Source organism: Petromyzon marinus, chromosome 79, assembly GCF_048934315.1.
Source record: "Petromyzon marinus isolate PM22_M1 ecotype Great Lakes invasive population chromosome 79, UKy_Petmar_22M1.pri1.0, whole genome shotgun sequence".
NCBI lineage: Eukaryota > Metazoa > Chordata > Hyperoartia > Petromyzontiformes > Petromyzontidae > Petromyzon > Petromyzon marinus.
Genome location: NC_133745.1, coordinates 2,542,846 through 2,651,858, shown reverse-complemented (window position 1 = coordinate 2,651,858; position 109,013 = coordinate 2,542,846). Strand labels below are relative to the sequence as shown.

The 109,013-nt window shown below is 45.6% G+C and overlaps 3 protein-coding genes and 2 long non-coding RNA genes across 7 annotated transcripts; 3 read left to right on the top strand and 2 right to left on the bottom strand.

Annotated features, from left to right (window-relative positions):
* The first annotated feature begins 5,922 nt into the window (after nt 1–5,922).
* On the top strand, nt 5,923–7,983 carry LOC142907522 (uncharacterized). Its single transcript, XR_012931059.1, has 2 exons — nt 5,923–6,092; nt 6,933–7,983. It is a non-coding gene; the product is annotated as an uncharacterized LOC142907522 (long non-coding RNA).
* Nucleotides 7,984–18,969: 10,986 nt separating this feature from the next.
* LOC142907403 (zona pellucida sperm-binding protein 4-like) lies at nt 18,970–72,194 on the bottom strand. Of its 3 annotated transcripts, none has more exons than XM_076056887.1 (13): nt 72,092–72,144; nt 29,400–29,473; nt 28,471–28,560; nt 27,526–27,647; nt 26,026–26,131; nt 25,297–25,431; nt 24,925–25,103; nt 22,638–22,735; nt 22,137–22,264; nt 20,949–21,138; nt 20,313–20,448; nt 19,596–19,689; nt 18,970–19,302 (listed from the first exon to the last, which is right to left on the bottom strand). In XM_076056887.1, exons 1-13 carry the CDS (start codon nt 72,127–72,129, stop codon nt 19,226–19,228), a joined length of 1,467 nt encoding a protein of 488 aa, XP_075913002.1. In that variant the 5' UTR covers nt 72,130–72,144; the 3' UTR covers nt 18,970–19,225. The 3 variants fall into 3 exon arrangements, with proteins under 3 accessions (XP_075913002.1, XP_075913001.1, XP_075913000.1); XM_076056886.1 differs by lacking the exon at nt 72,092–72,144 and adding an exon at nt 30,748–30,850; XM_076056885.1 differs by lacking the exons at nt 18,970–19,302; nt 19,596–19,689; nt 20,313–20,448; ... (7 more) ...; nt 28,471–28,560; nt 29,400–29,473 and adding exons at nt 59,996–60,327; nt 60,621–60,714; nt 60,856–60,991; ... (7 more) ...; nt 70,719–70,808; nt 71,642–71,715 and having other exon boundaries at nt 72,092–72,194.
* Nucleotides 31,129–37,826, top strand: LOC142907405 (zona pellucida sperm-binding protein 3-like). Its single transcript, XM_076056890.1, has 10 exons — nt 31,129–31,242; nt 31,729–31,940; nt 32,358–32,470; nt 33,054–33,157; nt 33,867–34,044; nt 34,435–34,570; nt 34,669–34,763; nt 35,415–35,509; nt 36,621–36,749; nt 37,653–37,826. Exons 1-10 carry the CDS (start codon nt 31,188–31,190, stop codon nt 37,781–37,783), a joined length of 1,248 nt encoding a protein of 415 aa, XP_075913005.1. The 5' UTR covers nt 31,129–31,187; the 3' UTR covers nt 37,784–37,826.
* LOC142907407 (uncharacterized) lies at nt 52,927–58,002 on the bottom strand. The gene is made up of 2 exons (XR_012931003.1): nt 53,559–58,002; nt 52,927–52,999 (listed from the first exon to the last, which is right to left on the bottom strand). It is a non-coding gene; the product is annotated as an uncharacterized LOC142907407 (long non-coding RNA).
* A 224-nt stretch (nt 72,195–72,418) lies between the features above and the next one.
* LOC142907404 (zona pellucida sperm-binding protein 3-like) lies at nt 72,419–78,904 on the top strand. Its single transcript, XM_076056889.1, has 10 exons — nt 72,419–72,542; nt 73,031–73,242; nt 73,669–73,781; nt 74,366–74,469; nt 74,977–75,154; nt 75,540–75,675; nt 75,773–75,867; nt 76,516–76,610; nt 77,694–77,822; nt 78,721–78,904. The coding sequence occupies exons 1-10, from the start codon at nt 72,488–72,490 to the stop codon at nt 78,849–78,851; spliced, it is 1,248 nt and encodes a 415-aa protein (XP_075913004.1). The 5' UTR covers nt 72,419–72,487; the 3' UTR covers nt 78,852–78,904.
* The last annotated feature ends 30,109 nt before the right edge of the window (nt 78,905–109,013 follow it).

Here is a 109,013-nt window from a genome sequence, read left to right as displayed (position 1 = left end):
ATCAAGATAAGGTTAGGTTGTGACATTACAAAGCATGTCCACATTGTCAAAAGTGCTCGCCTCGTGGAAAAGACGACCACCCCACCACGCTATGGAGGCTTGACTAGATATTATTTGTGGCCTTGTGCACGCATGGCTTGGTGCTTCAGACCCCTGGGTGCTGATGAAGTGGCGACACGTTCGTCTCTAGCTGCATTAGGGTAATTGCTGGAGAAACTCTGCCTCAACGCGGTTCCTCATGGTTAATTCCTTGGGCATGGCCACCACAAATGCTAATAGCCAGGAGTCTCCCGTCTACACCTGTCTGAACTCTGGGACCTGTAATCCATCTGCCTGGAAAACTCGGCTGCTGGAAGACCGTTTGCATCCAAACAGCCTGGAAATCGGACCCCCTCACAGAACATGGCCTCCCTTCCTGAAAAGTAAACCTGAATAGCGTTTCTCCAAAACTCCTTCGCACTGTATGAAGAACGGACAACCTGTGAAGACCATTTTCTCATGGACTCAATCCTGCATAATAACTGACGTATGATGACGCATGAACCAGTACTCTATTTTGTCGGGAAGATTTGACTGTTCCTTCTCGGTCATACCTGTTACTATAAAAAAATGCCGTAACTACTTCACCTATTCTTGTTTCTTTCGGTAAAGTCACGTTGAAGGGAAATAATAAAATATATATAAAACTCTCACGACGTTTCGACTAACAGTTTGCTACAGTCTAAACGTAGTGAAAATTTTATTGTTTTATATATTTTATTTCCTTTTTTAACGTGCTTTTTACCGAAAGAACCAAGCATATGAATTACTGCAGTCACGAAAGCTTTAAATCAAAATACTTGACCTATAGCTTGAAACATCATAGTTTAAAATTACTTTATCCTGAACTGATAACATTTGTAATATTAATGCCTGGCACACATACGCACTCCTCTGCCTATGAACGTCATTTTGTCTGCCTTGTAACGCTTTAAAATGAAACTGGGTTTACATTGCAATAAGGTACACTAAGCCAACAAATTAAGCCCCCGAATGAACACTCGCTGTTAGTTTGTATTGGACCAAGGATATAAACAAAGTAATTCAAAATACAATGTACGCTGATCTTGATGATAACTGAGCCACGACGCATCAGCACATGCGTGGTTTCCTCGAGCAATGCAAACGGTTGTTTAGTGTTGACGGGAGGTTCTGGCGCTAAAGACTCGGTGGTCATTTTGTTAAGAATAAAAAATGCCAAAAAACTCAAACGAGTGGAAGCATTGTGACGTGCAAAACAAAGGGAGGAGTTGACGCGCTCAACAGCAACCAAACAATGAAGGCATTTCGGCAGCACGCGCTTTGTAAACAGCAGAGCAGTCTGCATCAAGACAAGCCAGAGACTGCACCATTAATGTTGCAAGAGCACGCGCTGAGGATAATCCTGGACAGCGTGCATGGAGACAAGCCAGACTGCACAAAATCTTCTGCAGCACAGGCTAAGAAAACTTAGCTCGTTGGAAGGCTTTTTGGTGCTGTGTGCCTCGCCTGTCGCCCCCACTGATGTCCTCTCCCCACCCCCACTCCCCCCGTTGAAATGTGTAGTTACTGCTATCGTCGGTAGAAACTACTATAGTTACCAGACCTCTCTCTTGGCTGTCCATCGAAAAAGACGACGATTGCTCCTCTTGTGGGTGGGTTAGCACTTTCGGCGTTTGTGCCACGTCATGTGGCTGTGGATGCCGATGCGACAACTGCACACTGCTGCAGATCGGACGCGTGTGTTGGATCTCGGATGGCCTTATCCCAGTTGTGCGTTGGTGTCTGGGGTGTCTCTGGGTGCATCTCTCGCATCTCCACAGTGAGATGGCATCTTCCATGTGCTGAACCCCTTTGGCACAGGTGGACCACCAGGTGAACCTGTCCAGCGCCAGGGGTTCTAGGCTGGAGGGATTGATGTTACAGCGCTTCAGCAGGTCCTTGCTGTTGTCCTCGAAGCACTTTTTCTGTCCTTTAGTTGAGCGTTTGGCTGAGGTGAGTTGGCGTTAGAGAACTCGACGGGGGAGCAGGTGATCAGGCATGCGGATCACATGGTTAAGCAAGTGGAGATGTCATGTAGCTATGCTTACCTCAATGCAGGAAGACTTGGTGCATGTAGGGGAGAGGACAGAACCGAGATAGGTGAAATGGGGTAACCAATTTGATGTGAACACCACCGATATTGAAGATAGGCAGTGAGGTGCATGTGTATGAGAGTTGGGCAATTATTTATGTCTTCTAAGTATTGATTTGGAGGCCGACAGAGTGGTCGGAGGACACACGGTTGAGGGCGTGTTGCATGGATTCTGGGGTATGAACCATGGGTGCACAGTCATCTGCATATTGCAGTTCAAATAACTGTTGGCGTCTGGTTTTTGTTTGGGCTTGGAGGCGTTTTAGGTTGAAGAGATTTCCATCCAGATAGTACTGTAGCTGGATTCTGTCGATTGAATTGAGGGAGTTGTGTGCAAGGTTTGTGATGGCAGCAAGGAGCATGTTGAATATTACCGGAGCCAGAACACAGCCTTGCTTGACCCCGACCTCTACGTTGAAGGGCTCTGATTGATGTCCATTAAGCACCACTCTGGCAGGCATTCGTTCATTGAACTGTTTTAGAATGCTTTGACACTTGCGAAGCACCCCAAGTTTGATTAGCTGCTGCCAGAGTATCTCGCTGTTTATGGTGTCGGATGCTTTGGTGAGGTCGATGAAAGCTATTAAGAGGTTCTTTGTCTTGATCCCGGCATTTTTCCTGCAGTTGTTCTGGCACAAAGATCTGCCTTTCCTGAAGCCCCACTGGGATTCTTGGAAGATGTTTTCGGATAGCTGCTCTGCGAGCTAGTAGTGCATTATCCTGGCAAGGACCTTCCCGTCGACTGAAATAAGTGAGATACCTCTGCTGTTGCCGCAAACCTCTTTGTCACCTTATTCTTGTAGATAACTACAATATTCACGTCCTTCCATTCCTGTGGGATGGTTTTGGACAGCCAGATGAACTTGATGAGAAGTTGCAAGCAGTGTTGGAGGAGGTATCCCTCGTGCTTCAGCATCTCAGCTTGGAGGCCGTTGGGTCCAGCACTTTCATTGTTTTCCAGGCCTTTGACTGCCTGGCCGACCTCACAAAATCGCGGTGGAGTGTCAATTTCATGAATGGGCGGGATATCAGGCAGTGACTCGAAGATGAGTGGGTCTGTGGGGTTTATGTTGTTGAGGTGATTATAAAAGTCCTCTGCCCATCTGTCCAAGACCTTTTGGTGGTCCTTGAAAAGCGCGTTGCCATCGGCAGACCTGACCGGGGTAATTCCTTGTTTTGGTGGCCATAGAGGGCTTTGACGGCATCATAAAACCCTTGGGTGTTGTTTGCGTCTGCGAGGCGGCTTTGGATCTCATCTGTTGTTTTGACCGACCAGGTGTCCTCCATGGCATGGAGAGCACACTGGCACTCTGCGTTGACCTTAGAGAGGGAAGATTGGAGAGTGGCAGAGTCTCGGTCGGAAAGGACAGCTTTGTGGGCTTGGCATTTGGTCTGTAGTGGTGTGTGGATGTTGGCAGCATTCTCCTCAAATCAGTCTATGTGATGCTTTTTGATGTTCCCGGTCTGATTCGGAGGCAACCTCTAGGATGATTGAATTCAACTCAGTCAATGTGTTGTTTTGAGTCGAGGGCGTTTGGGGGGAGGTTTTTTTTTTCGTGACAACTGGATGTTTGAGAGCATTGCAAGTTCAGTCTCTTATTTGGGGCCTTCCTTGGATGGCTTGGACAGATCTCAACGCGGAACTTGGCTCTGATCATACGGTGATCAGTCCAATATTCCACTCCACGCATGGCTCGGGTTACTAGCACCTCCTTGTTGTCGCATTGACGGTTGATGATGTCATCTAGCAGGTGTCAATGTTTATAGCGGGAGTGTTGCCATGAGTTATTGTGTTTGTGCTTCAATTGGAACAGGGTGTTGTTCGGAGCATGGGAGAGTAGCCGCTGCCCGTTGCTGTTCTGCTTACCCAGCCCATGTCGGCCTAGTACACGGTCATAGGCCTGGTGTTCCGAGCACACCCTGCCATTAAAGTCTCCCATGAGGAGTAGCTTGTCGGTACGCAGTGTGTTTTTAAAGGCAGTGACGAGAGCTTTATTGAAAGCCTCCTTGGCATCATTGTCTGCGTCAAGTGTATGCCCATAAGCACTGATGAGTGTGGCAGAACGCCCCCCGGCCAATGGAATGCGCCCCCTCCCCAGCCGCACACTAATACCAACAGTGAATTCAGCGACGCATTGGATGATTGAGGTTTGCACAGGAAAACCCACACCTTGGAGGTGGCGAGCATCTTCTGGATCACCCTTCCAGAAGAAGGTGTAGCCCTCACAAGCCTCTGTGAGAGAGTCTTCTCCATGTAAGAGGGTTTCATTAAGCGCTACAATGTCGATGTTGTATTTTCTGAATTAATGGGCCACGAGGGCTGTCCTTCTGTGCGGTCTCTCGTTTTTTTACGTCAGAGTCCAGGAGGGTGCTGACGTTCCATGAAGCATCTTTAAGGGGTAAACAAGTCTTGGATTAACTTGAGTTTCAGACACTGAATGGGATGCTCCGGTGGTAGCGGCTAACAACCCGGAGTGAGTGGAACAGATAATTTTAGATCACCTTTTTTAGGTCCTTCCCCATCAGGGATGAGCAGTGCGGGGCTGTTCAGAAACGATGGAAGCTGCCAAGGAGACATGCTGGCCCTCCCCGTATCTGTGCAAAGTTCGGATAGATATTCCAGTCACATCCTTGACCTGCACCTTCCGCTATTTGCTGTCAAGAAGCCTGCACTAGAAGTTGATTAAGGCGAGGGGAGGGGTGCGCAGTCCCTACGCCCACCATCTTCAGTCAAGCCAATCCGATTCAGGTGGCATGAGGAACTCACGACGACCTTCATCTGGCCAGAGCTTTAGGGGACAATCGGAGATTTGATTTGCTGAATACCACCGTTGCAGGTCCCCACCACAGATTTGGAGTCAGAGTTTTTTACACTAGCCAAAGCTTACCCATAAGGCAGTGGGGCAGTGGTTCACAAGTTGTAGATGCCTCTGGGGACCCCTGCAGCTCCAAGATCCCCTACTGGTTTGGCCTGGTGTTGTGTGGACACCAGTTTCCATGAGCTGCCAATGGTGAGGCACAGTAGGAGTCTTCGTGATGGAAAGGCTCTCTACTGCCAAGGAAAACGTATGCACTCGGTTTCCTGTTTCACGATGATGGCTAGCCATTGGCAGCATTTGACAGCACTTGTAGAAAAACACAGCAAGCAAGCGAGCATGCAAGCAACACAGCAAGCAGGCAGGCAAGCAAGCAAGTGGGCATACACCTACGCTCATCATGATTACTGCACTAGGTGCATAACTTCACCCTGGTGTTTGAGACAACCACCAACGCATAGGCAGTATAAACGACTGTAGAGTAATTAGATACTGCTGTGTATTCAGTAGATACCACTATATTCAGTCGATACTACTATAGTCAACAGATACTACTGTAGAGTCAGGAAATACGACTCGAGAGTCAGTAGATACTACTATAGAGTCGGTAAACACTGCTGATCATATTGCATGTACGGTGTGTAGGTATATATGCCTACAACATTAAATAAAATTGAGTGGCTGGGGGTAAACTTTTTGGAGGGGGGTCGACAGTTTTTGGAAACCTGTTGAAAAAAAAGTTTTTACCCCCACTTTCTATAACTTTTTTTATTCAGGCCTTGTGGAAGGCTCTCATAGTTTTGTTGATGGACAAATGTCCAGACAAACTGAACACTTTTATATTAGCTTAGTGTTTGCATGTATATGTTATGTTTTATTGAGAGAAAACAAGTTTTCAAATATATTTTCTATTTTGCCAAGGCAAAGAAGGGGTACTTCCTGTTAGTATAAAATAAAGAGTTTGAAACCGGCTCCTTGAAGATGGCGCCTCGCTTGTGTTTTTCAGGCGAGGTCGGGCTTCCATTTGGCGTCAGGCCGCAGCTCCCGCCCTGCTGCAGCCAGCCCAGCGTCGCACTCCTCGAGTGCACTGCGGTACCAGCAGCACGTGACGAGGGTGGATTGAGGTGCCTGCCTTTTGACATTAAATTTCTGACTACCACGCGGCCGTGCCACACTGCCAGAAAACCCATCTCTATCATTCCTGCAGTCTTGTTAAAACTGCAGAAAAAGTAATAAGCTTTTGTTTGTAATTCATAATAAAGGTTTTTGGATGTTGGATGCTGGATGTATTTACCAGCGAAACGTCGTACTCAAACTGTAAATGTGGATTCACTCTTCAACACACCGGTGGGCTAAATTAGTGAATTATTTGTCTTTTGTCAACGTGACACTTTTTTTGCTGATTGGCCGTGTCGGGTGGTGGAGGGTTACGACACATTTATAAATAAACGCTATCTAACCCAAAAACCTTTATTATGAATAATATTGGTCGCGAAAGCCTACGTGTTAAACTGAGCTTTTGTTTGCTTATGTTTTTGAGCTAACTGACCAGGAATGGGCAAAATGTAGGCCCATCGTTTGACCCAAGCAAGTTGAGACCCCAGATTGAGTGTTTCTGATGTAACATTAAACGTAACAATAATATATTTTTTGGAATCATAGTTAAGAGACAAACTACATATATATGAATAAAAATAATTAAACAACATGTTTTCAAACGTAAAATACTATCAATGGTCTTTAACAGCAGGCAATCAGGCTGCTTAAAATACCACGTGCAGTGAGGAAAAGTATCGCAATTTAAAAGTAGTACTTGAACTTCATCAAGCTGGAGGAGTACAGAATGTATTTTTTGACTCATGATAATTTAGAACACATTTTTTATCGTGTTAAATCTTGTTTGTAAACAGGATGTTTACTTTGTCTTCGATCTGTTGAGATTTTATTTATTGTGATTTTTTAAGGTGCCTTGGTGGAGTGAAGTACCTGGCATCTGAGATGAAATGGAGGCAATAAAATGTAACATCAAGACTGCAAGGTCCTCACTGCGTTGCATTGATATAATTTATTGGAATAGTCAAAGATGGGGAGTATCACTGCCTTAAATCAAGTATGCATCGCTGTACGTTTTATTGACAACTTGTGATTATATCAAATACCCAGATACTGCCTTCACTTAAGATGAATGCGTTCAATGCGGCTTAAAATGTACCTTCTCATCAATCCATAGACCAAGGAATTTAAATGCATTAACGATGTAATTCTTAAGCAAAGTTTGAACACGTTAATATTATCATGCCAATTAGAAAAAAAAATATGTATACTGCTTGTATAGCGTTCTAGATCAGTTTGACAATTAAACCAATCGTTAAATGAAGAAAAAATGACTGAAGGCATGCTCTACACTCGGCTTTGCAATCTGCAATGATAGCCTGATTCACGAGCCTTGAAGTCCTCAAACAAATGTCATGCCTATTGCCTGGATCACCAGTAAACTGCATAATGTGGTGCCTGATTTTAATCGGTTATCCACTGATGAAGGGCAGTCAATATCTACCTCTGCAAAAGCGGCATACAACTTCTTATTTGGTTTGCAAAGTGATCACCTTCCTACACTTCTTGGCGATTGAAGCAGAAGCAGAACTTTTGGTCATTTAGAACTCGTTATGATGCAGTGAAAAAATACGTTTGCAAATTAAAACAAAGACAGCATACAAAGAACATATGAGGGTATGCCCCGACGTACACGATCATCACACGTATTGTATTGTGCCGCTCAGCCAAGCATCTCAATAAATCGAGGACTTACCATAGATTATGTTTGCATACACTGCGAAGGGAAGGAGCATTGCCTCGCAACGCTCCTGCTGGCAGTGACGTTATAGCGATACCTCGCGATGTTAAATGTATGGCGACTTTGTGCATGACACTGGCATTTGATGCCCGAGGACTCTGCAGAGGTGCGTTGAATATTTCAGTTTCCACCTGGCTGAGAATAAAGTGCCTCTGTTTGGGTTCATGTGTCGTGCTGTAATTGGGCTGCGGGCACTTACCTGCAGTGGCATGAAGGGCCCATCAGGGGCAGTACCTTGCACGGGCAGCGTGGCGAGAGACGGACACACCTGGGAGGTATAATAAAGCCGGACCTCTCAACGGGTCCTGGCCCATTCCAAGACAGAAGCCAGAAGACCAGCTAGCCAGGACCCTGGGACCCTTAGCCCCGCTGTCTATGTAAGGAACGGGACTCTGTGGGCCAGTGGTGAGACCCTGGGAACCCCCGGCCCGACATCCTTGGAAGGGCCGGGTCCGAGTGGGCCAGTGGTCAGGACCCGTACCTTGGCTGGGTCGGGTCAGAATAGCCTCACCTAGGTGATTCATAGCCGGAGGACCTGAGAGCGGTAGCCCGGTTTTCATATGCGCTAGTCGGGAGGCTGTACCTCCCCAGGTAACATATTAAAAGGGCTGTAGCCTTAGTGAAGGCTGAGACTGTTGCTGTTAAGCGTTTATTGAATAAACGCGTTGCCTCTACAAGTCGTCTCCGAGAACTCACTACACATGTACCAGGTGAACAAACGAATTCATAAATAACGAGAGAAAAAAATTACGCAAGTGTTTTTTTGCAGATGAATTTAATTAAATAAATCCAAACAGTCTCCATACCCCAGGCCACAATCCCCCGATTTTGGATAACTTTCATTGGAGGGGTGGTCGAGAGGCCAAAATGTTACAAGCCATTTGTATCATGTAAATTCTTATATTCCAGCATATGCCACGACAAATAGGACTTTTGATTTAAAGCTTTCGTGACTGCAGAGATTCATATTCTTGGTTTTTGAATGCTCGTCCAGCAATTGACTTGTTTAAGTTGTGGGGTGGACAGCAAACATAGTGAAGCAGAGTGGAGAACCCGACGTGGGGAATAAACTAAAATGCGATGTGAAAGATAGGCAGGGGCCAGCACATTAAGATTATTTAAAAACAGTAAGTGCAATCTTAAAATGTATTCTGGACTGAATAGGTAGTCAGTGGCGGGATCATAAGATGGGTGTAATATAATGACGCATACGGGTATGAGCAAGTACTCTTACAGCTGCATTCTGTACATATATGTGTAGTGAGTTCAACTGAGTCGCAGACGTCCTCTTGGAGGCAACACATTTATTTAACACCAACACATGGTCACCAAAAAAATTCCTTCATGGAACCCAGCTTTCATGTGTGCTCCGTCAGGCCTCAAGTTGGTTCAGTGAAGGTCCGAGGTGGTATCTTCGGCGACACATCTTCATCCGGGATTGCTGTTGGGCGTAGCTCCTGCATAGGCGAGGTGATGCAGCTTGTAGAAGCGGCCAGAAAGATCGGTCGATTCCCGCCTGATGTGCTGCGAGCGGGAGCGGTAGCTGCATCCCCGGTGCTCTAGCTGACTGTGTATCAAGTGGCGGCAGCGGCTGTTGCTCTGGTGTCTCTGTTCACTGCGTCCGATGGAAGACAATGACTCCATCCTCGGAGCTCCAGCTCTCCACATGGTGGGTGCAGGTGGTGGCTCTGTCTCTGCGAGCTACACTTCCCGTGTGCCAAGGAGAATCGACAGCTCCGTCTCCAGGCCAACGCTGACGACTCGGCACTCCACGTGAATTTGCTGTTGTTCTGGCTTGTCCACCTCGGCTCCTAGAACTGCGGGGATCGGCAGCTGCTCAAGTTGCACAGTATCTACTCCTTTCCCCTCTCTCTCCTCGACGATCGCCGTCAGAAACCAATCAATGGCGGAGGTATGGCGGTCCAGTCTCTTAACTATGTGTTGCCATTATTTTTGTCTTGGCGATACTGCTTCCCTGGTCAGTGGCGGGGCCTCCACCTCTTTCGTGAATTTAGCTATCATTGGGTTCCGGTTCCTGATGGATTCCAGTTTTCGGGTACCCGGGGCTCTTCGGGATAACACCTCTTCCTCTAAGGGAGCTCACCTCCGGGTCTTCATTCTGGATACCCTAGACTGAATCCCACCTCTGCCACAAGTATAAAGAAGCTCTTTGGAGACATCCATTTTTTTAAGTAGAGCCTTTATTTCTATTGAAACGTATTTAGTGCCGAGTGTAACAACCGCCACACTCGTAATTAATTTGACTATCTTCAGCCACGATGGTTTCCACCAAATTGTTTCATGAACAGTCAGTCCCAATGATTTCCATTCAATTATTTATCTAAAAGTCAGTCCCGACGGTTCAATTTAGTTGTTCTCGAACAGCCGGCCCCAATCTCGTCCACCTTGGCCGTCGATTAGTCCCTGAACAAGTGCCCCGTCGGCAGGCCTCGCTCCTCCTCATGTACTTGCTCAGCCCCGCCCTTATCGGACAATGGCCCCTCCACTCGACGACAACACGTGTATTACTCTTTGTTTTTTTCTCTAAAGTCACGTAGGTAAAATAAAATAAATAAAAATAAAAGTAAACTATAAAATCATTGGTTAGATTTAAAACTAAAGGCAACCGGCCACCATGGTTTGATCCTTTGATTACAAAGCTCATGAGAACTCGGGACAAGGCTTGGGCATGTGCTCAGAAAAGTAATTTGGTCAATGACTGACTAGAATGCAGGATTTTAAGGAATAGATGCGTCAGAAAAATACGGCATGCAAAAAATGCCTACTTTTTCTCCACTCTCCTGGAATAACATGGAAATGCCAGGATTTTCTGGAAAACAATCAAATGTTTCGAAAAGGCATCCAAAACAGACAATCTGCCCGTTGAGCTTAACCGAAATGGGGAATATTTTTCAGATCCCAAAAAAATATTTGCCAATTTTAACCTACAATTTTCTGAAGCTGGTAATCTTTTTGATGATGTATTCGGAGTCACCCCTGCTCATGCAAATTCCTACACCCCTGTCCAAACATTAAACGAATTTAGTTTCCAGCCAATCCACGAATGTAATGTTCTGAAACAACTGTCCTATCTCAAAGAGTCCTCCTCTACCGGAGCAGATAGTATTCCCGTCTTTGCTCTACTAACTGTTGGTCACCTAATATACAAACCTATACCCCATATTTTCAACCTGTCCATCAAAGAAGCATCAGTTCCTCTAGAATGGAAACATTCCTATGTCCGTCCACTTCACAAAGGGGGCCGTAAAGATGATCCAAATAACTTCCGACCTATGTCAATTTTGTCCCCGTTGATAAAAAATTTTGAAAAATTATTGAACTTACAAATTAGCAGCTTCCTGTCCACTAACAATCTACTACATCTAAAATAATCTGGGTTCTGAAAATAATACAGCACCACATCTGCTTCATTAGACTCTCCGAATAACATTTACAGTAGCCTTGATAATATGCAGTACTGTGCCTGTCTTTTTCTTGACCTGTCCAAAGCTTTTGATACAGGAGACCACAACACCCTGCTTAGTAAAGTAAGTTGCCTCGGTTTTTTCCGCAAACGCAGTAAAATGGTTACAAAATTACTTTTTTTCACGCACCCAAACTGTATTCACAGATGGTTGGAGGTCAAACAGTGTTAAGATAAGAAAAGGGTTTCCACAGGGTTCCATCATCGCCCCCCTTTTGTTCTCTCTTTATGTCAATGACTTGGGCACTGACCTGGATCATTCCAGGGTAATTTTTTTTTGCAGATGACACGATACTGATTACTGCTGGCCGCTCTCCGCATGACGTCATTGCAAAGCTACAGGGTGATTTCAACAAACTACAACATCAGCTAGTTGCTTTTAAACTAGTCCTGAATACCTCCAAAACCAAGGTGCTATGCTTCTCACCAGGGCTAAAGCAGGAAGTTATTTTTCCCCAATTACATTCCTTAAATAATAATCAACTAGAGCAAGTCAAGATCTATAAGTATCTTGGGGTCAACATGGATTCAAAATTGAATTTTGAAGATCACATTGATTATATTGATTAAAAGATAAAAATTAAAATAGGATTTCTGTATCGACACAAGCACTGCTTCCCCCCTATGGTTTGTTTGGAATTGATAAAAGCTATCATACTGCCTCTACTTGACTACTGTGACATCGTGTATAAATCATAGGAGACCCTTTGGGGGGCCTAAACGTGGCACGGTAACGAGACCTCAACATTCTCTGCTCCAGATTTTACATCATAGCACGAAATACTGCATTGGGCAACTGGAAGGATCACGCCCCCCCACCCCCCCCCCCCACCCCCCCGTTAATAAAAAGTGACAAAGAACACTTCAAGCACATGCAGTCTCTCCAGTGTTGGCGCTTGTTCTAAGTAGAGAGAAAAAGTACTAGGAAAGCACTTGCAAATGGAAACATCACACCTCTCACTTTCTTGTTTTATCGCCAGCCAGCCCAGGCCTCCCAGCATACTCGAGCTAGCTTCTCATTATTGCTGAGGTTGTCGAATTGAATCCAGGCCCGTTTTCCCTTGTGGTGGCTGCGGCAAAAACGTCAATGCAAATTCTATACAATGCAACGGTTGTAAAGCTTGGTACCACAAATGCTGCGCTACTTTAGCCCACATCGCCAGTACAAATTCCAGCTGGTTCTGCAAATGTTGTACATCATCCACTTCAACAACGTCACCTTGCACAACCACACTCGCACCACCACCTCAACCACAACAAAACGTCCGCAACTTAAACGACCTAAAAATCCATTAACTAACCATTTCCGGCATCAACAACGAATCTCTTGAACTTAGCACCTTCCGACAACAAAATTCCATTAATATAAGCCGCCATCCAAGAAACAAAATGAAAATCCACTTCTCGCCCACCCAACTTTCAAAATTTAACTCTCCTCGGTCGAGAGTGACAAACAGCTGGTGGCGGTCTAGCTTTCCTCATCCATAACTGCATTCAATTTTAAGAAATTAAAATCCCAATGCCTCCTTCTGATATCACCACAGAAGTCTTAAGCATCCGTATCAAATCCCATCTAGGCCCATTCACTATAATCAATGTCTACATTCCACCGACGGGTTCTTGCCCTCGCAACTATCAGTTCAATAAAAATCAACTTTTACCAAACAACGACTCAATTGTTATTGGAGATTTCAACGCCCACAACAAATTTTGGCATTCTCCCCATTCAGATACACGTGGCGACCTCATTGCCGATATCTTGAACTGCTCCCTCTATGGGGTACTCAATGAAAAGAACCAAACCATAATTCCGTAATCTGGCCCTTCATCCTCACCAGATATCTCAATTGCGTTAGGAAACCTCCTTTTATCAATCGACTGGCAAGTCTTTACGGCCCTTGGATCCGACCACCTACCTATTGTGTTGATCCTCAATGCACCAAGCCTTCACAAACTATTAAAAACCGCTTGCATTACAACTTTTAAAAACTGGCACGTTTTTTTGCTGATATACTGCGACCTTTCACTGGAAAAACCACCTCTGCGGTACTAAATTCTACTCACCTGGTATCGACAATCAAAGGCATTTCCCTGTCCCCAAACGACCTGCTTGTCAGTTTTGATGTGGTGTCCTTGTTCACCAAAGTCCCGGTACCTGACACCATCGCTATCATTGAAGACCTGGTTCATCAAGGACTGCATACTGATGTACCCCCCTGGTGAGACATTGCTTAACCAACACATACTTCACCTGGAATGGAACTTTCTACAAACAAACTGAGGGCACCCCAATGGGCTCCCCGCTATCTCCGGTTGTAGCCAACGTATTCATGGAAAAATTTGAAACTGACGCCATCCAGACTGCCACTCTACGCCCGACCTTATCGAAGAGGTACGTTGATGACACCTTTGTCATCTGGCCACATGGCCAGCCTGCTCTAGACCAATTCCGCGACCACATCAATTCCATACACCCAGCCATCAGATTTACCATGGAGGTCGAAAAAGATGGCAAACTACCCTTTTTGGATGTCTTAATTAAAAGGAGACATGATGGTTCAATGAGCCACTCTGTCTACAGGAAAGCTACCCATACAGATGCTTACTTGAAACCGGATTCCCACCACCATCCATCCCAGAAGAACTCCCTCATCAAGACTCTATACCATAGAGCCCAATGCATTTCCGACCAGGAACACATTACCAGTGAACTCAAGCACGTACACCAGGCTCTCAGGACTAATGGCTACTCCGACTACACAATCCGCAAAACCATAACTCCAGTCATGAAGAAGGATCCTCTTGTGGAGCCACTCAAAACCATCACCTTACCCTACATTGCAGGGGTCACTAAAAAGATCTCCAAAATCCTGAATAAACACAAGATCCAGGTCCGATTCAACACAGTATATAAATTTCGATTTAAAGCTTTCGTGACTGCAATGATTCATCTTCTTTGGTTCTTTCGGTAAAGTCACGTAGAATGAGAATAAAATAATAAATTGATAAAATAAAATAACACAATAATATTCTCACAACGTTTCGGCCACAACACAAGCGGCCTTCATCAGGTGAAGGGGGCGAGACTGTCTGGTAGGACAGCGCTGGAGTGAGAGAGCCACGTTCAGATCACGGCTTTTAAGCTGTGTGAGAGGAACAAAGAGCCCTCAAATTTCCGCACCACGGATAGCTACGGGCCCCGTTCAGACGGACGAGTTCGTCCATGGTCGGAACAGAGGAGGGGGATAGAGACAGCTGCAAGGCCCTTAGAGTCGCGGGATCTCTTCAGAAAGGTGAGAGACTCGATTAGTTGAGCCTTCTTATCCCGAAGTCTGTTGAATGATCTTAAGGATGTGTGGAATCCCTCCCCGTAGAGGCGGTTAAATTTCGATTTAAAGCTTTCGTGACTGCAATGATTCATCTTCTTTGGTTCTTTTGGTAAAGTCACGTAGAATGAGAATAAAATAATAAATTGATAAAATAAAATAACACAATAATATTCTCACGACGTTTCGGCCACAACACAAGCGGCCTTCATCAGGTGAAGGGGGCGAGACTGTCTGGTAGGACAGCGCAGGAGTGAGAGAGCCACGTTCAGATCACGGCTTTTAAGCTGTGTGAGAGGAACAAAGAGCCCTCAAATTTCCGCACCACGGATAGCTACGGGCCCCGTTCAGACGGACGAGTTCGTCCATGGTCGGAACAGAGGAGGGGGAGAGAGACAGCTGCGAGGCCCTTAGAGTCGCGGCATCTCTTCAGAAAGGTGAGAGACTCGATTAGTTGAGCCTTCTTATCCCGAAGTCTGTTGAATGATCTTAAGGATGTGTGGAAAACCCCCCCGTAGAGGCGGTTAAATTTCGATTTAAAGCTTTCGTGACTGCAATGATTCATCTTCTTTGGTTCTTTCGGTAAAGTCACGTAGAATGAGAATAAAATAATAAATTGATAAAATAAAATAACACAATAATATTCTCACGACGTTTATTGTGTTATTAGGGTTAGGGCCTAGATTTCGCTAAATCCCACCATGAGATCACAATAATTTTTTAATGATCTATGTGGCACAAACATCTCGTCCGTAGGAGACCCTTTGGGGGGTCTAAACGTGGCACGGTAACGAGACCTCAACATTCCCTGCTCCAGACTTTCACATCATAGCACGAAATACTGCATTGGGCAACTGGAAGGATCACGCCCCGCCCATCCCCCCCCCCCCGTTAATAAAAAGTGACAAAGAACACTCCAAGCACATGCAGTCTCTCCAGTGTTGCCGCTTGTTCGAAGTGGATAGAAAAAGTACAATTAAAGCACTTGCAAATGGAAACATCACCCCTCGCACTTTCTAGTTTTTTCGCCAGCCAGCCCAGGCCTCACAGCATACTCGAGCTGGCTTCGCATTATTGCTGAGGTTGTCGAATTGAATCCAGGCCCGTTTTCCCTTGTGGTGACTGCGGCAAAAACGTCAATGCAAATTCTATACAATGCAACGGTTGTAAAGCTTCGTACCACAAACGCTGCGCTACTTTAGCCCGCATCGCCAGTTCAAATTCCAGCTGGTTCTGCAAATGTTGTACATCATCCACTTCAACAACTTCACCTTGCACAACCAAACTCGCACCACCACCTCAACCACAACAACACGTCCACAACTTAAACGACCTAAAAATCCATTAACTAAACATTAACGGCATCAACAACAAATCTCTTGAACTTAGCACCTTCCGACAACAAAATTCCATTAATATAAGCCGCCATCCAAGAAACAAAATGAAAATCCACTTCTCGCCCACCCAACTTTCAAAATGTAACTCTCCTCGGTCGAGACTGACAAACAGCTGGTGGCAGTCTAGCTTTCCTCATCCATAACTGCATTCAATTTTAAGAAATTAAAATCCCAATGCCTCCTTCTGATATCACCACAGAAGTCTTAAGCGTCTGTATCAAATCCCATCTAGGCCCATTCACTATAATCAATGTCTACATTCCACCGACTAGTTCTTGCGCTCGCAACTATTAGTTCAATATAAATCAACTTTTACCAAACAACGACTCAATTGGTATCGGAGATTTCAACGCCCACAACAAACTTTGGCATTCTCCCTATTCACCAGATATCTGAATTGCGTTAGGAAACCTCCTTTTATCAATCGACTGGCAAGTCTTTACGGCCCTTGGATCCAACCACCTACTTATTGTGTTGATCCTCAATACCACCAAGCCTTTACAAACTATTAAAAACCGCTTGTATTACAACTTTTAAAAAGCCAACTGGCCATTTATTACATCAGAAATCAGAAGCATTAATCGCCCAAAATATCAACCATATCTACACATCCGCACATAACTCTGAAAATTTTTCAGAAACATCATCGCAACTACCATCAAGCACACCATCCCGGCGGGTTGCTACAAGCAACACCTTCCCTGCCTCCCTAAAGAAGCCTCAACGCTAATAAGCCAACGAAACACTTTTTGCTAGGTGGTTGTTTCTGTATGGTGGGAGAAACAGCTTGGCGGATAGTATGGTCTGAGTATCCGTTCATCTTGAGGGTCAGATGTACATGTTTTAATTCACTGGCCAGGTGGTGTTGGTCAGATATGCAATGAGTCCTATGGTATAGTGTTTTGATGAGATAATTATTTTGAGCCGGGTGGTGGTGGGAATCAGGTTTCAAGTAGGAATCTGTGTGGGTGACCTTCCTGTAAACAGAATGTCCCAAAGAGCCATCAGGCCTCCTCTCAAAAAGAACATCCAAGAATGGCAACTTGACATCTTTCTCCACTTCCATGGTGAATTTGATGGATGGGTGTCTGGAATTGATGTGGTCTAGGAAATGGTTCAATGTTGGGAGGCCATGTGGCCAAATGACGAAAGTATCATCCACATATCTCTTCCACAGGGAAGGACGAAGGGTGGATGTCTGGATGGCGTCTGATTCAAAATTCTCCATGAAAACATTGGCTATCACTGGTGATAAGGGGGGACCCCATAGGGGTACACCCTCATTTTGTTTGTACAAGGTACCATTCCAGGTAAAGTAAGTGTTGGTGAGGCAGTGCCTAACCAGCGCAGGTACAACAGGGTTCAGTCCATGTTGGAAAGTGTTTTCTTAGCCCGTGCTACAGAAGCAATTGTGCATCCTGTCCAGGATTGTCCTAAGCTTGTGCTCTTGCCACATTAACGGTGCAGTCTCCGGCTTGTCTTGATGCAGGCTGCCCTGCAGTTTACACTCAGCTCGTGCTGCCGAACTTCATTGTTTGGTTGCCGTTGAGAGCCGCAGCTTCTCCGTTTGCTTTTCACGCCACAATGCCTGCCACTCTTTGTTTGGGAGGTTTTTTTGGCATTTTTTCCTGTAAACAAAATGGCCACCGAGTCTTTAGCGCCAGGGAACCTCCCGTCAACACCAAGAAACCGTTTGCATTGCTCGAGGCAACCACGCATGTGCAGATGCGTCCTGTGACTCAGTTCTCATTAAGATCAGCGTACATTGTAGTTTGACGAGTTTAGTTTATATTGGACCAAGGATACAAACAAATAGCGAGTGTTCATTCGGAGGCTTTAGTTTGTTGGCTTTGTGTAAACCCAATAGTTTCAGTTTAAAGCTTCAAAAAGGAAGACCAATCACGTTCATTAGGCAAAGAGGGAGTGTATATGGGTGCCATTAGGCATTTATTTTACAAATGTTATCAGTTCAGGACAACGTTGTTTTGTACCATGATATTTCAGACTATAGGTCAAGAAGTCGTGGTTAGTGTATTTTCTATTATTTACAGGTAGGACTTAGAAGGAAATCACCGATGAAAATAGATTACTGGTTCATTCGTCATCATGTCAGTTATTATGCAAGATTGAGCAAGTCCAGGAGAAATGGTATTTTCAGGTTCTCCGTCCTTCATACAGTGCGAGGGCGTTTAGGAGAATCGCTGTTCAGGTTTACTTTTCAGAAAGGGAGGCCATGTCCAGGGAGATGGGCAAATTATTTCCAGGCCGTGTTTGATGCAGCAGCCTTCATAACAGCCGAGTTTCAGGCAGATGGTTTAACACAGTTCAGGCAGTTGTAGACATGAGACTCCTGGCTATCAGCATTTGTGGTGGCCATGCTCAAAGCGTTAACCATTGAGGAACCGAGTTGAGGCAGAGTTTCTCCAGCAATCACCCTAATGCAGCTAGAGACGACACGTCGCCACTGCATTAGCATATAGGTGTCTGAAGCACTAAGCCGCTTTTGCACAAGGCCACAAAGAATGTCTAGTCAAGCCTCCATAGCGTGGTGGGGTTGTTGTATTTTCCAGGGGAAAAGCACTATTGACAATGTGGACAGATGCCTTGTAATGCCACAACCTAACCTTGACTTAAAGCTAGTTAAATTTAACAGTATACTTTTACCCCTTACCCCACATTCTTCATGTACCTTTGATATAGTTCGTTAAGTGTGCGATGGAAATACCCCTGGAACATAATGTCCACATTTGCATGTTTTAGGGGAGAAAGAGTCAAATAATAAAATACATCTGGATTCAGATTAATTAAGCATGGCACGGTGCTGATGTTTGAAGAAGGCAATGGCCTAAACCTTGGTACAAGTTGCCGCTATTGAGGGGCTTGGCCAAATGCGGCACTAATTCTGCACACAATCGTTGTGAAAGGTCAGAACAGCAGTAGCAAATTTCAGCATTTTATTTTATTTGACTGCAATGGTCAGCAAGACGTGCAAGTTCCAGCAATCACAAGCCGTCATCAATAGCCACTCCCGTCGAGCACCACAGCCCGGCTCCTGCGCCTCCTGACGGCAATGGCAGCAGACAGGAGCGCAACGACAGCTGTGCCAATGACGAGGAGAACGGACAGAGTCCCAGCCGAGGACCACGATGAGGGATCCTCCAGCAGCAGCAGAGCAGCATCGTTAACAGGAGCTTCTTCAAAAGAGCACGGGGCCCTGCAGCGACACCACGTGCTTTCCTACCACGCTGGAAGCGTCAGAGACGGTGTTGCGCTCTGGAACAAGAACAGAAATTGGTTGATGACCACTGGTCCATACAAAAGGACGCCATATGGTTCAGGTCAAGTTCCTCAGAAACTCAAACGAGTAGGTCATTATTGGCACGCCACGGTTTGTCAAAAACTAGTCTGCAAAGTCACAGCTAATGTGATTTAAATAGGAACGATAACATAGCAACATTACCACCAACAATGAAAACCCCTTTGTCCTCTTGACAAATCGTTACTCTGCGAGTCTTTGCTGGGTAAATAAGCGCAAGATATTTAATAGAGGTCGCGGTGGTACTCACTGTAGCGCCTGGTCTGCCCACACTGACGATTGCACTCGGTGACAAAGTTGGGGCTGGAGCTGTCGCACACCACGATAGCGCAGTGTAGATAAACCTGTGGCAGACAGAATGCATCGCTGCAGTAACTAAAGGTTCCCATGTTTTAGATAGTCCTTCTGGCTGTCCAATTGTACAAAGAGTACACGTCATATTCTGGGTTTGTTCAGTAAAGTCACGTAGAAGGGAAATAATAGAAGTAAAATAAAGTTACGTTTCGATTGCAACACAAGCAATTAGGTGTGAAATCAGTAAGAATTTTGAAAAAAGCGTCAGTTTTAGCCAAATTTTCTTGCTGTTGTTTTCACACCCCGATTGCTTGTGTTGCAATCGAAACGTCGTGAGAATTTGTTATTTGTATTATTTCCCTTCTACGCGAATTTACTGAAAGAACGTAGAATATGAATCCCTGTAGTTACGAAAAGCTTTAAAAAAAACGAAATTAAAAGTACACTTCATCCAGGGGTGACATTCTGCGTGTAAGTGTACGACATTCGGTCTGGCGTACTCCGTGCAATTGCATTGTCAGAGTGTCACCAACCGATGGCGTCTAGTTCAGCCGACTGATCATTCTTGAAACTATGTTGAATCTCACCCCGGCCTGAAATCCTGGCTCCGCCCCCGACTTCATCCCTCCATGGGGACCTGGTTTCTAATGGATGGAAAGAATCGGGCACTCACGAGGTCACGGGTGGTGCTGCGGTCCGAGTTCATGAAGGCGAAGGCCTGGAGCGCCAGGCGCTTGTAGTGAGAAGGCAGCGGCAGGTCAGCGACACCAGGGAAGGACACACTGCAACAAGGAGACTGCACGGGGCAGCTGCACAAGAAACAGTGCCATTAAACCATCAAGTCCAAGCGAGTCTCATGCATCGGATTGAATGCACGCATCTTTATTTAAAATCTGCACACGAGGATGAAGACCAGCTTTAAAGTCAGGACGTGCTCACGACCAGCAAGGCAGCCCAAATGGCAATATCAGTGCACCATGTCCGATGCAACCATCACTGCATGTGGTTGGCCTTGTACAAACCACCATCTTTGGGAGGCAGATGGTGGCTGTGTTAACATCCAGAACATCAACCCAAGGAGCATTGTGGCCATCGACATTTGGGGATGGCACTGTAATCTTGTTTAAAACGACACCAGTACTTGGTCACCATTACACGAACCGTTTTCATTGAAAAAGGGACGTAATTAGCACAACTGCTTACGTGGGGGGAAACCAGCTAACCAATGCCTTGAACGAGTTTGCTTCTGCAGCCCCTGCTGTGGCAGTGAGAGAGGGTTTAGAGAGCACTACCCCGCCCCCAGCCTCACCCATCCGCCACAAGCTTCCACTGCGTGGGGTCGGCGTCATCTGCCGTGGGCGTGGCCCAGCAGTCCTTCAGGAAGAGCGCCAGCGTGGGGTCAGAGCGGTGCAACAGTGACGCCTGCACGTAGAGCGGCGTGCCCAGAAGCGTCACCAGCGGGTACTGCCAGGGCTGGTACGGCGTGGTGTAGGAGTTGTCTGGCAGCGTGCGGACATGGTTCACAAGGCATGTGGATTAGTGGTGTAAAAGGTCCTGTTTACAGCACATGGACAAGGCAAAAGCACAAAGCCCTCTAAAACGTGCGCATTACTTTGAATTGTTACTCGGGCACACATTAGCGCAACATTTTCCTGGTATAGAAAGTGGTTAACATTTCATTTGTATTTTCAGAATAAATTCTGTAACCCTCACCTCCGATTAGCATGGTTGGCTACCTGCTGTGTATACAACAGCATCTCTCAATTGTCTGTAGATGTTTTAAAGGGGCGCGTGGTTTCACACGGATGTGGTGGGAATCGGGTGGCAATAGTTGGCCAAGCTCCAAGTCCCATTTTTTAGCCAATTGGTAACTAATTAAGCTATTGAAAAGTATTTGTTCAAGCAAAGGTGACCTGGACAAATGAGGCCAAGAAAGCAGTCCAATTTTCCTTCAAAGTTCCCTCAAGGAGACCATTTTGGTTGATGGGTTGTGGTAAAGACGCATTTGGTAGCGCCATGGCAATTAAGGGAATCGTCATCCCTTTCAATGTCGGCTCCACTAACAAAATGGTTTCAGCTGGTAGCTGCTAGATTTCAAAACCTCAGCAGAAATTAGCATTTAAAGTTGCACGTCGTACCATGGAGAATGTGCAAGGCGTTCTAGTTCACTTGTGGCTATGAACTCTGTTGGCAGGTTCACAATACTTCGGCACCACAGCCTAGCATGTCATCCGTTTGTTGCAGTGGTTTGCAATTCAAGCAGCCCTGCCGATTAATGCTGCAGATGCATCCAAAAATCTCATGCAGCCTGCAATCGGTGGACATTAAACCAGCGTTGAGCTCCATCTCAGCACTGGATAAAATAAGCTCGAGCCAGAGCTAATATGGAGAATACGGACCCAAGTCTTCCCTGGGTAGAGCAACATCACAACCCGTGTTCCCTAACGTGGCATTTGTTTGCCCCGAGGTGCATGGTGTGGGAGAGGGCAGCACTCACCAGTGAAGACCTGGAGCAGCAGGGAGAGGGGTCCAGTGGCAGTGGCTGGAGGTGGCGGTGGGAGAGTGCTCACCTGCACTCCAAGCTGCAGGTCTCCACTTCCAAGGAAGCGGCATTGAAGAACCATCCTGGTAAACAGACAACATCCGCCATAAAGATATGCACCACGCCCTCACGGCAGAAAGATTGCAGGGCGTTTTGCAGACGTACTAGTGAAGGGACCCACCTTGGTTAACACCGTGTTTACATTAGCCATAAACCACATTTCAATTATTTCGGGAGACGTTAAAGATCTTGTGACAAAGACAAGATGACCTTGTGCGTTGAATGTCCCAATGTGAAAATTAAATTGTGCAATATGGAAGCTCAGATTGGTCCTGGTTCTGCAAATATTTAATGTCGCAGGGACAGTGGCCAGTGACGGGAGTGGGTCTCCTCTGCAAGACTCATGCTTGACCTTCATGAGCAGAGCACTTGCCGAGGGGTGGTGGCAGTGCTTACTTGTACGTGGACGACTTGGTGATTGCGACGTTTCCATCGACGCAGAGCTCCCGATCGGAGGCCAACAATAACTCGTACACGAGCTCCTGCCCACTCCACTGGACACACCAAAACGATAATTCCACCGAGTGATCAAGCATAAGAATCATAACTGGCCAAGAGTCGAAATGGCTCAAAATTAGATATTATGATCCCCATAAATTCTGCTTTGGTACTCAATCATAAAGGTACCCTGCTGTTCTTTAGAAACTCGTGCATTGTGCTCTGCACATCAAGGAGTTGTGCATCGTGAAGGGTCCGCTGCAGCACTTCAAATCCTATGCAAAGTACTTGCGACAGTATTCAGCAATAAAATAGCCATGATTGATGGCAGCATCTAACGTGAAGGGACCACATTTACCTGGTCTATCAGAGTTTGATTAACCTAAAAACGCAAAACGAGACCAACGTTGGGAGAGGTTTCGATGTTCTCCGTTAATCTGCCAAAAAAAAAAACACCACCGCCATGTCGATTCCCAAATAAGTGGACGCACTAGTGCAACGGAAAAGCTTGTTTGGCAAGGAACGTTTCCCAGAGCAGTTTAAAATAATGAAGGTAACACCACTCAAATGCTGGCTTGGAGCCATAGTGATCCCACCAACTATTGCCCCATCCCACAGATGAATAGAGTCGACGGTCAGAGCGTTTATGAAGCAGTTACTTGGCAATGTTGCTGCAACAGTCAGATCCAACCCATTGCAGTTATCTACCCAAAGTTCTAGAGAACGGAGGTAGCTCAACTAAAGAGCCCCATATTTTTGGTTATTTCGGTGAAGCCACGTAGGAAAACAATAAAATACTAAGATGAAGCATTCATTTATTATTTTATTGTTTCCCTTCTACGTGACTACCGAAAGAACCAAGAATATGAATCCCTGCAGTCACGAAAGCTTTAAATCAAAATTAAAGATGCCCCAGTTCTCTACAAAATCATATATTACTGGATCACACGCGATATTTTGACACCATTGACCGAGAGCTACTAAAATCGGGCAGCTCAAGGTTAGGTTTATCCAGTACGGCATTGGGGTGGATCGTCTCATAACTATATGGTCGATCAATTCATCAAGCTGGATGGCCATCACCTATGCCACACCTAGTCGGTGTACGACAAGGATCCATCCTCGGGACCCTCCTATTTTTAATCGTAGGTCTTTGTTTGCCAATATTATATTATCGCATGACAGGGCCATCAGTATGCCGACGATACATTGCAGTGAAGTCAATATTTTTAATTACAGAGTCTCAGGAAAATCGTAGATACACTAGCAGTGCACGAAACAGATTAATCGAGAAAACTATCGGAGGTTCTGCTGGTTGGCATAGGAAAGCACATGTGGGATGATCAGGCATGGCAGTCGCCGATTCCAAGATTGTTGCCTACTCTTTTAGAGCCTTGGGCACCATACAACTCGAATAGTTCCATCGACCACCTTATGCAAAATATAGTCAGGGCTTAAAAACATTTGCATATCAGGGCTCTACACCATACTAGACCATCATTGAGTCGTCACAGCCAAGTGGCATACAGCATCGTATCGACAAAGCGTGACTATTGCAATTCTCCATCCTACAGGTCATCCGGTAGAAACATTAACAAGCTGCAAAGTGTACGAAGCGCTTTGGCACGTGTGGTCATGGGTACTGCAAAATCCAACCAAGTCCGTCCAGTGCTTGCCGAGGTGCATTGCCTTTTGGCTAATAGGTGAAGTCATTCGATTAATTTATGCTCCATTGCGATGTTCACCTGTGTCTACCAGAAGCATGACCATCAACCAGAACTCAAATTATAACTTCTGTGCAAGAATTTATCGTTACCTCATTTGCTCAAGTCAAATCCTATGCAATAAGCAAACTATGTGCAAGCCACGATGAAGGCAAATATGGCAGCAGATACACAACTGCACCAGGCATAAGTCCACTCGCCCACGAGTGAACGCGTTGGGATTGTTTAACGAAAGTGTCAGAATCGATTCCCGTATCCCGGAGTCAAAGCACATTGCTTCAAAGAGCAACCTTAATGACTGCACAATTTGGGACATGTCAATGATACTGCACATCAGCACACTCCCATGTGGTGCATTTAATCCCACTCCCCAGTTGACATGAAGGTACGTCAATTGCTATAAAGATTTAGGAGTGTGGTGAAACGGTCGCTGGGTTTCATCATGGTCACTGCACCACAAGTTACCCATTTAACTACATCAGGATGGGGGCAGGGCAAAGCAGAGTCCAGGAGCCCAGTACCTGCACAGTAGCACCACACGCTGCCATGGGCACGTCAAAGACTGCAAGGTCTGCAGACACCAGGACGGGACTGCACTGCGCACCGCTACCGCCAGTCAGATGCACGGTGCTCAGGTCCAGCGGTGGAGACGTCAGGTTCCGAGACACAGGCACCACAAAGCGCCCATCTGTGGTGCACACTGGGTGGAGCATGGTCGGAGGGTATGGGAGAGTTTGGCGAATCACGAAAGATTCCCCATGTAGCCCGTGGTGATGATGCAACAAGTTCAGGGAACCAGCACAGCAGGATGCTACTGTGCGCCAACAGAACCTCACAGCAAGAGCCTAATTCAGGTAGCGAATTATGGAACCTCCGTCGAGTCGGCTACGTACCAGCTTCACTGTAGAAGCAGCGGCGTAGAGTGGTGTCGTAGCAGCAGCCACTCTGTGCACAGACGTCCGCGCTCGGGACACTCTGCACAGCGTTGCATGGGAAGTTCCTGCTATGACCAGAGCACGTGGCGATCTCTAACAACAGCAGGAGCACAACAGGTGATCGTACAAAAACCCACGTACTTAAATAAGTCATCGTTTGAGCCACGTGTCAAGTATGTGAATGAGTGTTACTTGGTACATGACCAAATCACTCGGGCAATGCAACCAATCTCGGAAGCGGAGCAGGGTTGAGTGTACAGCAAAGATAGGCAAAGACCGTGCTCACTGGCTGTTAATGGCTATGGAAGTGCAGCACAGATTGTGGCATTGCAGGTCAGTGCCACTCAACCTTTGCCAACGAGAAGCAGCGTGGTGAAGCATGGTCAAATTAACCCTCAAGACCCAGGGGCAGCACCAATCAGCAGTGCATTAGGAATACGCGTTTATATGGTGCAACTATTGCAATCAGCCATTGGGGGAAATTGCATCGGAAAAGGATTCAAACAGCAAGTTTGTACAGTAAAAGCCAATGACATGAAAACGCACTTGCAGGAAATGCAAAAGCACCAGGAGAGACGATATAGGTCGATTACAAAAGGCAGCCGTTGAGCCAGCAGACCCATTCTATAGCACAAAGTCATCGGTAGTGCAGTCTGTACGTCCGATTAGCAGAGTCAATGGAGTCACCTCCAGCCCTCGCCGATCTTAGGTTCTCAGGGCAGTCGATGGTGAAAGCCCAGACGAGTCCATTCAGCGCCTGCCGCAACTCCACCTGGACCTTCCTCCTGCCGTCCTGGTGAAATCAGCAGCCCTCAAATCGGACTCGGGGCCAGCGCTCCACGAAGGCTCAAAACAAATCAGTGTATTTAGTGCATTCTAAATGTTTGGGCGAGGCCAGGTTAACGACAAGTAAGCCTGTAAATAGGAAACCCGTCACCACCTGCCAAGATAGGCAGACCAAAAGGGGGTTGCATTCCTGGGTCCGAAATCACTTTCCCAGGTTAACCGTTATTGTGCAAACGGACGCTGCCCTGCTCTCTACGTGTAATACATTTTCCATATTCACCGTACAACAACCTCCATTATTCTTGCCACAAACACCGCTTCACACGGGTATCACGATCCCTGGGCAGACAGCCCATTAGGTGTCAACTACACATTTGTTATTTGGTTTCACTTTCATGGCTTGTGCACTACTTGGGGTTACTTGTACATCTTTCTGGCACAAAGCTCGTATGTTGGTTAGGTCTTCCACTTACATTTTGCTGTTATACACGATACATGTCCTAATTCGGCCTGTGCAATATTTTTCTTACATCTACGTTGGTCTCTTAGAGGCCAGCTTGGATAGTGACCTTCTGTAGTAATACAGTGCCGTTTATTCTATACCTGGAATCAAAGCAGTTTGATGCTAATCTTTGCATTGAGTAGTATTGCGAAAGCTGCATCCATTGGCAGGCGTGAATGACAAACTGAAAGCCTGTTTTGCAGTGCTTTGTGACGTAAACAGGTTCACATATTCCCTCTATCAAGGTGGCGAATTGGTGACATGGATGTCTAGATGGCAAATCTTTTACTGTTATGCACAGGAGGAGAACAATTATGCTAGCGATAAGACTGATGAGACGGAGACTAAAGACAAAACAGAAATGCAATGAGGCAAGGACATGAGCAAGAAGAGACTTAGGAATGGTTGAGAGTAGTGTAGCGGCATGGCATACAATGAGCAAGACAAACCAAGATAAACTGGTAAAAAGACAAGGATAGCAAGATCTTGATAGGAAGACAGATGGAAATAGCATGGCATCGATTGTACGGGAATACCAGTCAAGAGAAAGAGCTGCTGTATAAACTAGAAATAAAGTAGCTACCGCCGAGGGATGATCGAAATCATAACATCTTGTAGGAATAAATAAAAAAGGCAATAAAACCCACCTGAAAACAAATTCCAGAGTGGACGGTACGAGGTAAAAGCTTAAATCTTGGAAACAAACTTTAAAAATGCACGAGCCAAGCAAATGGAAAATACCACGGTAGGCAAAATCCAATTTGATTAAGGCCAGACGACATCGTTGGCACTTGATAGCTGAACGGTTATGGATTGCAAAACATCAACTTCGCTACTACCATAGCAGCCCCAGCGGGTACTAGTATCGACACAAGTCACAACGGTCTCCTCGTGTTCACCTCCACGCGCACGTGGCAGGCATCACCAGCAGCAGTGAAGTGGAGCCCAGCACCGTCCCTCGCGATGGAGAAGCCGCACGCCCCCTGCAAAGGCTCCACATCCACGGCCTCATTCCGCACCGCTGGACACAAGAACAAAGTTAGAAAAACTTGCGTTTGGATGGCTAGTACACCACAAGTTAATGTAGGCAGCGTGACTGTAAGGTGAACAAAGGATGGTGTCAGTGTCAGCTAGAATAGGAAGTGTCCAGTCCCAGGAACGTCTCTAGGAAACAGGATCCTCAATACGCTGCTGGAATCACGGTACTCCCAAAACCTGCACAACGACCTCGTCTAATAGTTGCTAGCAAATAAGGCTGCGTGTCAGATTTCGCTACAAGATCTCCCAAGTCGTCCACGGAGGGAAATGCAGACGATGCGAGTAGAGAACCAGAATCTGACAGGAGTCACCAGGTTCAGTTTACAACGAAAGTCGTCACCTTGCATGAAATGTTCCAATTAAAGGGAGAGCCCATTGCACAGACACGCACAATGTGGCATTGATGAATAAGGGAATCACCCATCTAGTAAAAACACGCAATTATCCTATGGAAGAATAAGATTTGATTCCAATCATCTGCTGCATTAGACGAGTTGAAAAGAACCTTGAAGCCAATACATTACCATGCTTCGAATCCCAGATTCTTAAATGTTCCATTGTTCATGTCAATTACATTTCACAACGCAGAGTGAACCAAGAAACCTAAACAGCGACACCATAGAAGATAAACTGCAGAGGTAAGAGCACATCGAAAACAAATCAGTTGGGACCAAACAAGTGGCCAGAGAATCTCAGCCCCGAATCAATTTGATCGTATCCTTGAGAAGCTTCATACGAGTCATCATGCAATGGAGCAAGATGGTAAATTATTTCATCACGATTGAAGTGAAAGCTCATAGACTCACTCCGTACAAAGACACGGTAATCGCTGTCAGAGGAGCTGCTCCATCCCACAGAGAAACCCAGAGTGGAGGAGAGGCATTGCTTCAGCAGACCTGGGGGAGGAAGTTCAGAAATTGAGACGTCAACTACACCTTATGAAAAAAAAAACCAGCCCGTGCCGGTTGCTGGGTGGGCGCACATCAGTCCCTTCACTTGTCTGTGCACACAAGTTAACGTGCTGCGTTGTTCTAATTTGGCGCAAAATCCAAAAGGTCACGTGCACGACTCGACAGTATAAATCTCAGAGATAGTCAACCTGCAGCTTCGAAGCCACAGGTTGAAACATGGCTCTTGATGTTTTGTTCATAGACCCCCCCGCATTAGACTCTTGAAATAGTGGAAAGTTGCCACGGTAGATCCTGATATATGCAAATTATCAACGCGAGTGCACAGTTCGCCGTTACTACAATGGAAAGGAACTAAGCCATGACGATTTTGCCACGCAAGTGTTACGTATAGGTCGTGTGCGGTCAAATGGCGTACAATTGACTATTTTAAGTAAAGTTGCAAGAGCCGTGCCAATCAGTCACAAGCCACATTTTTCGAAAGCGTTATTATCGTTAAAAGGAACGTGCATGGGAGCGTTAATGTCCCCGAACAACCCCTTTCCAATGCACTGGGGGACTATTAATCATCCCCATGGCGGCCTCGTGCCCAGCAGCAGTGACGTCGCGTCACGTGACTGCTGCAGCGCACAATAAAGTCAACCCCCCCCACCTCGTCCTGGCAGCGCTCTCGTAGGCAACTCATGTCGCCGGTAGCACCTTCCAGTTCACCGAGAGACGCCGCCATTCTAGTCTTGCACACGGCGGTGTCTGTACACACGAGGTGGTATTGAGAGAATGGGCGATGTGGTTGTCACGTGGCTACAGCAGCAGCAGCGCCCCCTTACCACTCGGCTCCCCCAGCGTCCGCGGTCCCAGCGACTGGCGAAGCCTCGCGAGGACGGAGCCCTGGCAGAGGAAGCTGCGGTGGGGTGGGGGGGGGAGCACGAGAAACGTGACCGCCAAGACGAGAGAACGCAGGGGAAGGAGGGAGGCAAACACCGCCCGCCTCCCCAAAAATGAAGTGGCCAGTGGCGATTTTAGGGAGCACCTATTATTCAAGGCCAGCACGGTGCACGATGGAGTTGGCGTGAACAGCGCCACGCAAAGCCACCTTTGGAACCCCTGCCACCCACAAATGGTGCACGCGAGACCTTTCAGGACCGCATTTTTATCTCAATGCATTGGATGGACTTTGTATTTATTTACAATAATGTATAATAGTGTATTCCTCTTTGCTTTGTTTTACCATTTTTTGTTTCAGTGTATGTAATAGCAGAGATTAGGTATTAATAAAGAACAACCATAACCACAATCATATAAACAGAAATATATTTTACAGCAATATATTGGGAGGGGGGGGGGCGGGACATTTTCAGCATATTTTAATATTGGGCGAGATATGTCCCCCTCAATATACATTACAACTACGCCCTTGGCCCTCTTATAAAAACGTACACAAGCCTTGATTAACCAGAGCTGTTGAGACTAAAACCCACCACCACTAAAACCCACCACCACTAAAACCCACCACCACTAAAACCCACCACCACTAAAACCCACCACCACTAAAACCCACCACCACTAAAACCCACCACCACTAAAACCCACCACCACTAAAACCCACCACCACTAAAACCCACCACCACTAAAACCCACCACCACTAAAACCCACCACCACTAAAACCCACCACCACTAAAACCCACCACCACTAAAACCCACCACCACTAAAACCCACCACCACTAAAACCCACCACCACTAAAACCCACCACCACTAAAACCCACCACCACTAAAACCCACCACCACTAAAACCCACCACCACTAAAACCCACCACCACTAAAACCCACCACCACTAAAACCCACCACCACTAAAACCCACCACCACTAAAACCCACCACCACTAAAACCCACCACCACTAAAACCCACCACCACTAAAACCCACCACCACTAAAACCCACCACCACTAAAACCCACCACCACTAAAACCCACCACCACTAAAACCCACCACCACTAAAACCCACCACCACTAAAACCCACCACCACTAAAACCCACCACCACTAAAACCCACCACCACTAAAACCCACCACCACTAAAACCCACCACCACTAAAACCCACCACCACTAAAACCCACCACCACTAAAACCCACCACCACTAAAACCCACCACCACGCTCCTCCGGCCTCCTCACCTGGTCAGGAGCAGTAGAAGAACTCGCAGGTTCGCCATCGTTAAACAAATCGGCTGCGTCGCCTCCCTTCGCCCACGGCACCCCCTTTTATATGGAGAGCCCTCAGCTATCCCGATCCAGATTAGATCAGATCCACCCACGCATTGTCTCATCAGCGAGATTTTATCAGAACATATCCACCCACGCATTGTCTCATCAGCGAGATTTTATCAGAGCGGATCCACTCACTCATTGTCTCATCGGTAGAGGTTTGCTCGATGTCGGCACAAGTGCATGGTTGGGAGCTGCACCGCAATCACGCAGCACGTACGCAGGAGGAGTTAATTGGCTCATTACTGAAACCGAATGAGCCCGCGCGCAGATAAACGCCGCGAGTCGGGACAGTGGCTGCGTTGGCTTTGCTGGCGCCGTGCTAAGTCTCGGTTTTTGTTGTCCTTGCGATGGAGACCACGAGGGCTTTGTTTGCGGTCTTGGGGTTGTTATGTCTTGCCTCTGGTAAGTGGAGTTTGGTTGAAAGATGCATTTTCAATCTTTTTTTGTCGTTCAATGCAACTACCGTGTTGCCTGATAAAGAACACCATAATATACCCGTACTAACGATGGGTTTGCTAGTGTGGCGTGGTGGTTGATTCACTGTTCTATATACCTGAACACCAATTTGCGTCCCGGTAATGTTAGCATCGGCGACAAGTGTCTAGACCTGGGCTTTGCCCTAATTCAGCCCGTACTGATCTGTATGGTCAAACTGACGACAGCAGTGTGCAAGACTTGATCCAATAGTGGATTGCCAAAACGTATTCTTCACCTGTCTTAACGCGTGTATTAAGTTTATGAGGTGCTGCTGGGGAATTCGAACCCAAGTATTCGCAGCTCCGTGTGGATGATTGTGACTGCGAGTTTCTGAGACTTTCTACGGCTTCACTGACCACCTGTGTCACTGTTTGGGTAACACTCGCGCCTCGTCCCGTGTGGCACCGCCAGCTACAGTGGCCACCTCCGCCACGGTGAGTGTGGTGTGTGACGAGGCGACGCTCACGCTGACCGTGAGCAGGGACCTGTTCGGCACGGGTCACCTGGCCCAGGCGAGTGACCTGTCCCTGGGGGTGCCAGCCTGCCCAGTCACTGGGAGCGACGCCCTTGCTGGGACGGTGACCTTCCTCTACGCACTGGAAAGCTGTGGCAGCAGCCTCCAGGTAACTGGCTGCTAATGCTGTAACATAATCTTCGCAATCCAACTGCTTTATTTTTAAGCCGAGTGTAGATGCATAAGAACTACAATTCCGCATTCGATTCGAGCCAGACTCATTCAATAACAGCGGGGTGTATTGCTTTGAAGTCCCCTTGGTATTTGTAGATTGGTCATTGCATTATTATGTTAAGGTCTGTTCTGGATGACCAGTCGTACATTAAAGCGTTTTTATTCTTCCATAATACATCAGGACTGCATCTGCCATGGTTTGTGTGGATGTGGTATTTATGGTGGACATGAGCTAGGTAAATTATTTAAACCAAGGAACTGCTGCATTGGGTTTTTCACCACGTTTGAGCTTTTCTTTTATGCCACTAGTATCGCACTGGATAATAAACCCCACGTCTTCCTCCCGTCTTAGATGAGTGCAGAGCTGCTGTCTTACGAGAACTACCTCTACTACCGCCCCACGTCCAACACGGGCATTATCCGCACAAACTACGTCGCCGTGCCGGTCGTTTGTCGCTATCCCAGGCGAGTTCAACAGCAGTCTCTTGTTGATATTTGCTTCAATTTTGAAGTCCAGCTAAACTGCTTGTAGTTCTACCACTGGCTTTAAAACTAAGTTACGTTTCGTGTGCTTTAGCTTTGCGAGGCCTGAATTGCAATAAAGCCAAAATGGCGTCGAGTTAATCCACGCAAGGAAAGTCTCCCTGTACTGTGTCGTGGAGGTTTTTGGTGCCAACTTTACTGATGGATTCACATCAAGCGGCTGTATTATGGACTGCCTCAAACATCCTACCTTACAAGTGTCCACGTTTGAAGTGGTGCATGCATTGCATACTGTGTGAACCACGGTCCTCTTTATTGTACTCCATTGGATAGCATTCATTGCACCAAGTCTCATACTTACTCTTATTTGGTCCTCGACGGTTGTAAGTCTTGCACTTTGCGATGTTAAATATACTCTGAAAATATGGTTCCGTATATATTTGCTTGTCTATTATTTGCAAGCTGTTAACGGCATTGCAATAATAATCTGGTCACAATTTGTGCTGTTGAGAATCGCCCACCTCTGCTCATTGTAGAGAATATGTGCCTGATGTCCTCGCTGCAGGAAGGGGAACGTGTCCAGCAATGCTATCAAACCCACATGGATCCCCTTCAGCAGCGCCAAGGTTATGCAGCAGCAGCTGAGCTTCACGCTGAGGCTCATGACTGGTCAGTGGTGTGAGGACGTTGATTGCCTATTATGCACATGGCTGCTACCAGGATGGCAGTTTAGACTAAACCATGCAAGATGTTTGCTTGGTATTTAAGAATATGCCAGATGTATAACCGAGGTCCTTAAACTTTATCTCATGTTTAAGAATAGGTTTTCCCCATGTTTCTGACAGCAAAACAGGTGTAATGATGTTAAAACGCCAAATTGAAGCCTTTTACAAGCATTCATGTCTGCATGATTCCTTCTGACCACAAATTTTGTGGTTAATGCAGACACATCATTCCTTGCAAAAGGTTTCAGTTTGGTGTTTAAACATCTTAACACCTATATTCCTATTCTTAGTTTTTTCGGTAAAGTCACGTTGAAGAGAAACAACAAAATAATAAAATATATATTTATGATATATATTTATATTTTATTATATATATTTTATTATTTTGTTGTCCTCTTCAACGTGACTTTACCGAAAAAACTAAGAATATGAATTACTGCAGTCACGAAAGCTTTAAATCAAAATCTTAACACCTGTTGCCAAAAAAAGGAAACCTTTTCTCATATTTTGGTACTGACAAAAGGTCCCATGATTTATCTGGGATTCTTCCACAAGCAGTGGCGTGAGCAAGCACTTTCCGAGCTGCGCTTTGAGTTTGCACTCGCCCTTGGTAATTGTGTTTTGATGTTGTCTAATTGTTTTTTTTTATGAAGACGACTGGAGTGTGGCGCGACCTTCCACCGTATACCAGCTGGGCCAGACTCTGAATGTCGAGGCGAGCGTGCAGACGGTGAACCACGTTCCACTCAGGATCTTCGTGGTCAGCTGCTTTGCAACCCCGGTTCCAGACAGGAACTCTCCCCTCAGCTACCAAATAATTTCTAACTCTGGGTGAGATTTCTCTCTCTCCTAATCCTGTCTGAATGTTTATGCTCCTTGTCGTAAAGGTGGCATTCCACTGCTTGAGCATATAACAGAGCCTGACCTTGGAATGCCGCTGAATCTTGCTCTGATGGTTAAACCTGCCCAGGTGCATGGTGAATGCTTTTGTCATGTGGTGTCGGTCACACTACTGATGAGAGATGTGGTCAATGTGTGCCATTGGTGACTGCTTTGGTTTGTTTGGGTGGGAGGAGCCCCTTGCCCCTTAAGAAGTGGGCTTGGCGCACCCTCAAAGCATCATTATATAGTAGAAGAGGCGTACGACATCTCCTAGCGCTGGCTTTCTGCTAGCCTGCCCTATGTAAAGCCACATGTCATACGTCTACGGTGTCTGTGCAGGTGTCTGGTGGATGGCAAAGTCTCGTATGATGCTCACCTTACTTCTGGCTTCCTGCTCCGGCAAAGTGACAACGTCCTTCGCTTCTTCATAGATTCCTTCCGCTTCCTTGCGACGTTGACCAACAATGGCGATCAGGTGATCTACTATCATGCATGCATCTACAGACACCACCTTTCAACCACGTAGTAGGCAGTGTGGTTGAGTGAGAACCCATCTTCCTCTTCTCGGTCCAGGTTTTTGTCTTCTGCCAGCTGAAGGTTGGAGATATTGCAACATCTCCAACGACCGTCAATAAAGCTTGCACCTACAGCCCCTCGGCTGCATACAGGTTGGTCTTCTTTGCATTGCCCAGAAATTTGTTTTTCAGTGTCTTCCATCCAATAGCTTTATCCATGCCTTGCATGTGTGCTTAACAAAAATCCCTGAGACCAAACTTCGGTTTCTACCCGCAATTGGTATTATAACAAATATTGTGCAGTCCCACGGGACTGCTCTTGTTAAGATGTATTCAGGTGGTTATTGGTCGAAGCCTGCATACGACGTCTGTAATTGGTTTGAGCTCATTTTGAAAAATCTCTGCCTGGTAGCCAGAGTTCAAATCTCACTCGTGGCTAATGTCAGGCACATCAACCGAGCCTCGCCTTCGTAGATTTTTCTCAAGCTGATCACTAGGGCTGGCCACAGACTGCCCCTTGATGCTACAAATACTTGCAATAATCTTCTTTGAAGGCTCTGACTATACAGGTCGGGTGATGTCATACAGTTAAACAAAACTACGCCCAGAGTTGTATTCCTGGCCACTGCTCCCATCGAGTGCGGTTTTCTCGCCATCAGTCTGGTCGAGTGGTGCTGGCCAAATGGTACACCACTGTACGTTGCTTGCCCTAAACGCTTGCTCAATCGGCACTTTCCTTAAATGTGAACGGATTCGCGTGAGCATTGCCTGTGCAACTACATACGACATTTGTGTGCAATGCAGGTGGGTCTCTGCTGATGGCTCGGACTCGGTGTGCAGCTGCTGCGAGTCCACGTGCCCCAGTGGAAGAAGGCGCAGGGATGTGGCAGCAGTGACTGGTGAGTACAGCCGTCGTAATCGGCCATTTAGTCATGTACAGAAGACCCTTGAATATCAAGGGTGTTACGTTCTAGGAAATTGTCAGAAAATCCAAACTGCGACATTCACCATGTAAGCCTTACCTAAATAATGGTGTTGGGTATGTGGCAATCAAAAATGGAGGCATCACCATTGAAATAAGTACTGTCATATGGCAAGTAAACTAAATAGCCACTGTGTATCCTTGTAGACGCGATCTTTGCTGTAGTCTGCTCGTGTTTCCGAGTACACACGCTCGTGGTGAATCATTACCTGCTGCGCTGCTGGTCCTCTGAGTAGCAGCTGGCATGCACAACTACCCTTGGTGAACCCTGGACTTCAGGAGGGTTCCTGCCGCGGTCACCTGCTCGTCACAGATCCTCGCTCAATTCTCAAACTTCTAACATGTATTTGAACACCACCTTAGTTTCTCGCAACTCTAACTTGGTGCAATACAACTTATCGCAGTCTGCAACTCAAAACATCACGATGAATGTAAAATTAAACTTTCAGCGATACTGTCAAAGCAGAACTCGGCACTTGGCAACACATTCGCCCGTCTTCTGCAAGACTCTAAATCCTTGGTTGATTTTGCGGGCCATACACGGGATCTTGCCGTTGCCAGACTGATTTGCTGGTTTCGCTTTTAAAGTATATCCGAAATTCTCCCACCTCGGCTCGTCTTCTCACAGATTGGAATTCCTTTGATTTTCGGCCAGCCATTGTGACCGTTCGGTGTGTCTTCGATTTTTTAAAGTAATTTCCTAAAGCACAAAGGCCTGGCATCCCCCCCCCCCCCCCCATTCCTCCAGCCATCTGTGGAAACGTATGCTTTAAATTACACCAAAGTAATTCTAGTTTCACAAATTTCAGCAGCAATTAGTCTGTGGGGGAGGCGGGGGGGGGGGGGGGTGACTTGCCATTTCTGTGCCTCAGCGCTACATCCCCATTAAATCATGTAGGCAGAATCGCTTCTTTGGGACAAAGTATATGCACTAATGCATTTAATGATACCTGGTAATATGGGCTACAAAAGATCAAGCTCTTAAGCCTAGGCATTCGCCACATTCCAAATGTGGTCCTCTCACTCAGGACCGTCGTATGCGGTGGAAGATGTGATGCTGGGCCCCATCGTGATTGCCAAGCCCTTCTCAAATGGTGCTGAGCCAAGCAGCCCTGCAAAACGGCAGCAGCCACGGGTTTCTACATCTGCAACCGAAGGTAAAGCTGCCAGATTCTTTCTTGGCGCATTTTGTCCCGTCTCGGGGTAAACGCTATTATTTTTCGTACTTTGATACTGGCAAAACAGTCCCATGATGTATCCGCTCACCCAGGGATAAAAATGCTCCGATGCATGGATTATCTATGTACTGTTCACCGTTTGACGTTTTCTGGTTTTACTCGGACTAGGCCATAAAGAAGGTTGTCTCTGGTGTAGACCAATCCGTTTCATAGACGATATCTATATAAAAGGCGCATGGTCACTAAAAGTACGTGTGGTTAATACAGACTTGATTCCTTGTGAAAGGAATATATCAACACCTGTTTTATTGCCGGAAAGGAGAACCTCTTTTCGTTCCAGCTGATTAAATTAAGGCTAAACCAGGACGTCCATGAGGCAATGACTCTCTGGTTGACCTCTTGGATTAGCAGTCTGTAATACTTAATCTCTATACAGAACTTTATGCAATTTGTAAGGTCTGTTTCTTCTTTTTTTTAAAAGGCTGACATCCAACTACCACCCCCTTCCCCAAAAACTAGTTAAAGGTACAAAACACGGATATTGTAGCAGTGCCCTAAAGCTATGCCCAACAGATATTGCCATGATCCTCCTTAAATGTATTTTGGTCGTCATATGTAAATATGTTTTAAGATGGCAAGCTGTTTTAACAGACCTAATAATATTTGATTGTTTAATAACATAAGATGTGTGACATGCTGAACTAAGCCCATCCACCAGTGTTAAATGGCAAATCTTGGTGAGTGACGTGACATTTTTGAACAGTACACCTTGACCAAATACTTGGATAGGTCAAATGCCCCACAACCTCTGGCATGTGGAAACCCTAGCTTAACAGCTCCGCAGTTACCCACCAGCCCTTTCTATCAATTGGTGTTTTACAGGTGCTGCTCCCGTCCTTGGTCTGGGAGTGGCTGCGCTGGTGATGGCTGTCGCGGCAGGCGCCACGGTGGCTTTGCTTGTTTCGAAGAGGCGTCGCGTGACTCCTTCAAAGGGATTGGAAACGAGCTTGTGATCTTCCTTTGCTTAACCTATGATAATAAAACTCTGGTGCATTACTTTTCTGGCCTTTGTGGGGTCTTTGCTTGGTGTTGCGAGCAGTTCGTGTAACTACATCATACCCCAGTTCATGAGGGTGAGTATGGAAACGATTAGGTGGTCTACAATTCATGTGTGCCAGGACTAGTGGAATGTACCTAATATAGGCAAATATTTTTTGACCTACCCAATTGTCCTAACTGGCAGGAATTATTTGGAATGTACAATGGAGCAGTTGAATAATGTCATGAAAAAACATGCATTCCTATCCCACTTTAATCTGCCATAAAATGGACCCAGAAGTTCACAACCGTGGCAGTAATTGAGCATTGTTAGTTAATTACAAAAACGGGCAATGTGTAAGATGCAAAAATAGTAGTATTTAATTATATATTTAAAGCTTTCGTGACTGCTAGGATCCACTCTTTGGTTCTATTGGGTAAAGTCACGTAGGTTAAAATAAAAAATCACGACGTTTCGGCCACAACACAAGCGGCCTTCATCAGGTGAAGGGACGAGACTGTCTGGAGGACAGCACTGGAGTGAGAGAAGCCACGCTTAGATCACGACTTTTAAGCTGTGTTAGATTAAAACAAAGCGCCTTTACAAAGGAATTAGCATATAATTTAGCATTGAAAGGGCTCATTGAAATAGCTAAGTTAAAGTATACACATCCGCAGAGGTACCCCTTGACAAAGAAATTGGCATAGACTTTAGCATTGAAATAGCTGAGTGATTAGCTTATAACTGGTCACAGAAATGGCTATGTTAAAGTCAGAACATATACATTCACCGAGGCACCTAGTACTAATCAAACAAGAGAAATTAGTGAAACACAACCACGCTCAGACAGCGGACCTTTAAACTGTGTGAGCAAACAAGGTGGTCTGACGAAGAAATTGGCAAAAAAATTAGCATTTGATTGGCCGATTTTAGGAAAGAGGTGGTGTACGTGCCGGTGGACTTGCCGTTTGGCGCGGGGGGGGGGGGGGGGGTTACCTATTGATGGTGTTTAAAGGGAATTTATAAGAGCTGCGAAAGTTTGGGGTACCATTACTTGAAAAAATATACTATACCATTGAAATTAGTTTAATGTTTAGTTCGATTTAGAACATCTTTCCAATGGTTGCTTAATTTGAAACCATCTTCTTGGTTGAACTTTGATTTCTTGGTGGAGATGATTAATGGGCGCCATGAAGTGGCATCCTCTGGCTAGGTAAAGTGCTTGGTTTGAGGCGATTTGGAGCTTTTGCTAACCTGCAGAGGAAAGGGTTGGGCTCCAAATGGGACTGGCATAATTTATGGTAGGTTAGGATTACAGTTTCCTTTTGTTGACCCCAAGATGTGCTGGCTATAGCTCGTAAAATGTTATTTCGTTTGTTAACTTTTGCATGGACGTTTTTGCCTTATTGAGCGAAGCTGAACATGGTGTCAAAGGTTACACCTAGAATTTGGGGCGTTTTTAATAGTGGAAGACGTTGGTTTATTATGACGTTGGGATGTAAGTTGGCTTGATGAGGATCAAGGGTGAAAAGGTTGTTGATTTGGATGTTGAGAGTTGAAGCGACCTATTGGCTAGGAAAGTGCCGAGCCGTTTTAGATAGGAGTTGATGGAATTTACCGTTTTGGGTATATTTTGATTAGAAGTGTAAACTGATGTCGCTGGCATAGCTGACTACTTGTACTCCTTTTGGAGGAGTTGGTAAATCGTGGAGGTAGGTGGTGAACAGCGCTTGGGAAATTATGGAACCTTGTGGTACTCCTGCATGAATGTTTCATGATGAGGATTAAATATCACGCAATCGAGTGCATGATTGGTGGCCCCTTAGGTAATTTGCAAGCCAGCAAGCAAGGCCTGATGGTGGCGTAGAACCCTAGATGATGTTGATGAGCGTGAGGTGGTTAACGGTGTCGAAAGCCTTTGGGAGGTCAAGGGAAGCGACGATAGTGCGGGATGGTGTTTTTTTTCTTATTGAAGCCGTGTGCAATTTGAGTGGTTAGTTTGAGAAGAGCTGTTGTTGTTGAGTGTGCAGGGAGAAAGCCATGTTGATGAGATGAAGGAGGCAAGTTGGTGGTGATGATTGGGAGGATGAGGGCCTCTAAAATCTTGATTGATGGGCAAAGTAGGGAAATCGGCCTGTAGGATGTTACTTGATTATGGTCTTTGCCGGGTTTTGGAAGTGGGATGATTGTGGATTATTTCTAGATGGCCGGAATGAGGTTGCACTGGAGTGAGGTGTTAATGGTGGAGGCGATAAATTTTATGCCAAGGGGGCCGAGGTGTTTGAGGTGGGGCATAGCTATGCCATCGGGGCCAATTGCGGAATAATATTTGGCATTTTTGATAGCTAGTTTCACCTCTTCAAATCTAAATTGGTGGGCGTCGTTTAGAGGGGTTTCCTTGATTTGACGGATTTTTTGACGGGTGGATTTATTGGAAGAGGGTGGGACGACTGATGAGAAAACTTTGTTGAAGTTATGGGAAATGTTGTTGTTGTTTGACGAATTTGTTGTTGAAATTGGTGGCGGTTTGGAGTGTCCGTCTAAGGCTTTGACGGTTTTCCAAAGTATTGATGAGTTTTGGCGGTGGTCAAAATTCTAGATTTGAAGCTTTCGTGACTGCAAGGATTCATACTCTTTGGTTTTTTCGGTAAAATCACGTAGGTAAAAAGTAAATAAAAGAAAAGAAAAAATAAATCACAACGTTTCGGAGGCAACACAAGCATCCTTCATGCCCTTTACCGGGATGAATTTCACTTATCTGTTAGAGTTTTTAACAAACAACGAGACAAGAAGTCACAGCTCATCGAGACGCTTACCTTACTCAAGAGATGCCGCGATAACAAGGTAATACCAATCGTTTTCACACTCACATCTGCTGCTGCATCTTCACCGAACTCTAAACGGATTTTGTTTAAAGCTAGCCTCTCACTAATCTCAGAGAGAATAAGATTACTCCGATTTGAACTCGACAGTTTAGACAAGAGTCTCATACAATCACATTTAATGTTAATGATTGGAACCATCAGAATCAGAAAGGGTTTTATTCGTCATGAAAGTTCACACTGACACAGAATTTACTTTGGCAGGATGGTGCATACATTCAACATATAGGAATCTAAAATCTTAAATAAGTTTTAAACAAGTCTTACTGTAATAATAAGGGTTAAAAGTCTAACTAACACCAAGGGGCTGAAGTATATAAAATTGAATAAATATCGAATATAAAATAGCTTTAAGATATAATTAAAAAATAAAAAATACAAATAGGTTAACATAGTTAATATCGGCAAGGTGTCATTATGTAGATAAAATGTTAAAATCAGTGTAAGCCCTTGGCCTTGTTTAACTGGTAAGCAGCAGATGGGAAGAAACTGTTTTTATGGCGTGAGGTTTTGGTCCTGATGGACCGAAGCCTTCTGCCGGAGGGGAGTAGCTGAAACAGAGTGTCCAGGGTGGGAGGAATCGGCCATAATCTTCCTCGCTCGCCTCATGGTCCTTGTCGTGTGCAGGTCCTCGAGGGTTGGTAGATTGCAGGCAATTACCTTCTCAGCAGTGTGGATGATACGCTGCAGTCTGCTCTTGTCCTTGGCAGTGGCAGCAGCGTACCAGACGGTTATGGAGGAGGTGAGGATGGATTCAATGATCGCTGTTTATAATTGCACCATCATTGTCTTTGGCAGGTTGAATTTCTTCAGCTGCCGTAGAAAGTACATCCTCTGTTGAGCTTTCTTGGTGAGGGAGCTGATGTTCAATTCCCACTTGAGGTCCCGGGAGAGAATAGTGCCCAGGAAGCGGAAGGACTCTACAATTTTGACTGGGGAGTCTAACACGGTGATGGGGGTGAGTGGTGCTGTATTCTTCCTGAAGTCCACAACCATCTCAACTGTCTTTAGAGCATTTAGCTCTAAGTTGTTCTGGCTACACCAGGTCACCAGATTGTCAGCTTCCCACCTATAGTCAGACTCATCCCCACCAGAGATCAGCTTAATGAGGGTGGTGTCATCCGCAAACTTCAATAGTTTGACGGACAGATGATTGGAGGTGCAGCTGTTGGTATACAGGGAGAAGAGCAGAGGGGAAAGGACGCAGCCCTGAGGAGTTCCGGTGCTGATGGACCTGGAGTCAGAGACTTGTGTTCCCAGCTTAACGCACTGCTTCCTGTCAGACAGGAAGTCTGTGATCCATTTACAGGTGGTGTATGGCACGTTCAGCTGGAAGAGCTTGTCCTGAAGCAGGGCAGGGATGATGGTGTTGAAGGCAGAGCTGAAGTCCACAAACAGGATCCTGGCGTAGGATGCTAGGGCGTCCAGATGCTGTAGGGTGAAGTGGAGGGCCAAGTTAACTGCATCGTCCACAGACCTGTTGGCTCTGTAGGCAAACTGAAGGGGGTCCAGGAGAGCGTCTGTGATGGCTTTGAGGTGTGCCAGGACCAGGCGCTCAAAATACTTCATTACCACAGATGTAAGGGCGACCGGTCTGTAATCATTTAGTCCTGTTTGCCTTAGCTTTTTGGGCACAGGGATGATGGTGGAGGACTTGAGACGGGCTGGTACATGGCATGTCTCCAGGGAGGTGTTAAAGATGTTGGTGAACACCGGAGACAGCTGATCAGCACAGTGCCTGAGGGTGGCTGGAGAGACAGAGTCCGGCCCGGCTGCTTTGCGTGGATTCTGCCTCTTGAAAAGTCTATTAACTTCTCACTCCTGAAAGGAGAGAGTCGTCTCTGTAGTATGGGTGGGGGATGGGGCCTCTTGGTTGGGAAGGGGTGGTTCAGGACAGTTCAATTGTCTTTCAAATCTACAGTAGAACTCGTTCAGGTCGTTGGCTAGGTGGGAGTCGTTAGTGGTGTGGGGGGCTCTGGGTTTGTAGTTGGTGATCTGCCTGAGCCCTCTCCAGACAGAAGCAATGTCGTTAGTAGAGAACTGGTGTTTTAGTCTCTCTGTGTACAGTCGTTTAGCCTCTCTCACCGCTTTGCTAAACCTGTTCTTCGACTCCTTGAATCTGTCTCTATCTCCACTCCTAAACGCTTCCTCCTTCTCCAACCTCAACCTTCTGAGCATTGCTGAGAACGAGGGCTTATTGTTGTTAAAGTTCACACTGGTACGTGTTGGGATACAGCAGTCCTCACAGAAGCTGATGTAGGACGTCACAGCCTCTGTGAGTTCATCCAGACTATTGGTAGCAGTCGTGAATATATCCCAGTCAGTACAGTCTAAGCACGCCCGCAAATCTTCCACAGCCTCACTGGTCCACTGTTTAGATGTGCTCACAGCAGGTTTACAGAGTTTTAGTTTCTGCCTGTATGCAGGAATTAGGTGGACCATGGCATGGTCAGAGTGTCCTAGTGCTGCTCGGGGGACGGCGTGGTAGGCTCTACTGACTGTAGTGTAGCAGTGATCCAGAGTGTTCCCTACTCTGGTTGGGCAATTAATACATTTTATGTATTTGGGGAGTTTGTGGCTGAGATTACCTTTGTTAAAGTCGCCAAGTACGATAACCAACGAATCTGGATTTGCTCGCTCCACACTCAGAATCTGATCGGCGAGCATGCGTTGGGCTTCTTTAACCTGAGGACAAGGTGGCAAATAAACTCCGACCAAAATGAGTGACGCGAACTTGCGAGGCGAGTAAAACGGTTTACAAGTTATAAAAATTGATTCAAGGAGTGGAGAACAATGTTGCAGAATCACTGTGACATCTATACACCAGCCATTGTTAATGTAAAAACAAATACCACCGCCTTTCGTCTTTCCGGAGAGTGCTATGTCACGATCCGATCTTACAAGATGGAATCCTGCTAGTTGTAGCGAAGTGTCCGGAATCAAATAACACAGCTATGTCTCCGTGAAGCACAAAACAGAAGATGAAAGAAAGCCTTTGTTTTTTACCATCAGTAGCTGAAGTTCATCCATTTTGTTGTACAGTGAACGTACGTTGGAGAGGAAAAAGCTCGGAAGCACTGTTCGGATCCCGCGTCTGCGTAGCCGTACTAGAGCCCCCGACCGTTTACCCCTTGGGCGGCGTTTCGCTGCTTGCGCAAAGCCTAACGCGGCATTCACTAGAAAGCCTACTAATTCTGCCGCTGGAAGCAGAAAAGTAGGAATAAAATCCACAGGAGTTGTTTCTCTGATATTTAAAAGTTCGTCTCTTGTTAGAGAACTCCGAAAATCTTGGCAAAACACTGAATTGACAGACAAAAGAAGACAAAACAGGGAGCACCGACCGGATGAGGCTACCATGATCGGCGCCATCTTCGCACCAGCCCGGGTGTGCTGACAGCAGGACTCTCTCACCAGCACGGGTGTGATGAACAGTAGGCCTCTCTCACCAGCACGGGTGTGTTGAAGAGCAGGCCTCTCTCACCAGCACGGGTGTGTTGAACAGCAGGCCCCTCTCACCAGCACGGGGGTGCTGAACAGCAGGCCCCTCTCACCAGCACGGGGGTGCTGAACAGCAGGCCCCTCAATAGCAGGCCTCTCTCACCAGCACGGGTGTGCTGAACAGTAGGCCCCTCTCAAGACAAAAATGGACAAAACAGGGCGCACCAACCGGCCGAGGCTGCCTTCATCGGCGCCATCTTGTCCACAGAAGCATCATGTTGACAACATGACTGCTGCCTCTGCTGATTCACTGTCAGCCAAATGCAAAGCTAACCTGATCGCTAAATTCAACCTCCTATCAAAGAATAAGCCAGAACCACACATCAAAAGTCTGGATGTTAACAAGATCGTTATTAATCTGAGTAACATGCCGATTTCGGACAATCTGAAAACGGTGCTGGCTAAAGGGCTAAATTTCGCTGTCACCCCTAAACATATACCAGTAAAGGATGTGATCTCTCAGGTCGATGTAGCCCTCAAAGGCATAGGACACATCCAAGCGGACGTTGCGAGAGCTGAAATAGCTACTTTTCTCAAGAATGTTAAGACACCCATTAGCAAAATTAGCAACAACGAACGCTCTAAACTCGCGAATTTGAAAAAGAGGGAAGATATAGTCATCCTCTTGGCCAACAAGGGCAATGCTACTGTTATCATGGATAAAAAGTCATACAGCAACAACAAAATACAGGACAAACTCAATTATGGCAGTTACACTAAAATTCAAAGTGATCCTACTAACAGCCTATAGACAAAAAACAACAAGATCATCACTAGTTCGACTTCCCTAATCGAACCAACCAAACGTCCCTCCCTAAAACCCTCGGCTGCAAGACCTCCCAGATTATATGATCTTCCCAAGATCCATGAAGAAGGTACCCCACTACGGCCCATCGTGTCCACGATCAACTCTCCTAACTACAAGCCAGCTTGTTTTTTTTTATCGGATGCTCTGCTTCCCTTCACTGGAAAGACCACCTCAGCAGTACTTAACTCAACCCAATTGGTTTCTATGGTCAAGGGTATTGTACTGTCTCCTGGCGATATCCTCGTCAGCTTTGATGTGGTCTCTCTGGTCACCAACGTCTAAGTGCCTGAGACCATAACAATAATTGAAGATTTGGTCCAACATGGACTGAACCCTGATGTACCTGCGCTGGTTAGGCACTGCCTCACCAACACTTACTTTACCTGGAATGGTACCTTCTACAAACAAAATGAGGGTACCCCTATGGGTCCCCCCTTATCACCAGTGATATCCAATGTTTTCATGGAGAATTTTGAATCAGACGCCATCCAGACATCCACCTTTCGTCCTTTCCTGTGGAAGAGATATGTGGATGATACTTTCGTCATTTGGCCACATGGCCTCCCAGCATTGAACCATTTCCTAGACCACATCAATTCCAGACACCCATCCATCAAATTCACCATGGAAGTGGAGAAAGATGGCAAGTTGCCATTCTTGGATGTTCTTTTTGAGAGGAGGCCTGATGGTTCTTTGGGACATTCTGTTTACAGAAAGGTCACCCAAACAGATCCCTACTTGAAACCTGATTCCCACCACCACCCGGCTCAAAATAATTATCTCATCAAAACATTATACCATAGGACTCATTGCATATCTGACCAACACCACCTGGACAGTGAATTAAAACATGTACATCTGACCCTCAAGATGAACGGATACTCAGACCATACTATCCACCAAACTGTTTCTCCCACCACACAGAAACAACCATATGAAACTCCAATCAAAATCATCACGCTGCAATACATAGCAAAAGTGTTTCGTTGGCTTATTAGCGTTGAGGCTTCTTTAGGGAGGCAGGGAAGGTGTTGCTTGTAGCAACCCGCGGGGATGGTGTGCTTGATGGTAGTTGTGATGATGTTTCTGAAAATGTTTCAGAGTTATGTGCGGATGTGTAGATATGGTTGATATTTTGGGCGATTAATGCTTCTGATTTCTGATGTAATAAATGGCCTTTTGGCTTTTTAAAAGTTGTAATACAAGCGGTTTTTAATAGTTTGTAAAGGCTTGGTGGCATTGAGGATCAACACAATAGGTAGGTGGTCGGATCCAAGGGCCGTAAAGACTTGCCAGTCGATTGATTAAAGGAGGTTTCCTAACGCAATTGAGATATCTGGTGAGGATGAAGGGCCAGATGACAGAATTATGGTTTGGTTCTTTTCATTGAGTACCCCATAGAGGGAGCCGTTCAAGATATCGGCAATGAGGTCGCCACGTGTATCTGAATGGGGAGAATGCCAAAGTTTGTTGTGGGCGTTGAAATCTCCAATAACAATTGGGTCGTTGTTTGGTAAAAGTTGATTTATATTGAACTGATAGTTGCGAGGGCAAGAACCGGTCGGTGGAATGTAGACATTGATTATAGTGAATGGGCCTAGATGGGATTTGATACAAACGCTTAAGAATTCTGTGGTGATATCAGAAGGAGGCATTGGGATTTTAATTTCTTAAAATTGAATGCAGTTATTGATGAGGAAAGCTAGACCGCCACCAGCTGTTTGTCAGTCTCGACCGAGGAAAGTGAAATTTTCATTTTGTTTCTTGGATGGCGGCTTATATTAATGGAATTTTGTTGTCGGAAGGTGCTAAGTTCAAGAGATTTGTTGTTGATGCCGTCAATTTTTAGTTAATGGATTTTTAGGTCGTTTAAGTTGTGGACGTTTTGTTGAGGTTGAGGTGGTGGTGCGAGTGTGGTTGTGCAAGGTGACGTTGTTGAAGTGGATGATGTACAACATTTGCAGAACCAGCTGGAATTTGAACTGGCGATGTGGGCTAAAGTAGTGCAGCGTTTGTGGTACCAAGCTTTACAACCGTTGCATTGTATAGAATTTGCATTGACGTTTTTGCCGCAGCCACCACAAGGGAAAACGGGCCTGGATTCAATTCGACAACCTCAGCAATAATGAGAAGCCAGCTCGAGTATGCTGGGAGGCCTGGGCTGGCTGGCGATAAAACAAGAAAGTGCGAGGGGTGATGTTTCCATTTGCAAATTCTTTCCTATTACTTTTTCTCTCCACTTCGAACAAGCGGCATCACTGGAGAGACTGCATGTGCTTGGAGTGTTCTTTGCCACTTTTTATTAACGGGGGGGGGGAGGGGGGGGGGGAGGGTGGGGGGGGGCGTGATCCTTCCAGTTGCCCAATGTAGTATTTCGTGCTATGATGTGAAAGTGTGGAGCAGGGAATGTTGAGGTCTCGTTACCGTGCCACGTGTAGACCCCCCAAAGGGTCTCCTACGGACGAGATGTTTGTGCCACATAGATCATTACAACATTTGTTGTGATCTCATGGTGGAATTTTGCGAAATCTAGGCAAAGTCAGAAGGCCTGGGGATATGTTTCTACCGTGACCATGGCACTTTGGACAGCCTAGTGAGTCCTCCATGATTTTTTTTCCTCATTCGTCAAGTATGCTCGTGTGTGACTTTAAACTAAATGTATCTTTAAGTGAGAGAGCTCTAGGACCAACTCTTTTGGCTCGTCAGATCTGTCCATATCTCTGCGGTATAATCTCATAGGGCACAAACCTGTCCCACAATTTCTTGGACCCAAACCTAATGACAGAAACCCCTCCTCCCTTGAGATAATAAGTCTCGGAATGTCTGTAATTAATCCTTTAGTATTGTTAGTTCTTTCGGTAAAGCCACGTTGAAGAGAAACAATAAAATAATAAAATATAAAAAAACAATAAAAATTCTCACGACGTTTCGACCATAACACAAACGGTCGTCTTCAGGTGTGTTGGTTTGCATAAATTTATTTATTTTTAACCGGTTTTATTATTATTTTTTATTTATTTAAAAAACGTTAGCGCCACCCGCAGCGATTTGGCAGTTTATGTAGAAGGACTAGTCCATCTATGTTCTGAAAAGAGGAGGCGGGGACGAAATTTTTTTAATGTATGCTGTCTGAAAGCCACTGTAAGCGTGAACAATCAATTAAGACCTGAAATGGTTTATCAAATCTTTCCAATGATTGCTAAGCCAGAATCCATCTTATCGGTTGAAATTGTCTCTGTGCTTGTATATGTGGATAGCCTCATGAACGAATCTCTCATCGTAGCCAGATGGCTTACAAATAACCTCTGTCTTGGAAAAGTCAATGTCATGTGAGCCTACTGAATTATAACAATGATCTGCCACGGCCGAGGTGTTGGTCCTACCGTGTTTAAGGTCTGCTTTGTGTTCACGAATGCAGTCCAAGACATGGCGTTTGGTTTCTCCAATGTAACTACTACCACAGAGGCAACTTAGTTTGTAGACACCAGGGTATTGTATGTCCGGAATCACATCTTTTACAGACGGAACCAGATCGCGAATTTTATGTAATGTGTTGAAACGGACCTGGATCTTGTGTTTATTCAAGATTTTGGAGATATTTTTTGTGATCCCCACAATGTAGGGTAAAGTGATGGTTTTGAAAGGCTCCTCAAGAGGGTCCTTCTTCATGGTTTGAGTGATAGCGTAGCGAATTGTATAGTCGGAGTAACCATTAGCCTTAAGAGCTTGGTTTACGTGCTTGAGTTCACTGCCTATGTGTTCCTGGTCGGATATGCATTGTGCTCTATGATACAGAGTCTTGATGAGATAATTCTTCTGTGATGGATGGTGGTGGGAATCCGGTTTCAGATAAGCATCCGTATGGGTAGCTTTCCTGTAGACAGAGTGGCTCATTGAACCATCAGGTCTCTTTTTAATTAGGACATCCAAAAAAGGTAGCTTGCCATCTATTTCGACTTCCATGGTAAATCTGATGCCTGGGTGTATGGAATTGATGTGGTCGAAGAATTGGTCTAGAGCAGGCCGGCCATGTGGCCAGATGACAAAAGTGTCATTCATGTACCTCTTCCATAAGGTTGGGCGCAGAGTGGCAGTCTGGATGGCGTCAGTCTCAAATTTCTCCATGAAAATGTTAGCTATAACCGGAGATAGGGGGGAGCCCATTGGGGTGCCCTCAGTTTGTTTGTAGAAAGTTCCATTCCAAGTGAAGTATGTATTGGTTAAACAATGTCTCACCAGGGGGGGGGGGTACCTCAGTGTTTAGTCCTTGATGAACCAAGTCTTCAATGATTGCAATGGTGTCAGGTACAGGAACCTTGGTGAATAAGGAAACCAGTCACAAGCTAACCACTCGGTTATTTCAATGCTAAATTCGCCTAGTTATTTCAATGCTAAATTCTCCTGTCTGATTTGTACTAGTTGCCTCGGTGAATGTATATGCTCTGACTTTAACATAGCTATTTCTGTGACCAGTTACAAGGTAAGCACTCAGCTATTTCAATGCTAAACTCTATGCTAATTCCTTTGTCAAGAAGTGCCTCTGCGGATGTGTATACTTTAACTTAGCTATTTAAATGCTAAATTCTATGCTAATTCCTTTGTCAAGGGGTACCTTTGCGGATGTGTATGCTTTAACTTTAACATAGCCTTTTCTGTGACCAGTCACAAGCTAATCACTCAGCCACTTCAATGCTAAATTATATGCTAATTCCTTTGTCAAGGCGCTTTGTTTAGTCTCACACAGCTTAAAGGTCGTGATCTCAGCGTGGCTTTGTCACTCCAGCGCTGTCCTCCAGACAGGCTCGTCCCCTTCACCTGATGAAGGCCGCTTGTGTTGTGGCCGAAACGTCGTGAGAATATTATTGTGTTATTTTATTTTATCAATTTATTATTTTATTCTCATTCTATGTGACTTTACCGAAAGATCCAAAGAGCTTCTTTACACTTGTGGCAGAGATGGGATTCAGTCTAGGGTATCCAGAATTAAGACCCGGAGGTGAGCTCCCTTAGAAGAAGAGGTGTCATCCCGAAGTGCCCCGGGTACCCGAAAACTGGAATCCATCAGGAACCGGAACCCGATGATAGCTAAATTCCCGAAAGAGGTGGAGGCCCCGCCACGAACCAGAGAAGCAGTATCGCCAAAACAAAAATAATGGCAACACATAGTTAAGAGACTGGACCGCCATACCTCCGCCATTGATTGGTTTCTGACGGCGATCGTCGAGGAGAGAGAGGGGAAAGAGTAAATACTGTGCAACTTGAGCAGCTACCGATCCCCGCAGTTCTAGGAGCCGAGGTGGACAAGCCAGAACAACAGCAAATTCACGTGGAGTGCCGAGTCGACAGAGTTGGCCTGGAGACGGAGCTGTCGATTCTCCTTGGCACACGGGAAGTGTAGCTCGCAGAGACAGAGCCACCACCTGCACTCGCCATGTGGAGAGCTGGAGCTCCGAGGATGGAGCCATTGTCTTCCATCGGACGCAGTGGACAGAGACACCAGAGCAACAGCCGATGCCGCCACTTGATACACAGTCAGCTAGAGCACCGGGGATGCAGCTACCGCTCCCGCTCGCAGCACATCAGGCGGGAATCGACCGATCTTTCTGGCCGCTTCCACAAACTGCATCGCGGACCTTGATCACCTCGCCTATGCAGGAGCTACGCCCAACAGCAATCCCGGATGAAGATGTGTCGCCCGAGATACCACCTCGGACCTTCACTGAACCAACCTGAGGCCTGGCGAAGCACGCATGAAAGCTGGGTTCATGAAGGAATTTTTTTGGTGACCATGTGTTGGTGTTAAATAAATGTGTTGCCTCCAAGAGGACGTCTGCGACTCAGTTGAACTCACTACACATATATGTGCAGAATGCAGGTGTAAGAGTACTTGCTCATACCCGTATGCGTCATTATATTACACCCATCTTACGATCCCGCCACTCACTTCCTATTCAGTCCAGAATACATTTTAAGATTGCACTTACTGTTTTAAATAATCTTAATGTGTTGGCCCCTGCCTATCTTTCACATCGCATTTTAGTTTATTCCCCACGTCGGGTTCTCCACTCTGCTTCACTATGTTTGCTGTCCACCCCACAACTTAAACAAGTCAATTGCTGGACGAGCATTCAAAAACCAAGAATATGAATCCCTGCAGTCACGAAAGCTTTAAATCAAAAGTCCTATTTGTCGTGGCATATGCTGGAATATAAGAATTTACATGATCCAAATGGCTTGTAACATTTTGGCCTCTCGACCACCCCTCCAATGAAAGTTATCCAAAATCGGGGGATTGTGGCCAGGGTATGGAGACTGATTGGATTTATTTAATTTAATTCATCTGCAAAAAAACACATTTGCGTAATTTTTTTTCTCTCGTTATTTATGAATTCGTTTGTTCACCTGGCACATGTGTAGTGAGTTCTCGGAGACGACTTGTAGAGGCAACGCGTTTATTCAATAAACGCTTAACAGCAACAGTTTCAGCCTTCACTAAGGCTACAGCCCTTTTTATTTATTACCTGGGGAGGTACAGCCTCCGGACTAGCGCATATTAAAACTGGGCTACCACTCTCAGGTCCTCCGGCTATGAGTCACCTAGGTGAGGCTATTCTGACCCGACCCAGCCAAGGTACGGGTCCCGACCACTGGCCCACTCGGACACGGCCCTTCCGAGGACGTCGGGCCAGGGGTTCCCAGGGTCTCACCACTGGCCCACAGAGTCCCGTTCCTTACATAGACAGTGGGGCTAAGGGTCCCAGGGTCCTGGCTAGCTGGTCTTCTGGCTTCTGTCTTGGAATGGGCCAGGACCCGTTGAGAGGTCCGGCTTTATTACACCTCCCAGGTGTGTCTGTCTCTCGCCACGCTGCCGGTGCAAGGTACTGCCACTGTTGGGCCCTTTATGCCACTACAGGTAAGTGCCCGCAGCGCAATTACAGCACGACACATGAACCCAAACAGAGGCACTTTATTCTCAGCCAGGTGGAAACTGAAATATTCAACGCACCTCTGCAGAGTCCTCGGGCATAAAATGCCAATGCCATGCACAAAGTCGCCATACATTTGACATCGCAAGGTATCGCTATAACGTCACTGCCAGCAGGAGCGTTGGGAGGCAATGCTCCTTCCGTTCGCAGTGTATGCAAGCATAATGTATGGTAAGTCCTCGATTTATTGAGATGCTTGGCTGAGCGGCAAAATACAATACGTGTGATGATCGTGTACGTCGGGGCATACCCTCATATGTTCTTTGTATGCTGTCTTTGTTTTAATTTGCAAACGTATTTTTTCACTGCATCACAACGAGTGCTAAATGACAAAACAGTTCTGCTTCTGCTTCAATCACCAAGAAGTGTAGGAAGGTGATCACTTTGCAAACCAAATTATAAGTTGTATGCCGCTTTTGCAGAGGTAGATATTGACTGCCCTTTATCAGTGGATAACCGATTAAAATCAGGCACCACATTGTGCAGTTTACTGGTGATCCAGGCAAGAGGCATGACATTTGTTTGAGGACTTCAAGGCTCATGAATCAGGCTATCATTGCAGATTGCAAAGCCGAGTGTAGAGCATGCCTTCAGTCATTTTTTCTTCATTTAACGATTGGTTTAATTGTCAAACTGATATAGAACGCTATACAAGTAGTATACATATTTTTTTTCAAATTGGCATGATAATATGAACGTGTTCAAACTTTGCTTAATAATTACATCGTTAATGCATTTAAATTCCTTGGTCTATGGATTGATGAGAAGGTACATTTTAAGCCGCATTGCACGCATTCATCTTAAGTGAAGGCAGTATCTGGGTATTTGATATAATCACAAGTTGGCAATAAAACGTACAGCGATGCATAATTGATTTAAGGCAGTGATACTCCCCATCTTTGACTATTCCAATAAATTATATCAATGCAACGCAGTGAGGACCTTGCAGTCTTGATGTTACATTTTATTGCCTCCATTTCATCTCAGATGCCAGGTACTTCACTCCACCAAGGCACCTTAAAAAATCACAATAAATAAAATCTCAACAGATCGAAGACAAAGTAAACATCCTGTTTACACACAAGATTTAACACGATAAAAAATGTGTTCTAAATGATCATGAGTCAAAAAATACATTCTGTACTCCTCCAGCTTGATGAAGTTCAAGTTCTACTTTTAAATTGCGATACTTTTCCTCACTGCACGTGATATTTTAAGCAGCCTGATTGCCTGCTGTTAAAGACCATTGATAGTATTTTACGTTTGAAAACATGTTGTTTAATTATTTTTATTCATATATATGTAGTTTGTCTCTTAACTATGATTCCAAAATATATTATTGTTACGTTTAATGTTACATCAGAAACACTCAATCTGGGGTCTCAACTTGCTTGGGTCAAACGATGGGCCTACATTTTGCCCATTCCTGGTCAGTTAGCTCAAAAACATAAGCAAACAAAAGCTTATTACTTTTTCTGCAGTTTTAACAAGACTACAGGAATGATAGAGATGGGTTTTCTGGCAGTGTGGCACGGCCGCGTGGTAGTCAGAAATTTAATGTCAAAGGGCAGGCACCTCAATCCACCCTCGTCACGTGCTGCCGGTACCGCAGTGCACTCGAGGAGTGCGACGCTGGGCTGGCTGCAGCAGGGCGGGAGCTGCGGCCTGACTCAAAATGGAAGCCCGACCTCGCCTGAAAAACACAAGCGAGGCGCCATCTTACAGGAGCCGGTTTCAAACGTCTTTATTTTATACTAATAGGAAGTACCCCTTCTTTGCCTTGGCAAAATAGAAAATATATTTGAAAACTTGTCTTCTCTCAAAAAAACATAACATATGCATGCAAACACTAAGCTAATATAAAAGTGTTCAGTTTGTCTGGACATTTGTCCATCAACAAAACTATGAGGGCCTTCCACAAGGCCTGAATAAAAAAAGTTATATAAAGTGGGGGTAAAAACTTTTTTTTCAACAGGTTTCCAAAAACTGTCGACCCCCCTCCAACAAGTTTACCCCCCAGCCACTCAATTTTATTTTATGTTGTAGGCATATATACCTACACACCGTACATGCAATATGATCAGCAGTGTTTACCGACTCTATAGTAGTATCTACTGACTCTCGAGTCGTATTTCCTGACTCTACAGTAGTATCTGTTGACTATAGTAGTATCTACTGAATATAGTGGTATCTACTGATTCCACAGCAGTATCTAATTACTCTGCAATCGTTTCTACTGCCTATGCGTTGGTGGTTGTCTCAAACACCAGGGTGAAGTTATGCACCTAGTGCAGTAATCATGATGAGCGTAGGTGTATGCCCACTTGCTTGCTTGCCTGCCTGCTTGCTGTGTTGCTTGCATGCTCGCTTGCTTGCTGTGTTTTTCTACAAGTGCTGTCAAATGCTGCCAATGGATAGCCATCATCGTGAAACAGGAAACCGAGTGCATACGTTTTCCTTGGCAGTACAGAGCCTTTCCATCACCAAGGCTCCGTATGTGCCTCACAATTGGCAGCTCATGGAAACTGATGTCCCACAACACCAGGCCAAACCAGTAGGGGATCTTGGAGCTGCAGTGGTCCGCAGAGGCATCTACAACTTCTGAACCACTGCCCCACTGCCTTATGGGTAAGCTTTAGCTAGTGTAAAAAACTCTGACTCCAAATCTGTGGTGGGGACATGCAACGGTGGTATTCAGCAAATCAAATCTCCGATTGTCCCCTATAGCTCTGGCCAGATGAAGGTCGTCGTGAGTTCCTCATGCCACCTGAATCGGTTTGGCTTGACTGAAGATGGTGGGCGTAGGGACTGCGCACCCCTCCCCTCACCTTAATCAACTTCTAGTTCAGGCTTCTTGACAGCAAATAGCGGAAGGTGCAGGTCAAGGATGTGACTGGAATATCTATCCAAACTTTGCACAGATACGGGGAGGGCCAGCATGTCTCCTTGGCAGCTTCCATCGTTTCTGAACAGCCCCGCACTGCTCATCCCTGATGGGGAAGGACCTAAAAAAGGTGATCTAAAATTATCTGTTCCACTCACTCCGGGTTGTTAGCCGCTACCACCAGAGCATCCCATTCAGTGTCTGAAACTCAAGTTAATCCAAGACTTGTTTACCCCTTAAAGATGCTTCATGGAACGTCAGCACCCTCCTGGACTCTGACGTAAAAAAACAAGAGACCGCACAGAAGGACAGCCCTCGTGGCCCATGAATTCAGAAAATACAACATGGACATTGTAGTGCTGAATGGAACTCTCTTACATGGAGAAGACTCTCTCACAGAGGCTTGTGAGGGTTACACCTTCTTCTGGAAGGGTGATCCAAAGATGCTCGCCACCTCCAAGGTGTGGGTTTTGCTGTGCAAACCTCAATCATCCAATGCATCGCTGAATTCACTGTTGGTATTAGTGAGCGGCTGGGGAGGGGGCGCATTCCATTGGCTGGGGGGCGTTCTGCCACACTCATCAGTGCTTATGGGCCTACACTGGACGCAGACAATGATGCCAAGGAGGCTTTCAATAAAGCTCTCGTCACTGCCTTTAAAAACACACTGCGTACCGACAAGCTACTCCTCATGGGAGACTTTAAAGCCAGGGTGTGCTCGGAACACCAGACCTATGACCGTGAACTAGGCCGACATGGGCTGGGTAAGCAGAACAGCAACGGGCTGCGGCTACTCTCCCCATGCTCCGAACAACAGCCTGTTCCAATTGAAGCACAAACACAATAACTCATGGCAACACTCCCGCTATAAACACTGACACCTGCTAGATGACATCATCAACCGTCAATGCGACAACAAGGAGGTGCTAGTAACCCGAGCCATGCGTGGAGTGGAATATTGGACTGATCACCATATGATCAGAGCCAAGTTCCGCGTTGAAATCTGTCCAAGCCATCCAAGGAAGGCCCCAAATAAGAGACTGAACTTGCAATGCTCTCAAACATCCAGTTGTCACGAAAAAAAAAAAAACTCCCCCCAAACGCCCTCGACTCAAACAACACATGGACTGAGTTGAATTCATTCATCCTAGAGGTTGCCTCCGAATCAGAACGGGAACATCAAAAAGCATCACATAGACTGATTTGAGGAGAATGCTGCCAACATCCACACACCACTACAGACCAAATCCCAAGCCCACAAAGCTGTCCTTTCCAACCGAGACTCTGCCACTCTCCAATCCTCCCTCTCTAAGGTCAACGCAGAGTGCCAGTGTGCTCTCCATGCCATGGAGGACACCTGGTCGGTCCAAACAGCAGATGAGATCCAAAGCCGCCTCGCAGACGCAACAACACCCAAGTGTTTTATGATGCCGTCAAAGCCCTCTATGGCCACCAAAACAAGTAATTACCCCGGTCAGGTCTGCCGATGGCAACGCACTTTTCAAGGACCACCAAAAGGTCTTGGACAGATGGACAGAGGACTTTTATAATCACCTCAACAACATAAACCCCACAGACCCACTCATCTTCGAGTCACTGCCTGATATCCAGCCCATACATGAAATTGACACTCCACCGCGATTTTATAAGGTCTGCCAGGCAGTCAAAGGCCTGGAAAACAATGAAAGTGCTGGACCCAACAGCCTCCAAGCTGAGATGCCGAAGCACGAGGGATACCTCCTCCATCACTGCTTGCAACTTCTCATCAAGTTCATCTGGCTGTCCAAAACCATCCCACAGGAATGGAAGGACGTGAACATTGTAGTTATCTACATGAAGAAGGTGACAAAGAGGCTTGCGGCAACAGCAGAGGTATCTCACTTATTTCAGTCGACGGGAAGGTCCTTGCCAGGATAATGCACTACTGGCTCGCAGAGCAGCTATCCGAAAACATCTTCCCAGAATTCCAGTGGGGCTTCAGGAAAGGCAGATCTTTGTGCCACAACAACTGCAGGAAAAATGCCGGGATCAAGACAAAGAACCTCTTAATAGCTTTCATCGACCTCACCAAAGCATCCGACACCATAAACAGCGAGATACTCTGGCAGCAGCTAATCAAACTTGGGGTGCTTGGCAAGTGTCAAAGCATTCTAAAACAGTTCAATGAACGAATGCTTGCCAGAGTGGTGCTTAATGGACTTCAATCAGAGCCCTTCAACGTGGAGGTCGGGGTCAGGCAAGGCTGTGTTCTGGCTCCGGTAATATTCAACATGCTCCTTGCTGCCATCACAAACCTTGCACATAACTCCCTCAACTCAATCGACAGAATCCAGCTACAGTACTATCTGGATGGAAATCTCTTCAACCTACAAGCCTCCAAGCCCAAGCAAAAACCAGACGCCAACAGTTATTTGAACTGCAATATGCAGATGACTGTTCACCCATGATTCATACCCCAGAATCCATGCAACACGCCCTCAACCGTGTCTCCTCCGACCACTCTGTCAACCTCCAAATCAATACTTAGAAGACAGAAATAATTGCTCAACTCTCATACACATGCACCTCACTGCCTATCTTCAATATCGGTGGTGTTCACATCAAATTGGTTACCCCATTTCACCTATCTCGGTTCTGTCCTCTCCCCTACGTGCACCAATTCTTCCTGCATTGAAGTAAGCATGGCTACATGACATCTCCACTGGCTTGACCATGTGATCCACATGCCTGATCACCTGCTCCCCCGTCGAGTTCTCTAACGCCAACTCACCTCAGCCAAACGCTCAACTAAAGGACAGAAAACGTGCTTCGAGGACCACAGCAAGGACCTGCTGAAGCGCTGTAACATCAATCCCTCCAGCCTGGAACCCCTGGCGCTGGACAGGTTCACTTGGTGGTCCACCTGGGCCAAAAAAGTTCAGCACATGGAAGATGCCACCTCACTGTGGAGATGCGAGAGATGAACCCAGAGACACCCCCAGACACCAACGCACAACTGGGACAAGGCCATCCGAGATCCAACACACGTGTCCGATCTGCAGCAGAGTGTGCGGTTGTTGCATCGGCATCCACAGCCACGTGACTCAAACGCCGAAAGTTATAACCCACCCACAAGAGGAGCAATCGTCATCGTCCTTTTCGATGGACAGCCAAGAGAGAGGTTTAGTAACTATAGTAGTTTCTACCGACGATAGCAATAACTACACATTTCAACGGGGGGAGTGTGGGTGGGAAGAGGACATCAGTGGGGGCGACAGGCGAGGCACACAGCACCAAAAAGCCTTCCAACGAGCTAAAGTGTTTTCTTAGCCTGTGCTGCAGAAGATTTTGTGCAGTCTGGCTTGTCTCCATGCACGCTGTCCAGGATTATCCTCGGCGCGTGCTCTTGCAACATTAATGGTGCAGTCTCTGGCTTGTCTTGATGCAGGCTGCTCTGCTGTTTACAAAGCGCGTGCTGCCAAAATGCCTTCATTGTTTGGTTGCTGTTGAGCGCGGCAACTCCTCCCTTTGTTTTGCACGTCACAATGCTTCCACTTGTTTGTAGAGTTTTTTTTCTTGGCATTTTTTATTGTTAACAAAATGACCACCGAGTCTTTAGCGCCAGAACCTCCCGTCAACACTAAACAACCGTTTGCATTGCTCGAGGAAACCACGCATGTGCTGATGCGTCGTGGCTCAGTTATCATCAAGATCAGCGTACATTGTATTTTGAATTACTTTGTATTGGACCAAGGATATAAACAAACAGCGAGTGTTCATTCGGGGGCTTAATTTGTTGCCTTAGTGTACCTTGTTGCAATGTACACACAATAGTTGCATTTTAAAGCGTTACAAGGCAGACAAAATGACGCTCATAGGCAGAGGAGTGCATATATGTGTGCCAGGCATTAATATTACAAATGTTATCAGTTCAGGATAAAGTAATTTTATACTTTGATATTTCAAGCTATAGGTCAAGTATTTTGATTTAAAGCTTTCGTGACTGCAGTAATTCATATTCTTGGTTCTTTCGGTGAAGTCACGTTGAAGGGAAATAAAATATATAAAACAATAAAATTTTCACGACGTTTCGACTGTAGCAAACTGTGTTAGTCGAAACGTTGTGAGAATTTTATATATTTTATTATTTCCCTTCAACGTGACTTTACCGAAAGAACCAAGAATAGGTCAAGTAGTTCGTGCATTTTTTATAGTAACAGGTATAACGGAGAAGGAACATTCAAATCTTCTCGACAAAATAGAGTACTGGTTCATGCGTCATCATACGTCTGTTATTATGCAGGATTGAGTCCATGAGAAATGGTCTTCACAGGTTGTCCGTTCTTAATACAGTGCGAAGGAGTTTGAGAAACGCTATTCAGGTTTACTTTTCAGGAAGGGAGGCCATGTTCTGTGAGGGGGTCCTATTTCCAGGCTGTTTGGATGCAAACGGTCTTCCTAACAGCCGAGTTTTCCAGGCAGATGGTTTAACACAGGTCCCAGAGTTCAGGCAGGTGTAGACGGGAGACTCCTGGCTATTAGCATTTGTGGTGGCCATGCCCAAGGAAATAACCATGAGGAACCGCGTTGTGGCGGAGTTTCTCCAGCAATTACCCTAATGCAGCTAGAGACGGACGTGTCGCCACTGCATCAGCACCCAGGGGTCTGAAGCACCAAGCCACGCGTGCACAAGGCCACAAAGAATATCTAGTCAAGCCTCCATAGCGTGGTGGGGCGGTCGTCTTTTCCAGGAGGCGAGCACTTTTGACAATGTGGACATGCTTTGTAATGTCACAACCTAACCTTACCTTGATGCTAGTTAAAGTTATGATTTCGTTTCTCCCCCCTTGCCCCACATTATTGATTTACCTTTGATATAGTTTGCTAGTGTGATGGGAAAGGTCCCTGGAACATAATGTCCACATTTCCATAAGGGAATTTTTTTATTACATATTAAATAAAATAAATCTATATTCAGATTATTTATGCATCGCAAGGTGCTCTTGTTTAAAGAAGCCAATTGCCGAAACGTTAGTACAAGTTGCTGCCATTGAGGGACTTTCCTTTGGGAAGAAATGTGGTCAAATGCAGCACTAATACTTCCTACATATTGCATGCATTCAATCCTAGTAAATTGTCAGAACAGCAGTAGCGTATGTCAGAATTTTATTTTTGACAATGGTCAGCAAGCTATGCAAGTTCCAGCAATCACAAGCCGTCATCAATAGCCACTCCCGTCGAGCACCACAGCCCGGCTCCTGCGCCTCCTGACGGCAATGGCAGCAGACAGGAGCGCAACGACTGCTGTGCCAATGACGAGGAGAACGGACAGAGTCCCAGCCGAGGCCCACGATGAGGAGGGAGCCTCCAGCAGCAGCAGAGTAGCGTCGTTAACAGGAGCTTCTTCAAAGAGCACGGGGCCCTGCAGCGACACCACGTGCTTTCCTACCACGCTGGAAGCGTCAGAGACAGCGTTGCGCTCTGGAGAAACAAGAACAATCGGTTGATGACCACTGGCCCATACAAAAAGGACACTATTTGTTTCAGGTCAAGTTCATCAGAAAATCAAACGAGTAGGTTATTAAATGGCATGCCACGGCTTGTCAAAAACTAGTCTACAAAGTCAGTGAACGTGATCTAAATAAGAAGAAAAACATAGCAACATTACCACCAACAATGAAAACCCCTTTGTCATCTTGGCAAAGGGTTACTCTGCGAGTATTTTCTAGGAAAAGAAGCGCAAGATATTAAATAGAGGTTGCGGTGGTGCTCACTGTAGCGCCTGGTCTGTCCACACTGCCGATTGCACTCGGTGACGAAGTTGGGGCTGGAGCTGTCGCACACCAGGATAGAGCAGTGTAGGTACACCTGTGGTAGACAGAATGCATCGCGCCAGTAAGTAAAGTTTCACATGTATTAGGTAGTCCTTCTGCCCTCTTCAGTTGTACAAAGCACATGTCATCCCTCCATGAGAACCTGGTTATAAAGTGGAAATAATCAGGCACTCACGAGGTCACGGGTGGTGCTGCGGTCAGAGTTCATGAAGGCGAAGGCCTGGAGTGCCAGACGCTTGTAGTGAGAAGGAAGTGGCAGGTCAGCGACACCAGGGAAGAACACACTGCAACAAGGAGACTGCACGGGGCAGCTGCACATGCAAAAGAGTGCCGTTTACCCTTAAGCCAACGCAAGTGTCATGCATTGGATTGAATGCACGCATCTTCTTTTAAATCTGCACGCGATGATTAAGGTCAGCTTTACAGTCAAGACATGTTCACGATGAGCCAGGCAGCCCAAATGCCAATTTGCAGTGCATCTGTGCGATGCAACCATCACTGCATGTAGCCGGACTTGTACAAACCACCAGCTCTGGGAGGCAGAGGGTGGCTGTGTTAACATCCAGAACATCAACCCAAGGAGCATTGTGGCCATCGACATTTTGGATGGCACTGCAATCTTGTTTAAACGACGCCAGTACACAAACCGTAGTCATTTAAAAAAGGACGTAATTAGCACAACTGTGCTTACGTGGGGGGATAAAAAAAGACAACCAATGCCTCGAACCAGGTTACCACTGCAGGCCCTGCTGTGGCAGTGAGGGTTTAGCGCGCACTACCCCGCCCAGCCTCACCCATCCGTCACAAGCTTCCACTGCGTGGGGTCGGTGTCAACTGCCGTGGGCGTGGCCCAGCAGTCCTTCAGGAAGAGCACCAGTGTGGGGTCAGAGCGGTGCAGCAGTGACGCCTGCACGTAGAGCGGCGTTCCCAGAAGCGTTACCAGCGGGTACTGCCAGGGCTGGTACGGCGTGGTGTAGGAGTTGTCTGGCAGCGTGCGGACATGGTTCACAAGGAATTTGGATTAGAGGCGTAAAAGTCCTGTTTAGAAAGCACATTGGACAAGGCAAAGCACAAATCCTCCAAAACGTGTGCATTACTTTTAAATTGAACCAGGGCACAAGGTCAACATTTTCCTGGCATAGAAACCGTGGTTGATATTTCATTTGTATTTTCAGAATACATCGTCACCCTCACCTCCGTTTAGCATGGTTGGCAAAATAGGGTGTATACAACGGCATCTCTAAATGTATGTAGATGTTGTAAGGGGCACGGTTTCACACGGAGGGGTGGAATCAGGTGCTAAAATTTTGCCAAGCTCTAGTCCCATTTAGCCAATTAGTAACCAATGAAGCTATTGACACCCATTCGTTCAAGCAAAGGTGACCTAGACAAATGAGGCCAAGAAAGCAGTCCCATTTTCCTTTAAATAATGCCTTCAAGGAGACCGTTTTGGTTGATAGGGTGTGCAAAAAGACCCATTTGGTAGAGCCATGGGAATTAGTGGTATTGTCATCCCTATCAATGTTGGCCCCACACTAACAATATGGTTTCAGGTGGTAGCTGATAGATCCAAAATCTCAGCAGAAATTAGCATTTGAAGTTAAACGTCGTACCATGGAGAATGTGCAAGTCGTTCTAGTTAACTTATGGCCAACTAAGAACTATGTTTGCAGGTTCACAATACGCTGGCAGCACAGCCTAGCACGTTGTCCGTTTGTTGCAGTGGTTTGCAGTTCAAGTCCAGCAGCCATGCCGATTAATGCTGCAGATGCATCAAAATCTCATGCAGCCTGAATAAGTGGAAATTAAAGCAGGGTTGAGCTTTATCTCAGTGCTGGAAAAAATAAGCACGACTTACAGCTGGCATCCAGCCAGAGGTAATACGGAGAATACAGACCCAAGTCTTCCCTGGGTAGAGCGACACCACAACCTGTGTTCCCCTAAGGTGGCATTTGTCCGTTCAGAGGTGCACGTTGTGGGAGAAGGCAGCACTCACCAGTGAAGACCTGGAGCAGCAGGGAGAGGGGTCCAGTGGCCATGGCTGGAGGTGGTGGTGGGAGAGTGCTCACCCGCACTCCAAGCTGCAGGTCGCCACTTCCAAGGAAGCGGCATTGAAGAACCATCCTGGTAAACAGACAACATCCGCCATAAAGGTATGCACCACGCCCTCACGGCAGAAAGATAGCAGGGTGTTTTGCAGACGTACCAGTGAAGGGACCCACCTTGGTTCACACCGTGTTTACATTAGCTATAAATCATATTTGTGCGTTGAATGTCCCAAATATGAAAATTAAATCGTTGATTATGGAAGCAGATTGGTCATGGTTCTGCAGGCGAATGCTGCAAATATTTAATGTCGTAGGGACAGTGGCCATTGATTGGGGTGGGTCTCCTCTGCAAGACTCGTGCTTGACCCTCATGAGCAGAGCACTTGCTGAGGGGTGGTGGCGGTGCTTACTTGTATGTGGACGACTTGGTGATTGCGACGTTTCCATCGACGCAGAGATCCCGCTCAGAGGCCAACAGTAACTCGTACACGAGCTCTTGCCCACTCCACTGGACACAAAAAGTAGGTCACAAAACGATAATGCCATCGAGTGATCAAGCAGAAGCATGATACCTGGTATTATCCAAGAGTCGAGATGGCTCAAAATGAGATATTATGATCCCCATAAATTCTGCTTGGCACTCGATTCATTTGACACTCAATCATAAAGGGACCCTGCAGTTCTTTAGAAACTCGTGCATTAGTGTGCTCTGCACATCGAGTTGTGCATCGTGAAGGGTCTGATGCAGCACGCGCCATCGTGTCTGTTCACCCATTTGATCTGGCACGTGGTGTTGTGTAATATACAAATAAACGTGCTTCTAAATGCACACACCTTAATAGATGGCATTCAATTAACAAACGTATTCTGTAGCGTCTTTGGTCTCAGAGATCATTTGCCCATCAATGTTTTAAATAGCTTGCTTGGATGGGAAAGTGTTCGAGAAAGTATGTCCTTCATTGATAAAATGTGTAGTTTAAGAAAATAGTTTAAATATTGTTACTTGTAAGTATGTTAGGTTTCGTTGAAATTGTTTCTAAAATACATGAAATTGATTATTGTAAGATAATAAGTCATAAAACATCAAGTTTGTAATCTACAGTTGGCTGGCTCAAACATGGGCTGCATTTTTTACGAAAACTAGCCAGCTGGTTCAATCATTCAATACAAAATGTTCCTTTAAGTCGGTGTGTTTAATTTGTTTTGATAGCATGGTAAAAATATTAAAGTTAAGGTTGTTCTCCCTTTCCATAAGTTTGTGATTTTCATGGAGAGGCTTGTACTTTTTCAGGTTCACAATTCTGCAAGACTTCCTGGAGCAATGACACTGAAAAATGGCAAATTGGTTCGATTTCTAATTTGTTCTGAGGAAATCTAACGTAACACATATCCATTAAGATAGCGACTATGGACAAAGCGACTATTTTTGGCTCGCTACGTCATTCCCTTACCGAGTTGCCAAAATCGACCTTACCTATAAGTGGGTTAAGGCCAATACAGTGTTAGCACGTGATATATTACTCACAATACCCCCACAGTGTTACCACGTGATACATTACTCATAATACCCCTACAGTGGTATCACGCGACACATTACTCACAATACACTGTTACCACGTGATGCATTATTCACAATACCCCCACAAGTGTTATAAAGTACCAAGACCTATGCAAAGTACTTGCAATAGTCTTCAGCAATGAATAAGCTATGATTGATATGGCCGCATCTAACTTGAAGGGACCACATTTTCCTGGTCCGACAGAGTTTGATGAACCTGGACACAACGCAAAACCAGACCAACGTTGGTGGTAGAAGTTTCGATATTTTTCGTAAACTTGCCAAAAGCCATCTCGACATGTCCATTCCCAAATCGTAAGTGGACGCACTAGTGCAACGGATTGTCCACCTGGAAAATATTTCGTTCGGCGAGGGCCGTTTCCCAGACCAGTGTAAAATAATTAATGCAACACCTCTTTAAAATGTTGGCTTGAGCCATAGTGATCCCACCAACTAGTGCCCCATCCCACAGGTGATAAGTCGAGGGTCAGAGTGCATGTGAAGTAGTTACTTGGCAATGTTGCTGCAACAGGCAGATTCAACCCATTGCAGTATTGATCTACCCGAAGTTTTATAGAACGGAGGTAGCTTAACTAAAGAGCCCCAGTTAGGTCTCCAAGAACTTATATGACTGGATCACACGATATTTTGACACCATTGAACGAGGGCTACTAAAATCTGGCAGCCAAGGTTCGGTTTATCCAGTACGGCACTGGGGTGGATCGTCTCATAACTATATGGTCGATCAATTCATCAAGCTGGATGACGGCCATCACTTAGTTGGCGGACTACAAGCATTAATCCTCGGGCCCTTCCCATTTTAAAGCATAGGTCTTTGTTTGCCAATCATATTATCGCATGACAAAGTGCCATCAATATGCCGACGATACACCGCAGTGAAGTCAATATTTGATATGGAGCCTCAGGAATATCGTAGATACACTAGCAGTGCACGAAACAGATTAATCGAGAAAACTATAAAAGGTTCTGCAGGTTGACATTGGAAAACCATTTGTGGGATGAACAGGCGTGGCAGACGCCAACTCCAAGATTGTTTGATACTCTTTTAGAGCCTTGGGCACCATACAACCCAAAAAGTTCAATTAACACCTTATGCAAAATATAGTCAGGTCCTGACCTTTTTCATATCAGGCTCTACAACATACTAGACCATAATTGAGTCGTCACAGCCAAGTGGCATATAGCATCGTATCGACAAGGCGTGACTATTGCACTTCTCCATCTTACAGATCACCTGGTAGAAACATTATCACGCTGAAAAATGTACGAAGCGCTTTGGTACGTGTAGTTATGGTACTGCAAAATCCAACCAAATCCTTCCAGTGCTTGCCGTTCTGTACTCCCTTTCGGTTAATAAGTGAAGTTTAATTCGATTAATTTCTGCTCTATTGCGACGTTTACCTGTGGCTACCAGAAGCATGACCATCAACCAGAACACGAAATTATGTCTGCAAGAATTGATTGTTCTCATTTGCGCAAGTCAAATCCTTTGCAATTAGCAAAATGTGCAAACCACGACTAAGGAAAACATGGCAGCGAGTACATTACTGCATCAGGCACAAGTCAACTCGACCAGGAGTGAAGGCGTTGGGATTGTTCACCGAAGGTTTTAGAATAGAATTCCAGATACCATAGTCATGAAATGAATTGCATTAAAGGGCAACCTTAATGACTGCACAAATTGGCACACGACATGTTCCCATGTGGTGCATTTAATCCCATTTCCCAGTTGGCATGAAGGTACGTCAATGCTATGAAGATTCAGGCATGCCGAACCAGTCGCTGGGTTTCATCATGGTCACTGCACCACAAGTTACCCATTTAACTACATCAGGATGGGGGCAGGGAAAAGCAGAGTACAGGAGCGCAGTACCTGCACAGTGGCACCACACGCTGCCATGGGTACATCAAAGACTGCAAGGTCTGCAGACACCAGCACGGGGCTGCACTGTGCACCGCTACCGCCAGTCAGGTGCACGGTGCTCAAGTCCAGCGGTGGAGACGTCAGGTTCCGAGACACAGGCACCACAAAGCGCCCATCTGTGGTGCACACTGGGTGGTGCATAGTGGGAGGGTATGTGAGAGTTCGGTGAATCACGAAAGATGCCCCATGTAGCCCGTGGTGATGCAACAAGTTCAGGGAACCAGCACAGCAGGATGCTACTGTGCGCCAACAGAACCTCACAGCAAGAGCCTAATTCAGGTAGCAAATTATTAAACCTCCGTTTTGAGTCAGCTACGTACCAGCTTCACTGTAGAAGCATCTGCGTAGAGTGGTGTCGTAGCAGCAGCCACTCTGTGCACAGACGTCCGCGCTCAGGACACTCTGCACAGCATTGCATGGGAAGTTCCTGCTCTGACCAGAGCACGTGGCGATCTCTAACAGCAGGAGCACAACAGGTGATCGTACAAAAACCCCACGTACTTAAATAAGTCATCGTTTGAGCTACGTGTCAAGTATGTGATTTAGTGTTACTTGGCATATGACCAAATTACCCAGGCAATGCACCCAATCTCGGAAGCGGAGCAGGGTTGAGTGTACAGCAAAAATAGGCAAAGACCGTGCTCACTGGCTGTAAAGGCTATAGCAGTGCAGCAGTTTGTTGCATTGCAGGTCAGTGCCACACAACCTTTGCCAACGAGGAGTAGCATCGTGAAGCATGGCCACATTAACCCTCAAGAACCAGTGGCAGTACCGACCAGCAGTGCATTAGGCAAAACGCGTTGCTATGGTGTAACCATTGCAATTACCCATTTGGAGGAAATTGCATCGAAAATGATTCAAACAGCAATTTGTACAGTAAAAGCCAAGGGCATGAAACGCACTTGCAGGAAATGCAAAAGCACCAGGAGAGATGATCTAGGTCGATACAAAAAGGCAGCTGTTGACCCAGTAGACCCATTCTATAGCACCAAGTCATAGGTAGTGAAGTCTGTACGTCCCATTAGCAGAGTCAATGATACTCGCCTCCAGCCCTCGCCGATCTTAGGTTCTCAGGGCAGTCAATGGTGAAAGCCCAGACGCGTCCATTTAGTCCCTGCCGCAACTCCACCTGGACCTTCCTCCTGCCGTCCTGGTGAAATCAGCAGTCCTCAAATCAGACTCGGGGCCAGCGCTCCACGAAGGCTCAAACAAATCAGTAGATTTAGTGCATTCTAAATGTTTGGGTGAGGCCAGGTTAATGACAAGTAAGACTGTCAATAGGAAACCCGTCACCACCTGCCATCCAATAGGCAGACCACACGTGGGGGTTGCATTCCTGGGTCCGTAATCACTTTCCCAGGTTAACCGTTGTTATTGTACAAACGGACGCTGCCCTGCTCTCTACGCGTGTAATACATTTTCCATATTCACCTCTCCACAAAACCTCCATTGCTCTTCCCACAAACCACAGCAGACAAATTATCACCCTTCACACGGGCATCACGATCCTTGGGCAGATAGCTCATTAGGTGTCAACTACACATTTATTATTTCTTTTAACTTTCATGTTTTCTGCAAGCAACCTCAATTAGTGCACATCTTTCTGCACAGAGCTCGTATGTTGGTTAGGTCTTCAACTTACATTTTGCTGTTATATACCATACATGTCCAAGTTCGCCCTGTGTGCAATATTTTTCTTGCATCTACGTTGGTCTCTTAGAGGCCAGCTTGGATAGTGACCTTTTGTAGTAATACATAGTGCCGTTTATTCTATACCTGGCATCAAACTGGTCCGATTCCAATCCGTGCATCGAATAGTATTGCGAAAGCTGCATCCATTGGCAGGCGTGAAATATACTGAAAGCTTGTTTTCGTGTATTGTGATATAAACAGTTAACCGTTCACATAGTGCCTCTATCAAGGTGGCCACTTGGTGACATGGACGTCTGGATGGCAAATCTTTACCGTTACGCACAGGTGGAGACCACTTATGCTAGAGATGATGGGACGGAGACTAAAGACAAAAAAGCAATGCAAAGAAACAAGGACACGAGCAAGAAAAGATACTTACTAATGGTTGGGAGAGTAATGTAGCGACATGGCATAACAGTGAGCAAGAAGACAAACCAAGGTAAACTGGTAAAAAGACAAGGATGGCAAGATCTTGATAACAAGACAGATGGAATGAGCATGGCATCGATAGTACAGGGATACCGGTCAAGAGAAAGAGCTGCTGTATAAACCAGAAACAAAGTAGCTACAACCGAGGGATGATCGAAATCATAACATCTTGTTGGAATAAATAGAAAATGCAATAAAACCCATCTGAAAACAAATTCCAGAGTGGACGGTACGAGCTAAAACAAAGATTACATCTTGGAAACTTTAAAAATGCACGAGCCAAGCAAATGTGGAGGGGAAAATAACACGGTAGACAAAGTCCAATTTGATTAAGGCCAGACGACATCGTTGGCACGTGATAGCTGAACTGTTATGATTACAAAACATAAATTTCGCTACTACCACAGCAGCCCCAGCAGGTACTAGTATCGATACAAGTCACAACGGTCTCCTCGTGTTCACCTCCACGCGCACGTGGCAGGCATCGCCAGCAGCGGTGAAGTGGAGACCAGCACCGTCCCTCGCGATGGAGAAGCCGCACGCCCCCTGCAAAGACTCCACATCCACGGCCTCATTCCGCACCGCTGAAGACATCAAGAACAAAGTTAGAAAAACCTGCGTGTGGATGGCTTGTACACCACAAGTTAATGTAGGCAGCGTGACTGCAAGGAGAACAAAGAATGGTTCTAATCTTTGTTTTTTTTCGGTAAAGTCACGTATAAATAAGAAATATTAAAATAACATAATAGCATACGATGTTTCGGTTGCAACACAAGCAGCCATCATCAGGTACAGAAGAGCTAAATTTAAGAGACAGAGGAAACCCATAACCCCAGATGTTTATACAGACACCCAAGTAGTGGGAACCAACATCAACACAATAGGGGACAGAGAGAGCATAACAAACAGTTCAGCAGAATTTGGAAACCATATAAAGCAACACAGACGGTCGGTTAAAACACAATTAACGCATAGCCTGGTTGATTACGCTATTTCAAAGATTGCTAAATTGCAAGTGAAGTAAGAAATTTAAAATACAGACGGTACACAGACATTCAAGTAGAGCGGACCAGCACAGGTACAAGCACACAGTGAAGTCGCCTTAAATAGGCAGAGAAGGTAAGTCTGAGAGACAATGGGACATTTTAGCATGGAGGTATGCATAGAGCAAAGTGGAGCATGGTAGCAAACATTCGGAAGCACCAAGACCTACACACCGGCAGAGACAGCACAGAAAAACAAATCCAAGCAGACAAAGGCAGATACACAAGCAGAGACCGATAACGTAATCAACCAGGCTATGCATTATTGTGTTTTGACCGACCGTGTTGCTTTATATGGTTTCTAAATTTTGCTAAAACCTGTCTGTTTGGTAGGATTCTCTCTCCGTGTCCCCTATTGTGTCGGTGTTAGTTCCCCCTACTTGGGTGTCTGTGTTTCCCGTCTGTCTGTGTTTCCCCTCTCTTAAATTTAGCTCTTCTGTACCTGATGGCCGCTTGTGTTGCAACCGAAACGTCGTACGCTATTTTGTTATTTTATTATTTCTTATTTATACGTGACTTTACCGAAAAAACAAAGATTAATTCCTGCAGTCACAAAAGCTTCAAACCAAGTTTTAACAAAGAATGGTGTCAGTGTCAGCGCGAATAGGAAGTCTCCACAGTACCGGTAACGTCTCTAGGACAGAATCCTCAATTCGCTGCTGTAATGACGGTACTCCCAAATCTGCACAAGGACCTCGTCTAATAGTTGCTAGTAAATAAAGCTGCGTGTCAGATTTGGCGACAAGATCTCCCAAGTAGTCAACGGAGGACTCGGGTGGGAAATGCAGACGTTGCGAGTAGAGAACCAGAGTCTGACAGGAGTCACCAGGTTCAGTTTACAACGGAAGGCACCACCTTGCATGAAATGGTCCAATGAAAGGAAAGGAGAGCGCATTGCACAGGCAAGCAAAATGAGGCATTGCTTAATAAGGGATTCATCCATTTAGTAAACAGTTATCCTATGGAAGAATAACATTTGATTCTCGTCGTCTGCTGTATTAGACTAGTTGAAATGAACCCCGAAGCCAAATCATTATCATGCTTTGAATCCCAGATTCTAAAATGTTCCATTATTCATGTGAATTACATGTCACAACGCAGAGGGAACTCAGAAACCTAAAAAAGCGACACCGTATAAGCAAAACTGCAGAGGTAAGATGGCATCGAAAACAAAGCAGTTGGGACCAAACAAGTGGCCAGAGAATCTCAGCCCCGAATCAATTTGATAGTATCCGTGAGAAGTTTCACATATTGAGTCATCATACAATGGATCAAGATGATAAATAATGTCATCACGACTGAAGTGAAAGCGCATAGACTCACTCCGTACAAAGACACGGTAATCGCTGTCAAAGGAGCTGCTCCATTCCACAGAGAAACCCAGAGTGGAGGAGAGGCATTGCTTCAGCAGACCTGGGGGAGGAAGTTCAGAAAACGAGACGTCAACTACACCTTATGGAGCCAAAAAAAAAAGACAGCCCGTGACGGTTGCTGGGTGGGTGCACATCAGTCCCTTCAGTCTGTAAGGTGTTGCGTTGTTCTAATTTGGCGAAAATTCCAAAAAGTAATGTGCACGACTCCACAGTATGAACCTCGCACCAGGGAACGTCAACCTGCAGCTTCGAAGCCACAGGTTGAAATATGGCTCTTGATATTTTGGTTGTAGACTCCTGCAGACTTGGAATAGTAGTGGACAAGTGCCAAAGTAGATCCTGATATATGCAAATTTTCAACGCGAGTGCACAGTTCGTTGTTACAATGGAAAGGAACAAGGCCATGATAATTTGCCACGTGAGTGTTACGTATCGTTGTGTGCAGTAAAATGTTGTACAATTTACCATTTTAAGTAATGCTGCAAGAGCCGTGCCAATCGGTCACAAGCCATATTTTTCGAAATCGTTATTATCGTGAAAAGGAACGTGAAAGGGAGAGTTAATATCCCAAACGCCCTCTTTAACATGCGCTGGAGGATTATTCATTATCCCCGTGCAGGCCCCGTGTCCAGCAGCCATCACGTCGCGTCACTTGACTTCTGCAGTGCCAGGCGCACAACAAAAAGGCACCCCCCCCCTCCACCTGGTCCAGGCAGTCGCTCGTGGGCAACTCATGTCGCCGGTAACGGTTTTCCAGTTCACCGAGAGACGCTGCCATTTTATTATTGTGCACGGTGGTGTCTGTGCACACGAGGTGGTATTGAGAGAATGCGCGATGTGGTTGTCATCTGGCGACAGCAGCAGCGCCCCTACCACTCGGCTCCCCCAGCCTCCGCGGTCCCAGCGACTGGCGAAGCCTCGCGAGGACGGAGCCCAGGCAGAGAAAGCTGAGGGGGAGCACGAGAAACGTGACCGCCAAGACGAGAGGCAAACACTCCCCCCCCCTCCCCAAAAAAAAAATATATAGGTGGCCAGTTGCTATTTTAGGGCGCACCTATTCAAGGCCAGCACGGTGCACAATGGAGTTGGTGTAAACAGCGCCACGCAAAGCCACCTTTGGAACCCCTACCACCCACAACGGTTCACGCGAGACAGTTCAGGACCGCACTTCCACTTGTTTATCTCAATACGTTTCTCCATGCAGGTCAGTTACCAAAGCGATATGGAAACGCCCTCTCCTACAAACGTACACAAGACGTCATTAGCCATAGCTATTGCGGAACATTCCTGAACACCACTCAGCACAATCTTCCGCCTCCTCACCTGGTAAGGAGCAGTAGAAGAACTCGCAGCTGCGCCATCGTAACACTAATCGGCTGCGTCGCCTCCCATCGCCCACGACACCCTTTTTATATGGAGAGCCCTCAGTGATCCCGATCCAGATTGGATCAGATCCACCCACGCATTGTCTCATCAGTGAGATTTTATCAGAGCAGATCCACTCATTCATTGTCTCATCAGTAGAGATTTGCTCGATGTCGCCACAAGTGCATGGATGGGAGCTGCACCGCAATCACGCGGCACGTACGCAGGAGGAATTTATTGGCTCATTACTGAAACTAAATGAGCCCGCGCGCAGATAAAAGCCACGAGTCAGGACGGGAGCTGCGTTGGCTCTGCTGGTGCCGTGCTAAGTCTCGTGTTTTTGCTGTCCTTGCGATGGAGACCACAAGGGCTTTGTTCGCGGTCTTGGAGTTGTTATGTCTTGCCTCTGGTAAGTGGAGTTTGGTCGAAAGAAGCATTTACAAACTTGTTCTTTTGTCGTTCTATGCAACTGCCGTTTTGACTGATGTGAACACCATAATATACACGTAGTAAAGATGGTTTTTGCTAATGTGGCGTGGTGGTTAATTCACTGTGCTATATACCTGAACAAGAATTTGCGTCCCGGTAATGTTAACATCGGCGACAAGTGTCTAGACTTGGGCTTTGCCCTAATTCAGCCCGTACTGATCTGTATGGTCAAACTGACGACAGCAGTGTGCAAGACTTGATCCAATAGTGGATTGCCAAAACCTATTATTAGCCTGTCGTAACGCGTGTATTAAGTTATTGGGGTGCTACTGGGGAATTCGAGCCCTAGTATTTTCATCTCCGTGTGGATGATTGCGACTCGAGTTTCTGAGACTTTCTACGGCTTCACTGACCACCTGTGTCACTGTTTGGGTAACTCTCGCGCCTCGTCCCGTGTGGCACCGCCAGCTACAGTGGCCACCTCCGCCACGGTGAGTGTGGTGTGTGACGAGGCGACGCTCACGCTGACCGTGAGCAGGGACCTGTTCGGCACGGGTCACCTGGCCCAGGCGAGTGACCTGTCCCTGGGGGTGCCAGCCTGCCCCGTCACTGGGAGCGACGCCCTTGCTGGAACGGTGACGTTCCTCTACGCACTGGAAAGCTGTGGCAGCAGCCTCCAGGTAACTGGCTGCTAATGCTGCTGTAACATAATCTTCGCAATCCAACTGCTTTATTTTTTTGGCCGAGTGTAGATGCATAAGAACTACAATTCCGCATTCGAGTCGAGCCAGACTTCTTCAATAACAGCGGGGTGTATTGCTTTGAAGTCCCCTTGGTATTTATAGATCGGTCATTGCATTATTATGTTAAGGTCTGTTCTGGATGACCAGTCGTACATTAGAGCGTTTGTATTCTTCCATAATACATCAGGAATCTGCATCTGCCATGGTTTGTGTGGATGTGGTTTATATGGTGGATATGAGCTAGGTAAATTAGTTAAACCAAGGAACTGCTGCATTGGGTCTTTCACCAAGTTGTTTGAGCTTTTGTTTTATTCCACTAGTATCGCACTGGGTAATAAACCCCACGTCTTCCTCTCTTTTTAGATGGGTGCAGAGCTGCTGTCTTACGAGAACTACCTCTACTACCGCCCCACGTCCAACACGGGCATTATCCGCACAAACTACGTCGCCGTGCCGGTCGTTTGCCGCTATCCCAGGCGAGTTGACCAACAGTCTCTTGTTGAAAATTGCTTAATTTTGATCTCCAGCTAAACTGCTTGCAATTCTAACACTGGCTTTAAAAACGTTGTCTCTTCTTATTGTTTAGCTTTGCAAGGCCTGAATGCAATAAAGCCAAAATGACAGCGATTTAATCCACGCATGGAAAGTCTCCCTGTGCAGTCTGTCATGGTTTTTGGTGCAAAATTTACTGATGGGTTCACAGCAATCGCCTGTGTCGTGCCCTGCCTCAAACATCCTGCCTTGCAAGTATCCACGCCTGAAGTGGTGCATGCATTGCATACTGTGTGAACCACGGTCCCCTTAATTATACTCCATTTCATAGCATTCACTGCAACAAGACTCCTACTTACTCTTATTTGGTCCTCGTCGGTTATACTTCTTGCACTTTGCGATGGTAAATATACTCTGAAAATATGGTTCTGTATATCTTCGCTTGTCTATTTTTTTTGCAAGATGTTAACGGCATTGCCGCAATAATCTGGTCACAATTACTCCTATTAAGAATCACCCACCTCTGCTCGTTGTAGAGAATGTATGCCTGATCTTCTCCTCGCTGCAGGAAGGGAAACGTGTCCAGCAATGCCATCAAACCCACATGGATCCCCTTCAGCAGCGCCAAGGTTATGCAGCAGCAGCTGAGCTTCACGCTGAGGCTCATGACTGGTCAGTGGTGTGAGGACGTTGATTGCCTATTATGTACATGGCTGCTACCAGGATGGCAGTTTAGTCTAAACCCTTCAAGATGTTTGCTTGCTATTGAAGAATAGGCCAGATGTATAACCGAGGTCCTTAAACTTTATCTCATGTTTAAGAATAGGTTTTCCCCATGTTTCTGACAACAAAACAGGTGTAAAGATGTTTAAACGCCAAATGGAAGCCTTTTACAAGCAATTATGTCTGCATGTTTCCTTCTGACCACAAATATTTTGGTTAATGCAGACACATCATTCGTTGTAAAAGGTTTCAATTTGGTGTTTAAACATCTTAACACCTGTTGCCAAAAAAAGGAAAACCTATTCTCATATTTTGATACTGACAAAAGGTCCCATGATTTCTGGGATTCTTCCACAAGCAGTGGCGTGAGCAAGCACTTTCCGAGCTGCGCTTTGAGTCTGCACTCGGCCTTGGTAATTGTGTTTTGCTGTTGTCTAATTGTTTGTTTTTATTTAGACGACTGGAGTGTGGCGCGACCCTCCACCGTATACCAGCTGGGCCAGACTCTGAATGTCGAGGCGAGCGTGCAGACGGTGAACCACGTTCCACTCAGGATCTTCGTGGTCAGCTGCTTTGCAACCCCGGTTCCAGACAGGAACTCTCCCCTCAGCTACCAAATAATTTCTAACTCTGGGTGAGATTTCTCTCTCCTAATCCTGTCTGAATGTTTATGCTCCTTGTAAAGGTGGCATTCCACTGCTTGAGTATATAACAGAGCCTGACGTTGGAATGCCGCTGAATCTCGCTCTGATGGTTAAACCTGCCCAGGTGCATGGTGAATGCTTTTTGTCATGTGGTGTCGGTCAACACACTACTGATGAGAGATGTGGTCAATGTGTGCCATTGGTGACTGCTTTGGTTTGGGTGGGAGGAGCCCCTTGCCCCTTCAGATGTGGGCTTGGCGCACCCTCAGTGCATCATTATACAGTAGAAGAGGCGTACGACATCTCCTAGCGCTGGCTTTCTGCTAGCCTGCCCTATATAAAGCCACCTGTCATACGTCTACGGTGTCTGCGCAGGTGTCTGGTGGATGGCAAAGTCTCGTATGATGCTCGCCTTACTTCTGGCTTCCTGCTCCGGCAAAGTGACAACGTCCTTCGCTTCTTCATAGATTCCTTCCGCTTCCTTGCGACGTTGACCAACAATGGCGATCAGGTGATCTACTGTCATGCATGCTTCTACAGACACCACCTTTAGCCACGTAGTAGGCAGTGTGGTTGAGTGAGAACCCATCTTCCTCTGCTCGCTCCAGGTTTTTGTCTTCTGCCAGCTGAAGGTTGCAGATGTTGCAACATCTCCAACAGCTGTCAATAAAGCTTGCACCTACAGCCCCTCGGCTGCATACAGGTTGGTCTTCTTCCTTGCATTGCCCAGAAATGTGTTTTTCAGTGTCTTCCATCCAATAGCTTAATGCATGCCTTGCATGTGTGCTTAACTAAAATCCCTGAGACCAAACTTCGGTTTCTACCTGCAATTGGTATTACAACAATTATTATGCAGTCCCATGGGACTGCTCTTGTTAAGATGTATTCAGGTGGTTATTGGTCGAAGCCTGCATACGACGTCTGTAATTGGTTTGAGCTCCTTTTGAAAAAATCTCTGCCTGGTAGCCAGAGTTCAAATCTCACTCGTGGCTAATGTCAGGAGCATCAACTGAGCCTTGCCTTCGTAGATTTTTCTCAAGCTGATCACTAGGGCTGGCCACAGACTGCCCCTTGATGCTACAAATACTTGCAATACTTTTCTTTGAAGGCTCTGACTTTACAGGTCGGGTGATGTCATACAGTTAAACAAAACTACGCCCAGAGTTGTATTCCTGGCCACTGCTCCCATCGAGTGCGGTTTTCTCGCCATCAGTCTGGTCGAGTGGTGCTGGCATATGGTACACTACTGTACGTTGCTTGCCCTAAACGTTTGCTCAATCGGCACTTTCCTTAAATGTGAACGGATGAGCATTGCCTGTGCCACTACAGACGACATTTGTGTGCAATGCAGGTGGGTCTCTGCTGATGGCTCGGACTCGGTGTGCAGCTGCTGCGAGTCCACGTGCCCCAGTGGAAGAAGGCGCAGGGATGTGGCAGCAGTGACTGGTGAGTACAGCCGTCTTAATCGGCCATTTAGTCATGTACAGAAGACCCTTGAATATCAAGGGTGTTACGTTCTAGGAAATTGTCAGAAAATCCAAACTGCGACATTCACCATGTAAGCCTTACCTAAATAATGCTGTTGGGTATGTGGCAATCAAAAATGGATGCATCACGATTGAAATAAGTACTGTCATATGGCAAGTAAACTAAATAGCCACTGTATCCTTGTAGACACGATCTTTGCTGTAGTCTGCTCGGGTTTCCGAGTCCACGCGCTCGTGGTGAATAATTACCTGCTGCGCTGCTGGTCCTCTGAGTAGCAGCTGGCATGCACAACTACCCTTGGTGGCCCCTGGGCTTCAGGAGGGTTCCTGCCGCGGTCAGCTGCTCGTCACAGCTCCTCGCTCAATTCTCAAACTTCTAACATGTATTTGACCACCACCTTAGTTTCTCGCAACTCTAACTTGGTGCAATACAACTTATGGCAGTCTGCAACTCAAAACATCACGATGAATGTAAAATTAAACTTTCAGTGATACTGTCAAAGCCGAACTCGGCACTTGGCAACACATTCGCCCGTCTTCTGCAAGACTCTCAATCCTTGGTTAATTTTGCGGGCCATACACGGGATCTTGCCGTTGCCAGACTGATTTGCTAGTTTCGCTTTTTAATTATATCCGAAATTCTCCCACCTCGGCTCGTCTTCTCACAGATTGGAATTCCTTTGATTTTCGGCCAGCCATTGTGACCGTTCGGTGTGTCTTTGATTTTAAGTAATTTCCTAAATCACAAAGGCCTGGTATCCCCCCCCCCCCCATTTGTGGAAACGTATGCTTTAAATAACCCCAAAGTAATTCTAGTTTCACAAATTTCAGCAGCAATTAGTCTGTGGGGGAGGCAGGGGGGTGACTTGCAATTTCTGTGCCTCAGCGCTACATCCTCATTAAATCATGTAGGCAGAATCGCTTCTTTGGGACAATGTATATGCACTAATGCATTTAATTTTACCTGGTAATATGGGCTACAAAAGATCAAGCTCTTAAGCCTAGGCATTCGCCACATTCCAAATGTGGTCCTCTCACTCAGGACCGTCGTATGCGGTGGAAGATGTGATGCTGGGCCCCATCGTGATTGCCAAGCCCTTCTCAAATGGTGCTGAGCCAAGCAGCCCTGCAAAACGGCAGCAGCCAAGGGTTTCTACATCTGCAACCGAAGGTAAAGCTGCCATATTCTTTCTTGGCGCATTTTGTCCCGTCTCGGTAAAAGCTCATTATTCGTACTTTGATACTGGCAAAACAGTCCCATGATGTATCCGCTCACCCAGGGATAAAAATGCTCCGATGCATGGATTATCTATGTACTGTTCACCCTTTGACGTTTTCTGGTTTTACTCGGACTAGGCCGTAAAGAAGGTTGTCTCTGTAGACCAATCCGTTTCATAGACGATATCTATATAAAAGGCGCATGTTCACTAAAAGTACATGTGGTTAATACAGACTTGATTCCTTGTGAAAGGAATATATCAACACCTGTTTTATTGCCAGAAAGGAGAACCTCTTTTCGCTCCAGCTGATTAAATTAAGGCTAAACCAGGACGTCCATGAGGCAATGACTCTGGTTGACCTCTTGGATTATCAGTCTGTAATACTTAATCTCTATACAGAACTTTATGCAATTTGGAAGGTCTGTTTCTTCCTCCCTTTTTTGAAAAGGCTGACATCCAACTACCACCCCCTTCCCCAAAAAATAGTTGAAAAGGTACAAAACACGGATATTGTAGCAGTGCCCTAAAGCTATGCCCAACAGATATTGCCATGATCCTCCTTAAATGTACTTTGGTCGTCAGATGTAAATGTTTTAAGATGGCAAGGTGTTTTAACAGACCTAATAATATTTGATTGTTTAATAGCATAAGATGTGTGACATGCTGATCTAAGCCCATCCACCAGTGTTAAATGGCAAACCTTGGTGAGTGACGTGACATTTTTGAACAGTACACCTTGACCAAATACTTGGATGGGTCAAATGCCCCACAACCTCTGGCATGTGGAAACCCTAGCTTAACAGCTCCGCAGTTACCCACCAGCCCTTTCTCTCAATTGGTGTTTTACAGGTGCTGCTCCCGTCCTTGGTCTGGGAGTGGCTGCGCTGGTGATGGCTGTCGCGGCAAGCGCCACGGTGGCTTTGTTTGTTTCGAAGAGGCGGCGCGTGACTCCTTCAAAGGAATTGGAAACGAGCTTCTGATCTCCGGTTGCTTTGCTTAACCTATGATAATAAAACTTTGGTGTATTACTGCTTCTGGCCTTGTGGGGTCTTTGCTTGGTGTTGCGAGCAGTTCGTGTAACTACATCATACCCCAGTTCATGAGGGTGAGTATGGAAACGATTAGGTGGTCTCCAATTCATGCATGCCAGGACTAGTGGAATGTACCTAATATAGGCAAATATTTTTTGACCTACCCAATTGTCCTAACTGGCAGGAATTCTTTGGCATGTACAATGGAGCAGTTGAACAATGTCATGAAAAAATGCATTCCTATTCCACTTTAATCTGCCATAAAATGGACCCAGAAGTTCACAACCGTGGCAGTAATTGGGCATTGTTAGTTCATTACAAAGACGGGCAATGTGTAAGATGCAAAAAAAGTAGTATTTAATTCTAGATTTCAGGCTTTCGTGACTGCTAGAATCCATACTCTTTGGTTCTATTGGGGCAAGTCACGTAGGTGAAAATAAAATAACAAAAAATCACGACGTTTCGGCCACAACACAAGCGGCCTTCATCAGGGGAAGGGACGAGACTGTCTGGAGGACAGCGCTGGAGTGAGAGAAGCCACGCTTAGATCACGACCTTTAAGCTGTGTGAGATGAAAACAAAGCGCCTTGACAAAGGAAGTAGCATATAATTTAGCATTGAAATGGCTCATTGAAATAGCTAAGTTAAAGTATACACATCCGCAGAGGCACCCCTTGACAAAGGAATTAGCATAGAATTTAGCATTGAAATCGCTAAGTTAAAGCATACACATCCGCAGAGGCACCCCTTGACAAAGGAATTAGCATAGAATTTAGCATTGAAATAGCTGAGTGATTAGCTTGTAACTGGTCACAGAAATAGCAACCTTAAAGTCGGAGCATATACATTCACCGAGGCACCTAGTACTAATCAAACAGGAGAAATTAGCGAATCACAACCACGCTCTGACAGCGGGCTTTTAAACTTTGTGCGAGCAAAGAAGGTGTTCTGACGAAGAAATTGGCATAAACATTAGCATTTGATTGGCCGATTTTAGAAAAGAGGTGGTGTACGTGCCGGTGGACTTGCCGTTTGGCGCTGGGGGGAGGGGGGGAGGGGGAGTTTACTTATTCATGGTGTGAAAAGGGAATTTATAAGAGCTGCGAAAGTTTGGGGTACCACTAATTGAAAAAAAATATACTGTACCATTGAAATTAGTTTAACGTTTAGTTCGATTTAGAACATCTTTCCAATGGTTGCTTAATTTGAAACCATCTTCTTGGTTGAAATTGTGTCTGTTTGTAGATCTGAATTGCTTCATGAACAAATCTCTGATAAAAGCCCGTGGGTTTGCAAAGAACCTGGGTATCGAAGAAAATTATATCGTGATTCCCCCACAGCGTTGTAACAGTGATCAGCCACGGCAGAAGAAACAGAACATCTTAGATGTTCTGTTTGAGAGGAGACCTGATGGCTCATTGGGGCATTCTGTCTACAGGAAACCCACCCACACAGATTCCTACTTGAAACCTGATTCCCACCACCACCCAGCCCAAAAGAATTCGCTCATCAAATCTTTATACCATAGGGCGCATTGCATTTCGGACCAACACCACCTGACCAGTGAATTAAAACATGTACACCTGGCCCTCAAAAGGAATGGTTACTCTGACCGTACCATCCGCCAAGCTGTTTCTCCCTCCATACAGAAACAACCACTTGATACTCCGGTCAAACCCATCACACTTCCATATATAGCAGGCGTTACTAAAAAGATTTCCAAAATTCTAAACAAACACAAGATCCAGGTCCGGTTCAATACAGTACACAATTCGTGATCTGAACCCATCCGTGAAGGATGTCATTCCTGACTTACAGTACCCTGGAGTTTACAAATTGAGTTGTTCCTGCGGTGATTGCTATATCGGGGAGACGAAGTGACATGTCTCTGACCGAATTCGCGAGCACAAATCAGATTTGAAACACGGAAAAACGAATTATTCTGCCGTGGCTTATCACTGTTACAACGCTGTGGGGGATCACGATATAATTTTCTCCGATACCAAGGTTCTTTGCAAACCCACGGGCTTTTATCAGAGATTTGTTCATGAAGCAATTCAGATCTACAATTAGACACAATTTCAACCAAGAAGATGGTTTCAAATTAAGCAACCATTGGAAAGATGTTCTAAATCGAACTAAACATTAAACTAATTTCAATGGTATAGTATATTTTTTCAAGTAGTGGTACCCCAAACTTTCGCAGCTCTTATAAATTCCCTCTAAACACCATCAATAGGTAACCCCCCCCCCCACCCCCCCGCGCCAAACGGCAAGTCCACCGGCACGTACACCACCTCTTTCCTAAAACCGGCCAATCAAATGCTATTTTTTATGCTAATTTCTTTGTCAGAACACCTTGTTTGCTCACACACAGTTTAAAGGTCCGCTGTCTGAGCATGGTTGTGTTTCGCTAATTTCTCCTGTTTGATTAGTACTAGGTGCCTCGGTGAATGTATATGCTCTGACATTAACATAGCTATTTCTGCGACCAGTTACAAGCTAATCACTCAGCTATTTCAATGCTAAATTCTATGCTAATTACTTTGTCAAGGGGTACCTCTGCGGATGTGTATACTTTAACTTAGCTATTTCAATGAGCCATTTCAATGCTAAATTATATGCTAATTCCTTTGTCAAGGCGATTTGTTTTCATCTCACACAGCTTAAAGGTCGTGATCTAAGCGTGGCTTCTCTCACTACAGCGCTGTCCTCCAGACAGTCTCGTCCCTTCACCTGATGAAGGCCACTTGTGTTGTGGCCGAAACGTCGTGATTTTTTGTTATTTTATTTTCACCTACGTGACTTTACCCAATAGAACCAAAGAGTATAGTAGTATTTAATATTGTACGTAAGCTGACAGTTGGAATTTTACATGTGGAAATTTGTTTCCAGAGGGCCAACAGCCTTAAACCAAAATATGTATTCATCCTAGAGAAATCTGAGCTCTGAAGCTCTGTCCATTGGATGCATGTCAAAGTTTCAACAACCTACAATTACACTATAAAGTATGCACGTTTAAATGGCATAAATACACCAATTCCCATGCTTGGAAGTTGGTCGAATCCCTTGCTAAAATGTAACTGCTTACATGGGTAAGATTAAAAGTTACAAATCCCATTGCTGCAAGTGGATCTAGCACTGACTTAGGTTCTGTTTTTAACGTCTAATTTACAACGTCAAGGTTCCAACACGGTGCTGCAAAGGCTTTGTTACATCCTCTATGGATGGTTAGATGCAGTGATTGTTACCATGGTGCATTCGCCCTCTGGGTTTGCAAGATACCCCTTTCTGGGTGTGAAACATGCCAGTTTTTTTTGAGGACGTAAGTTTCCAAACGAATTATTCACAGGCACGTAAGTACGACTACTTTAAAAATAGGGTTTTCCTCTTTTTTGGCAACAAAACTGAAGCGTATTTACAAGGATTCATGATTGCATTAACCACAATACCTGTAGTCAAAATGCAAACAATTAACATATTATGATAATATATGCCTTGTCCTTGAAACGGATTGGTCCACACCAAGGGACGGCTTCCTTTTGAGCCTCGACCCAATTGGTGCTCGACCAGGTGACCCCACAATGCGTACAACTACTTTGTTTAATTAAATTATACATGTTTAAATGAGTGAGAACCACAGGGGTGCAAGGCTGCAGTAAAGGTTAAGAACCACTGGTTAAATTTTGATTTAAAGCTTTCGTGACCACAGGATTCATACTTTGGTTCTTTCGTTGAAGTCACGTAGAAGGGAAATAATAAAAATATAAAACAATAATATTTGTATTATTTTATTGTTTCCCTTCTACGTGACTTTACCGAAAGAACCAAGAATACGAACCAACTGGTTAGGTGACTGTCATTAGGTTTCTTGATGACGATGGGGTGATTTTATTCGTAATGTGCAGATTTACCAATGAGTATATTGTAGCTGAATGAGGCCAAATATTTATCCTGCATCAAGTCATTGTCTTTAGTTTTTAACCAAACGAGGGCCTGATGTAGCACCACTCTCGTAACTGAGTGTCATGTCCCAGAGAACCGTCCCAACGCAACTGGACCATGTACAGGGGGGCTGCTGCCTGAACCACGTGAGGATACCACGTCGGTGGGGCAGGGGGGGAGATGGACATTTTAAATGTAGGGGATGACGGCGGGAGGGGAAATAAGTCAAACCGAATGTGGGAGGCTGAGGGCGGAGAAGGAAGAGTGGAAGGGGGGTGGGCAAAAAAGGCCCCTAAAATCAAAACATGTGGCTGATGGGCATACAGTATTATACTATCCTTCCACCATTCGGTGTTGTGCTCCTGCTTTACCACTGAGGGGCTAGATCCCTCCTTTTCGGTCCCCGTCTCCTGGCTCCCCCGATCCGGCTAGCTCGTATCGGGTTCTGTATAAGAGGCGACCACCTGGACTAGAACCTCTCCTTTTCCTTATGCTTAGAACTCAAATATTCAATGAATGCATGTACTGTGATTTTCCTCACACTTTATATTTGTAGGTGGCGTTGTGTCGCCACTTTGTAAGGGTATAGCCAGAGATCAATCGATTACATTTTTGGTCCGCGTTTTTGGCAACTGAGAAAATTGGAGACGTTTTCTGGCGTTGCTTGCCACAAAGGGAAGCAGTTTGGGTCAATTCCATTTGGTAATCGGCTAGCGCATGGAGCAGTAACCTGAACATAGTCGAGCCAGCTTTGTGCGATTTGCCCGGGTCAGGGATTTTTCGTCGTCTCCTATGGGTGGGGGCCAACCCCCTCGCACAAAATTGGGGGCTTGAAGGCGTTTAGGCAGTGCATGGTGGCAGCGGTGTGCAAGTGGTTCAAAATTGATTTTGTGGTGCTATTTGCTGGAAGAGCGTTTAAAGTAGATTGCACGTTGGTAGAGCTGAAAGAAAGCAAGGTGAATTTCGTTTTTCTAGCAGGTGCAAGGATGAGTTGTCGAGTGGCATGAAGCCAGATATTGATCGGTGAGAAGCTTGCAGTGTTTTCTAATCGGAAGAACTTTGATTTCTTGGTGGAGATGATTAATGGGCGCCATGAAGTGGCATCCTCTGGCTAGGTAAAGTGCTTGGTTTGAGGCGATTTGGAGCTTTTGCTAACCTGCAGAGGAAAGGGTTGGGCACCAAATGGGACTGGCATAATTTATGGTAGGTTAGGATTAAAGTTTCCTTTTGTTGACCCCAAGATGTGCTGGCTATAGCTCGTAAGATGTTATTTCGTTTGTTAACTTTTGCATGGACGTTTTTGCCTTATTGAGCGAAGCTGAACATGGTGTCAAAGGTTACACCTAGAATTTGGGGCGTTTTTAATAGTGGAAGACGTTGGTTTATTATGACGTTGGGATGTAAGTTGGCTTGATGAGGATCAAGGGTGAAAAGGTTGTTGATTTGGATGTTGAGAGTTGAAGCGACCTATTGGCTAGGAAAGTGCCGAGCCGTTTTAGATAGGAGTTGATGGAATTTACCGTTTTGGGTATATTTTGATTAGAAGTGTAAACTGTGATGTCGCTGGCATAGCTGACTACTTGTACTCCTTTTGGAGGAGTTGGTAAATCGTGGAGGTAGGTGGTGAACAGCGCTTGGGATATTATGGAACCTTGTGGTACTCCTGCATGAATGTTTCATGATGAGGATTAAATATCACGCAATCGAGTGCATGATTGGTGGCCCCTTAGGTAATTTGCAAGCCAGCAAGCAAGGCCTGATGGTGGCGTAGAACCCTAGATGATGTTGATGAGCGTGAGGTGGTTAACGGTGTCGAAAGCCTTTGGGAGGTCAAGGGAAGCGACGATAGTGCGGGATGGTGTCTTTTTCTTATTGAAGCCGTGTGCAATTTGAGTGGTTAGTTTGAGAAGAGCTGTTGTTGTTGAGTGTGCAGGGAGAAAGCCATGTTGATGAGATGAAGGAGGCAAGTTGGTGGTGATGATTGGGAGGATGAGGGCCTCTAAAATCTTGATTGATGGGCAAAGTAGGGAAATCGGCCTGTAGGATGTTACTTGATTATGGTCTTTGCCGGGTTTTAGAAGTGGGATGATTGTCGATTATTTCTAGATGGCCGGAATGAGGTTGCACTGGAGTGAGGTGTTAATGGTGGAGGCGATAAATTTTATGCCAAGGGGGCCGAGGTGTTTGAGGTGGGGCATAGCTATGCCATCGGGGCCAATTGCGGAATAATATTTGGCATTTTTGATAGCTAGTTTCACCTCTTCAAATCTAAATTGGTGGGCGTCGTTTAGAGGGGTTTCCTTGATTTGACGGATTTTTTGACGGGTGGATTTATTGGAAGAGGGTGGGACGACTGATGAGAAAACTTTGTTGAAGTTATGGGAAATGTTGTTGTTGTTTGACGAATTTGTTGTTGAAATTGGTGGCGGTTTGGAGTGTCCGTCTAAGGCTTTGACGGTTTTCCAAAGTATTGATGAGTTTTGGCGGTGGTCAAAATTCTAGATTTGAAGCTTTTGTGACTGCAAGGATTCATACTCTTTGTTTTTTTCGGTAAAATCACGTAGGTAAAAAGTAAATAAAAGAAAAGAAAAAATAAATCACAACGTTTCGGAGGCAAAACAAGCATCCTTCATGCCCTTTACCGGGATGAATTTCACTTATCTGTTAGAGTTTTTAACAAACAACGAGACAAGAAGTCACAGCTCATCGAGACGCTTACCTTACTCAAGAGATGCCGCGATAACAAGGTAATACCAATCGTTTTCACACTCACATCTGCTGCTGCATCTTCACCGAACTCTAAACGGATTTTGTTTAAAGCTAGCCTCTCACTAATCTCAGAGAGAATAAGATTACTCCGATTTGAACTCGACAGTTTAGACAAGAGTCTCATACAATCACATTTAATGTTAATGATTGGAACCATCAGAATCAGAAAGGGTTTTATTCGTCATGAAAGTTCACACTGACACAGAATTTACTTTGGCAGGATGGTGCATACATTCAACATATAGGAATCTAAAATCTTAAATAAGTTTTAAACAAGTCTTACTGTAATAATAAGGGTTAAAAGTCTAACTAACACCAAGGGGCTGAAGTATATAAAATTGAATAAATATCGAATATAAAATAGCTTTAAGATATAATTAAAAAATAAAAAATACAAATAGGTTAACATAGTTAATATCGGCAAGGTGGTATTATGTAGATAAAATGTTAAAATCAGTGTAAGCCCTTGGCCTTGTTTAACTGGTAAGCAGCAGATGGGAAGAAACTGTTTTTATGGCGTGAGGTTTTGGTCCTGATGGACCGAAGCTTTCTGCCGGAGGGGAGTAGCTGAAACAGAGTGTCCAGGGTGGGAGGAATCGGCCATAATCTTCCTCGCTCGCCTCATGGTCCTTGTCGTGTGCAGGTCCTCGAGGGTTGGTAGATTGCAGGCAATTACCTTCTCAGCAGTGTGGATGATACGCTGCAGGCTGCTCTTGTCCTTGGCAGTGGCAGCAGCGTATCAGACGGTTATGGAGGAGGTGAGGATGGATTCATTGATCGCTGTATAGAATTGCACCATCATTGCCTTTGGCAGGTTGAATTTCTTCAGCTGCCGTAGAAAGTACATCCTCTGTTGAGATCTCTTGGTGAGCGAGCTGATGTTCAGTTCCCACTTGAGGTCCCGGGAGAGAATAGTGCCCAGGAAGCGGAAGGACTCTACAATTTTGACTGGGGAGTCTAACAGCGTGATGGGGGTGAGTGGGGCTGTATTCTTCCTGAAGTCCACAACCATCTCAACTGTCTTTAGAGCATTCAGCTCTAAGTTGTTCTGGCTACACCAGGTCACCAGGTTGTCAGCTTCCCACCTATAGTCAGACTCATCCCCACCAGAGATCAGCCCAATGAGGGTGGTGTCGTCCGCAAACTTCAAGAGTTTGACGGACAGATGATTGGAGGTGCAGCTGTTGGTATACAGGGAGAAGAGCAGTGGGGAAAGGACGCAGCCCTGAGGAGTTCAGGTGCTGATGGACCTGGAGTCAGAGACTTGTGTTCCCAGCTTAACGCACTGCTTCCTGTCAGACATGAAGTCTGTGATCCATTTACAGGTGGTGTAGGGCACGTTCAGCTGGAAGAGCATGTCCTGAAGCAGGGCAGGGATGATGGTGTTGAAGGCAGAGCTGAAGTCCACAAACAGGATCCTGGCGTATGATGCTGGGGCGTCCAGATGCTGTAGGGTGAAGTGGAGGGCCATGTTAACTGCGTCGTCCACAGACCTGTTGGCTCTGTAGGCAAACTGAAGGGGGTCCACGAGAGGGTCTGTGATGGCTTTGAGGTGTGCCAGGACCAGGCGCTCAAAAGACTTCATTACCACAGATGTAAGGGCGACCGGTCTGTAATCATTTAGTCCTGTTGGCCTTTGCTTTTTGGGCACAGGGATGATGGTGGAGGACTTGAGAGAGGCTGGTACATGGCATGTCTCCAGGGAGGTGTTAAATATGTTGGTGAACACCGGAGACAGCTGGTCAGCGCAGTGCCTGAGGGTGGCTGGAGAGACAGAGTCCGGCCCGGCTGCTTTGCGTGGATTCTGCCTCTTGAAAAGTCTATTAACTTCTCACTCCTGAAAGGAGAGAGTCGTCTCTGTAGTATGGGTGGGGGATGGGGCCTCTTGGTTGGGAAGGGGTGGTTCAGGACAGTTCAATTGTCTTTCAAATCTACAGTAGAACTCGTTCAGGTCGTTGGCTAGGTGGGAGTCGTTAGTGGTGTGGGGGGCTCTGGGTTTGTAGTTGGTGATCTGCCTGAGCCCTCTCCAGACAGAAGCAATGTCGTTAGTAGAGAACTGGTGTTTTAGTCTCTCTGTGTACAGTCGTTTAGCCTCTCTCACCGCTTTGCTAAACCTGTTCTTCGACTCCTTGCATCTGTCTCTATCTCCACTCCTAAACGCTTCCTCCTTCTCCAACCTCAACCTTCTGAGCATTGCTGAGAACCAGGGCTTATTGTTGTTAAAGTTCACCCTGGTACGTGTTGGGATACAGCAGTCCTCACAGAAGCTGATGTAGGACGTCACAGCCTCTGTGAGTTCATCCAGACTATTGGTAGCAGTCGTGAATATATCCCAGTCAGTACAGTCTAAGCACGCCCGCAAATCTTCCACAGCCTCACTGGTCCACTGTTTAGATGTCCTCACAGCAGGTTTACAGAGTTTTAGTTTCTGCCTGTATGCAGGAATCAGGTGGACCATGGCATGGTCAGAGTGTCCTAGTGCTGCTCGGGGGACGGCGTGGTAGGCTCTACTGACTGTAGTGTAGCAGTGATCCAGAGTGTTCCCTACTCTGGTTGGGCAATTAATAAATTGTATGTATTTGGGGAGTTTGTGGCTGAGATTACCTTTGTTAAAGTCGCCAAGTACGATAACCAACGAATCTGGATTTGCTCGCTCCACACTCAGAATCTGATCGGCGAGCATGCGTTGGGCTTCTTTAACCTGAGGACAAGGCGGCAAATAAACTCCGACCAAAATGAGTGATGCGAACTTGCGAGGCGAGTAAAACGGTTTACAAGTTATAAAAATTGATTCAAGGAGTGGAGAACAATGTTGCAGAATCACTGTGACATCTATACACCAGCCACTGTTAATGTAAAAACAAATACCACCGCCTTTCGTCTTTCCGGAGAGTGCTATGTCACGATCCGATCTTACAAGATGGAATCCTGCTAGTTGTAGCGAAGTGTCCGGAATCAAATAACACAGCTATGTCTCCGTGAAGCACAAAACAGAAGATGAAAGAAAGTCTTTGTTTTTTACCATCAGTAGCTGAAGTTCATCCATTTTGTTGTACAGTGAACGTACGTTGGAGAGGAAAAAGCTCGGAAGCACTGTTCGGATCCCGCGTCTGCGTAGCCGTACTAGAGCCCCCGACCGTTTACCCCTTGGGCGGCGTTTCGCTGCTTGCGCAAAGCCTAGCGCGGCATTGACTAGAAAGCCTACTAATTCTGCCGCTGGAAGCAGAAAAGTAGGAATTAAATCCACAGGAGTTGTTAATCTGATATTTAAAAGTTCGTCTCTTGTTAGAGAACTCCGAAAATCTTGGCAAAACACTGAATTGACAGACAAAAGAAGACAAAACAGGGAGCACCGACCGGATGAGGCTACCATGATCGGCGCCATCTTCGCACCAGCCCGGGTGTGCTGACAGCAGGACTCTCTCACCAGCACGGGTGTGATGAACAGCAGGCCTCTCTCACCAGCACGGGTGTGTTGAAGAGCAGGCCTCTCTCACCAGCACGGGTGTGTTGAACAGCAGGCCCCTCTCACCAGCACGGGGGTGCTGAACAGCAGGCCCCTCTCACCAGCACGGGGGTGCTGAACAGCAGGCCCCTCAACAGCAGGCCTCTCTCACCAGCACGGGTGTGCTGAACAGTAGGCCCCTCTCAAGACAAAACTGGACAAAACAGGGCGCACCAACCGGCCGAGGCTGCCATCATCGGCGCCATCTTGTCCACAGAAGCATCATGTTGACAACATGACTGCTGCCTCTGCTGATTCACTGTCAGCCAAATGCAAAGCTAACCTAATCGCTAAATTCAACCTCCTATCAAAGAATAATCCAGAACCACACATCAAAAGTCTGGATGTTAACAAGATCGTTATTAATCTGAGTAACATGCCGATTTCGGACAATCTGAAAACGGTGCTGGCTAAAGGGCTAAATTTCGCTGTCACCCCTAAACATATACCAGTAAAGGATGTGATCTCTCAGGTCGATGTAGCCCTCAAAGGCATAGGACACATCCAAGCGGACGTTGCGAGAGCTGAAATAGCTACTTTTCTCAAAAATGCTAAGACACCAATTAGCAAAATTAGCAAAAACGAACGCTCTAAACTCGCGAATTTGAAAAAGAGGGAAGATATAGTCATCCTCTTGGCCGACAAGGGCAATGCTACTGTTATCATAGATAAAAAGTCATACAGCAACAACAAAATACAGGACAAACTCAATTATGGCAGTTACACTAAAATTCAAAGTGATCCTACTAACAGCCTATAGACAAAAAACAACAAGATCATCACTAGTTCGACTTCCCTAATCGAACCAACCAAACGTCCCTCCCTAAAACCCTCGGCTGCAAGACCTCCCAGATTATATGATCTTCCCAAGATCCATGAAGAAGGTACCCCACTACGGCCCATCGTGTCCACGATCAACTCTCCTAACTACAAGCCAGCTTGTTTTTTTTTTATCGGATGCTCTGCTTCCCTTCACTGGAAAGACCACCTCAGCAGTACTTAACTCAACCCAATTGGTTTCTATGGTCAACGGTATTGTACTGTCTCCTGGCGATATCCTCGTCAGCTTTGATGTGGTCTCTCTGGTCACCAACGTCTAAGTGCCTGACACCATAACAATAATTGAAGATTTGGTCCAACATGGACTGAACCCTGATGTACCTGCGCTGGTTAGGCACTGCCTCACCAACACTTACTTTACCTGGAATGGTACCTTCTACAAAAAAAATGAGGGTACCCCTATGGGTCCCCCCTTATCACCAGTGATAGCCAATGTTTTCATGGAGAATTTTGAATCAGACGCCATCCAGACATCCACCTTTCGTCCTTTCCTGTGGAAGAGATATGTGGATGATACTTTCGTCATTTGGCCACATGGCCTCCCAGAATTGAACCATTTCCTAGACCACATCAATTCCAGACACCCATCCATCAAATTCACCATGGAAGTGGAGAAAGATGGCAAGTTGCCATTCTTGGATGTTCTTTTTGAGAGGAGGCCTGAGGGCTCTTTGGGACATTCTGTTTACAGAAAGGTCACCCAAACAGATCCCTACTTGAAACCTGATTCCCACCACCACCCGGCTCAAAATAATTATCTCATCAAAACACTATACCATAGGACTCATTGCATATCTGACCAACACCACCTGGCCAGTGAATTAAAACATGTACATCTGACCCTCAAGATGAACGGATACTCAGACCATACTATCCACCAAACTGTTTCTCCCACCACACAGAAACAACCACATGAAACTCCAATCAAAATCATCACGCTGCAATACATAGCAAAAGTGTTTCGTTGGCTTATTAGCGTTGAGGCTTCTTTAGGGAGGCAGGGAAGGTGTTGCTTGTAGCAACCCGCGGGGATGGTGTGCTTGATGGTAGTTGCGATGATGTTTCTGAAAATGTTTCAGAGTTATGTGCGGATGTGTAGATATGGTTGATATTTTGGGCGATTAATGCTTCTGATTTCTGATGTAATAAATGGCCTTTTGGCTTTTTAAAAGTTGTAATACAAGCGGTTTTTAATAGTTTGTAAAGGCTTGGTGGCATTGAGGATCAACACAATAGGTAGGTGGTCGGATCCAAGGGCCGTAAAGACTTGCCAGTCGATTGATAAAAGGAGGTTTCCTAACGCAATTGAGATATCTGGTGAGGATGAAGGGCCAGATGACAGAATAATGGTTTGGTTCTTTTCATTGAGTACCCCATAGAGGGAGCCGTTCAAGATATCGGCAATGAGGTCGCCACGTGTATCTGAATGGGGAGAATGCCAAAGTTTGTTGTGGGCGTTGAAATCTCCAATAACAATTGGGTCGTTGTTTGGTAAAAGTTGATTTATATTGAACTGATAGTTGCGAGGGCAAGAACCGGTCGGTGGAATGTAGACATTGATTATAGTGAATGGGCCTAGATGGGATTTGATACGAACGCTTAAGAATTCTGTGGTGATATCAGAAGGAGGCATTGGGATTTTAATTTCTTAAAATTGAATGCAGTTATTGATGAGGAAAGCTAGACCGCCACCAGCTGTTTGTCAGTCTCGACCGAGGAAAGTGAAATTTTCATTTTGTTTCTTGGATGGCGGCTTATATTAATGGAATTTTGTTGTCGGAAGGTGCTAAGTTCAAGAGATTTGTTGTTGATGCCGTCAATTTTTAGTTAATGGATTTTTAGGTCGTTTAAGTTGTGGACGTTTTGTTGAGGTTGAGGTGGTGGTGCGAGTGTGGTTGTGCAAGGTGACGTTGTTGAAGTGGATGATGTACAACATTTGCAGAACCAGCTGGAATTTGAACTGGCGATGTGGGCTAAAGTAGTGCAGCGTTTGTGGTACCAAGCTTTACAACCGTTGCATTGTATAGAATTTGCATTGACGTTTATGCCGCAGCCACCACAAGGGAAAACGGGCCTGGATTCAATTCGACAACGTCAGCAATAATGAGAAGCCAGCTCGAGTATGCTGGGAGGCCTGGGCTGGCTGGCGATAAAACAAGAAAGTGCGAGATGTGATGTTTCCATTTGCAAGTGCTTTCCTAGTACTTTTTCTCTTCACTTCGAACAAGCGGCAACACTGGAGAGACTGCATGTGCTTGGAGTGTTCTTTGTCACTTTTTATTAACGGGGGGGGGGGGGGGTGGGGGGGGGCATGATCCTTCCAGTTGCCCAATGCAGTATTTCGTGCTATGATGTGAAAGTCTGGAGCAGGGAATGTTGAGGTCTCGTTACCGTGCCACGTTTAGACCCCCCAAAGGGTCTCCTATGGACGAGGAGATGTTTGTGCCACATAGATCATTAAAAAAATTATTGTGATCTCATGGTGGAATTTTGCGAAATCTAGGCAGAGTCAGAAGGCCTGGGGATATGTTTCTACCGTGACCAGGGCACTTTGGACAGCCTAGTGAGTCCTCCATAAATTATTTTTTCCCTCATTCGTCAAGTATGCTCGTATGTGACTTTAAACTAAATGAGTCTTTAAGTGAGAGAGCTCTTGGACCAACTATTTCGGCTGGCCAAATCTGTCCATATCTCTGCGGTATCATCTCATAGGGCACAAACCTGTCCCACAGTTTATTGGACCCAAACCTAATGACAGAAACCCCTCCTCCCTTGAGATAATAAGTCTCGGAATGTCTGTAATTAACCGTTTAGTACTTAAAACCAGTCAATGATTGCTTAAACTAAAGCCCCCAGCTTCTTATCAGTGGATATATTTATAGCTTTTCTCATCTGAAGGTCTCTGAAATTGAGAGTGGGGATTTTATAGTGTCCGCAAGCTTTTAAAAGACATCACCCTCCTGTTTGCATGCAAGAGGTCGTAAACCCTTTCCATCCCACAGGAAAGGGTGCGCCAGATTTTCACGTAGTTATTTAAAATATATGTTTTGGGGCAAATTTTTGTATGGCATGTTTTTTGGTGTGTGGATTTTTTTTGTGTTTAAAAATAATACTATGAAATTTACATCAATAAACATGCAAGCAGACAAAAACAAATATCCGACTGTAAACAGTTACTGCATTTACTGTATCATACCACTGCAATCTCGAAGACTGAAAAGGGTGATATGCATACTATTCACTTGTTTCAACTGCATTTGACGATCGCTGGACTGATGGGCCTTTTTAGACTGGTGCTCCAGTGAATACACGCACTTTTCTCCAGATCGCACTCCATATATATTTTCTGTTTGTATTGCTTCCGTTATTAGTCATGAAAAATGAATATACGTGCAGTGTTTTTAATTATTTATGTCGTAGGTATGTCGTGTATAAAGTACTGTATGATAATATTTGACACTGAAATCAATCGTAGCTACGTTTTTGTCACGCAAATGGTGCCGATCGCAGGCACTTTGGAGACGTTTTCTGGTGATTTCCCAATTGCATGCCGGTTTCGCCAGATAGGCCCAGGACCGCCAGATAATCACGCTCCAGATAATCTATGATCAAGTGCAGTCCATCATATGACTTTAGCCCCCAATTTCAGTGACCTGTTTCCCCATAGCGTCGATCCTCTGTGTAAGGGAGTTTGGAGGAGGGCTTATGCCATCATTACAGCTCGCGAGTGATGAGACCTTCCACAGTTGCTGTATTCCTCGTGGTCTATTATGTGTAGCCAGGGTGAACCCCTGCAGAGAAGCACGCTTAACAGATTCTTTCTCCCAACTCTCGGCATTCCCCTGCTTTGGGAAATTAAATTTGGGAATGCAGTGGTTTCCATGCTGAGCTCCAAACCCAGCCACCAGAGGTATATTCCTGGCAATGGTAGAGCTAACCTTGGTGGTGAGCAACCTTTTTTAATTCAGCCTGTTGCACCCGTTTACGAAAAAGTAGGCAAGGAAAATGCCCCCCATGACCTACACGGTACGTGGAAGCCGTAGTTTATTGGATACAGTCGCTCCCTTTCTCTTCACATCTCCTGTGGTTGTGTGGAAAGTGCTGCTCCAGTCATTGTTCTGGGAGTTGCTGCACTGGTGATGGATGTCGCAGTAAGTGCCACGGTATCTTTTTTTTAAAGGCGTTGCTCGACTCCTTCAAGGGAATTTGAAACGAACTTCTGATCTGCACAGTTTGCATTGCTAAACTCATGATAAAACTCTGTTGCATTTCCTTTGCTCTTATCCTGTAACTTTTTGCTTGTTGCGTTTTCGTTGTGTACCTGCGCCATAGCCTGGGCAGTTATCACGATAATTTTAACCGGTCCTGGCCGTCCCCAAGATCTACTTGGCTTCAAGTGCTGTGTAAACATCGTTTCAGTTTCAGTTTATATATTTAGTATAGCCCTGTGAGCCATTCGGCTCTTGAATCGGGTGCAACCAGAACAAACAAAAACATAAAAAACACGAACAAGAATACATCTTAAAGTGACTATGTGATTGTGCAAACAGAAAAATCCATGAAAAAAAAAACAGCAAAATATTCCTGAAAAAGCACCGTACACCAACGCTGTGTGCAAAAATCCCAGTGGGATGCAAGTCAAACAACAACAACAACAACCATAAGAAAACTTAGCTTAAGGCCATCAGTCTAACTCCGTACTACAACAAAACAAACATGTTCAAACCAAAAAACTATTTTGAAATCACCAAAAAATAAAGCCATAATTGCAATGTATCAGTGACCATAGAGACTGTGACCGAATTTTTTACAATAAACTACATACATAACATGTAACACCAAACCCTAGAAGCATAGCTGGCTGCATGAGTTACACCACAACAACAGAAGCATCAGTCGGAGCATCACATTTTTCAATGCACCTTTAAGATCAGCACGCTAAATCAAAATACAGATAATACTTTGCAGCGTCATCCGGAGTGAAACATTTTATTTTATTTTATGCCAATGAATAGCAGTGGCAGCTAGGGGTGTACACCTCCTCTAGAGCAGCTTTGAGAGAAGATCTCATTGGTAGCGATTCAAGTTGCAGTTTATTGGTAATAGCATTCCAGACTCTGGGGGCATAAATAGCAAAGGCCCTTCCTCCAGTTTTTGTACGGCAATATGGAATGTGAAGCTGGTAATTTAGCGAAGACCTGAGGTCAAATTTGTTGGTTCTATTGAGTAAAGTCACGTAGGTAAAAAATAAAATAACAAAAATCACGACGTTTCGGCCACAACATAAGCGGCTTTCATCAGGTGAAGGGACGAGACTGTGAAGGGACGAGAATGTCTCGTCCCTTCACCTGATGAAGGCCGCTTGTGTTGTGGCCGAAACGTCGTGATTTTTGTTATTTAATTTTTTACCTACGTGACTTTACCAAATAGAACCAAAGAGTATGGATCCTTGCAGTCACGAAAGCTTTAAATCTAGAAGTTAAATTTGTTCTTTGAAACAGAGATGAGATCCAGCAGGTAGTCTGCGAATTTTTTTGTAAGTACATCGTGAATAAATAAGATCTGGTGCACAAGCCGTCGGACATTATGAGGTGTTAAGTTTGACCCAATGTAGAGATCACAGTACTGAGTCCTATATGGGCAGTTCAATGTAAATCTTAAGGCCGAGTGATAGATGGAATCAAGCTTCTTCAGTACAGTACTTGGAGCTGATTTATACACGATGTCACAGTAGTCAAGTAGAGGCAGTATGATAGCTTTTATCAATTCCAAACAAAACATAGGGGGGAAGCAGTGCTTGTGTCGATACAGAAATCCTATTTTTATTTTTATCTTTTAATCAATATAATCAATGTGATCTTCAACATTCAATTTTGAATCCAGGTAGACCCCCAAGATACTTATAGATCTTGACTTGCTCTAGTTGATTATTATTTAAGGAATGTAATTGGGGAAAAATAACTTCCTGCATTAGCCCTGGTGAGAAGCATAGCACCTTGGTTTTGGAGCTATTCAGGACTAGTTTAAGAGCAACTAGCTGATGTTGTAGTTTGTTGAAATTACCCTGTAGCTTTGCAATGACGTCATGCGGAGAGCGGCCAGCAGTAATCAGTATCGTGTCATCTGCAAAAAAAATTACCCTGCAATGATCCAAGTCAGTGCCCAAGTCATTGACATAAAGAGAGAACAAAAGGGGGGCGATGATGGAACCCTGTGGAACCCCTTTTGTTATCTTAACACTGTTTGACCTCCAACCATCTGTGAATACAGTTTGGGTGCGTGAAAAAAAGTAATTTGTAACCATTTTACTGCGTTTGCGGAAAAACCGAGGCAACTTACTTTACTAAGCAGGGTGTTGTGGTCTCCTGTATCAAAAGCTTTGGAGAGGTCAAGAAAAAGACAGGCACAGTACTGCTTATTACCAAGGCTACTGTAAATGTGATTCGGAGAGTCTAATGATGCAGATGTGGTGCTGTATTATTTTCAGAACCCAGATTGTTTTAGATGTAGTAGATTGTTAGTGGACATGAAGCTGCTAATTTGTAAGTTCAATAATTATTCAAAAATGTTCATCAACGGGGACAAAATTGACATAGGTCGGAAGTTATTTGGATCATCTTTACGGCCCCCTTTGTGAAGTGGACGGACATAGGAATGTTTCCATTCTAGAGGAACTGATGCTTCTTTGATGGACAGGTTGAAAATATGGGCTATAGGTTTGTATATTAGGTGACCAACAGTTAGTAGAGCAAAGACGGGAATACTATCTGCTCCGGTAGAGGAGGACTCTTTGAGATAGGACAGTTGTTTCAGAACATTACATTCGTGGATTGGCTGGAAACTAAATTCGTTTAATGTTTGGACAGGGGTGTAGGAATTTGCATGAGCAGGGGTGACTCCGAATACATCATCAAAAAGATTACCAGCTTCAGAAAATTGTAGGTTAAAATTGGCAAATATTTTTTTGGGATCTGAAAAATATTCCCCATTTCGGTTAAGCTCAACGGGCAGATTGTCTGTTTTGGATGCCTTTTCGATACATTTGATTTTTTCCAGAAAATCCTGGCATTTCCATGTTATTCCATGAGAGTGGAGGAAAAGTAGGCATTTTTTGCATGCCGTATTTTTCTGACGCATCTATTCCTTAAAATCCTGCATTCTAGCCAGTCATTGACCAAATTACTTTTCTGAGCACATGCCCAAGCCTTGTCCCGAGTTCTCATGAGCTTTGTAATCAAAGGATCAGACCATGGTGGCCGGTTGCCTTTAGTTTTAAATCTAACCAATGATTTTATTGCTTACTTTTATTTTTATGTATTTAATTTTACCTACGTGACTTTAGCGAAAAAAAAAAACAAAGAGTAATACACGTGTTGTCGTCGAGTGGAGGGGCCATTGTCCGATAAGGGCGGGGCTGAGCAAGTATATGAGGATGAGCGAGGCCTGCCGACGGGGCACTTGTTCAGGGACTAATCGACGGCCAAGGTGGTAGACATTGGGGCCGGCTGTTCGAGAACAACTAAATTGAACCGTCGGGAATGACTGTTCGAGAAATAATTGAATGGAAATCATTGGGACTGACTGTTCATGAAACAATTTGGTGGAAACCATCGGGGCTGAAGATAGTCATATTAATTACGAGTGTGGCGGTTGTTACACTCGGCACTAAATACGTTTCAATAGAAATAAAGGCTCTACTTAAAAAAAAATGGATGTCTCCAAAGAGCTTTTTTTTCGATTTAAAGCTTTCGTGACTGCAATGATTCATCTTCTTTGGTTCTTTCGGTAAAGTTACGTAGAATAAAAATAAAATAATAAATTGATAAATAAAATAACACAATAATATTCTAACGACGTTTCGGCCACAACACAAGCGGCCTTCATCAGATGAAGGGGACGAGACTGTCTGGAGGACAGCGCTGGAGTGACAAAGCCACGCTGAGATCACGACCTTTAATCTGTGTGAGAAGAAACAAAGCGCCTTGACAAAGGAATTCGCATATAATTTAGCATTGAAATGGCTGAGTGATTAGCTTGTGACTGGTCACAGAAAAGGCTATGTTAAAATTAAAGCATACACATCCGCAAAGGTACCCCTTGACAAAGGAATTAGCATAGAATTTAGCATTGAAATAGCTATGTTAAAGTATACACATCCGCAGAGGTACTTCTTGACAAAGGAATTAGCATAGAATTTAGCATTGAAATAGCTGAGTGATAAGCTTGTAACTGGTCACAGAAATAGCTATGTTAAAGTCACAGCATATACATTCACCGAGGCAACTAGAACAAATCAAACAGGAGAATTTAGCATTGAAATAACTAGGCGAATTTAGTATTGGAATAACTGAGTGATTAGCTTGTGACTGGTCACAGAAATGGCTTTGTTGAAGTTAAGGCAACTACCCTTTTTGGATGTCTTAATTAAAAGGAGACATGATCGTTCAATGAGCCACTCTGTCTACAGGAAAGCTACCCATACAGATGCTTACTTGAAACCGGATTCCCACCACCATCCATCGCAGAAGAACTCCCTCATCAAGACTCTATACCATAGAGCCCAATGCATTTCCGACCAGGAACACATTACCAGTGAACTCAAGCACGTACACCAGGCTCTCAGGGCTAATGGTTACTCCGACTACACAATCCGCAAAGCCATCACTCCAGTCATGAAGAAGGATCCTCTTGTGGAGCCACTCAAAACCATCACCTTACCCTACATTGCAGGGGTCACTAAAAAGATCTCCAAAATCCTGAATAAACACAAGATCCAGGTCCGATTCAACACAGTACATAAAATCCGTGATCTAGTTCCATCTGTAAAAGATGCTGTTCCAGACTAACAGTACCCGGGCGTTTACAAACTAAAGTGCCTCTGTGGTAGTAGCTACATTGGAGAAACCAAATGACATATATCGGACCACATCCACGAACATAAAGCAGACTTGAAACACGATAGGACGAACTCCTCTGCCGTGGCAGATCACTGTTATAATTCAGTGGGCTCACATGACATTGACTTCTCCAAGACGGAGGTTCTTTGCAAACCAACCGGCTACCATGAGAGATTCGTTCATGAGGCCATTCACATATACAAGCACAGAGATAATTTCAATCGAGAAGATGGATTCTAGCTTAGTAACAATTGGAAAGATGTTTTAAACCATTTCCGTTCTTAATTAATTGTATTTTACGATGACCTTCAGACCGCAGCTCTTTCGCTGGCATTGACTCGTAATACCTCACACCACGGTTAATGGTATGGTTTACAACATGGAGTATAACAGCGCCTCGCAGCTGTCTATCTCCCCCTCATCTGTTCCGACCATGGATGAACTCGTCCGTCTGAACGGGACCCGTAGATATCCGTGTTGCTAAAGTTGAGGGTAAGAATCCACCCATTTTTCGCCATATAGCATTGTGATATATAACGACTTATTGTTGGTAGCTTAGCTGATTGGAGAATATAGAGTTTATTGATAACATTGCGGTAATTTATATTTTAGTATTTTTTATTGGTTCACTATATAGTATTCATTATATATTGTATTGTATACCCAGTTACTGTGAATAGCCCAGATGTGTAGGCCTTAACTTCAACAAAGCCATTTCTGTGCCCAGTCACAAGCTAATCACTCAGTTATTTCAATGCTAAATTCGCCTAGTTATTTCAATGCTAAATTCACCTGTTTGATTTGTACTAGTTGCCTCGGTGAATGTATATGCTCTGACTTTAACATAGCTATTTCTCTGACCAGTTATAAGCTAATCACTCAGCTATTTCAATGCTAAATTATATGCTAATTCCTTTGTCAAGAAGTGCCTCTGCGGATGTGTATACTTTAACTTAGCTATTTCAATGCTAAATTCTATGCTAATTCCTTTGTCAAGGGGTACCTTTGCGGATGTGTATGCTTTAACTTTAACATAGCCTTTTCTGTGACCAGTCACAAGCTAATCACTCAGCCACTTCAATGCTAAATTATATGCTAATTCCTTTGTCAAGGCGCTTTGTTTCTTCTCACACAGCTTAAAGGTCGTGATCTCAGCGTGGCTTTGTCACTCCAGCGCTGTCCTCCAGACAGGCTCGTCCCCTTCACCTGATGAAGGCCGCTTGTGTTGTGGCCGAAACGTCGTGAGAATATTATTGTGTTATTTTATTTTATCAATGTATTATTTTATTCTCATTCTACGTGACTTTACCGAAAGATCCAAAGAGCTTCTTTACATTCGTGGCAGAGGTGGGATTCAGTCTAGGGTATCCAGAATGAAGACCCGGAGGTGAGATCCCTTAGAGGAAGTGGTGTCATCCCGAAGTGCTCCGTGTACCCGAAAACTGGAATCCATCAGGAACCGGAACCCGATGATAGCTAAATTCCCGAAAGAGGTGGAGGCCCTGCCATGAACCAGAGAAGCAGTATCGCCAAGACAAAAATAATGGCAACACATAGTTAAGAGACTGGACCGCCATACCTCCGCCATTGATTGGTTTCTGACGGCGATCGTCGAGGAGAGAGAGGGGAAAGAGTAGATACTGTGCAACTTGAGCAGCTGCCGATCCCCACAGTTCTAGGAGCCGAGGTGGACAAGCCAGAACAACAGCAAATTCACGTAGAGTGCCGAGTCGACAGCGTTGGCCTGGAGACGGAGCTGTCGATTCTCCTTGGCACACGGGAAGTGTAGCTCGCTGAGATAGAGCCACCACCTGCACCCGCCATGTGGAGAGCTGGAGCTCCGAGGATGGAGCCATTGTCTTCCATCGGACGCAGTGGACAGAGACACCAGAGCAACAGCCGCTGCCGCCACTTGATACACAGTCAGCTAGAGCACCGGGGATGCAGCAACCGCTCCCGCTCGCAGCACATCAGGCGGGAATCGACCGATCTTTCTGGCCGCTTCTACAAGCTGCATTGCGTACCTTGATCACCTCGCCTATGCAGGAGCTACGCCCAACAGCAATCCCGGATGAAGATGTGTCGCCCGAGATACCACATCGGACCTTCACTGAACCAACTTGAGGCCTGACGGAGCACACATGAAAGCTGGGTTCCATGAAGGATTTTTTTTGGTGACCATGTGTTGGTGTTAAATAAATGTGTTGCCTCCAAGAGGACGTCTGCGACTCAGTTGAACTCACTACACATATATGTGCAGAATGCAGCTGTAAGAGTACTTGCTCATACCCGTATGTGTCATTATATTACACCCATCTTACGATCCCGCCACTGACTACCTATTCAGTTCAGAATACATTTTAAGATTGCACTTACTGTTTTTAAATAATCTTAATGTGCTGGCCCCTGCCTATCTTTCACATCGCATTTTAGTTTATTCCCCACGTCGGGTTCTCCACTCTGCTTCACTATGTTTGCTGTCCACCCCACAACTTAAACAAGTCAATTGCTGGACGAGCATTCAAAAACCAAGAATATGAATCCCTGCAGTCACGAAAGCTTTAAATCAAAAGTCCTATTTGTTGTGGCATATGCTGGAATATAAGAATTTACATGATCCAAATGGCTTGTAACATTTTGGCCTCTCGACCACCCCTCCAATGAAAGTTATACAAAATCGGGGGATTGTGGCCTGGGATATGGAGACTGATTTGATTTATTTCATTAAATTCATCTAAAAAAACACATTTGCGTACATTTTTCTCTCGTTATTTATGACTTCGTTTGTTCACCTGGCACATGTGTAGTGAGTTCTCGGAGACGACTTGTAGAGGCAACGCGTTTATTCAATAAACGCTTAACAGCAACAGTCTCAGCCTTCACTAAGGCTACAGCCCTTTTTATTTATTACCTGGGGAGGTACAGCCTCCGGACTAGCGCATATTAAAACCGGGCTACCGCTCTCAGGTCCTCCGGCTATGAGTCACCTAGGTGAGGCTATTCTGACCCGACCCAGCCAAGGTACGGGTCCCAACCACTGGCACACTCGGACCCGGCTCTTCCAAGGTCGTCAGGCCGGGGGTTCCCAGGGTCTCACCACTGGCCCACAGAGTCCCGGTCCTTACATAGACAGCGGGGCTAAGGGTCCCAGGGTCCTGGCTAGCTGGTCTTCTGGCTTCTGTCTTGGACTGGACCAGGACCCGTTGAGAGGTCCGGCTTTATTACACCTCCCAGGTGTGTCCGTCTCTCGCCACGCTGCCGGTGCAAGGTACTGCCCCTGATGGGCCCTTTATGCCACTGCAGGTAAGTGCCCACAGCCCATTTACAGCATGACACATGAACCCAAACAGAGGCACTTTCTTCTCAGCCAGGTGGAAACTGAAATATTCAACGCACCTCTGCAGAGTCCTCAGGCATCAAATGCCAGTGTCATGCACAATGTCGCCATACATTTAACATCGCGAGGTATCGCTATACCGTCACTGCCAGCAGGAGCGTTGCGAGGCAATGCTCCTTCCATTCGCAGTGTATGCAAACATAATGTATGGTAAGTCCTCGATTTATTGAGATGCTTGGCTGAGCGGCACAATACAATACGTGTGATGATCGTGTACGTCGGGGCATACCCTCAAATGTTCTTTGTATGCTGTCTTTTTTTAATTTGCAAACGTATTTTTTCACTGCATCACAACGAGTGCTAAATGACCAAAAAGTTCTGCTTCTGCTTCAATCGCCAAGAAGTGTAGGAAGGTGATCACTTTGCAAACCAAATTACAAGTTGTATGCCGCTTTTGCAGAGGTAGATATTGACTGCCCTTTATCAGTGGATAACCGATTAAAATCAGGCACCATATTATGCAGTTTACTGGTGATCCAGGCAAGAGGCATGCCATTTGTTTGAGTACTTTAAGGCTCGTGAATCAGGCTATCATTGCAGATTTCAAAGCCGAGTGTAGAGCATGTTTTCAGTCATTTTTTCTTCATTTAACGATTGGTTTAATTGTCAAACTGATATAGAACGCTATACAAGCAGTATACATAAAAAAAAAATTCTAATTGGCATGATAATATGAACGTGTTCAAACTATGCTTAAGAATTACATCGTTAATGCATTTAAATTCCTTGGTCTATGGATTGATGAGAAGGTGCATTTTTAGCCGCATTGAACGCATTCATCTTAAGTGCAGGCAGTATCTGGGTATTTGATATAATCACAAGTTGGCAATAAAACGTACAGCGATGCATAATTGATTTAAGGCAGTGATACTCCCCATCTTTGAGTATTCCAATAAATTATATCAATGCAACGTAGTGAGGACCTTGCAGTCTCGATGTTACATTTTATTGCCACCATTTCATCTCAGATGCCAGGTACTTCACTCCACCAAAGCACCTTAAAGAGCACAATAAATAAAATCTCAACAGATCGAAGACAAAGTAAACATCCTGTTTACACGCAAGATTTAACACGATAAAAATGTGTTCTAAATTATGATGAGTCAAAAAATACATTCTGTCCTCCTCCAGCTTGATGAAGTTCAAGTACTACTTTCAAATTGCGATACTTTTCCTCACTGCACGTGGTATTTTAAGTAGCCTGATTGCCCGCTGTTAAAGACCATTGATATCATTTTACGTTTGAAAACATGTTGTTTAATTATTTTTATTCATATATATATGTAGTTTGTCTCTTAACTATGATTCCAAAATATATTATTGTTACATTTAATGTTGCATCAGAAACACTCAATCTGGGGTCTCAACTTGCTTGGGTCAAACGATGGGCCTACATTTTGCCCATTCCTGGTCAGTTAGCTCAAAAACATAAGCAAACAAAAGCTTATAACTTTTTCTGCAGTTTTAACAAGACTACAGGAATGATAGAGATGGGTTTTCTGGCAGTGTGGCACGGCCGCGTGGTAGTCACAAATTTAATGTCAAAGGGCAGGCACCTCAATCCACCCTCGTCACGTGCTGCCGGTACCGCAGTGCACTCGAGGAGTGCGACGCTGGGCTGGCTGCAGCAGGGCGGGAGCTGCGGCCTGACGCCAAATGGAAGCCCGACCTCGCCTGAAAAACGCAAGTGAGGCGCCATCTTCCAGGAGCCGGTTTCAAAGATCTTTATTTTATACTAATAGGAAGTACCCCTTCTTTGCCTTGGCAAAATAGAAAACATATTTGAAAACTTGTCTTCTCTCAAAAAAACATAACATATGCATGCAAACATTAAGCTAATATAAAAGTGTTCAGTTTGTCTGGACATTTGTCCATCAACAAAACTATGAGAGCCTTCCACAAGGCCTGAATAAAAAAATGTATAGAAAGTGGGGGTAAAAACTTTTTTTTCAACAGGTTTCCAAAAACTGTCGATCCCCCTCCAAAAAGTTTACCTCCCAGCCACTTAATTTTATTTAATGTTGTAGGCGTATATACCTACACACCGTACATGCAATATGATCAGCAGTGTTTACCGACTCTATAGAAGTATCTACTGACTCTCGAGTCGTATTTCCTGACTCTACAGTAGTATCTGTTGACTATAGTAGTATCTACTGAATATAGTGGTATCTACTGAATCCACAGCAGTATCTAATTACTCTACAGTCGTTTCTACTGTCTATGAGTTGGTGGTTGTCTCAAACACCAACGTGAAGTTATGCACCTAGTGCAGTAATCATGATGAGCGTAGGTGTATGCCCACTTGCTTGGTTGCCTGCCTGCTTGCTGTGTTGCTTGCATGCTCGCTTGCTGTGTTTTTCTACAAGTGCTGTCAAATTCTGCCAATGGATAGCCATCATCGTGAAACAGGAAACCGAGTGAATACGTTTTCCTTGGCAGTACAGAGCCTTTCTATCACCAAGACTCCTACTGTGCCTCCCCATTGGCAGCTCATGGAAACTGGTGTCCCACGACGCCAGGCCAAACCAATAGGGGATCTTGGAGCTGCAGTGGTCCCAAGAGGCATCTACAACTTGCGAAGCACTGCCCCAATGCCTTATGGGTAAGCTTTGGCTAGTGTAAAAAACTCTGACTCCAAATCTGTGGTGGGGACCTGCAACGGCGGTATTCAGCAAATCAATCTCCGATTGTCCCCTATAGCTCTGGCCAGATGAAGGTCGTCGTGAGTTCCTCATGCCACCTGAATCGGTTTGGCTTGACTGAAGATGGTGGGCGTAGGGACTGCGCACCCCTCTCCTCACCTTAATCAACTTCTAGTGCAGGCTTCTTGACAGCAAATAGCGGAAGGTGCAGGTCAAGGATGTGACTGGAATATCTATCCAAACTTTGCACAGATACGGGGAGGGCCAGCATGTCTCCTTGGCAGCTTCCATCGTTTCTGAACAGCCCCGCACTGCTCATCCCTGATGGGGAAGGACCTAAAAAAGGTGATCTAAAATTATCTGTTCCACTCACTCCGGGTAGTTAGCCGCTACCACCAGAGCATCCCATTCAGTGTCTGAAACTCAAGTTAATCCAAGACTTGTTTACCCCTTAAAGATGCTTCATGGAACGTCAGCACCCTCCTGGACTCTGACGTAAAAAAAAAAAACGAGAGACCGCACAGAAGGACAGCCCTCGTGGCCCATGAACTCAGAAAATACAACATCGACATTGTAGCGCTTAATGAAACCCTCTCACATGGAGAAGACCCTCTCACAGAGGCTTGTGAGGGCTACACCTTCTTCTGGAAGAGTGATCCAGAAGATGCTCGCCACCTCCAAGGTGTGAGTTTTGCTGTGCAAACCTCAACCATCCAATGCGTTGCTGAATTCACTGTTGGTATTAGTGAGCGGCTGGGGAGGGGGCGCATTCCATTGGCCGGGGGGCGTTCTGCCACACTCATCAGTGATTATGGGCCTACACTGGACGCAGACAATGATGCCAAGGAGGCTTTCAATAAAGCTCTCGTCACTGCCTTTAAAAACACACTGCGTACCGACAAGCTACTCCTCATGGGAGACGTTAATGCCAGGGTGTGCTCGGGACACCAGACCTATGACCGTGTACTAGGTCGACATGGGCTGGGTAAGCAGAACAGCAACGGGCTGCGGCTACTCTCCCCATGCTCCGAACAACACCCTGTTCCAATTGAAGCACAAACACAATAACTCATGGCAACACTCCCGCTATAAACACTGACACCTGCTAGATGACATCATCAACCGACAATGCGACAACAAGGAGGTGCTAGTAACCCGAGCCATGCGTGGAGTGGAATATTGGACTGATCACCGTATGATCAGAGCCAAGTTCCGCGTTGAGATCTGTCCAAGCCATCCAAGGAAGGCCCCAAATAAGAAACTGAACTTGCAATGCTCTCAAACATCCAGTTGTCACGAAAAAAAAAAACTCCCCCCAAACGCCCTCGACTCAAACAACACATGGACTGAGTTGAATTCATTCATCCTAGAGGTTGCCTCCGAATCAGAACGGGAGCATCAAAAAGCATCACATAGACTGATTTGAGGAGAATGCTGCCAACATCCACACACCACTACAGACCAAATGCCAAGCCCACAAAGCTGTCCTTTCCGACCGAGACTCTGCCACTCTCCAATCCTCCCTCTCTAAGGTCAATGCAGAGTGCCAGTGTGCTCTCCATGCCACGGAGGACACCTGGTCGGTCCAAACAGCATTTGAGATCCAAAGCCGCCTCGCAGACGCAAACAACACCCAAGGGTTTTATGATGCCGTCAAAGCCCTCTATGGCCACCAAAACAAGTAATTACCCCGGTCAGGTCTGCCGATGGCAACGCGCTTTTCAAGGACCACCAAAAGGTCTTGGACAGATGGGCAGAGCACTTTTATAATCACCTCAACAACATAAACCCCACAGACCCACTCATCTTCGAGTCACTGCCTGATATCCCGCCCATTTATGAAATTGACACTCCACCGCGATTTTATAAGGTCGACCAGGCAGTCAAAGGCCTGAAAAACAATGAAAGTGCTGGACCCAACGGCCTCCAAGCTGAGATGCTGAAGCACGGGGGATACCTCCTCCATCACTGCTTGCAACTTCTCATCAAGTTCATCTGGCTGTCCAAAACCATCCCACAGGAATGGAAGGACGTGAATATTGTAGTTACCTACAAGAAGAAGGTGACAAAGAGGCTTGCGGCAACAGCAGAGGTATCTCACTTATTTCAGTCGACGGGAAGGTCCTTGCCAGGATAATGCACTACTGGCTCGCAGAGCAGCTATCCGAAAACACCTTCCCAGAATCCCAGTGGGGCTTCAGGAAAGGCAGATCTTTGTGCCACAACAACTGCAGGAAAAATGTCAGGATCAAAACAAAGACTTTAATAGCTTTCATCGACCTCACCAAAGCATCCGACACCATAAACAGCGAGATACTCTGGCAGCAGCTAATCAAACTTGGGGTGCTTTGCAAGTGTCAAAGCATTCTAAAACGGTTCAATGAACGAATGCCTGCCAGAGTGTTGCTTAATGGACTTCAATCAGGGCCCTTCAACGTGTAGGTCGGGGTCAAGCAAGGCTGTGTTCTGGCTCCGGTAATATTCAACATGCTCCTTGCTGCCATCACAAACCTTGCACACAACTCCCTCACTCAATCGACAGAATCCAGCTACAGTACTATCTGGATGGAAATCTCTTCAACTTAAAACGCCTCCAAGCCCAAACAAAAACCAGACGCCAACAGTTATTTGAACTGCAATATGCAGATGACTGTGCACCCATGGTTCATACCCCAGAATCCATGCAACACGCCCTAAACCGTGTCTCCTCCGACCACTCTGTCAACCTCCAAATAAATACTTAGAAGACAGAAATAATTGCTCAACTCTCATACACATGCACCTCACTGCCTATCTTCAATATCGGTGGTGTTCACATCAAATTGGTTACCCCATTTCACCTATCTCGGTTCTGTCCTCTCCCTTACGTGCACCAAGTCTTCCTGCATTGAGGTAAGCATGGCTACATGCCATCTCCACTGGCTTGACCATGTGATCCGCATGCCTGATCACCTGCTCCCCCGTCGAGTTCTCTAACGCCAACTCACCTCAGCCAAACGCTCAACTAAAGGACAGAAAAAGTGCTTCGAGGACCACAGCAAGGACCTGCTGAAGCGCTGTAACATCAATCCCTCCAGCCTGAAACCCCTGGCGCTGGACAGGTTCACTTGGTGGTCCACCTGTGCCAAAGGGGTTCAGCACATGGAAGATGCCATCTCACTGTGGAGATGCGAGAGATGCACCCAGAGACACCCCCAGACACCAACGCACAACTGGGACAAGGCCATCCGAGATCCAACACACGTGTCCGATCTGCAGCAGAGTGTGTGGTTGTCGCATCGGCATCCACAGCCACTTGACGTGGCACAAACGCCGAAAGTGCTAACCCACCCACAAGGAGCAATCGTCGTCTTTTTCTATGGACAGCCAAGAGAGATGTCTGGTAACTATATTAGTTTCTACCGACGATAGCAATAACTACACATTTCAACGGGGGGAGTGGGGGTGGGAAGAGGACATCAGTGGGGCCGACAGGCAAGGCACACAGCACCAAAAAGCCTTCCAACGAGCTGAAGTGTTTTCTTAGCCTGTGCTGCAGAAGATTTTGCGCAGTCTGGCTTGTCTCCATGCACGCTGTCCAGGATTATTCTTTGCGCGTGCTCTTGCAACATTAATGGTGCAGTCTCTGGCTTGTCTCGATGCAGGCTGCTCTGCTGTTTACAAAGCGCGTGCTGCCGGAATGCCTTCATTGTTTGGTTGCTGTTGAGCGCGGCAACTCCTCCCTTTGTTTTGCACGTCACAATGCTTCCACTCGTTTGTCGAGTTTTTTTTTCTTGGCATTTTTTATTGTTAACAAAATGATCACGAGTCTTTAGCGCCAGAACCTCCCGTCAACACTAAACAACCGTTTGCATTGCTCGAGGAAACCACGCATGTGCCGATGCGTCGTGGCTCAGTTATCATCAAGATCAGCGTACATTGTATTTTGAATTACTTTGTTTATATCCTTGGTCCAATACAAACTAACAGCGAGTGTTCATTCGGGGGCTTAATTTGTTGGCTTAGTGTACCTTGTTGCAATGTACACCCAATAGTTGCATGTTAAAGCGTTACAACGCAGACAAAATGACGTTCATAGGCAGAAGAGTGCGTATGTGTGTGCCAGGCATTAAT

Coding starts and splice junctions, on each gene's coding strand:
- LOC142907405 (XM_076056890.1), top strand. CDS start 31,188: ATGGAGACCACGAGGGCTTTGTTTGCGGTCTTGGGGTTGTTATGTCTT. Junction 31,941..32,357: donor GCTGTGGCAGCAGCCTCCAG/GTAACTGGCTGC, acceptor CTCCCGTCTTAG/ATGAGTGCAGAGCTGCTGTC. Junction 36,750..37,652: donor TTCTACATCTGCAACCGAAG/GTAAAGCTGCCA, acceptor GGTGTTTTACAG/GTGCTGCTCCCGTCCTTGGT.
- LOC142907403 (XM_076056885.1), bottom strand. CDS start 72,129: ATGGCGCAGCTGCGAGTTCTTCTACTGCTCCTTACCAG. Junction 63,237..66,180: donor CGTGTGGTGCCACTGTGCAG/GTACTGCGCTCC, acceptor TTTTGTGTCCAG/TGGAGTGGGCAAGAGCTCGT. Junction 62,805..63,138: donor ACCAAGTCGTCCACATACAA/GTAAGCACCGCC, acceptor TCTGTTTACCAG/GATGGTTCTTCAATGCCGCT.
- LOC142907404 (XM_076056889.1), top strand. CDS start 72,488: ATGGAGACCACAAGGGCTTTGTTCGCGGTCTTGGAGTTGTTATGTCTT. Junction 75,676..75,772: donor TGACCAACAATGGCGATCAG/GTGATCTACTGT, acceptor TGCTCGCTCCAG/GTTTTTGTCTTCTGCCAGCT. Junction 75,868..76,515: donor AGCCCCTCGGCTGCATACAG/GTTGGTCTTCTT, acceptor TGTGCAATGCAG/GTGGGTCTCTGCTGATGGCT.